The sequence below is a fragment of the Colletotrichum gloeosporioides genome (genome assembly GCF_011800055.1).
Source record: "Colletotrichum gloeosporioides strain Lc1 chromosome Unknown consensus_49, whole genome shotgun sequence".
In the NCBI taxonomy this organism is placed as follows: domain Eukaryota; kingdom Fungi; phylum Ascomycota; class Sordariomycetes; order Glomerellales; family Glomerellaceae; genus Colletotrichum; species Colletotrichum gloeosporioides.
The window spans coordinates 634,194-769,051 of record NW_025544694.1 but is presented as its reverse complement, the minus strand read 5'-3'; the positions used below and the strand labels follow the sequence as shown (position 1 = coordinate 769,051).

The 134,858-nt window shown below is 53.5% G+C and overlaps 36 protein-coding genes and 2 pseudogenes across 38 annotated transcripts; 19 read left to right on the top strand and 19 right to left on the bottom strand.

The window, feature by feature from the left end:
* Positions 1-1,398: 1,398 nt before the first annotated feature.
* Positions 1,399-2,946, top strand: GCG54_00012242 (Endoglucanase gh5-1; the record flags this gene model as incomplete). Its single annotated transcript, XM_045412124.1, has 2 exons — positions 1,399-2,094; positions 2,146-2,946. The coding sequence occupies 2 exons, from the start codon at positions 1,399-1,401 to the stop codon at positions 2,944-2,946; spliced, it is 1,497 nt and encodes a 498-aa protein (XP_045263908.1).
* A 1,232-nt stretch (positions 2,947-4,178) lies between these two features.
* Positions 4,179-4,835, top strand: GCG54_00012241 (uncharacterized protein; the record flags this gene model as incomplete). Its single annotated transcript, XM_045412123.1, has 1 exon — positions 4,179-4,835. One exon carries the CDS (start codon positions 4,179-4,181, stop codon positions 4,833-4,835), a length of 657 nt encoding a protein of 218 aa, XP_045263907.1.
* A 1,226-nt stretch (positions 4,836-6,061) lies between these two features.
* Positions 6,062-6,403, top strand: GCG54_00012240 (uncharacterized protein; the record flags this gene model as incomplete). The annotated part of the gene is made up of 3 exons (XM_045412122.1): positions 6,062-6,148; positions 6,205-6,327; positions 6,383-6,403. 3 exons carry the CDS (start codon positions 6,062-6,064, stop codon positions 6,401-6,403), a joined length of 231 nt encoding a protein of 76 aa, XP_045263906.1.
* A 2,040-nt stretch (positions 6,404-8,443) lies between these two features.
* Positions 8,444-10,595, top strand: GCG54_00012239 (Dehydrogenase xptC; the record flags this gene model as incomplete). The annotated part of the gene is made up of 5 exons (XM_045412121.1): positions 8,444-8,702; positions 8,756-9,042; positions 9,103-9,226; positions 9,285-9,743; positions 9,796-10,595. The coding sequence occupies 5 exons, from the start codon at positions 8,444-8,446 to the stop codon at positions 10,593-10,595; spliced, it is 1,929 nt and encodes a 642-aa protein (XP_045263905.1).
* A 1,006-nt stretch (positions 10,596-11,601) lies between these two features.
* GCG54_00012238 (uncharacterized protein) lies at positions 11,602-13,245 on the top strand (the record flags this gene model as incomplete). Its single annotated transcript, XM_045412120.1, has 7 exons — positions 11,602-11,688; positions 11,747-11,882; positions 11,936-12,208; positions 12,262-12,329; positions 12,408-12,799; positions 12,849-12,916; positions 12,971-13,245. 7 exons carry the CDS (start codon positions 11,602-11,604, stop codon positions 13,243-13,245), a joined length of 1,299 nt encoding a protein of 432 aa, XP_045263904.1.
* A 101-nt stretch (positions 13,246-13,346) lies between these two features.
* Positions 13,347-15,221, bottom strand: GCG54_00012237 (MFS transporter prlL; the record flags this gene model as incomplete). Its single annotated transcript, XM_045412119.1, has 6 exons — positions 13,347-14,155; positions 14,211-14,278; positions 14,339-14,432; positions 14,488-14,575; positions 14,632-14,796; positions 14,847-15,221. 6 exons carry the CDS (start codon positions 15,219-15,221, stop codon positions 13,347-13,349), a joined length of 1,599 nt encoding a protein of 532 aa, XP_045263903.1.
* Positions 15,222-15,921: 700 nt separating this feature from the next.
* Positions 15,922-17,207, top strand: GCG54_00012236 (putative 2-oxoglutarate-dependent dioxygenase JRG21; the record flags this gene model as incomplete). Its single annotated transcript, XM_045412118.1, has 4 exons — positions 15,922-16,009; positions 16,070-16,332; positions 16,387-16,787; positions 16,841-17,207. 4 exons carry the CDS (start codon positions 15,922-15,924, stop codon positions 17,205-17,207), a joined length of 1,119 nt encoding a protein of 372 aa, XP_045263902.1.
* Positions 17,208-17,262: 55 nt separating this feature from the next.
* GCG54_00012235 (putative 2-oxoglutarate-dependent dioxygenase DIN11) lies at positions 17,263-18,385 on the bottom strand (the record flags this gene model as incomplete). The annotated part of the gene is made up of 2 exons (XM_045412117.1): positions 17,263-17,955; positions 18,002-18,385. 2 exons carry the CDS (start codon positions 18,383-18,385, stop codon positions 17,263-17,265), a joined length of 1,077 nt encoding a protein of 358 aa, XP_045263901.1.
* A 2,050-nt stretch (positions 18,386-20,435) lies between these two features.
* On the top strand, positions 20,436-22,255 carry GCG54_00012234 (putative serine carboxypeptidase; the record flags this gene model as incomplete). Its single annotated transcript, XM_045412116.1, has 4 exons — positions 20,436-20,788; positions 20,842-20,958; positions 21,015-21,615; positions 21,674-22,255. 4 exons carry the CDS (start codon positions 20,436-20,438, stop codon positions 22,253-22,255), a joined length of 1,653 nt encoding a protein of 550 aa, XP_045263900.1.
* Positions 22,256-22,476: 221 nt separating this feature from the next.
* On the bottom strand, positions 22,477-24,872 carry GCG54_00012233 (annotated as a pseudogene). Its single transcript has one exon. A coding segment is annotated over exon 1 (2,396 nt).
* Positions 24,873-26,025: 1,153 nt separating this feature from the next.
* GCG54_00012232 (uncharacterized protein) lies at positions 26,026-27,204 on the bottom strand (the record flags this gene model as incomplete). The annotated part of the gene is made up of 1 exon (XM_045412115.1): positions 26,026-27,204. The coding sequence occupies one exon, from the start codon at positions 27,202-27,204 to the stop codon at positions 26,026-26,028; it is 1,179 nt and encodes a 392-aa protein (XP_045263899.1).
* A 1,766-nt stretch (positions 27,205-28,970) lies between these two features.
* On the bottom strand, positions 28,971-30,897 carry GCG54_00012231 (Beta-fructofuranosidase insoluble isoenzyme CWINV2; the record flags this gene model as incomplete). The annotated part of the gene is made up of 2 exons (XM_045412114.1): positions 28,971-29,350; positions 29,406-30,897. 2 exons carry the CDS (start codon positions 30,895-30,897, stop codon positions 28,971-28,973), a joined length of 1,872 nt encoding a protein of 623 aa, XP_045263898.1.
* An 882-nt stretch (positions 30,898-31,779) lies between these two features.
* GCG54_00012230 (putative sucrose utilization protein SUC1) lies at positions 31,780-34,030 on the top strand (the record flags this gene model as incomplete). The annotated part of the gene is made up of 3 exons (XM_045412113.1): positions 31,780-31,872; positions 31,968-33,064; positions 33,124-34,030. The coding sequence occupies 3 exons, from the start codon at positions 31,780-31,782 to the stop codon at positions 34,028-34,030; spliced, it is 2,097 nt and encodes a 698-aa protein (XP_045263897.1).
* Positions 34,031-35,175: 1,145 nt separating this feature from the next.
* GCG54_00012229 (Acyl-coenzyme A thioesterase 13) lies at positions 35,176-35,676 on the top strand (the record flags this gene model as incomplete). Its single annotated transcript, XM_045412112.1, has 1 exon — positions 35,176-35,676. One exon carries the CDS (start codon positions 35,176-35,178, stop codon positions 35,674-35,676), a length of 501 nt encoding a protein of 166 aa, XP_045263896.1.
* Positions 35,677-39,340: 3,664 nt separating this feature from the next.
* Positions 39,341-43,196, top strand: GCG54_00012228 (Minor extracellular protease vpr; the record flags this gene model as incomplete). The annotated part of the gene is made up of 11 exons (XM_045412111.1): positions 39,341-39,520; positions 39,573-40,323; positions 40,378-40,502; positions 40,562-40,704; positions 40,760-40,899; positions 40,957-41,154; positions 41,220-41,299; positions 41,353-41,492; positions 41,560-41,981; positions 42,041-42,222; positions 42,297-43,196. The coding sequence occupies 11 exons, from the start codon at positions 39,341-39,343 to the stop codon at positions 43,194-43,196; spliced, it is 3,261 nt and encodes a 1,086-aa protein (XP_045263895.1).
* A 1,735-nt stretch (positions 43,197-44,931) lies between these two features.
* Positions 44,932-46,453, top strand: GCG54_00012227 (7-dehydrocholesterol reductase; the record flags this gene model as incomplete). Its single annotated transcript, XM_045412110.1, has 3 exons — positions 44,932-45,550; positions 45,607-45,721; positions 45,778-46,453. The coding sequence occupies 3 exons, from the start codon at positions 44,932-44,934 to the stop codon at positions 46,451-46,453; spliced, it is 1,410 nt and encodes a 469-aa protein (XP_045263894.1).
* Positions 46,454-47,442: 989 nt separating this feature from the next.
* GCG54_00012225 (putative aminotransferase tcpI) lies at positions 47,443-48,729 on the top strand (the record flags this gene model as incomplete). The annotated part of the gene is made up of 1 exon (XM_045412109.1): positions 47,443-48,729. One exon carries the CDS (start codon positions 47,443-47,445, stop codon positions 48,727-48,729), a length of 1,287 nt encoding a protein of 428 aa, XP_045263893.1.
* A 1,364-nt stretch (positions 48,730-50,093) lies between these two features.
* Positions 50,094-51,108, top strand: GCG54_00012224 (uncharacterized protein; the record flags this gene model as incomplete). Its single annotated transcript, XM_045412108.1, has 2 exons — positions 50,094-50,530; positions 50,679-51,108. 2 exons carry the CDS (start codon positions 50,094-50,096, stop codon positions 51,106-51,108), a joined length of 867 nt encoding a protein of 288 aa, XP_045263892.1.
* Positions 51,109-52,524: 1,416 nt separating this feature from the next.
* Positions 52,525-53,029, bottom strand: GCG54_00012223 (uncharacterized protein; the record flags this gene model as incomplete). Its single annotated transcript, XM_045412107.1, has 2 exons — positions 52,525-52,691; positions 52,759-53,029. 2 exons carry the CDS (start codon positions 53,027-53,029, stop codon positions 52,525-52,527), a joined length of 438 nt encoding a protein of 145 aa, XP_045263891.1.
* A 2,231-nt stretch (positions 53,030-55,260) lies between these two features.
* Positions 55,261-57,437, bottom strand: GCG54_00012222 (Dehydrogenase xptC; the record flags this gene model as incomplete). The annotated part of the gene is made up of 5 exons (XM_045412106.1): positions 55,261-55,290; positions 55,360-56,039; positions 56,112-56,210; positions 56,263-56,848; positions 56,910-57,437. 5 exons carry the CDS (start codon positions 57,435-57,437, stop codon positions 55,261-55,263), a joined length of 1,923 nt encoding a protein of 640 aa, XP_045263890.1.
* A 2,975-nt stretch (positions 57,438-60,412) lies between these two features.
* On the bottom strand, positions 60,413-62,333 carry GCG54_00012221 (Cobalt/magnesium transport protein CorA; the record flags this gene model as incomplete). Its single annotated transcript, XM_045412105.1, has 2 exons — positions 60,413-60,581; positions 60,649-62,333. The coding sequence occupies 2 exons, from the start codon at positions 62,331-62,333 to the stop codon at positions 60,413-60,415; spliced, it is 1,854 nt and encodes a 617-aa protein (XP_045263889.1).
* A 1,003-nt stretch (positions 62,334-63,336) lies between these two features.
* GCG54_00012220 (uncharacterized protein) lies at positions 63,337-64,855 on the bottom strand (the record flags this gene model as incomplete). Its single annotated transcript, XM_045412104.1, has 2 exons — positions 63,337-64,470; positions 64,523-64,855. The coding sequence occupies 2 exons, from the start codon at positions 64,853-64,855 to the stop codon at positions 63,337-63,339; spliced, it is 1,467 nt and encodes a 488-aa protein (XP_045263888.1).
* A 1,458-nt stretch (positions 64,856-66,313) lies between these two features.
* Positions 66,314-67,507, bottom strand: GCG54_00012219 (Endochitinase 42; the record flags this gene model as incomplete). Its single annotated transcript, XM_045412103.1, has 1 exon — positions 66,314-67,507. The coding sequence occupies one exon, from the start codon at positions 67,505-67,507 to the stop codon at positions 66,314-66,316; it is 1,194 nt and encodes a 397-aa protein (XP_045263887.1).
* Positions 67,508-74,385: 6,878 nt separating this feature from the next.
* Positions 74,386-75,195, top strand: GCG54_00012218 (Chitin deacetylase; the record flags this gene model as incomplete). The annotated part of the gene is made up of 2 exons (XM_045412102.1): positions 74,386-74,453; positions 74,517-75,195. The coding sequence occupies 2 exons, from the start codon at positions 74,386-74,388 to the stop codon at positions 75,193-75,195; spliced, it is 747 nt and encodes a 248-aa protein (XP_045263886.1).
* Positions 75,196-78,359: 3,164 nt separating this feature from the next.
* GCG54_00012217 (uncharacterized protein) lies at positions 78,360-80,123 on the bottom strand (the record flags this gene model as incomplete). The annotated part of the gene is made up of 8 exons (XM_045412101.1): positions 78,360-78,772; positions 78,821-78,888; positions 78,939-79,321; positions 79,380-79,447; positions 79,501-79,537; positions 79,589-79,770; positions 79,828-79,969; positions 80,022-80,123. 8 exons carry the CDS (start codon positions 80,121-80,123, stop codon positions 78,360-78,362), a joined length of 1,395 nt encoding a protein of 464 aa, XP_045263885.1.
* A 3,338-nt stretch (positions 80,124-83,461) lies between these two features.
* Positions 83,462-85,126, bottom strand: GCG54_00012216 (uncharacterized protein; the record flags this gene model as incomplete). The annotated part of the gene is made up of 1 exon (XM_045412100.1): positions 83,462-85,126. The coding sequence occupies one exon, from the start codon at positions 85,124-85,126 to the stop codon at positions 83,462-83,464; it is 1,665 nt and encodes a 554-aa protein (XP_045263884.1).
* A 1,134-nt stretch (positions 85,127-86,260) lies between these two features.
* On the bottom strand, positions 86,261-89,393 carry GCG54_00012215 (mRNA-capping enzyme; the record flags this gene model as incomplete). Its single annotated transcript, XM_045412099.1, is given in 3 exon segments — positions 86,261-86,611; positions 86,626-86,781; positions 87,498-89,393. 3 exon segments carry the CDS (start codon positions 89,391-89,393, stop codon positions 86,261-86,263), a joined length of 2,403 nt encoding a protein of 800 aa, XP_045263883.1.
* A 1,355-nt stretch (positions 89,394-90,748) lies between these two features.
* Positions 90,749-91,468, bottom strand: GCG54_00012214 (uncharacterized protein; the record flags this gene model as incomplete). The annotated part of the gene is made up of 2 exons (XM_045412098.1): positions 90,749-90,957; positions 91,015-91,468. The coding sequence occupies 2 exons, from the start codon at positions 91,466-91,468 to the stop codon at positions 90,749-90,751; spliced, it is 663 nt and encodes a 220-aa protein (XP_045263882.1).
* A 665-nt stretch (positions 91,469-92,133) lies between these two features.
* On the bottom strand, positions 92,134-94,054 carry GCG54_00012213 (60S ribosomal protein L34-A; the record flags this gene model as incomplete). The annotated part of the gene is made up of 5 exons (XM_045412097.1): positions 92,134-92,322; positions 92,570-92,693; positions 93,569-93,767; positions 93,832-93,895; positions 93,950-94,054. 5 exons carry the CDS (start codon positions 94,052-94,054, stop codon positions 92,134-92,136), a joined length of 681 nt encoding a protein of 226 aa, XP_045263881.1.
* A 1,226-nt stretch (positions 94,055-95,280) lies between these two features.
* GCG54_00012212 (uncharacterized protein) lies at positions 95,281-95,904 on the top strand (the record flags this gene model as incomplete). Its single annotated transcript, XM_045412096.1, has 1 exon — positions 95,281-95,904. One exon carries the CDS (start codon positions 95,281-95,283, stop codon positions 95,902-95,904), a length of 624 nt encoding a protein of 207 aa, XP_045263880.1.
* A 3,426-nt stretch (positions 95,905-99,330) lies between these two features.
* GCG54_00012211 (Repressible alkaline phosphatase) lies at positions 99,331-101,985 on the bottom strand (the record flags this gene model as incomplete). Its single annotated transcript, XM_045412095.1, has 4 exons — positions 99,331-101,037; positions 101,092-101,173; positions 101,216-101,354; positions 101,823-101,985. 4 exons carry the CDS (start codon positions 101,983-101,985, stop codon positions 99,331-99,333), a joined length of 2,091 nt encoding a protein of 696 aa, XP_045263879.1.
* Positions 101,986-103,886: 1,901 nt separating this feature from the next.
* Positions 103,887-105,516, top strand: GCG54_00012210 (DNA repair protein rad9; the record flags this gene model as incomplete). Its single annotated transcript, XM_045412094.1, is given in 6 exon segments — positions 103,887-104,000; positions 104,056-104,193; positions 104,250-104,429; positions 104,443-104,665; positions 104,726-105,327; positions 105,376-105,516. 6 exon segments carry the CDS (start codon positions 103,887-103,889, stop codon positions 105,514-105,516), a joined length of 1,398 nt encoding a protein of 465 aa, XP_045263878.1.
* An 82-nt stretch (positions 105,517-105,598) lies between these two features.
* Positions 105,599-106,693, bottom strand: GCG54_00012209 (Protein ATS1; the record flags this gene model as incomplete). Its single annotated transcript, XM_045412093.1, has 1 exon — positions 105,599-106,693. The coding sequence occupies one exon, from the start codon at positions 106,691-106,693 to the stop codon at positions 105,599-105,601; it is 1,095 nt and encodes a 364-aa protein (XP_045263877.1).
* A 479-nt stretch (positions 106,694-107,172) lies between these two features.
* On the top strand, positions 107,173-109,078 carry GCG54_00012208 (annotated as a pseudogene). The gene is given in 5 exon segments: positions 107,173-107,270; positions 107,281-107,364; positions 107,621-107,785; positions 107,854-107,965; positions 108,033-109,078. Coding segments are annotated over 5 exon segments (1,505 nt in total).
* A 454-nt stretch (positions 109,079-109,532) lies between these two features.
* On the bottom strand, positions 109,533-110,826 carry GCG54_00012207 (uncharacterized protein; the record flags this gene model as incomplete). Its single annotated transcript, XM_045412092.1, has 4 exons — positions 109,533-109,979; positions 110,027-110,344; positions 110,396-110,569; positions 110,617-110,826. The coding sequence occupies 4 exons, from the start codon at positions 110,824-110,826 to the stop codon at positions 109,533-109,535; spliced, it is 1,149 nt and encodes a 382-aa protein (XP_045263876.1).
* Positions 110,827-113,195: 2,369 nt separating this feature from the next.
* GCG54_00012206 (uncharacterized protein) lies at positions 113,196-114,235 on the top strand (the record flags this gene model as incomplete). The annotated part of the gene is made up of 3 exons (XM_045412091.1): positions 113,196-113,378; positions 113,478-113,753; positions 113,810-114,235. 3 exons carry the CDS (start codon positions 113,196-113,198, stop codon positions 114,233-114,235), a joined length of 885 nt encoding a protein of 294 aa, XP_045263875.1.
* A 602-nt stretch (positions 114,236-114,837) lies between these two features.
* GCG54_00012205 (Vacuolar-sorting protein dot2) lies at positions 114,838-115,620 on the bottom strand (the record flags this gene model as incomplete). The annotated part of the gene is made up of 1 exon (XM_045412090.1): positions 114,838-115,620. One exon carries the CDS (start codon positions 115,618-115,620, stop codon positions 114,838-114,840), a length of 783 nt encoding a protein of 260 aa, XP_045263874.1.
* Positions 115,621-116,124: 504 nt separating this feature from the next.
* Positions 116,125-116,938, top strand: GCG54_00012204 (40S ribosomal protein S16; the record flags this gene model as incomplete). The annotated part of the gene is made up of 3 exons (XM_045412089.1): positions 116,125-116,193; positions 116,316-116,387; positions 116,648-116,938. 3 exons carry the CDS (start codon positions 116,125-116,127, stop codon positions 116,936-116,938), a joined length of 432 nt encoding a protein of 143 aa, XP_045263873.1.
* Between the last annotated feature and the right edge of the window lie 17,920 nt (positions 116,939-134,858).

The following is a 134,858-nucleotide window of genomic DNA, read 5'->3' as shown; positions in this document are numbered from 1 at the left end:
TGTTGTCTGTCTCTGAAATTTGCGAGGGAGAGGCTGAAACCAGACTAAACGTGGTGGCGTTTTCCAGGACAGCTGAGCATCGCGACGTGAGAAATCGACGGAGTCATGAAGTCATCGTCGTAAAACGTGTCGACCTCAAGGTCCAAATTGTATTACGTTCAATACCAATACCAGTGCTGAGAGCCCCGTCGCGTGCAATTGAAGATGCATTGAAAAAAGTCTCTCAGAAACCTCGGTTTTGACTTCACGGGGACCAAGCTGATAAAGAACCCTACCTTCTTCACAGAGACAGAAAATCCGTTCGGAACGATCCGCCAAAAGCGAGTTGCGGACCGGAGACGTTGGAATGTCGGTTGGTAACTCATTTTAAAGAAATGGGTTTCTGCAGGGAGCCATGGGAGAACCCTGCACCCGTAGGGCGGCTTCTCCCCAAAGTGGTGCGTGGGCCGTCGACGGTGAGAGAAGAAAAGTCAAAGTAATAAACCACTCAAACCCGAAACATCTCGGAAGACCGGCTCGTGGGGACCCACTGGCCCCCTTCGGATCCGGCACGGCCTGGCGGCACGCAGGCCTGGCCAGACTCTGCCCCAGAATGATCGTCCTCGGCAGCAGAAGCCAAGACTTTTGACCGATCGGCCAACAGAAAACAGAAGCGATGTGACAGGTGAAGACATTTTTGACGTTTCGGCGTCGGTGCGGGTGGTGAGACAGGCTTAGATCGTGCACGCCTTCACGTCAAATTGAGACACTTAACCTTAACTCAAAAAGACATGTGTGCCGGAAAGTCTGCTCGGGAACCTTCAGGGAGTTGCGCTGATTTGAAAGCAACGCGCTCATTTTGGCGCATGGTTGACCCAGTATTGCCCCATCCGCAACTTCGATCCCTCCACCCGCTCCGGATGTCAACCCGACGAGCCAACACATCGGACGAACCGCCAGAACACTCCAGAACGCCAGATGGAAATGAAGGAGCGCAAACCAAATGAAGGGCGAGCAGGCAATATCCCAGTCTCACCACAAGATCGCGCACCGCGTGCCCACAATCTGACTGTGGTGTCCCTCACGTCACCCATGGGGCGATTAGCCGGAGGGAGTGGCCCCACGAATCACATCCGCACGACAGGGATCTCGATATGCACTGTTCCGGCCAGACGGCACCGCGGTTACATTGCGAGATTGTGGAAGAGAAATCTTGAGTTCAGGAGTCAACCTGAATATAAAGTCCATAAGTCGTGATCTCTCAGCGGTGGTCTTGACTCTTTCGCCCCCATCGTCTCAACCTTCTTTTTCTCCCCGACACTCTTTCACGGCTTTACGCCACCACACTCATTTGAATCCAGTCACTCATTTTCAGCCCACCTGTACGCCCCCTCTCGTTTCGTGAATCAGGCATTCATCATGAAGGGACTCATTCTCAGCGCCGCCCTTGTGGGCGGAGCCATGGCCCAGGCCGGCCCCTACATGCCCTGCGGAGGCAAGGGATGGACCGGAGCCACGACCTGCGTCTCCGGATACACCTGCGTGAAGCAGAACGACTACTACAGCCAGTGCGTCCAAGGCAGCGCCGGCGCCGGTGCCGTCAGCGCCCAGCAGGTCACCACCTTGAAGACATCGACGAGACGCAGCTGTAAGTCGAAGACCGCCGGATCCGCAGCCGCCAGCGTCGTCGTGCCGCAGGCGCCCATCTCGAGCGCTGCCGGAATCTCGACGACCTCTGCCGGTGCCGCCGTCAAGCCGTCAGCCCAGCCCATTGACACTAAGACAGCTCCCTCGACTTCCTCCAAGGCCGCCAGCAGCCAGGCCCCCGCCAAGTCCGTTGCCGCCGAAGCCGTCTCATCTTCCGCCCCGGTGGTCAAGCCTACTACCGCTGCCGCCGCTCCCGTGACGACCTCCAAGGCTGCCGTCACCTCGGCCGCTCCTGCCACGTCCGCCAAGGCCTCTTCCGCGCCTGCCGCCTCTGCTTCCGCCACTCCTGGAAAGACTGGGAAGTTCAAGTGGTTCGGTTCCAACCAGTCTGGTGCCGAGTTTGGCCAGGGCACGCTTCCTGGTACGGCCGGAAAGGACTACACCTTCCCGGACACCACCAAGGTCGATGTAAGGTGGCACATAACTTGACATCTGGGATTCACACTGACACTAAGGCAGACTCTGATCAGCCAGGGATACAACACCTTCCGTCTCAACTTCCTCATGGAGCGTCTCGCCCCCAACGGTCTCACCGGCACCTTCGACGCTGACTACCTCGCGGGGCTGACCAAAGCCATCACCCACATCACCACTGCCGGCGCCAACGTCGTCCTCGACCCCCACAACTACGGCCGCTTCAACAACAACATCATTACCGATACCGCCGCCTTCAAGACCTTTTTCACCAACTGGGCCACGCTCTTCAAGTCCAACGACAAGGTCATCTTCGATACCAACAACGAGTACAACTCCATGGATCAGGACCTCGTCCTGAAGCTGAACCAGGCCGCCATCGACGGCATTCGCGCCTCCGGCGCTACGAACTACATCTGGGTCGAGGGAAATTCTTGGACTGGCGCGCACTCCTGGGTGAGCACAAACGACAACATGAAGGCCCTCACCGACCCTCTCAACAAGATTGCCTACGAGATGCACCAATACCTCGACAGCGACTCCAGCGGCACATCCGAGACGTGCGTCTCCGCCACCATCGGCGTCGAACGCGTCAAGGACGCCACTGAGTGGCTGCGCAGCAACGGCAAGGTCGGCGTCCTCGGCGAGTTCGCCGGCGGTGCCAACGACGTCTGCAAGGAGGCCGTCACCGGTCTCCTCAACTATCTTCAGCAGAACAGCGACGTGTGGATCGGCGCTACGACATGGGCCGCCGGCCCCATGTGGGGATCCTACATGTACTCCTTTGAGCCCGAGACGGGCGTTGCGTACAACTACTACAACGACTTGTTGAAGACGTACCAGTAGAGGCGCCGGGGCTAACATGGCAGCGTTGGAGCGGGCCACAGGGCTCAAAGGCTCGTCGGAACATGCCCAGTGATGTTCTACAGCTTTGGATAAGTGTAGAATATTTCTTTCTCTTGTATATAATAGCAGTAGGAGGGTTTTTGTAGTCGGCGTCTTATGTCGACTCATCGCGAACTCCACCTCTTGTATCTATTCTTCAGCAATTCTTCATCCAGAATGAGGCAAATTCTCTTGAATGAGTGCATTATGTCGATTGATTTGTTGTGATGCGTCTTGTTGTCGATTCAATCGACAGACATCCGGATGGTCCGGGATTGCTCCAATCGAGACCCACACCGCCGCGCCGCATGTCTCCGCCCAACGGCCGATTCAGATGTCAAGTCCAGAATGCACGGCTCTCAAAGGCCTTCTGCGCTATAATGTTCTCGAATTCTCATGGGGCCATGGCCCAATCACAAACTTTTGAAAGTGAAAATCCAGTTGACAACATTGATCCCGAACCCGTGACAGACTCCAAACAAGAGCCGACCTGATCTCAAAATTCTTCGCTTCCGGATTTCTCGGTGATTCACCACCAAGTTCTTCGACTCATGTGACACCGTGGCTGTGTGGGGTACGTTGTTCCTGCATCAGTCCCACCGAAGCCACAATCAAGCTTCGCCGCCTGTGCCGCCATGCACGGTACTAACGTAATCTAGGACTGTGGCACGACTCAATCTCGCTCCTGCCTGTTGGCACTCCTACAAACCGGCGTACTGGGAGTTCAGGACGAGTGAAGTTCGCTTTAATAATAGGACACCGTTGCAAGTGGGCCGATTCCTGTTGGTGCGCCGCAGGTGCCTGGTGTGGTGGCTGAGGATCCCTGTCGAAGCCTCTCGAAACTGTCTAGCTGGAAGCAGAAGGATCTGGTACAGGTACTCAGGCGATGAGTGTCACGGCAAGGCAGCAGCCAGCCTGGCAAATAGAGGCACAGCTGTAGCCAACAAACATAAATAATGCTTCAGCCCTCGAATTGCAGTGAGTCCTGTTTGAGAGGTTCGCAGCTCACGTTCCTGTGGTAGTGTAGAGGCCGAAGCTTCAACTTCACCATTTGCGCGAACCCAAATCATTTGAATCCTAGCAACGCCCAAAGTTCCTCTGCATCTCCGAACCCGAGACGAAAAATTGGGAAGAAAAGTGCGCCAACAAAGAAGAATCAAAAGGCCCTTCAATCGCCCTTCCCGTCCGACAAAATGTCCAAGTTCGACGGAGCCACGGCCTCCGTCCCGCGATCCCCGCGATCCCCGCCTTCCGCTCCGGGTCCGGACCCACAGCCGGCACCTTACAGCACCTGGTCCGGCCCACCCAGCACAGCAAACATCCTGACTCGCCAATTGGCCGCCGTCGCGCTCATCATCCTCCTCTACACCGCATCCATCCCCTTCACGCCCATTGTCTGGGTGTTGAACGTGGAGGGGAGCTCCTTCATCGACCGCCTCTTCGCCGGCATCGTCATGCTGTCGGCCTGCTACTTCCAATGGCAGATTGCGGGCCTGACTCGCCCTCTCGCTATCGTCTTTCCCGGAAGCAGTGGCAGCGTCATTCGGAATGGTCGCATTGAGAGAGGCTCGACCATGGGATTCGTATGGCATCCGTCAAATTACTGGCCGTACATCATCTGTGAGGCGATGCTTCTGGCTCTGGCTGAGTTCGGAACCAGCGAGATGCTGAGGAGAAGCATTGTATGTGGCGTCGTTGCTGGTCTGTGGGCTGTCGGGTACAGCGCGACGCCAGAGTCGACGAAGAGGTGGGCTTACGAGCACCTCAAAGCGTGGATGTTCTGGATGGTCTTGGACGAGATCATGCGAGTTGGTCGAAGCAGTGTCAGTGGGCGTCGTCGCCGGTATTAAAGTCACAGAGCCTATCTCCCAGCACATGTTGTGTTGCATGCGTGTGGATATCACGAAGACTCGTGTCCTGGGGCAGTTGCCAGGGCGTGGTGGAACTTCACGTACTGAGGGAGACGTGGAGTAATCCAGTCAACAAAAAAGTCTAATCCCATAACCGATTTCAGTTTTCAACAGTGTTAACGAATGGCATTAAACCTCTCAATGAGAATTACTGTCAACTCAACAACTTTGCCCAGTGTCAAGAAAGTCAGTCCACTATTAGAATGCCTTTCCATCTGTGCCATCGTCTTAACGTGTATTAGCCTAGCAACTGTCGGCTGCTGTGTCATGACGTCGTGTAAATACGGGGTCTTCTTCGGACTGCAAGGGAATCCGACGCCGGTGTTCTCAGCAGTTGCGACCTATAAGGCGGTCGCGCGCCATCAGCCCCATTGGAGCATCCAGCTTGTGCGCGCGACGAAAATTCGTTCTCATGTTCCAGATTCAGTGCATCAGACTGATTGCAAGTGCGTCGTCACTTTAGACAGGGAATACATGGATGAAAAGTTCCTTGTCAATCCAACGGCCAATGCGTCATCGCAGCGCGCAAAGTTGGCTTGACCACAAACTTCCGGCAGCAGCCGCTTTCTGCGAAAGTCAAAAGTATTGCTGAAACCGCGCGGTAAAGGGCATGTTTATTGCCAAGTCTCTCAATTCTGCATTTCGCGAGCGAAAAGGGAAAGTTGCTCAATCGGTTTGTTGTCTCAACCGACGATAACTGACTCAAGGAAGTGGTTCTGAGTGCAGCTCTTTTTCCTCTTTCGGCGCAACACAAGAATTATACTTTCTGCGCAAATACACGACTCTCCACAGCAAGGGATGAACATGTTGGGACTACGTACGCCTCATAGGCCGGAGATCAAGCCGGGCGGGTTCCGCATGCCAAATGGAAGCTTCCAAAGGGGCTGTGGTGTCGCAACTTCTAGGGTCCATGCTTCCATTTGCGAAGATCGCTGTTTCCAGATGTTGAATGATCCCTGCAATGCTATGCTCCCCGACAGTCTCGAGGTGGGTACCAAGGGGTAAGGCGCATGACGATGTGGGCGGTCCATACCGACAGTCTGGATATAAAGGAGTCCAACTGCGACTTGCTAGTCTTGCATCATCTTCTGTCGATATCGCAACTTCGTTCGAAACTAGTGCCCTATTGAAACCTTGTCAAGCAAAACAAAACCAACATCGTCAAAATGAAGTCCTCCGCCGTTGTCGCCTTCCTGTCTCTCTGCCTGGCGCAGACTGCCTTTGCTGCTTGCAGAACCCGCACCAACGCATGCGTAAGCACAAAAGCCCCGATGATCTGACATGTTTGCTGATGAGCCAAACTTTACAGTCTCCTCAATCCGTCTGCGATGCCATCGGCAAGCCTGGCGCTTTCCCTTGCGCCTCTACCGAGACCCAGAGCCCTGCCCAGTGCTCCCAGGCCGCCTCTCCCGGTGGTCCCACCTCCGTCAGCGTATGTCTCTCGTCCGATATCTACGATCCATATACGATTCTGATATTCTATCTAGTGCGAGTGCTGCGATCTGTAATTGGCCATAGAAGGACTCTTGCCGAGTTGGTGACGGTTTGATGTGACTTTGATAGATACCATTCTCGCTTCCTCATTACGCAGGACTTAAAATTTCGATAGTATAATCTGCAACTGCATGATAATGAACAAATTACCCGAGCCCGTGACAGTGTTTGTCTTCTTCGCAGCAGTGAATGGAGTGAGACAAAGCGCAAGACTTGTAAACGACGCAACCTGCATATCAGCCTATCGAATGGGCTTCAACGAAGAGGGCAGCCAGAAAGCCTATGCCCCCTTTCTCTATCAATCACGCAGAGTGTTTCGCCAATACTCAAGGCGCTGCCATTTTGAAATGTCGAATGCAATGTCTGGACTCTGACCATCAGCTTCGACGTCTCTCGATTTAGTCCTATTACAAGGCCTATGAAGTAGACTTCAAAAGAAGAGAGGATTACACGCATTAAGATCAGGTAGGCTTTGAGGGTAGGTAATGAATGTTACGGTAGTTTCTCAGATCCAACCGAGCTCACTTCACTTTTCAGTTGACTTCTGCCATCCCGGCGGACACCCCTAGGCTCCTCAGCTAACCGGGCAGACAGCTGCCTTACCTATGAACTACTTCAAAAGACGATTCCCTTTATGATTATCCCCATCGTTACTATCATAATCGTTATCGTCGTCGCTGTTATCTTCGTACTTATTACTGCTGTTATGCTGTTATCATCATTTGTTCGCACAGCAAAGGTCTTTCAGTGATGCCTCAAAAGTGGTGTATTTTCACAGTAATGATCCGAACCAACGGTCAGCTCATAGTTGCGAAAGCATGGACGGGACATCAAGGATCTCGCTATCCAGACCGTAACTAAAACGAGGGAACTTGTCCTGGCATTCGTGACGTGCAGGAGCGAGCGACCCCAGCGGCCGCGTTGGGATATTATCCGGAGAGCTCTGTGAAGCTTTCAATTACTCGTAACTGGGAATAGTGCTAAGTCTTTCAATGATGAGCTCTGCCGAATCTGTTGATCGATAGACAAAAGCATCATACTACTAGTTGATGTGCCATGCTTGCTGAAAGCACGACCGGTTACTACGAAGGAGTATTCTTGATTACCAATGCTCAATGATCGAGGTTCGCGAATATTTAATCTGACGCGTGCGGTGTGATGAGTCCATACCGCAGAAAGCTGCCAGCAGCACTGGTCTCCCATGAAACCCACATCTCGTGTAGTGGAGCCGCCTGTACGCCTTCGTTCGTCCTACTCTTCGACGCAATCTTCACTGAAATAGTCATCCACGATGAAAATCGGAGACCGGCTGGTCAACTAACCGGGTTCTTCATCAGACTCTGGGTAAACCTCAGACGACGCACCTCAACAGTCTCCTGCCGTCGATTTCTGAGTATGGGAAACTTGCCCTTAAGGGAAATTTCGTATTAATCGCGCAGAGCACTCGCCTCCGCTAGAGTAAACCTTTGCAAAATGGAGACCAATATACTTAGTGCTTACAGCATCGAACCGAACGGCAGACACAGAGTGACATCGCTCTGGCAATTGACAGAACGTCTGCCCAATCCGCGTAGTCGCTGACAAGGATATGACCCACTATCCGGCAGCTCCCTTGCGGCCGTCGACCGAAACCCATGTGTCCTACGGGGTTAATGACCGGGGTCCACTAGGTGCTTACAGGGTTCAACACCACTTTTCCGAGGTGCCCTATGAGAAGCCCCAGGGAGGCGGAAGAACAGCCATCTCTGCATCGGACGGGTAGCCATATCTGCCGTGCGCCCGTGACTTGGCGGTAAGGTTGACATATCCCTGGACGCACGCCACGATGAATCATGCGGTGCGATTGGACAATGGATTTCGTTCCCGATTTTTGCTTGCGCAGTCTGAAGAATTGGCTGTCGGTAACTTCCCACTAGACGATGTTCGTTCTATCGACCGTAGGCTGCATGCCGTGAGGGAGGGGGTCAAGTGATGCGCGGAAATGAAGTCTTGGTCTAGACTGGCGCGCCACTCAGTCAGGCCACGACTCTTAAAAGATCAAGTGCCGCCACTGTATGGCTCTTCTTTCTCCTCCGGCTCGTCTAGGCAGAGCTCTCGGTCCTACACTCCCGGCAATCATGGACGTCACGCGAAGCTTCAAAGCCGCGGCCTTGGCTGCGCTCATCTCAAGCCAACTGGCAATCGCTGAACCAGTCTCTGCCAAGTTCGCAAAGCGGAGCACTGCAGAGCTTGCAGGCGCTTACGACTATGTCATTGTCGGCGGAGGGTTAAGTGGCCTGGTTGTGGCCAACCGCCTGACCGAAGATCCGGATGGTAAGTTGCTTGAATGAAGGAAGCCGAAAGCGCCCGACAACTGACTGCGCTAGTCTCGGTTCTGGTCGTGGAGTACGGCGAGTTCGACGGAAGTTGGGACGTCATGATTCCCTATTATGCTTCCAATACCCACCCCAACGACATGAGACAGCTCCTATCCATCCCGCAGCCCGGTCTCAACAACAGAACATCGGGAGTCCAGACAGGTACCGTTGTCGGAGGTGGCTCGACGGTCAATGGCATGGCTTTTGATCGGGGGTCGAAGGCGGATTACGACGCTTGGGAAGAGCTTGGCAACCCTGGTTGGAACTGGGAAAGCCTCTTTGAATACTTCAAGAAGGTAAGCGCACCTCGAACCTGCCATCGCACGAGACTTGCAGCTAACGAGCTCCAACTTTAGTCCACGACGTTCCACCTTCCCGCCCAAGAATATGTCGACAAGTACAACTTCTCCTACGACCCGAGCACATACGGCGACGGCCCCATCCAGGTCGGTTTCCCGTCCTGGCAGTGGCCTGACGTAGGTTTGTTGCATGCTGAATGTGGGATATGCGAGGATCGAAAGTGCTGACGGGGTGACAGGAATCCAAAGAGACGCGTGGATCAAGGACCTCGGAATCCCTGTTCTCAATGACCACGGAGCTGGCGGCAACAATGTTGGAGTTGCTCAACTGCCCCAAAATTCCGAAGGAAAGAATGTCACGCGTTCCACTGCCCGAACCGGCTACTACGATCCCATCGCAGGAACTCGTGCGAATATTAACCTACTCATCAAGCACTACGCTTCCAAGGTGGAGTTCGAAAACAAGAAGGCGATTGGCGTCAACGTTGTTTCCCGCGATACCGGAGAAACATCCCTTATCAAGGCCAACAAAGAGGTCCTGCTTGCTGCTGGTGGAGTGCAAACCCCGCGAATCCTTCAGCAGAGTGGTGTAGGACCCGCTGCGTTGCTTGAGTCCCTAAACATCGAGGTGGTTGCCGATCTTCCTGGAGTTGGTGCCAATTACCAAGATCATCCCTGGATGCTGATGTTGTACAACTGTGAGCATTGAAGCATCTTGCTGGTGGAACGAAAAGGCTGACCCTTCTCTAGATGGCAATCCCCCTGAGCTTGGTAGCGATGCAATGAATGACCCCGCTTTCTTCAATGCCTCCGAGGCCGAATACTTTGCCAACCGCACTGGACCATTCACCCACGCACGTGGCAACAATATCGTCTTTTTGTCGCTCCAAGATCTCACTCCCGAGTACGAGAACCTCACCGCCAGTATCGAAGCTCAAAATGCCGGGGACTTCCTCCCCGAGATCTACAGCAAGCATCCTGAACTCGTCGAAGGCTTCCTTGCGCAACGAAAGGCTCTTGCTAAGCTCTACCGCAACCCGGAGGCAGGTGTTCTCGAAGTGCCCTTTGGAGGCTTTGCTGGAGCAGGCATCGCCTTCCAGAAGCCTGTTTCGCGTGGCACGGTCTCGATCAACACCACAGATCCAGACCCTGCGACGACACCCGTCATCGACTTCGGCGTCCTCCAGAACCCTGCCGATCTTGAGATGCTTGTGTTGAGCATCAAGGCTATGCGGAAGTTCATGGGCAGCAAGTCAATTGCCGTGCGCCAACCTCTGGAGATTCTTCCCGGCGCGAACATTACCAGTGATGCAGCTATCGCCGAGGCAGTGAGAAACTCTTTGTACGCCAGCTTTGCTCATCCAAGCGGTACCGCAAGCTTGCAACCCCTGGAGCATGGCGGAGTGGTAGATCCCACGCTTCGCGTCTACGGTCTTGAGGGGCTAAGAGTGGTGGACGCCAGTGTCATCCCGTTGATCCCTGCTTGCCATCTGCAATCCACCGTATATGCCGTGGCTGAAAAGGCTGCGGATCTCATCAAGACTACTTGAACAGGGCTGTAAGAAACGTATGTTCGACGCCGTCATGTATGTTGGCGCCGGGCGGATGAGGCGGGCAGGGCGAAACATGATTCAGGGGATGTGTCGGTGCATGGGCAAGTCTTTGTGTAAAAGTTGAAAATAATACAATCACCTGCTTTTCTCCCTGAACTTCGTTCCAAAGAACACAGAAAGGGTTCGCTGATGCGCTGCCCAGCGAAGGGCTTGAAGGCCCACTTGAATTTAGAGCAAGCCACATGAAGTCATGGCTAATGTTATAGCTCGGCAGATCGAAAATTTCGAGATGGTTCAAGTGATGAAGCTGAATAAGAGTCATCTTCATATAGGCAAGATTTGTACAAATTTACCTTAGGCGCCCCAGATGACCCCGTCCCATTTCTGTCTATTCGTGAATGGAATTTCAGATCCTTCGGGGCACTGGCTAAAGGATCATTTATGATCAAGGTAGGGATGTGCACGTCACCAGGAGCCTGGTTTTCCGCATGTATCGCGGGATCTTCAACAGTGCAGGTGAGACAAGGCAATGAGACATTGGACCAGCCGAGTACCGGTGCCCGAGTCTGCTCTCCGCATTGGTGACAGCCTTCCGTTTCCGGACGTCTGCTCCCAGATCTAGGCTTTCCTGGCCTAGTTCCTCCATATTTCTTTCATAGTCATTGGGGTGTCTCTGAGTCGTCCGGTGCCCATTTGTGATCTTTGAACGGATGCGGACATCATTCCCGCGGCGGCTTCCCCTTCCCAGAATCTTAACACCGATGAAAATCCCACGCAGAAAAAGCGCTTTGTTCATTCCGCGGATGATCTGGGGCTCGTGCCGGTGCACCAATGCTTGTACTGTCTCGTTTGCTCCGGCGCAAGCCAACGAGGCAGTGTCTCTCCGTCGCCACTTTTGCTAGAAACTTAATCCATGCATAGATATTGGAAGTGAGCCCCGCTACCCTGTCTTGAAATATCAACGTCATTTGGTTCGTACACGACTCTCGGAGCCGAAGGAATCATGAGGAAATCCCACCTCCTCGCGGCGTTGGCTGCCAGCGCGAGAATGGTGAACGGGTTTGGCTATTCGAGCTATCCAAACTGCGCAGTAGGTTTCGAAATTCTCTGATGACGTGCCAATACGAACATCACTCACATTTCGCCAGGTTCTCTGTGTGATGGACGCATTGCCAAGGTCGCCATGCCGCGCGCTCGACGCCGCTTGCCTCTGCGCCGACACCACTTTCACGCATATGGTCGCGCCTTGCATCAAGGCGAACTGCACAATGGCAGAAAGTCTGGGTGAGAGCCCTTTAGTCTAGCAGGTGTAGAGTTGTTGCTAACGTTGGACGCAGAATCCGTGAGAGTTTCGGCAAATGCCTGTGGGGTGACAGTTACGGACAACACAGCCCTTCCGCGATATCTCACTGGCATACTGTTTGCATTGCCAACTGTGTTCATTGGCACCAGAATACTCAACAAAGTCTTAAATCCTCTTCCTTGGGGGGCAGATGATTTCATGGCGATCACTGGATACGTCAGTTGGCCCACTACTATGAGCTCCGGGACTTTACTGATGCAGACAGCGCAGGTTTGCACTATTCCTTTGGTGCCCTTGATTTATCGATGTGAGTGATTCAAAATATCTCGCTGTTGTAAAGTTGAGCTGACCGTCTTGAAGCCTTGAATATCGGTCTCGGAAATCCTATTTGGACAGTTACGCCCACCAAGATGGTGGAATTCCTTCAGGTAAGCAGCCGCCGATGAGACAATCACTGTAAGGTTTATGTTGGAACAGCGCAATGGCTAATGTCTGAAAATCTCAAGATGTTGTTTGCGACACAAATTCTTTATGTTGTAGGGCTCATGACCCTCAAAGCATCAGTGCTGTTCTTCTTTCTTCGAATTTTCCCCACACGCGGCTTCCGAAAGATCATTTGGGCCACCCATGGCCTCAACTTTCTCGTCGGATTCATTTACATAATCCTGACCTTTGCGCAGTGCCGACCCCTTTCACTGTATTGGACAGGGTGGGATAAGAATGCGAGCTACAAAAACGAGAGATGCCTCGACTTCAACAAATTCATCTTATCACACGCCATCCTCAACATCATCCTGGACGTCTGGATGCTGATTCTGCCATTGACGCAGCTTTACAAGCTGAATTTGATTTTGCGGAAAAAGATTGGAGTCATGCTGATGTTCAGTGTGGGGTTGTTGTGAGTTAACATCCATCAAACAGGCCCCTTCATCACTAACAAACTCCAGCCTTACTGCTGTCAGTGCTATCCGGATCCACACAATGGTCCGCTTCATGACCGATAGCAACGTAACATGTAAGTTCGAGCCGCAACATTCTCACCATTTGAAAATGCTGACCAAACTCCCAGCTCAAGCACTTTGGGTCTATGTCTGGACGTTCACCGAGCTCTGCGTCGGCGTATTTGTAGCGTGCATGCCAAACGCCGGTCAACTGTGGAGAACACTGTTCATGAAGCCAAAGGCCAAGGCGATCGGAGAATCCAAATCCAGACGACACTCTGCGTATGGAGCAGAGATGGTCTCGTTACCGGAACAGAGTCAGAAGCAAAGAGAAAATTCGGTCGCGTCATGCAGTGAGGGATCAGAAAACGCTGTGCCGCAGTCTAATCACTCGCCCGTCTGACACATTCCTTCGGCGTATAGCATTGTACATATTCATCACCAACTGCCAATACATGCTCATCGACTGATGATCCCAGATAGTGATACCTATAGATAATCTAATTAGGCGCTTTCCTCGTCATCGCTACGCTTCTTGTTCAAGTCACGATCCACCACATCGTCAAGCACAGCTAGCCCTTCCCTCTCGGCGCGAACTCTTGCTCTCTTCAACCGACGAGTATCCGACTCCGTCTTCCTCGTAACCCACCACGTTATGCAGGTGATGATGGCACAACAGCCGACTAACGCCATTGCAGCAGCAAAGCTGGTTTGATAACGCGGCGCGTATTTCGATCTGAAAATCTGAGGGCCGATGGCGCCACCAATCTGGCCGTAACTGTTCACAAACCCGATACTGAACGCAGATCCTGTAGCTCGAGAAGTTGTTTGTACACGCCAGGGCCACATAAGCGGGAAGAAGGCCGCAGTGAAGGCATTCCCGATGAGGGTCGCAGCATATACGGCGCCGTTGGAGGGGTACGCAACGAGAACTCCATAACAGGCAAGAATGACGGCGAAAACTCCAAGAGGGTACAGGGGCCTTGGAATGAGACCCTTGTCTGCGAAGAAGCCGGTGACGCCAATAACAAAGATTGCTAGTATGGAGATCGGCAGGTTGAGTAGCTGAGCCCTGGCAATCGTGGTGAATCCGAGGTTTGCGATAACGGTTGGCTGGTAGAAGCGGACTCCGGAAGTCCCGACGGTGAAAGTAGCCCAAATGGCCGTGAATAGCCAGAGTCGACGATCCTTAAGCGAGTCAACGATTTCACTCCAATTGAAGTTCATCTCCTCGGCCCTCGGCGCGTTCGCTGGTAGTCGGGCTTGTATGAAGGCCTTTTCCTTGTCGCTCAACCATTTCGCGGTCGGTGGGACTAGCTTGTCAGTACATATCCTTTGATACCTATCGGGGCGGTCCACAGAACATACAATCAGGAAGTAAGAAGTAGACAGCTGTTCCCAGTACGATCGTGATAAGGCCTTCCACCAGAAATAGCCTAAAACGCTGTTAGTGCTCTGGTCACTTTCGCTTCATTCCTACATATTGCAAGACTTACCACTGCCACCCTGATAGCCCCCTGCTACCGGAAACCGTGTCGAAAGCAAAGGCTAGAATACCGCTGAAGATCCCAGACAGATTTCCTAGAACGTCTCAAGTAATAGTCAGTTTCAGGTTCGGCTACATATTCCAAGGCCTGATACTCACAGAAATACAATAGACGGATAGACATTTCATCCGGTCTGTACCAATATGTCATCTGAAGAATAACTCCTGGGAACATTCCAGCCTCAAACTGTAGGATCAAAACATTAGCATTGAATCAATCGGGCAATGTTATCGGTTACCTACTGCTCCGAGGATGAACCGTGTTGCATAAATGCCGCCCTTGTTGCTCACGGGCACATGGCAAAGCAGAGCAATACCCCACGAGATCATGATCCTTGATTGCCAAGCACTTGGTCTGAACTTCTTCAACAACAGGTTCGAAGGCGCTTCAAGAACGATGTATGGGACCTTTTTGCGTCAGCAATTCCGTACCGTTCACGTCCCGGGATGTATCTTACATAGTACAAAACGTTGAGCAGGTTGTACTCATCCGAGGTCATGCCCAACTGCGTCATAATGTTCCTAGAAGTCCCCTTATTCATGATTCGCGCGTTTGAGATGTTATCGGCGTCGATGTTCTTCATCAGAAACAACAGCGAGCAAATCGTCATGATGCGGAAGTCGACGCGCCTCATGAGGGCCTTCTCCTCCGCGGCAGTGAGAAGTGACCGTGCCCGCATGCGCTCAGCGTCGAAGCCGGAGACATCGCTGACTGCCGTGGTCTCGTCTACTTGCTCTCCGCGCCTGGCGAAAGTCAACCCGTCTGCTTTGCTGGGCTCGCCATGGTCTGGCAGTGACTGAGTCGGCGTCGATATGTCCTTCAAGTCGGCCATGTTGAGTCAATACGACGACTTTGGTAGCAAGAAAGCTTCAAAGCAGAATGTAAAGGTCTGTTCATAGAAGTGGGAAAAGCATTGCCGTTGAGTTTTGATGGCATCGATGCCCACCTCATCGATTTGGCGATAACCGACGTGCCAAGAAATGCATCATCTTCAAAAGCACAATGACCAACGGAAATAAGCCGAGCTCACATACAAATCCCGATCATGTCATCGAATGCTAGAATCGCGAGCAAGGTTCTATGCGAGGGGATGATTCGCTGCAGCTTCTTCAGCGTGGGATGCAGCAGGCGTTCGGGCTGGCACTCCGCGATAAATCCTCCATTTCCCTCCTGAATGATCCTTCCGTGGGGGCCATTCAACCAGGGCAATGGCCATCCAAACCGCATTTGTGGTCATTGAGTGAGGTTGGTTGCAGTGAGCGGGCGACGTCCGACGATAATCCTTGCATTCGCAATCGAACCCCGCGATGACGAGATACGGATGCCGTACCCCCATGCACACCCATTCCCACGACGGCGGGCCGAGTACGGAGAATGTGTATTTGTCGGACATTAAATAGTGAACGGCTCAACGGTAATATTGTGGGGTTATGAAGAGGCCGAACGGCGAATCGCATGAAGCCACCTTAAGGAACAATTCCCATACTCAAAGTTCTAGTATTCTATCGTCAATCGTGACCAGAAAACCAGACATGGCGGCTGCAGTCCAACGAGCACCAGCTAGCGAGCATAAGACCTCGCTGCCTGTGTATCACCAAGTTCCGGAGACAAAACATGAACGTGAGTATGCCTGGAGATAGCTTCACATTTGAAGCCCTTCGCTCATACCTTAGCTTGCAGTGGAATGGGCAGACCTTGTAACTCTGGATCTTTCCAAGTTCGACCGACCGGGCGGCAAGGAGGCGTTAGCCAAACAGCTATTTGATGCAATTCAAAATATTGGATTCTTCTACATCGTCAACTTTGGACTCAGTCAAGAAGAGGTGGACCGTCAATTTGCCATCGGCAAGTCCGTCTTTGAGCTGCCAACGGAAGAGAAGCTTAAGTACCGAGCTGACCTCGAGAATGGGGGCTACAACGGTTACAAACCGCTGGGTCTTAGGGTATGTTGGTTATACTCAGACAAGTTGACATGTCGCTCACAAGAGTGCCTCCAGGAAGTCCGTCCAGGTGTGTTTGACAATACCGAGATCTTCAACATCCCCAAGTTCATCCCAGCCTTTGAGCGTCCTCAGCCAAACGTGATCGACGAGAACAAGGAGGAGATCGAGCACTTCGCTCGCCACATTCACAACAACATTGTGCAGAAACTTCTCACTCTCTTCGCAATCATATTGGAACTTCCAGAAGATTACTTCGCGGGCCGACACAGATACGACGAGGCCCTGTCAGACTGCCACCTGCGATACATGAAGTATCACGCGCGCGATGCTGAGACGAATGCAAAGCTTGAGAACGTCTGGGTGAAGGGCCACACGGATTTCGGAAGTCTGACCCTCCTCTTCCGACAACCAGTCGCGGCACTGCAAGTTCGCGGGAGTGATGGCAGTTGGAAGTGGTAAGCACCCGGCCAATTCATTGCCTGAAGACGTACCTAATATTTAATTCCAGGGTCAAGCCGTATGATGGAAGCATCACGGTCAACGTGGCAGATGCTCTGGAGTTTCTCACCAATGGCTTCTTGAAGAGTAGCATCCACCGAGTCGTGGTGCCGCCTCCTGACCAAGCTGGCATTGATCGCTTGGGAGTCCTCTACTTCGTTCGCCCTGAAGACAGTCTTGAGCTGAGACCAGTGCAAAGTAAAGTCCTAGAGCGACTGGGCTACGATTCAAATGTCAACTCGGAGCTGGCAGGTATCACCGCAGGGGAGTGGGTCAAGGCTAGAGTTCGGGCGGGTGTCAACAAGAACAAGCAAGCACGCAGCGAGATTTCCGAGCAGGAGATTGTGAAAGGAGTTAAAGCCAAGTACTATGACTAGGCGGAAGATCCATAGCCTCAAAGATTTGAAATTTGAGCGTAACGAAGGAGGAATTTTATTGGTCGTCATTGACGTATTTATCAAATACGTCGGCGTAAAACTTTCGTCCTACATCCCGATGACTCCTAATCTTTGTTCGCAACTGATTCTCACCCCACGTGTCATACTTGCCCTTCAGAAAGGCCGAGTCGATCTCCCTCCCTTCTTCGGACTCTAGTGATAGACCTCTGATCTCGGGCTTTTCGAAATGTGCTCTCAACGTCCCAACTGCCTCCTCTTTTGTCAACTCTCGCCTGACACCCTGGAAGAAGGGCACGCTGAACCTCTCTAAAGAGCCAGAAAGCACGCGATGCGTCGTCGCCTTGCAGACCCCATTCGTAACAACCTCAAAGGCTTGGCCGATGTTCACGACGAACGACCCTGGTAAAACAGGGACATCGATCCAGTCGCCATTCTTGTTGAGGGCCTGTAGACCCTTGATATGTGGCGGAGAAGCTTGCAGTAAGAATGTCCACCATCCTGAAGAGTCTTTGTGAGGACCAACGCCTTGGCCTCCAGCCTCGCTCTCGGGTAACCCTGGATAGTGAACGAGCTTGAGCCGATGCTGATCTGACAGAAACGGTAGGAATGTATCTGGTGGCAGCGATAGCGCCTTTGCGACCAGGTGTAAGAATCTCTCGCCGAGCCCTGTCATCTCAGCAATGTACGCCTCGATGATTGAACGCAGTTCGGGGAAACCAGAAGGCCACTGCACTCATCAGCCAAGCTCGAGCCTCATCGCAGCGACAACGTACCTGGTTAGGTCCTCTCAATCGTTCTCGCAGAGGCACACCCTCCCTCCACACATTTTCAAGCTCAGTCGCGAACTCAACCTGTTCTCTACGATCACTCTTCCCAGCAGTAGTTTCTGACCCATCCCCGCTGTACCCCAGGAAGTGTGGGGAATTCCTCAGCGCAATCTCATCCTTCGCTTCGGCGGGCAGGGCGAATAATGTTGGCAAGGCTTCGACAACACTTGATATCGTTGTTTGAGGAACGCCATGGTTGATAACATACAAGAAGCCGACGTTGATGAGCGCATCCCGGAGTTGATCGAGAAGAACCGGCTCCGTCGCGGGGTCAGAGGCGAGGGAAAGGTCTATGCGGGGTATCTCGGTGAAGGTGTATGCTTGCGACATTGCGACGGGCACAGTAATTAGATGGCATAAAGTTAGATGAATTTTTCCGGGACTAAGAGATGCATGGTCAAGATATCCCCCGGCTACCCGCTCGTCCGAGCGGCGTGTCTGTCGAAGGGTCCGTTGCCGGCGCCGGACCCCGGCAGCGCGGGGTATGGCGCGACCTCGAAGGAAGCGCACGTCATCTACGAAGCCAAAAGCAACCCGGGAATCAGCACATTCTAGAGTTCGTCTGACACCACGCAAGTTCAATAGAAGCATCTGATGAACACCGTCAAATGTTAGGGTTACCGCACAAGGGCCGGTCGCGTCCGGCTCCGTGCGGTTCTAAAGGCCTGGGCTACAGTGAAGCTTGGCTCTACAGTCGAGGTCTTTGAAGAGTTCAATTCCCCCCTCCACGCAAAAATGCTCCGCGTTAAGACGCGCGATATGAGTGCCGAGTCATGCCACCGGAGCGTAATGACAACGGTGGGAGTATGTATGAATAGCCTGGAAATCTTCAACCGAGTTGAGGACAAAAGGAACAAACCCCAAAAAGGATTGCAATGCTCAGAGGCGGATTCGAACCGCCGTCAACACGGTATCGCTGAGTGATGGAGACCACAACGTATCATCCTAACCAACTAGACGATCTGAGCGACTGGATCTCTCTGTGAGGAACCTGGCAAGGTGGCGGGATTCCGAGTTTGTGAGCCCTAGCGGGATCCACAGCGGATTCAATCCCCTGGAGCCGAGCTCGACCCGCCGTCTTGCTCAGCGTGAGCTTGCCCAAGTCGAGATTCAGTAGTTGAGCAGTAAATGCAATGTAGAGATCCTTCTCCAAAGGCGCGGTATCTCATTTCACCTGCAACAGATGTATATCCACCTTCGGTGCTGGAGAGTATTGCATCGCAGGTTTCTAGCACGGTCTCCTAGCGGCGGAACAACCGAATCGCGTGTTCGCGGTGTCCATGAACCGCAAGCACCCCGCATGTTGCTTCGTGTGAGATAGCTGGCAGCAATACTAAATTGCATAAATTCTGTTGACCTGTTGGAGCTCGTTGAAGAATCAGAGAGGGGAAGCTCCCTCGCTGTGCATCGTGTGGCGTGATATAAAGCTGATACAAGCTTTGAATCGTTCGCTGGTTGTTGAGATGTGAAAGGACCAATTCCCACGTTGACAACATGTGTTCATCTTATCCAAGACGTCCTTCCAAGCGTAGTGAGCTGGCGGCAAGCTTACCGGCGCCACGCTCATCCTCCAAGGCGGCTCCTCGGAGGTTTCGAATCGGCCAAGCCGATCCGCGAGCTTGATTCAACCACCATGTGTCATGGAAAGTGTTCCGTCAAGACCGCGTCCAATCAGAACTCACATAATCATTAATACCTCACTCCCAAGTTTACGATTTAATATCCAGGGACATGAGCTTCATGATGTCACCACCCTGGGCTGTTCTACAAAAGAACCCTCACTCGATAAGATAACACCACGAGCTAGGTTATGCCTAGCTGACGTGCCAGAACCTAATTTCCTGAACAGGCAGGTCGGGGTAGCGCTACACTACTTACCATGAAATGGCGGTTCACAATTTCACGCGCAGAGCCCGTCCCTCGCGAAACCCTGGAATACGGGGGACTTTTGTTCCCGCACCGTGTCTTCGATCGGCACTTCGCATGAGCTCTTGCGCCCGACGCTATCCGTACGCAAATTCACCTGCCCCAACTGCCCTGGGCCAACCTCGCGCAATAAGCAAAGGGACCATGGCCCCCAATGCCGACATTGCCGATGCGGGGAAGTGCCCGGTAGACAAGCGAATAAACAGCGGTTCACCGTCGAGATCTCCACGTCCACAGCGTGTGCCGTGATCCGGTCACCTACTGTTGTGACATCAACGCGAAAGATGGCGCGAGTCTTATCAACAGAGTGGAGGATGATGATGATTGTGATGACAATGCTGCCTCTTGATTGTGACCATGGAGGAGCCCGCTATATAAAGACCTAGCGCCAAGCCTGTTGGTTCTTGGCGCATCCATCGCGACCAACAACGGGATCATTGAAGCTATCTTCGCCATGCATCTCAAGTTCGTCAGCGCACTGTTGGCGTTCGGGACCCTGTCCCAGGCGGCCTTCAACCAGGGCGCCCTCAATGCCTTCAACCGCGAGCACCCGCGACGACAGGGCCACACGCGCATACCCTCCCCCGCGCAGCAGTCCGTCGAGAAGCGCGACACGTCCAAGTTCTTGACTGAGAAGTCCAAGAAGTTCGTCGTGAACGGAACCGCGATTCCGGACGTCAACTTTGACGTTGGCGAGTCCTATGCCGGCCTGCTGCCCATCTCTCAGGACCCGAATGAGGAGAGGCAGCTGTACTTTTGGTTCTTCCCGAGCACAAACCCCGATGCCGGCAAGGAAGTTCTCATCTGGTGAGTCGTCTCGCGTGGGATGCGAAAAGAAGCTTCTGACATGAATCCTACAGGTTGAACGGCGGACCGGGATGCAGCTCCCTCAGCGGTCTGATTACCGAGAACGGCCCGTTCCTGTGGCAGGATGGCACCCTTGCACCGACACCCAACTCCTACAGCTGGACCAACTTGTAAGATAGAACCACGATACATCGTGCGCGCCCCTTGAGCTAACACGCAATCTCAGGACCAACGTGATCTGGGTCGAACAGCCCGTCGGCGTCGGCTACAGCCAGGGCACGCCCAACATCACCAACGAAGTCGAGCTCGGCCTCCAGTTCATCGGCTTCTGGCGCAACTTCATCGACACCTTCAGCCTCGAGGGCGCCACGACCTACATCACCGGCGAGTCCTACGCCGGCTACTACGTGCCCTACATCGCCGACGCCTTCATCACCGCCGAGGACGACAAGTACTACAAGCTCGGCGGCGTCGCCATCAACGACCCCATCATCGGCGACGGCACCCTGCAGCAGCAGGCCGTCATCTACCCCTTCATCGACTCCTGGCAGAACATCTTCAACCTCAACCAGACGTACATGAACGCCCTGCGCTGGACCCACGAGTACTGCAACTACTCGAGCTACCTCGACGAATACGCCACCTTCCCGCCCAAGGGCCCCTGGCCCGTCCTGCCGGATCCGTACAGCGACCCCTCGGGCAACTACACATGTGACATGTTCGACTGGGCCTACGAGGCTGCCCTCGACGCGAACCCGTGCTTCAACATCTACCACATCACCGACACGTGCCCCTTCACGTACTCCCAGCTGGGCATCGTGAACCAGGTACGTCATCTCCGCAACCGCCGGCTTGTCCAACAACGATACTGACCGTCTTTCACAGGGCGACTACAGCCCCAAGGGCGCGCAGGTCTACTTCAACCGCACCGACGTCCAAGACGCAATCAACGCGCCCCACATCGCCTGGTACCAGTGCACCCCCAAGAACGTCTTCGGCGGCGGCGACCCCAACTCGAACTCAAGCGACACCTCCCCGGCCGCCGCGCAGAACGAGGTCCTCCAGCGCGTCATCGAGCACACCAACAACACCATCATCGGCGTCGGCCGCCTCGACTACATCCTCCCGCCCAACGGCACGCTCTTCGCGCTCCAGAACACCACCTGGAACGGCCTCCAGGGCTTCCAGAAGTACCCGCAGGACCAGGAGTTCTATGTGCCCTTCCACCCCGAGTACAACGACGGCCGTCTGAGCGAGGCCGGTGTCGTGGGCGCGTTCGGCTATGAGAGGGGCCTGACGTACTACGAGGTCCAGCTGGCAGGTCACGAATTGCCTGGGTACACGGCTGGGTCTGGGTACCGTGTTGTTGAGCTGTTGCTGGGCAGAATCAAGTCTTTGGGCACTGTTGAGGACTTCACCACCCAGAAGGGCGATTACCAAGGGAACGCGACGATTCCCAGCCTCTGAGCTGTTCAAAAGTAATGGCCTGTGATATACAATTCTATGTAGATATTAGTACCGTATGTACGAAAGAGAAATACCTTTCAGAGCGTGCTTGCAGAGCATTTGTGCGCGACCAGTCACCGACGAACAGAAACAAGTCATGTACAAGGTTTAGTATTATCAATACTAGTTTTAGGTATTAGTAGACTGCAGTCATAATACTGCAAGAAAAAGCCATTGCCCTTTCAAGCTTTCGACACCTTGCACTGAGCCGTTGCAGCAACAGAAGGATCCGACTCCGAGGTGGCCTTCAGCGTCACCACAGCTGCGTCGGCAGCATCTGCACTTGCACCAACAGACACAAACGCCGTCTTAACTTCACCAAACTTGGCCGTGACCAAAACGTTAGGAACCTCGACCCGCCAGCCAGCTCCCTCGACCTCGGCGCTCAACCTGTAGACATCCGATGCGAGGAAGGCCGAGACATCCTCGGGGTGTTGTGCGTCATTCGGGTCTACCGCCACGTATGAACCGCTGTTGCTAAGCTGGAATGAACACGAGACGCCTTGGGCCGTGGCCGTGTTCTGTTCGAGGGCCGTCACCTGGCCCTCTTCCAGGGATATGTCGTGAACGCTGGCACCCCCCTCGCCGCCGATTGAACGGACCGCAACAGTGTAAGAAAGGACGCCGTCGTCGTTCCGGTGGCGGTCAATGATGTAAAAGTGGAGATCGTTGACCTCGTCGATGAACTCGAACTCGCTGCCGGAGTTGGTGCCCGCGTGGAACAGCGCATCCGCGAGCTGCCGGTAGTCGCCCATGGTGATCATCGCGATGGAGCCGTTGGGCCGGTGGAAGTCGACGAGCTCAATGTCTTCGGGGTGCGCGTCGATGACCCACTGGAAGGGCTGGTTATCGACGTTCTTGGACTTGCTGATCAGGACGCCGGAGTCGGTGGTGAAGCTGTCCGATCCCATGCGGTCGACAACCTCGATGTCGTAGTTATCCCAGCTTCCGCCATCGCACAGGGGCTCAGTCTGGATATTGCAAGCGGGAGAGCGGTCAGAATCCATGATGATACGGATTCCCATGAGGCCGTCACCAGGATCCACGGATCGTGCTGTCAAATCTGCGACAGCGATTCCCGAGGTAGCAAGTGCCTCGCGGGACAGCCAAAGAATATCGGATCGCTCGATGAGTCCTAGTTGAAACTTGTCTCGGAGGGTGTGGAGCGAACCCATCGAAGAGCCTTGCAGGGCGGGGATCTGCCATCTAGTGTGAGGTCCGCCAGGGCCATTGAAGGAGCCTCTAGACATCATGGACCAAATTCCAGTGTAGGCTCTCCGCAACGGGGTGCCGTAGGGGTTGTTGTAGTTATCGCCAATATCGAGCAGGTGACTGAGCTCATGAGCATAGACAGCCATGCCGGAGCTCTCGCCCTGAGTAGACGAGCCACCACCGGCATTGGGCCACAGTGTGGAAGCCGCGGCCCAGGATGTCCAAGGGACGTAGCGAGTACGCGCCCAGTTTGGAAGAGATGTGTTACCAGTCTTGGGAGGACCGAATTCATCAGGAACATCCTCGGGCCCGTCGAACTTCATCTCGCCGAACTCCTGCCATGTTGAAGACTCATCTTGGCCCGCAGAGAGAATGAAAACAAGCTCAAAAGCATCGGCGGTCTCATTTCCAACGTCGTTGCGCCAGGCTGACAGCGCATCCGTCCGGATGTTGAGGTTGCACATCTCTCCAGTCGGACAGGCGCCGGGGTTCATGTCATCAGAGACGCCATACTGATAGCCGTTCGCAGGCAGTCGATATGCGCCAAAGGCAGTGAGGTCGACACCGAAGCGCCCAGCTGAGTCCTCCATCCAGTATTCATGGAGCGTGTGTCCCTGGTTGAGGTCATTCGGCGTGTTGAGAAGGTCACGGTAGAAAGTCGGCACCTTCTCCCGGGCAACGTCGGCGGCAGCAGCTTGCGGGTTGTTGAAGATGGTCGAATGCGCCGGCTGACTGATCGTGAAGTTGCGATCGGGATAGTCCACGACGACAAGCGCGATGTTGAAGTTGCGGTTCGAGCCCTTGCGGGCCGGGTTTGACCAATCTGTGCCGGGCGGCTTCACCCAGTCGTCCCACGTCATGTTGTCGGGGTTCACCCAGTTCTGAGGGTCAATTGGCACGAACGGCGTGTATGGGCCGGATGAAGCCGAGGCCACAGGGCCGGCGAAGAAGGCCCCGACCGCGGCTGCGAGGACGGCCGAGAGGCCGTTGCGGCCGTCGCTGAGCTTCATCTCGTCGGCGATGAGGCGGAAATTGACGGGCGATGCGCGAGCGATCCACCACCAAACACTGGCGCAGGTCAACAGAGAGAGGATGACGACGCGAATGCGACGGAAACTGGACGACGAATAAGTATGTTTTCTGCGGATTGGCGCCAAGACAATGCTGCGGACCTTGTTCCTCTGACCTCATGATGGTTCGTTCCCCGCTCCAACGTTATCTCCTTCTCCTTCCATGACCCCGGTTCCTGCATCTTGGTCGCACATGGCTGTTCACCAGGCGGAGAGGTGCGCGTTGAGTGCCAAGAGATGCTATCCTGCTCGCCGTCCTTGTGCGATGGCACCTGCTGCTTCAGGAAAGCATCCATGTCCACTTGGACGCGTCGATCGGCGTGCCCATGGGCTGCTTGCCAAGAGTGATCGGATGGGCCGGTTGCGACACCGAAAAGAACTCAACAGGAGATTGTGAGAAGAAGAACGTTGCTTTTATGTTTCTAACTCTCGGTTGAGGAAGTCAGTGATATGAAGGGAGCAGCCAGGGATGCATCGGAAGGGAGGCCCGGAGTGGTGATAAGCCAATCGTTTCAGACTGCAGAATGGGTGGCTGGGGAAATGGGCCTACCAAAGTGGGGTACTGCGAGAGTGGGTCCCATCGGGTCCGAGTCCGACCCCGGTGCCGGTTCGGTCTCGCTTCGCCGCCTAGGTGTATTGTCTTCCGCCGGCCTGCTCCCTTCTCCCGGCCTGGAAAACACCTATCGCGACAATCTTTATTATTTTAATGAGTTTAACAACATTTGTATTTTGAATATATCAATTTGTCACCCCGGAATCAGGTGGAACCGTATTTCCTTATCCCGTTCGTGTTTGTATGGAATTATTCGAAGACAGTAATCAGTATATGCCAGCTTGTTAATGTAATTGATTCTGCCGGGGTATCAAGAAATCTCTTCCACTAGACTTTTGTGAAAACGATACTTGAAACCAGCAACAACGGGCAACTCATAACAATCGCAGAGAAGCATTGACGTACCAGATCGTGCGCTTTCACCCCTCCGGAAAAAATGCATGACTCCGTATGCACCTATGTCCGGGCTATGAGAGCAAAGCAATCCAAATATCAAATGAACTGTATAATCCAGAGGTGACTCAGTCTGAAAACAGCGCAATCAACTACTTGTCTGGTGAAGGCAGAGAATACAGAGAACCCGTTGACTGACCTCGAGCACATCTGGCACCAAAACACAATAATCGTATGAGGCATCACGACGGAGTAATAGCACATATGTATTAAATAGACATCCCATAGAAGCAGCAAATCAAGATCGAAAAAGGAAATCGAGGATGCCTGTGGAGTGGCTAGCAGACTTACACAAGCCACAATTTTATTCCATCCTCAGCATCGAGCTCCCGACCGACACTGGCACCACAAGCCAAACGAAAATGAATCCAGTCGTGCGAGCATATTTGCCGGAAAATGACAGTCCCATATCTCATCAACCGACTAACTCCGACTCTCTTCACTCAGATTCCCACTCCTGAAGATTGAATGTCGCCGCCATCGCCAGCGACGACGGCATCGCTCACTTCATCGTCATTCTCTAGTCCGTGTCCAGCTTCGTTTTCGGTTTCCGCGTCATCAGAACTTTTAAGATTTTCGGCGTCTTCAAGATACTCGGCGTCTTCAAGACATTCAGCGTCTACAGCTTCTTCAGCATCTTCAGCAACACCAACCTCACCAATACCGCATCCCAGCTCGTCAAACTTTACCCCAGATGCCGCCAGAACAAGAAACTCACACGAAATCTCGTGATGAGATGGTTGGATGTCCGAAAAAGCCTCAATCACCGCATTCCCCCGGATACCATCAACGGCAACCACCCAATCTTCTCTTCCGGATATAGAAATCAGAGTACCTCGACAAATATGTCCCTGGACGGAGATCCTGTCAGATTTCAGCTTCGACCTTTGATCTGGTCGCCACGTACTAGCCAACTGAGCTTTTCGATATTTGTCATCGTTATCCGGCTCTAGAGCCATGTTCTCAAACTTCTCGTTCAGAAGCATTGTCTCTCCCGGTAACCAATTCCGATATGGGTTCTCAAATTGAGAGCCGATGTTGCCTCCGTTTTGATCAGTCACCTTGTAGAACCGATGACGTTTGCAAAACATCGGTGCGACTTGGATCGGTACGTCCAAATAAGTCCAGGACCAGCTTGGAAAGGAGGTTTCCTCCTTCTGAGGTGTCTTCTGAATCATAGTTGCTGTTTCATTTTGCTTCTCGCCTGTCTCCTCAGTCGAAAATGTCACTACTTTGGGACCACCAGCCACTCGCCATGCAAGCTGCTCTTCCAGGGAGTTCGACCACAATCCGTGGGCGTACTCCTGACGCAGAATGTCCCTTGAGAGCTTGGCGATTCCCCACAAAGCGTTGGACGTGTCGGAGTGCTTGGTAAGTTTACAGGAGGTGTAGGTCCTAACCACGTTCTTCCATAGCTTCTCGAGAGAGCCTTCGGAGACTTTTACAGGCGAGCGTACGGAAATGTCGGCCTCTTGCAGGCGTTGACGCCAGTAGCGGTCTGTGGCAGCCTTTTCGTCGAGGGAAAGCGGGAACCCCGCAGGAAGAGCTTCGCACGCGGAGATGGTTGCACAGTCCCAGAACAGTTGGTCCCGACCGAATTGGAGAAGACGGGGAGAAAGCATTCGTTCTATTTGCATCAGAATCCATGAACAGCGAGTAGAAATAACTGGGAAGATAATACCTTGGAAGACCCAGCCACGGGTATAGAGAGGGCTCCCAAGAGGGACTCCGTCCCAGAGATCGGACAAAATGATTCTCCATCTGCGGCCACTGAATCTCAGCGAGCTTTCAGATTCAAATTTGGCGGGTAGCACAGAAGTAAATTCACTTCATGGGAGGAGTATGATGGGCCCAGACGACAGGCTGATGACGACTTTTCATTCGTGGTAGGTCATGCGCATTCTCTGCTAAGCTTTCTCCACTGACTATTGCGCCTCTCAGAAACGGTACGATCTGAAGAACCCGAGTTTTCATACTGCTGCATTTGATCGATGGCTCCTCAGTCGGTATCTGGGTGATAGTGAGGAGGATACCAGAGCGCTGTGGAAGCCAGAAGACGTAGTAATCGTAAGTACAGGCCAAGATTTGCAGGACACAACGGCACCGTCTAACACCGCGCGGTCTTCAGCTCACCGACGGGACTTGCTCCTCAGCCTGTGCTTTGTTTCTTGAGCTGGCAAAGAACCAAGCCGGCGTCCGCACTTTCGTCGTAGGAGGTGCTCCGAAGGCTGGTCCCATGCAAGCAGCTGGTGGAAGCCGCGGCGCACGCGTTTATACCGACAGCTTACTGGATGATGATATGAGCTGGATCGGCGAAAAGGATGAAGCTGTCCAGCCTCTGTTTCCTCCTAATCGGAACGACACAGGCATCTTCATTGATCACGTTTCATTCAATCTTCGTGATCAGCTGCGCAAAGACAACACCTCTATGCCACTTCAGTTTCGCTACGATCCAGCCGATTGGAGGCTGTATTTTACTCTCGACAATGTTTACAATATGACCGCTCTCTGGCATGACATTTTCCGCGCTGCATTTGAGGACTCGGGTATCTGTGTGGAGGGCTCGACGGAGTACGCTTCGCAAGGTGGCAGGGACAAGCCCCCACCAGACTCACCCGCAGTTGCGGCCCCCGCGCCCAGGCCTGGGGTAACCGTCACCGTCGATCACGATCCGTCCACTGACAACGGCCTCCCAGCTGGCGAGGTTCTGGCCAAGTACAGCCCTAGAAGCCCAGACGCATGGGGGCCATGCCCAGCGGGCACAAGCACATGCTCATCAGACGGCCGCCGATGTCGAACCATCAGATATAATTGTGATGAAGGAGTGTTCGACGAGACAGCTTGCGCCCCGTCCTGTCAAGTCCAGCCTAGCAAGCCTTGTATCGCCTTCAAGGCCGATAGCATCGAGAATTCATCGCAGTCACCATCAAAGCTGAAAAGAGCTGCGCTCGCTCAAAAGAATCACATGACTCCTCGTCCGTCAGATCATGTAAAGGGCTCTAAAGCGCCTGCCAAGAACCGCATCCCAAGGACTGGATACAAGAGGCCCAAGCATAACGAACCGAACTTGTGCTCTGGTAGGAACCAATTTGCAGGCGTCGGTCGAAAAAAGTTGGAGCGTGGCCTCCACGAACGGGGTCTTCTTGATCACTTGACCTTTGACGTGACTGAATGTGTAGACAACGGGTCGACTTGTATGTATGATTCTTTTGGGGCCCTTTCGCATCTTAAAGTGCCGGGGGTAGACACCGGTGGTCACATAATTCGCTCATACATAATGCACTCATAATCAATCTTGATCTCGCTCAATTCATAATTCGTGATCATTGGTCGACAGTGTTCTGACCAAATAAGTTCATAATGAAATACGTCGCTTAGTGCAAGCTGTCTATTGCCCAGACCCGAGTTCCCAGCATGTAAATTCATGCAATGCGCCAGAGGTGGTGCCAGGAGGGCTACCCGAGAAATCCCTCTGATGAGTGAATGGTTCAATCGCCGCAATCCTCGGCAAATCGGCATACAAGCGCGTTGTTAGCGCTGTTCGCTCGTTGGCGAAAAGTTCCAAAACGCTGACGTCGAATAGGAATCGCAGATTGAGCAGCTCCTGCTTCCGCCTTTTCCCGTCAGACTCGTCGACGTACGTGAAAAGTGTATGAGGCGCCGTATCTTCCACGACGACGACCCCTGTCTCCTTGGTTGATTTGTCTCGTCTTATTGTAAGTCTTTCGCATGAAGGATCGAACTCTATCGTTGCCTCTTGTGCGTGATCTGGTTACTGTAGTCAGCAATTGCTTCTTTCTGAGAGGGCCAGAGTAATGCTTACTGCCTCCAAAAGTGATCTTCAGTCCAGCCGACTGAACTTGAGGAGATATCTCGAACGACACAACAACTTCAAGGGTCGAGCATCCCTGGGGAAAGATGAATCCATCTCCTGACCTGACCGGTGATGTAGATCTTCTCAGACCCCTCAGTCTATCATCCGGGACGGCGCAGAGTGTCGTTACTTCGAAGGTGGGCTCGTCGCTTCCCTCCTGAACACCGTCTTGGCGGAGATCAATGGATGATATCTCTTCAAGGGACGAGACAAGAGACTTTGTCACTCTCCTGAGCCTCTGGATCTTCAGAACTCGTGGAACTGATAGGAATCCCGCCCAGCCTTGCCGCCTCTTCAACTCGATCGGTAGATCCTCCTCAACGACCCATCCCACAATTATCCGTTGATTTGTCTTTGGATCCCAGAAAGAGTTGCCGGCGTAGTAGGCTCCATGGTCAAGAGGTCCACCATACAAGTGCTTCATCCTAGGTTGCCCCTCTTGCGCTTCGATGGTGCCGCACATCCAGAGTTGACCGTGGTCCTTGTCGAAATCTGAGCGACCTCTGCTCTTCTCCGTAGCCAGCAAACCCTCCACTCCCATGATCAGGAAGTCATGCGTCCTGTCGTCGTCCGGATCCTGGAGGCTGAGAAAGTTTGTCACTTCCCAGTTGGCGCCGTGGTCGGCTGACCATCTCGGTGATTGAGAGAAGTTGCAAGGAAGTGATACTAGAGGCGAAAGAAAAGACCACTTCGTAATATCCTCGCTGTCAAGTCGGTAGATAAATGGAGTCGGTCCTTGGCCAAGAAGTCCACCGGAGACGATACCATATAGTGTCTCCTCTGAGTCTCCTAGAGCTTTAGCCATGGAAGGCCATGTGGAAACGAAGGGGTCTCTCCATCCCGTCACCTTGAGATCTGTCGGTGGACCAGGTAAGATCGGAGTTGCGTGGCGGTCCCAAGTCCTCCCACTATTCGTTGATGTTGCCAGACTTAATCCTTCTGATCCATAGTTGTAAGGTAGCGTGTGGTGAATAGGGAGTATCCTGGCAGAGGTGTAGAATGTCGTCATTTCCCCAGGACGAAGCTCAACAGGCGAGAGACATCCCGTGAAAACACCTCCTTGGTCATCCGTTTCGGTCGGGACTATCGAGGGTTCGACAGAGACGTCCCATGAGAGTAGGTCGCGAGAGTTTGCGGCCCCCCATTTGATGTTGCCCCATTCAGGAGTATCTGGGTTCCACTGAAAGCCGATATGGTAACAGTCGTTAGCTCGATCGTAGCCAGGTGCACACGGGTCGTTGAGCCATCCTTTCGGTGCAATCAGGTGGAATTTCGGCCTCCATTTGTTGAATACATCTTCTTTGTTGAGAAAGACGTCACCATCGTCGGGTTCCGAAACAGAGGTGGATCTCGAGTGTACACATGAACCCCCTTCTGATGCCGAGTTCCCTGAGGATTCGAGATGGGCAAAAGGAGGACTGCTGGGCTGCTCTGGTGACATGGCCAAAAATCCAATTATTGTTCCTAAAATATCAGAGTAGAAACATCAGCTCTGTAGGGCATTTTTGATGCGAACATCCGCTTGATATTTCCGGCAGGTTGACATGTTGCTTTGAGCGGCCCCATCGGCGCGGGAGCGGCTCGCCGCAATCGTCGCTAAATTAAACTTGCCATTTTCGGACAGTCGCCGATCACGTTCCACCTAGACAGCTGAGCCACTTCGCAACGATAATTCATAGAATAATTCAACCTGTGGCAACAAACAACGTCTGCCCAGAATCAAGGCGCAAGTGACCACTCCGGGATGGTGTGCACTGTGCATCCGCGGAACGTTACTGGTTGTTGCCGTTGAATTCCCATGTTGTGTAACCTGGGGCACGCTGCAGAATTATCGGGCCTACTGGACCAGGGGTTGGTTGGCTGCTAACGTTTCCGTCGGCTAACAACAATCACACTGGACTTGCCAATGGTTCGGACTCTGAGCGGGTTTGCATGCCCGGGGAAGGCCCCGCAAGCTTGGTTCTTTGTGCTGTACAACTTTATGTTGTTCGCCCGACTCTGGCTTTCTCTGCTCGACGATGACGCTACACCGCGAGGTTTTCTGTTCATGGTGCGTGATTGATGTTCGGCCTCGCCATTCAATACAAAGAAGGGGCCTCCCTGATTGCATAATCGAAGATAGTTAAGCGTTTCAGCACGGAGCGGGATGCCCGCACTGGCACCCCATGTTCTTAGTGCGGAGGCGGCGAAACTTTCCTCATCCCGTACTACTCTCCGACCTCATGCAGCCCGGCCGACGCGGTATGTCTGCCCAACGTCCCGACCAGTCAGCACCATAAGACGGCGCCCCGGGTGACGTCCGTCGCGTGTCTTGTTGCTCGCCATGGGCGATCAATATCAGATCGTCTTGGACCAGACCCTCTCGCGCGTCCTCCAGCCACGCGCGTGCGACCACTGCTTCGTGCGCAAAGTCAAGGTGAGAGATTCTAGGCCGCCCGTCAATAGCCACCTGGCCCGGCTATGTTTATCCCGCCGGCCTGGCACTAATACTGATATGCCGCTCCGGTACAGTGCGAAAGGACCATCCCGTGCAAGACATGCATCGACACGGGGCTCACCTGCTCGTACCAGCGCAGGCCGCAGTACAAGTTCAAGGCTTCAGCTGACGGCAGTACGAGTGGAAAAGGCGGCACGAAAGATTCTTCGCAACGCGCAAAGAAGAAGGCGGCTCGAAGATTGCAAGAATCTCAAGACAGTCAAACACCAATTGAATTGACTTTCGACAGTAAAAACCCATCTGTTGATTCAGGGCGCGAACATCGATTCGTGCCGTCGATTCATCAATGCTTTAATGATGGCGGTCTTACAGCAGCTAGTGGGGACTGGTTTGGTCCATCGGGTATCGTGGACTTGAACAACGATACTGAGACACGGCAACGCCCATCAACAAGCCTAGTACCCATGGAGAGAGTCCCTGAGTTCACACCAGAAGCATTTCCAGACTTCTCACTAGCTGGCATGCACAACCTACCAGAATCAATACGGTCTCACACATCGGATCCACTTTCCATGGTGCGGATGCACCCATCATCAAAACTAGCGAACGCTCAACTCAGATGGCGGCCACCTTCACCGAAGCATTCATCGCCAGCTCTGAGTGCCGCCTACTTGTCTCCGCTAGGGCCTGCCAGGATATCCCAACTTATCAATATCTTCCTGGCTCGACTCCATCTTTCCATGCCCTTCTTCAAGAGATCATTCTTACTAGTAAATCTCAGGAGTCGTCGGCATGAATACGACCGTCAGTTCAACGCCTTGGTGCACAGCATCTGCGCCTACACACTATTCCAGGCAATCCACGCCCAAGACAAACCTCTGCTACCAGATCGCCTCAAATTAGCCGAATCGGTACTGTCATATGTGGCAGAACAGCATGGAGGGGCGGACTTTGGGCAAGACCCGTCGGTGGAAGCCGTTATGACCAGTTTCTTCCTCTTCGGGTGTCAATTTTGCCGCGGCAATCATAATGCCGCAACGGTGCGGTTTCGTGAGGCTCTCACTCTGGCAGAGATTATGAGACTGCATGATCCATCAAGCTATGGCAACATCAGCCCCGATGAGATGGATCGGAGAGTGAGAACCGTAACGGCACTGGCTTTTGTGGAAAGGTGAGTTTGCATCTCGTGCTGCGACGGAACGGAATCAGGACACTGACCGCCATTTCCAGGATATATGCGCTGCAACATGGCTCTACGTTACAAATGCCTCGCCTGATGGGTCTGGATATCATGGCTTTCCACAGGCTCATCAAGCGTGTCTCGTCAGCCGAAGAAGCTGTGGAAGATTTAGCTGTTGAGGGCTTAGGTCGCATGATCGACCAGATTGACTTCGTCGACGAGACGGTCGTGCGATGCTGGAAGTCCGATTGCAACCTGGACCCAAATACCAATCACATATCCGCAGAGAAGCTGGTGCAGCTCCTAAGACGATATAGTAAGCCATTAGAAGCGAGTCCGTCCATGGAAAAAGGAGGTGCTCAGCACGCGGATATTCTGCTCACCCGACACTGGATCCGCAATATGCTCTGGAACCTCGCCTTCCGCCACGGCTTCACCAGCCTCTCTGACCCCAACGTGGAGCTAAGGCCTGACTACGCTATCGACATCGCCGCCGAAACCATCAATGCCTGCGACTTTTTCGATATACGTTGTTTAGAAACGCACGGAGTCGGGCTGGCAGAAAAGCTGTATGACATCGCGAGCAACTGCGTACGAATTGCGCAGACATTCCCGGCGAACGGCGGCGCGTTTGCCGGTGACTTTGGAATCCCCACCTCGGACCATGATTCCTGCGCAACGTCTATGAGTGGAACTCTAGAATCAAGCTCGTCGGCAAGCGACCCATCCGGATGGGTGGGCCAAATGCCTACCATCGAGATGGACTGGGCAGCCTCGAGAACAGCCCAAGTGATGGAAATCCTCAACAGGTTTCTCGCATTATTCGCACTGTTCCGCAAAGGAAAGCATCCGTTCCTCAAGCCATTCGTGCAGCTCATGGCAGGCCTGGACTTTCCCCAGATGGCGACGGGCGACCCGCCATGGGATGACGGCGTGCATATGCCGCTTGTTATGTAGATAGCACTTTCACCAATGATACGTCAGGGCGCAGACGGGACGGGGATTATGATTTGGCTTTTAAGGGTAAATTATTCGGCAGTGGGTAAAATGTTCGGTAAAAAAAAATGGAGGGCTGTACTTTGTTTTGTCCAAGTACCAGCGAGTGCTTACAATTCCCATCCTTGGGTGATGGCAAAGGCTGAAACCGCCAACTAGCCCCCGCACACTGCCCGCGCGCTTGTCATTCACCCGAATATTTTGAGCGAACACTTTGCCCGAAAGGCTATCCCCGGGCCGTCGATTTGAAACCTTTCCTAATCGGGACAGTTCCCGACAAAAACTGCCGCTGTCTTGAACGTGGCATGGCAGGGTGCTCCCGGGCGATACTTGGCATGCTATTTGTTGGTCTGTCCCTACGATGGCATCTTGCAGATCCGCGGCGGAAATGTTGCCTGGGCTTTTGTGCGGGCGATAAGCCGGGCTGATGGTGTAATCGTGTTTTCGACGCCTTTCCTAGTCATGGCGGCGTCGCTTGAGCATATTTCCGTCGTCGTTTTGACTCAGACACAGAAGGCTTCGGGTCATCCCCCGAACGCTATGAGGACCCCGCGGTCTGAGAACTACTCGCATCTGACGTCAACAAGACAAAACCGAAGCACAGTCAGCAGGGCTTTCCAATCTCTGAATTTCTTCATCGACATGCCCGCTTTCCCAACGACACAACTTGGGGGATTTTGTTATTGTCATAGGGGAACTTTGAGGAGGCAGCTGGCTCCCGTTGCTGTATACATGCTCCGAAGACCTAAGTACCTTCGAGAAATAATAGAAACCGAAACCAATGAAAACACCATCTTCGAGCCTCAAATGGGTTGCTCCGCGTGCTGGTCCCCGAGAGAATGGGCCACCGCGCTGCAAATCGCCGGCCAGTCTCGCAAGTCGGACCGCGACCTGGCGGTGATTGTGGGGCCACAAACGCCGATTTCGGACGGACTCCGCCCGCCGGAGAAAAACCTCAATCCGCACACGTGACCCATCTTGTCTCACTCAACAACCTGCACCTTTTGAACTTCACTCACAACCGTGTATTTTCCAAACGGCCAATCTCAAAAAGCAAGCCTGCAAAAGCATCAAAATAGCCCGGCGTTATCTTTTCAGCATTCACAATGTCGACAACACCATCGCAACCCCCAGCCACCTCCGCCGTCCCGGCGCAATCTGACCCCGCGGCCTTCGCCCACATCGAGAACTACATCGAGACCCGCTGCAACGCTTCCCCGATCTACAACTTCCTCTTCAACCCGGGCCTGAAGCTCACCCACGTTTCCAAGGGTCTCGTCGTCGCGCGCCTGCCCGTCACCGCCAACCACCTCAACTCCTCCGGCAGCATCCACGGCAGCGTCTCTGCTACCATCGTCGATTGGGCTGGCGGCCTAGCCATTGCAGCGTGGGACCTGCGCGAGGCAACCGGCGTGAGCGTCGACATCAACATCAGCTACCTGTCTGGTGCGAAGCTGGGGGATGAGATTGAGATTGAGGGCAAGGTTGAGAAGGTCGGCGGCAGCTTGGCATTTACCCATGTCAACATTTACAAGGTTGCTGCTGATGGATCGAGGGGTGCGACTGTGGCGAATGGAAGGCACACCAAGTTCGTGAGGAGCAGGTGATTCATGATGCCGGTTGACGTGGAGGAGGATGAACGGCTGGCGGGGGTATGGACCGGAGTTCATGACCATTAAGTTACCTACCTAGAGGTTCTGCTAAGAGTCACAAAGACCTACAAACACTATTACAATAAGAAGGTTCCACAATGAAACATCGAGCTTCGGTGGTGGGTTTGGAAGCCATAAATCTGGTGCAAATTCCATTGGAAAGGACAGGCCAAGTGCGCTCCAGAATAGTGTGTTGCCATATGAAGTATTCGTCCTGTAGTCTGCCACGTAGTAAGTATTTACGGTCCCAGATGTGAAAACACTAAGCAATCTACCCCCTCTGAAGCCCGTCGGCCACGAAAGTTTGCCTCACAAACTCGCTTAACCGGAACCCGACTTAAAGGTCCAGCGGCCAGGAGATGAGCCTCATGGCTTCGTCGTTTCAGGCTTGCAGGTAGTTCAGTCCTTGGAGCTTGGAAGCGATGAATTCGTATCTCTTCAGGCTGCCAATCTATTTGGAAAAAGCAATTGATTTTCTACTCGTTCTTGAGAATAAAACATGTCATTGTTGAATCCTTGTCCTCCGTCCAACTGTACGCTTGACTATGTACTTCGGAATCATACCGTCTCAATAGCTCAGCTTGCCATTCGCCTTGGAACACCCAACCTCTGAATGCGCTGGTACGTTGGCGCCTGGTTTCAATGCATCAGCTTCGCGATCTTCGTGCATTACCTATTTACTTTCTAGCACCCAGTAGACCGAAATATACTCAATGTGTTCACTTCCTTAAACAGAAGATATGCAAGTCTCCTGCTGGCTAAACATCCCATCGAGTGCTGAATGACGCCAGTACAAGAGTATACGGGGTACGGCGAATTATAGGCTGTTTCAGTTAATCGACACTTTTTTCGGCGAATCGCAAAATTTAACAAACCTGGAATTAGAGAAATTATGATTCCTCAATGTACGGTGTCATTCAGCGCTCGATGGGATGGAGTCCATAGATCTGCATAGCCTTTTGTTCTAACACCCTTCAATGATGGTAACTAGTGGTTTGGCTCCGAGTTCGGGATTCAATTGTGTACTAAAGGGTGTATAATGACGTTGAGGAAGTTATGTGCGTTGTATTTGCCTTGCATCTGAAAGTCCCAACTCCGGGCTGCAGCATTGATGATTTGTTCAAATTTTTCAGCAACACATTCCGCCGACAAAGGTGTTCTCCGGCCTTGCTTGACCGATGAACCTAACGGCCCAGGTAAGAGGATTGACCCGCTTACTTTGAGCGTCATAGTCTCATCTGAAGCATATGCGTACTGACCATGACTGGATCCTGACTCAACCTGTGTAAGTCTTCAGGCGAAAGAGCGCCAGTAATCTGTCACCCCATAGAGTTTTGACATGGACCTTTCTGCATAATCAACAACAAAGGGATAGCTATCAAGTCACGGCGATAGTCCAGCGGAGATCGCAGCTACAATCGTATAACACGATATACTGGTCAATTTTCGATTTGCACGAACCTGGTTGCATGGGAGCCAGACTACTGGAAGCTGTAGGGAATACCTCCAGTGGTCTTCTAATTCTACCAGCTCATTGAAGCACTGGACATGGGCTAAAATTCAAAGCGCGTTATTCTTTCTGAGTGGTTGCAGCCCCGCATGCTAAGGATTGTGGTCCACTCGCATCCGGTGGGATGGTGTTCATCCCCCCCTAGACATGCAGCACGATACACCCGGTAGGGAAAAGAACGAAGAAGAGCTCCGCGATCAATACTTCTCGATATGCAACACCATTACTTGACCACAATGCCAGACCGTCCAAGATACGGCAGAAGTAGAAGGTTCCTGCCGCGAACCTAAGTCGAGTGATGTGGACTCCAGGGATGACATTATTTTGCACGCCAGTGCAGTGTAGGTGTAGTTGCCATCGCAGGATCTACTGAGTACTGCTAACCGTCAGGAGACTGATTCCCGTTGAGACTGTTCTGCTTCATCACACAACGGAATGCGCGGGATGCGTACTTAAGACTCGGTTCTTAATGCCACCTACTCTAGCCAGGTACCGTACGAAATCCCTTTTATGAGGGGCGCAAGGTCCAAGATTAGGCTGAATAGGCGCGAGATGGCAGAACCAGGGAAACGTCGCAGGAGGTGGGTCATCATACAAATTAACGCTTCGGATGCAACATGCGTACCTATGATCCAACTCTTATGACAGGGAGCATTTGCAGCCGGGAGAATGGATTCTTGCGTTGCAGGGTTGAGAACTCAAATACCTCCGACTTATTGTCGTTTATTGAACGCAAGTCGCTCGAATGCAGGTTTGTGGACAACTTGGCCGGCCAGCAGAATGTGAGGGTAGCAATCAAGGGCTACGCACACCTGTTGGTCCAAAACGGGCAGCTCGTGGGTAAGAAATAGCTCAACCTTAATTCCAGGGGCTTGCTTTATCATCACATCTAATCAATCTAAGTGGAGAAGGTGAGGCTCCGGATCACGCTCGGATATGTACCGGAGGTCCTCAGAAGTCACATCGAACAAAGCATCCCCGCACAGCATTCAACAAGCGAGTTTAACATCACCACATCCATCGACCATACCGGAACAGGCATCCTGGCATTTAGTTCTCGGCTATGCTGAGACCACAGCGAATGGCGACCTAAAGGATGCTAGCCATTGCTTGCAGAAGCAATCCACCAAAGCCGAGGGGCTCCGAAATGCCCTCAATTCCAAGAAGGATGCTACCGCTTGACATGGTCCCCGGCTAAGCTTCATATTTTATGCCGATTTCTCTTTTCATTTTCTTCTACTTCTTTTCTCTGGAAACAGGCATTAAAAGCATTTGGCGCGACTCACGAGCCGCTCATCTAGCTCGCACACACTCTCGGACAGCTTCTTGTTAGTCACGACTGATTCCCGGCCACTCACTTATAAATGCATACCCTAATTGAGATAACAAATTTCTAAACCAGCCTGCATTGGATTGAGTCCTCGCCCCCAAATTATCACTGGTGCCTTTTACCACAACCTGAGCCGAATTTTGACTGCTACCGTTTTGGTTCAGTATCTGGAGCACCCCGCAACCCCACGTATCAAAATTAGGAAACTAGAAACCAGGAAATTGGCATACAAATAACCATAAAATGGCACCATTTTACCACTTTTCTGCCTAACCCAAGAGCATTAAACCATGGATGACAAACAAAGAATACTCATCAGATCTTTCTGTTCCGTAATAAGAGTATTCCGGACCTTCCAGAACAGGAGGCTTGGCGGCATAGTTACCTTGCATTCGGGCCAGGAAGTTGGTGTGCCTGACATCCACAGCTGGCTTCACGCACATGCAGCCGTGCGGCTGGTCAACACTACTGACCCTCGGTGCCCCTCTCCGTCTGCATGTCCAATTGTTAGGATCATGCAGGATCTAGGTAGGATAAAGTCGCTTTTTCGTAGCATGGCTGCGCCTAAGTCCGACATCGCCGAGAAGATCCATATGGCATGGACAGCTCCGAGAACGACTCTTCGTTCAGCATGGACGAGTTCAGGTGTTCAAATACGCTTTGGGAGACAGCAAGAGATTCGAGCCATAGCAGTTGTGCCTCATTGTCCTTGTAGTTTTCTGCGACGCTCTCTTGTCTGCTCTTTATCACCACAGTAATACGCATCAAGGCAGGGCTACATGGCGGCAAAACTTCTCTCGGCACTTGCAGCATCGCTGGCTTTGGCCGGCATAGGCCAGAGCACGACTGTGCCAGGCAATGATGCTACTCTCGCTGCGGCAGTGGCCGCTCCAAGCCGGTACATCGTCCTGTTTGAAGAAGGAGCGATCGCCAACTTTCAAAAGAGAGACGGCACAATCGTATGGTGCCCGTACAGACGAGTTGGTAGATGTAAACGCTGACGACTTTTAGGACGTCAGAGGCTTCGCAACGACTGTGTCGTCGCACATCGAGAAGAACACGAAGCCGGCTCTGACCTTCGATTCCAGCCTGTTTCGTGGCGTCTCAGTCGATGTGCATGATGCGAACTCGACTTCAGTTGACCAGATCAAGGCTATTGAGGGCGTTTCTCAGGTCTGGCCCGCGGGCCTGTTCACCATCCCGCCCACTTCAGAAGCTGTGATCTCCAATTCTGACCGGCCCACTTGGTCGCCGCACAACACTACCAGGGTGAACGAAGTCCATCAGAAGGGGCAGAAAGGTGACGGCGTCATCGTCGCCATGATTGACAGTGGTGTTGACTACAATCACCCTGCCCTCGGCGCAGGATTCGGCCCCGGTTTCAAGGTTGAAGGCGGTTATGATCTGGCAGGCGACAATTACAGTCCCGGGGGACCGACCAACCCGGACTCGGATCCGATGGACTGTGCGGGCCATGGCACTCATGTTGCTGGCATCATCGCAAGCCAGAACGAGTACAACCCGGGTGTGGCGCCGAACGCGCGCCTTCGCATGTACAAGGTCTTCGGTTGCGAAGATGGCACCACCGAGGATGTTGTCATTGCTGGCTTCTTGAGAGCCTTTGAAGAAGGAGCTGACGTGATAACTGCCTCTTTAGGGTCGGCGCTTGGTTTCCCCTACATTGCTGCATCGATTGTGGTATCAAAGATTCAGGCCGCGGGCGTGGTTGTCACTGCCGCCGCCGGCAACAGTGGCAGCGCTGGTATGTCTTTCAACTCCAACTCCTGACACCGCAGCCTTAACTGACCACGTTTAGGGCCCTTCTGGACCACCAACCTGGGAAACGGCTTCGGCACCACAACGGTCGGGAGTGTTGAGCAGAGCGACCGTGTTGTGTACACAGTGAAAGCGCGATCAGCCAACGGCACAACTCGCGATATTGTACAGTCCTCTGAATGACAGTACAAGATATTAGCTGCTGGCCAGCCTTTGCAATGTAGGTCTACATGGAACCTACCGGACGTCCATTCGATCTTGTCGGCGATCATAGTGCATTCTTCTACCCGGATGTCCGAACCCGTGATGTTTGCGACTTCTTGACTACGCAGCCAAGAGTTCCCAAAGGCGACGTTTTGGTGCAAAGGTGTGTCTGATCCCGAGGATTTTTCTCAGAGCTCTGCTAACGATTCATTTGACAGACAGGGCGACTGTGATTGGTCAAGAATGGATTTGATCACTTGGGGTCGGGTCGAATGGGTATTCTACTACGGCAAGCAGGGCGAGGGACTACCAGTTCCAAATCGCTTTATTCAAGATGCTGGAGCTCAAGCCAAAGGATGTAAGTGGATATCATGCCGAAACTTCCATGACTGCGAAAGCTGATCGCGACGCGCAGTAGCCGGAATTACCTACGAGGACGGGCAATGGCTGCTGCAACACTCCGACAACAACATCACTGTCACATTCGAGTTTGAAGAGAACCCTAGGCCAGTCTCTCACCGTTGGACCGATGCCAATGGAGTCAGAACGAGTGCTTTCAGCTCCTGGGGTCCAACATTGGATTGCAGGATGAAGCCAGAGATCGCCGCGCCCGGTAAGCAAAAGCCTTTGCAGACATGCTGCTCTTCTCATTCGGATGCTCCTAACACAGTCCCGCAGGCGCAACCATCCTCTCCACGTATCCGCTCAAGCTTGGGAAGTGGGCCACACTTTCGGGAACTAGCATGGCAACTCCCTATGTATGAATCTAAACTTCACAGCAAAATGATTGCATGTACTGACGAAGGTGAAGATTGCCGGCGTTGCGGCTCTTATACTAGGGTCCAAGGGAGGCCGCGCTGGTTGGGGCTCTGATGCCGCACGATTGGTGCACGAAAGGCTCATTGCCAGCGGTCAGCCCGTCTCCATGAGAAATGATAACTCTGCTTACACGTAAGTTCTCGGCCGAAATTGCCACATTTCACCTCTCATACAAGTCCGTATGCTTACACGGCTACAGTCCTGTGGCCAAAATTGGGGCTGGTATTGTTGATGCCGTCAGGGCGGTCGAGTACGACACGTTCGTGTCGCCTGCCAATCTCAACCTCAACGACACCGTGCACTTCAACGGCGTGCACACAATCAAGCTCACGAATAGAGGCCAAGAGGTGGTTACGTACAATGCTACTCACCAGAATCTGAATGGCTTTCAAGCGGTTTCGATCAGCACCAAGTACGTGGACACAAACCCCGACATCGCTGGGTACTTCGCGTCGGTCACCCTGTCAACCGAAAGTGTCACAATCGGACCAGGTGAGACGGTTGAGATAACGGCGTCATTCACGGAACCGGACAACGGCGTCTATGGGCTCATGCCCGTGTACGGTGGAAACATTCATTTCTGGGGCTCCAATGGAGAAGACGTCCGGGTTACATACATGGGTATGAGCTGCAGTCCTGTCAGTCGACGGTTGTTGCTAATCTCTCCTTCTTCTGTGCAGGCATCAAAGGTTCTCTTTACTCTCAGAACTCGTGGCTCTACACCCCGTCATTTTTTCAGAACAAGAACTCGGACAGTCTTAATGGTTTCCCTGACGGGGAAGAGTACTTCATTGGCGAGTGGGAGAAACAGCCGGCAGCTCTTTATACCAACAGCTGGGCCAGTGAGGAGCAGAGTTTCGATGTAAGTCACCAACCTCTCAACATGGACATGTCCGAAATTGGAAGTTCTTGGCTAATTGCGCTCTTGTTATCTAGTATGTGGCCAAGGACTGGACGCCTGAGGACTGGGTTTACCCTCCTTTTCCGGGCAAAAACAAGTGGTTCGGCTCCATGACCAGTTCCGAACGTGTGTTTCTCGCTCTGTTCCAGCCACGAATTCCCACTGGGAGGATGTTTGCTCATGGCTCCATGAACTTCAGCCAGGGAACTACTCTGGTACCCGGTGAATACCGCATCCTGGCCAGGAGTTTGCGGATATATGGTGATCGCTCCAACTTGGATGATTGGCAGACAGCTTTGTCCAATTGGTTCACCCTCAAGGCGCTGCCCCCATCAAACTCCACCACCACCACCACATCTCAGACGGCTACTTCTACTTCAACCACTGCACCTACATCCGCTGCGCCACTCCCGCCTATCGCTGTCTGTGGCGAGTCCGTCCCTATCAACCTCACGGCTCGCATTACTACAGAGACCAGCAGATATGGTCTCATGTTGAGCTCCGACTTTCTGGTCTACGACCGCCGCGGTGACGGTACGCATTTCGAGTGGGCCCTGACCAACGAAGGTTACCTCAAGACTCGCGACATTTCGCGCACTACACCAGTGGACATCTACGCAGCTGTGCATTCCAACAACAACAGCTTGATCTACATGTACACGCCTGGCCAGATATCGGGAGCGTTCTCGTATCTTACTTGCGCACGACAGGGAACCGAGCTACTGTGCACAGCCAACGCGAAGTCTTCTTTCTACGACTGCCAAGATCCCAAAGACAACGAGGCTTACGTTCACATCCGCAGCGGCCCGGAAGTTCGGAGTGGCTGTCGGCAGGTAACTTTCAACTTCGAGGATCTTCCGCAGACCTGTGATACGCTGGCTGCTAGTTCTCCTGCGACAGTTAGCGCAACTCCGACGATGAGCCTCATGATTTGAGAGTGGAATCTTCTTTTTGGGGAGAGGGATTCTGGGATCCATGGGATCGGTGCTTCATCACTTTTTCCCTTCGCGAACACTCATTCGTTATTTTCCACCTCGTGGACAGCCACCGTGGTCACTTTTCGGGAGCATTTCTGTTGCTTATTTGTGACCTGCTGTCATTTGCTTTAGTTTTCTTCCATGTACATATCTACAGACAGATTATACGAGACATGACATAGGTCACGAAGTCACTGCCACCCCCTCGTGTTGTGCTGTGATCCGGGCATAATTTTGTTCAGGCCATTTCAATCCTGAAGTGAAAGACATTTGTGCCTTTCAATACATGCTAGGAGTATGACGATCTGATAGAAGGCATTGAGGAGTGCTTTTGTTAGGTGCTATTGGTGTGTAATATCGGGGTAATCTGTCGCTTCGCACTTCTCAGAGGACCAGAAAATGCGGTAGTTGCCGTCACCAACCGGTCGATTTAGATCAAAGCCACTCAGATGAACTTGGATATTTGCTCGTGTCGCGATGGGACCCCCACTCCCAAGCTTGGTCGGCTTGACTGTTGTCGCTGAACTGCATGGTGACTTTCGGCTTCTTTCATGAGAGAGCCGCCCGACATGATTTTCTGTGATCGGCGCCCCACCAACAGTCTAACAGGAAACCTTATCTTCTGCCAGATCCAGAACTCGTGAGTATGTGCTGATCCCCGGGAGAACCGTTCCGAGACCAACTCAGTGGAGGAAACGGTGATGTGACTAGTTCTCCATGTGCTGTCTCTGAGACCACCCCATCCATGTGCTTGCAGGACTAGGGGAGGCGCTAAGCTATACACCTGATCCCGCTTATACACACTACCCTGGCCCCATGTTGCACGAACCTCCTGCTGAGCTTCTAAGCGTGCCAAGCTAGATCATTAGCATTGAAAATGCTCGAGTCTCGGAGCGAGCGGGACATTTTACGAGATTCTCCGGCCTAGGCGCCTCACACTTGGCGGCCCCAAATGCCGAGACGCCATAACGATGCGTGACCTGACTCCCGAGCGCAAGTAATGATGACATATATATCAACATCAACGATTGAGAGACTTTCGTGATCCATCCTGGCCCTCCAAAGTGTTCCCGGCAGAGGCATCTTGTGATCGACAGTGTGTGCCCGCAGGCGTTAACCTGCTATGCGAAAGCATCAATAAATGAAAAGTTAGAAGGAAAAAGGAGACCTCTCCAAGGCCCATGTCGGCGGCGGAGTTATGGATTTCTGTCTTATAAAATCGTTACATCAGCCTGCAGCATAATTCAAGCATGAAGTTTTTGTTCTGCGATTTGTATCTTGAAGAAGAAGAAGAACGACTCCAGCGCTAGTTACAACGGCTCCGTGCTGAAATGTAGACTTGGATTTCGGTGCGCAGTAGTCAAAAGCGCTTTTGCGCGAAACAGGGGCTGGGGCTTGAGAAGGTGTCCCTAAGGTTCCCCTACCTTATGCAGGCTTTATGTAGCCCGGAACTTTATGTACGCCTCATACTTATAAGACAGGGAATGCCGTGTTAAAACAAACACATATCTGTGGCTTTCTGCAATATTACAGAGTACAGTATTCAGTAATTGAATATTATCATCATACTGCCGATCTGACTTTAAGTCATTGGCATCGGCGTTATCACCAAGTTCACGGAGTCGCTCGTTCCCAGCTTGCATACGTTTATGTTCGACTTTATTCTATTCTCTCTCCGTCAATGACAATCAAGATGGAGCCTCTCGAAGTTCCCTTGGCGCCAGAGGCGACGTTCGTGAGGATGAGAAAGGACTACTCCCGATCTCTGCTTCAATTTGAGCCTTCGCAGCAGCCTACTTGGGGCAGAGCAAGCCGCGGATCCTGGATGCGCTCAATCGGATCACTATCTCTTGTGATGTTCGCGCCGACATTGGTCATCTCCACCACTGTCACTCTTTCTGCATTTCAAGGCTCTCTCTCCGAGTTCCTGAAGGCTGTTCTACAGGACGGATTGATCTCTGTTGTATGGTCAAATTGGCCGCAGTTCAGTCTCAAGGTCACGGGCGTGTTTGCGCTCTGGGTTATGTTCCAAGGCATCCTCTTCCGATATCTTCCAGGGCCAACACACCACGGTCAAAGAAGCCCCGCCGGACATCTGTTGACCTATCGAACTAATGGATTGAATGCTTGGTTCGTTACCCATGCATTTGCCGCTGCGCTTTGCTACTTCGACGTTTTGGATCCTGCCTTTATCCCAAAGAATTGGGGCGGTCTGGTCCTCTCAATGAACGCTGCCGGCCTAGTGCTCTCTGCCCTGGCTTTCATCAAGGCGCATCTGAGGCCAACGCATGCCGATGATCGGAAGTTTAGTGGTGAGGCAACTGCGAAAATATGTTTGAGTGCTCCTATAATGATTAACATTTGCCAGGATCGGTATTATACGACTTGTACATGGGAATAGAGCTCAACCCAAGAATTTGGGGTGATTTCGATCTAAAGTTATTCACCAACGGTAGACCCGGCATCATTGCATGGACGCTCATGTAGGTTTCTACGAAGATTGACCGAAATTCACACACGTATGCTGATTCACTCCTAGTGATTTGTCCAACATCGCGTATCAGTACGAGATCCATGGCTGGATCGACCCTAACATTGTTCTTGTTACCATCCTGCACGCAGTATATGTTCTTGACTTCTTCGTCAATGAGTCCTGGTACCTGCGCACCATCGACATTGCGCATGATCACTTCGGCTTCTACCTAGCTTGGGGATCTTTTGTCTGGCTCCCTAGCATGTACACCATCCAAACCCAGTATCTTGGACTCTACCCAACAGCCACATCAACCATTTACCAGGTCGCTATCTTCTCTATCGGAGTTGCTGGGTACATCATCTTCAGGTCCGTCAACAGCCAAAAGGACCGGGTTCGGCGTTCCAATGGCAGTTGCTCCATCTGGGGGAAGCCAGCAAAGGTCCTTGGTGCATCTTACAAGACCTCGGACGGACAGAGTCATCAGAGCCTTCTCATTTGCAGTGGCTGGTGGGGCTGGTCGCGTCATGCCAACTACTTGGGAGATTTGCTTTTGAGTAGCGCAATGTGTGCTTTGGTGGGATCTGACAAATGCTTGGTATGGTTCTATGCGATGTTCATGACGATCTTGCTGTTGCACCGGTGCACACGCGACGAGGCAAGGTGTTCGGAGAAGTATGGATCGATGTGGGAGGAGTACTGCAAGATTGTTCCGTGGCGAATCTTACCTGGTGTTTGGTGAGGCTTGCGTTCAACTTCAAGCTCGTGCTAATATTGAAACCTAAGGTACATAGAATATAGAAGTGATTGCCACCACATGTGCAAAGCCAATTTATTTCCAAGGATTTCTTCAATGATTATGATTCGGAAGCCAGTGTCTATTGGATGGAGTCGCCATGAACACCCGCCAATAAATCATCCCGGCCGCATGTCTTCGATATTTGACACTAAGATAGACTACCGATTCGCCCAAAAGACAATGAACTTTGTCACTTTGAGCCTCTTCATTTAAGAACAGTAGTCCTCCTCTCAATTGAGTTCAACTACCACAAGGGCTTGATTTTCACATACGTTCTTCAAACCACAGTGCTTCAACCATTAAGACATGGCCTGGAACTCCAGCCAATGCCCGGAGTTGAACTTCTTGTCGACAATTTTGACATGAGTCGGGAGGCAAAGGACTTCATTGAATCTACTCTCTTCATTGACAATCCCATTGGTATAGAACATGGACCGAAAGACCTTATCAGGAGACTCGGATAGGGAGAATAAGAGTTTACTGAAGCGCAGGGTGGAGCCAGGGCCATGGACAGTGTTCGGATGCTGAAGCCATTGATTGCGGAAGGCATGTGGTCACCAAGCAGCCGCAGGAACAGCAGATAAAATGCATGCTGCTCTGTAAACCTTTCCAATCCCTCGAACTAAAACATATCTAATGCCATCCAATCATTGAATGGTTCGGTTCACCTTTAGTCTATTTTGCCTGGCAAGATGAATCGTCGGTGTTTGTGTGTCAATGCTTCCGATTGCGATAGGGCGTACTTGTCACCTAAAATCGAACTGTCCCCGTGAGTTGGTGGAGTCTGCACCGCCGAATAATGAGTCACTGCCCTGAACGCGGTCCCGGAACTTATTTCCAATCGCCGAACTCCCGATTCGAATTAGACCTTACTTCAAACTCTTTTCCCGCTCAAATCTGTCTCGAGTCCAGCGTGTTATTGCTTTGTCGTTATGAGCCTCTCAGCGCGTGCGACGGTGGCCTCAGCGCCCGCCAACGGCTCACTGCTATGGGATGTCCAAGCCGATCTCTGGAACCCGGACAGCAACCCTAAGGGCTACGTGAGTCTGGGCATGGCAGAGAATGTCTTGATGCAAGAAGTCCTCCTCAAGCGCGTTGCGCAGGTTCCTCTCATCCCAACTACGGCCTTCACTTATGGCGACGGCACAACTGGGTCGAAGCGCCTCAAGAACGCCCTCGGGGCGTTCTTGAACAAGCATTTCAACGCCCATCGGAAGTTGGAAGCTTCACACATCACAATCACGAACGGCTGCAGCGCAGCCATCGAGCACCTCGCCTGGGCCTTCGGTAACCAAGATGATTTCTTCCTGGTGGGCAAGCCATTCTTCCGCGCTTTCGTGCCCACGACCGGACTGCGGGTAGCCACAAATCTCATTTCAGTTCCATGCGAGGGTCTTGATCCATTCGGCACTGACGTCGTTCAGAACTACGAGAGAGAAATAGTCCGGGCTCACGGTCGTGGCCAGAAAGTGGCGGGCATCATTCTCTGCAACCCTCACAATCCACTCGGTCGATGCTACACAAGGGATGCAATCATTGGTCTTATGAGACTATGCCAGAAGCATAAACTTCATCTCATAAGCGACGAAGTCTACGGTCTCTCGACGTTCATAAATGATATTGACGGTATTCCACCGCCGACACCATTCACGTCTTGCCTCTCCATCGATACCACGGATATCGTCGATCCGGCCCTCATTCACGTCGTCTGGGGGATTTCAAAAGATTTTGGTTCCAACGGAATCCGTCTCGCTGCCGTTGTTTCCCAGGAGAACCCGGCACTTCATAGGGCCTTGGTTCCCGGTGCACTCTACAGCATGAGCTCATCTTTAGCCGACCACACCTTCTCCAACGTTCTAGAAGATGAGAACTGGGTAGATGATTACTTGGCAGAAAACCGAAGGCTACTTGCTCGCCATCACGGGTTCATAGTGAACTGGGCTCGGTATCACAACATTCCATACGCTCCAGGTGCAAATGCAGCCTTTTTCCTATGGGCAGACCTAGGCAAGGCATACCGTGACCTGAACCCCGAAAAGGTCATTGAAGACCCAGAGAAGGAGATTATGGCAATCATGCTACAGCACAAAGTCTTTGTTGCACCCGGACAGGGTTTCGGAGCGGAAGAGAACGGCTGGTTCAGACTTGTGTTCTCGATCGACCTGAAGACTCTCGCCGAAGGTTTAAGTCGAATCATGACTGCCCTTGAACACAAATAAGAAGGGGTTGATTGTTGTATTCACAGAAGTTCATGCTGGTACGGCAAATGTATCAAATAAAACTGAAAATGTGTCAGCTGTCTGCCAGCAATTGCACGCCAGAGAGGCCCACGACTATCGTCTGACTTTCTTGCCTTCTTCAACCAGAAAACAGGCTCCTTCAGCCAAAGTCGTATCACTTGAGTTACAGGGCCCCGGGATTCTATATGCAAGCGCCCTACATAATTCCGATCTGCCATCAGGAACTTCTACGGAATGAGGCTCGAAAAGGCGTTAAACAGATTGCACTTCGATGGATAAAGACCTTGCTGCGCAACGAGTAAGCCATTGCGATAACGCCGCTCAACAGCACCTTGAGATTAGTTTGTCTGGCCTGGTCTTTCACCGCTGTACATGCGTTCTTAATTCGAATAGAAGAGGTGTCTACCAGGAGACCTGAGGAACTTCTCGACGTCAGGGCCAGTCAGACTGATAGCTTGGCGGGACAGATCTGCGACTCGTTGCACTAGGCAGATGAAGTTTCCGCTGATCCAAAAACTCCCAATGCTTGAAAGGTTCAAGGACGGCATTTCGGAGTACAATGCCCTTCAAACTCAATTGATTGCAATGCACTGTCAAGCCTCGGAATTTGCTACCTTGCCATTATCCTAAATGCGGAAGGTTTCTTGGCCCCGGCCCTCAGAAAGTATTGCGTACGTGATCTCCCCCACGCACTTGAAGTGCCTGTCCAACAGATGACCTTCTTTTCATAAACACCTGTGACCCTCACACCCTACTACAGGAAGGAATTTGGAGGTTGGTTTGTCATGGCTCACACCTTCCTTCAATTGTCTAAAAGCTTGCGTAGTTTACTTTGCAAGGCACTCGCAATCAGACACAATTATAGATCTGATGTCATCGACCGAAGCGCATGTCCAGGAGGATCAAGTCTATATTTAAACCTCAAGGGAAGCCAATCACGTAAGCACGATGTATATCTCAGGTTGTCCGAGATGTAAGTGGTCTCAAGTGAAAGCCAACTGCATGAGTGCGTGGGCGGAGTATTGGCCCGATTCAGCGACCGATGAAACCCAGGACGGCACCTGGTTGCCCTCTGTCTACCAACTGTGGCATCAGGAATGGTGCACGAAAAGACGCAACCAGCGTCTGCTCATATCGTATTGCCGAGCATAATAGGGCTTATTGATCAAAGTTCAAGGTAAGAATACGGGCCCCCCACACCTCTTTCGAACTTCGCACTCTTCAGTGCCATCTCATTGTGCCATTATCCTGACCGTATCGTTGCACAGTCGACCCCTCCGTTACCGCACTATTTTAGCGCTGAAGGTTAAAGCAGCAAATTGTAAGAACGCGTTCTGTTCGTCATGGCTGAGGCGTTCGGAATCGCAGCGAGCGTCATTGCTGTTGTCGACATCACTGCCAAGGTCGGAGGCATATCAATTAAGCTGAAGAAGTTATGGAATGAAGTGAAAAATGTACCTGCAACATTGCTGTTAAAAGCAGACCAGCTCCAAGAGTTCGAGATTTTCCTTAAGGATACTGAAGACCAAATCGCAGCCAGCCCACTACCGGATTCGGCCTGGAACAGCGGGATGCTACAGAAATATGTCGCCAGAGCAAGGTCTATCCTGGACGAGCTTCAAACAATGATTGATGAGTTTCAGAGGCAGCTCGCAGATCCGCGACGGCGAAAGATAACATCAGCGAAGATTATCCTTCGTAAAGATGATATCAGATCACTGGATGCAAAGCTGGATCAGGCTTTGAATTTGTTCCGAATGGCTCAGGGGCAATATATAATGTAAGTCAATAATGCTAATCATCCCGGTCTCCAGTAAACTGACAGTTCAATTTTCTTCAATGAACTAGAGCTATGCTGGCCGCATCACATTCATTCAAACTTGTGCATGAGCCAAAACCATCTCAGAGAGAAGAGGTCGACGCAGCAGCCGGACCTTTCTCGACTCTGGGTTCGGCGTCAGCCATGATTCAGAGGCCAGCCATAGGTTTAACCGTTCCAAGGGAACAAGTCCGGACCTCTTTGCCATGTGTCATGAGCGAACCAGCATTGGAAGAATCCGTTTTGGTCATGGTGCCCGTGCCCAATATCAATTCTCAATACGGACACCGGACTGGTTGGCGGCGTATGTGTATTCCATCCTGGCGTTTAGGAGTACTTTGGGGTGGCAGTTGAATTTAAGGGCTTATGAGGTTGTGGAGAGGTTTCGCGAAGATCTTGTAGATGCCTTCTACAAAGACGACGCCATTTCTGTCAAGAAGATTTTGGTCGGGCAGAAAATGACGCCTTTCGTACGAGATGAACAAGGCAGCACACTGCTGAGGGTAGGCTTCTCCCTTACCCTGGAACATCTTGTATAACTGAAGTCTAACCCTTATAGTTGGCAACCGTTTGCCAGTCGCCGAAAGTGGCAGGCTTCTTGCTAGAGAGTGGTTTAGGAACCTATGCTCTCAATCCCATCGACGAAGAGCTAAGGTCAGTAATCGTTCTCTGTACACGATACGTCTCTGACACTGAAAGTGACCCATGGCTCTATTGTGACCCTGCAAAAGTCGAGCTACAAGGATCTCAAAGTGGTTCGAAAAGTCTTGATATTGTCCGGCTATTTGTCAGCCATGGCCTGAAAGACGATCTTACAAGTGCCGAAGGCGTTGATGCCCTCATGGATCGCTACCATATGCTTGGTGATTTTGCGACTTTGAAGTACCTTATAGGCGATCGCTATCACTCGCTACCTCTCGTCAAAAGACTCTACCATGCTCGGCTTTTAGGCGCAAGTACTTCCTGGTCACTGCAGGAACTCCTTTTTCTGATACCGGAGGCGCAAAGCAACCGCGCTGAACTATTAAGGGCGTCTCGGGTGAACGAAGTTTGCTCTTTTGCCCAAACAATCGCATTTCACATGGCACGAAATATGACACGCCCGCAACTTTACAAGAGGGAGTCTACGATGCAAGGTAACTGGTATGAACTACTAAGTTCCTGCATTGCTCTGGATCCGGAATGTCTAGGCCACCGAGACGGTCTATGGGCTCAAGTACTTCACAATATTGGTGATCAAACACTATTTTCGGTCACGATCAATGGGTTAATCGATTATCATTCAAAGCACCTTGCGTTCGAAAAGGTGCAAAACATTGCCCAATCGCTACAGCCTGCAATCAGTACCTGGGTCGCTCTGCTGTTTTCGAAACACATTAATATTCTTCAATACGGGCGCGAGCAGAAACGTTTGCATGAGCAAGGTCAAATTATTCTGAAACAGAGACTTACTGGACTATCACGATTTCAGGTGAATAATCGTCGATTGTCTCTTGTCGGTGTTACATATGGTTCTCTGCCAAGGCACTGGAAGGTTTGGTGGGCTTGGGAATTCGAAGACTACGCAGGAGAGTTCTGGGACATGATTGAGGGAAGCAAGCTCCACATTCCAGGTAGTTGGGTAGAAGACTTTGAGCTCCCTGAGGATACGGAGCGCCGTGAACGACGGGTTTGGAGGGACGAGGTACCACCTCCATTAATTTGGTCCGAGTACCGCGCGAGTCGACCGCCAGTGTCGTTCGAATCATCGGATGCCAGTTCGCAGGAGAACGTGGTGTTTCAAAGGTAGGAGAAATATTTTTCTTCCGGAATTGGGAATAGACGCATAGTATGGCAAGTTACAATGTTTTGTATACGAGATTTGATGTAACGACGTCTACTTGGTTCACCAATTTCGTGAATCGTAACCACAAGACTTCGACGATCTTTCGATGTCCCATTCTAGCCTTTGAGCTTTACGCGGTACCAGTCTGGACATCTATCTCACCAGACGCAGTGCCTGTGAAGCCAGCGCCACCACTAAAATCGAAATCAAACTCCTTTGCCCCTTTGACGGTAACATTGCTTCCCCAAAGTTCAACAGTCTGCGTCAACGTGACTGTCGCAACAGTGTTGGCTTGACCTAGAGTAATATTCTTAGCCATGGCCATCTCCGCGATCTCTCGTTCTACGCAGGTGATATTACTTACGAACACCGCCAAAGTCGTACGTGAAGCTCTGGTCCGAGCATGACGCAGTCTCGGTCTTAGTCTGGGGGTTGTAGAGGTAGCTGCAGGTCACCTCGATCGGTGCCTCAAGCTCGCTGTTGTGGTACGTCGCATCGACCTTGTATGAGTTGTAGCCGCTAACTGGGTACGTAGCTGAGCCTGTAAAGTCCCAGTAGCCGTAGTCGGCGCGGGGGAGAACTGCAGCAGTAGAGGTGGCCGCGAGGGCGAGGACGGAGGTGATTGCGAAGCGCATATTCACTGTTGTAGAGAGATAGCAAGGTCTCAGACTGCTCTGTTTCATTCGATTCAAACCATGGAAAGATTGGAACTTAAATAATGATATCGACCGTTGTATTGTTGTGACGTTGAATGGAAGTCGTATTCCCCCCACTTTCACAAACAAAGACGCGGAGGCCATGCAATGATCATCATCACCGCAGCGCGCTAATTTCTCACTAACAGGCGCGCAAAGGGCCAACGCAGCGCTACATCGCCTTACTGCTGCACTTACAGGCATCGTCGCAGGGCGAGCGTTCCGGAATACGAAGGATGGACAACCATTTTTACCTCTGCGGGGGCTAGGATGCACCCGATGGCGTGATGGCCCGCCACCCGTCCCCCAGAAGGCCGCCGATGCTGCAAGGTACTGCAACCGTGCAGCGCAACTCTAGTACCAGGGCAAGGTCCGAGATCTGTTAAGCTCTTAGGTGACTGAAATTGATGATTGGAGGGAAAACAAGATGGTCAGTGACGAACAATGTAATGTTGCTTTACAGCGCTGCATAATCGCTAGTGTTACCGACCGACTGTATGCAGGGCGGCTTTGGTTGTTACTATTCAGGTGAAAGCGAAACCGAGGTGCCGCCTTCTCGGCCGACAGGTCGTACAGGCTTGGTTTATCAACCAGCTCATCGGCTGAAGCGGCCTGGTCAGCGTCGTTATGCTAGCAGTAACGTCGCGATTAATTTCCAACCTTAAAGCAGACACGGCAGAAGACTACATCAAAGCAGAGACGCCAGCATTCCACTGCTATTTGGATAGGAGAGACGCCTGCGCTAGGAGATTCGGGGAAACGTTTCTTTGCATCACTCCGTGTGATGAAGTGAGTATTCCATGTAAAAGCTCTCAAATGTGTGATGAGTCCCAGTCAGAATGAGACACAGCCTGAGTACGTCGGCTTTCTTCGAGTTGTTATCGCAATGAATGCCATTTGAAATTGAAACTTTTCATCTTGTGTTGAAACATATAGTGGATGAAATCAAGGCTTTATAGGCCTATTGACTTCAAGGTTCCTAAATGTCTTCTCCTGACTCTGTCTAGACACTATTGCCTTTCAATGAGTAAAGCTGGGAATACTTAATCACAAGGTACCTCCCATTCCAATCGTCCTTGCCCCTCGATGCAAGGCCAGCACACTGTTCTTCGACAATTTCAACATAAACACTTGAGGGGGTTCAGCCATCATCATCTGATCTGCAGAGGGTTTTGATTCATGTCCCTCGCAAAGTATAATGTCTTGCTATTCAACTCACGGAAACTCGTTACGAAAAAGGAATAACATGTCGAAATCCCTTCACTTCAAATCATCACACCGCTGATTTGGTCTTGTGAACTAGCTTCCATCATCCGTACTATCATCTTTTGACAAGCTGCTATGAACCTCAACCAGCTTCTAATTAAAAGCCACTTCGATCATCAACTGACTGACATATATTATTCTGACCGTTCCCGGTGCGTTGAAACATAAATACTCGAGTTCAAGTCTCGGTCATTGGCTGAAGAGTTTGGTGTTAAGAGACACAACCACATCCATAGATTGGATGGATTTGACTACCATGACTGTGAAAGAAAAGGTTCAAAACCACCAACTTCACTTAGCTAACACTTCTTTGCACGTTGTAAACCTCAACGCAAGTGAACCCATACGGAGTTTTCATGCCTATTGTCTTACAAACATCCAGTGCCTGGGATTGATGTTTCATCCAAGTCGCTTGCGTCTCTAATGCTCGCTGGATGAAAGATACAGAAAGTACAAAGACGTCAAAAAGAGGGGTCTCTTCGCAGAGCAGGTGTACAAGATGTTTTCCGCTTGGCTATAAGATATGAATTCATCAGATTTTCCGAGGGTTTATTTTGCTTTTCATGAGTACGATGTGCTTTCACGTGCGCGCGGGGAATTCATCATCAGCTCCGCCCATCGCCATCGTCGTGGCGTGTTCTCAGCATAGGAACGATACAAAACAACTGACAACGCGCTTCCATCATCGATTTCAACTGGTTCATTCTTGCATTTGTTCAACAGTGTCTTGAATTACCAAGATAATGCCAAACGTCTGAAGAAGGCCCATGTCTCATAAGGCAGAACACCTTGGAATCTGATCCATCTGATGTCTAGGTACTTCAAGCAGTCCAGAGAATGTATTCATCTGCGTAGCGAGACGACAGTGATCGACAGCTTCAGCCACGACCCAGATTCCCTTTGGCTTAGATACCTTGCTTAATGATTTCCGCGGCCTGTGATGGGGGAAATGATGTTAGCACGCGATACTCATCGATGAAAGGGCAATCCAGGCATCAACTCACCTTCTCGGCCAGGGCATAAGTGGGCTGGCAAGTGTTGGCACTGGGAACCATGGGCATGACACTGGCGTCAACGACTCTGAGGTTCTTGACTCCGTAAACGCGAAGGGTCTGGTCGACGACACCGCCCAACTCCAGCGGCAGCATAGACGAAGTGCCCACGGGGTGGTAGTCGGTAGGCGACAGAGCACCGGCGATGTAGGCCTTGAGGTCCTCGTCGGAAGTGACATCCGGGCCAGGGGCGTACTCGACAGGCTCGTACTCGGTGGCCAGCGAGGTCTCGAAGTTGTAGCGGCGGAGGAACTTGATCGCCTCGACGAAGAAGTCGGCCTCGACGGGGTTGCTGAGGGCGCGGTAGTCGATCACGGGCTCGGTGTTCCACGGGTCGGTCGTGTTGATGTTGATGGTGCCGCGGCTGAAAGACTGCATCGCGACGGGGCCCTGGGAGCCGTGGTCAGGGACGAGCTGCATGCGGGTGAAGGCGGTGTTCTTGGAGCGCATCTGGGCGGCCAGGATCTTCATCTGCGCCGCGAAACCCGCGACGACGGTGGAGTCGGCATCGGCAGGGAGCAGGCTAGCGAAGTCTTGTTGTTCCAACTTGGTGGCGAGCTCGTCGGCCTTTCCAGACACGACGGTGAAGGGGAGCCAGCCGGCCAGGTTGGTGAATGTGAGAGAGTAGGGGCCTGTGCAACGCAAAGCGTTGGATGTCAGTCTCGGAATAACACGCTTGGTATGTTGAATTGGACATTACTGACCGGTCTTGTTGGCTGCCCACACTTCTTCAGCCCAGTCCTTGAACTCGTTGCCATCCACCAGGTCACTCGGGTTCGGGTGGATCGATGCGAGCTTAGATACTACATCCACATTAGAATCATCAAGATGCTTCTTTTGGCTCTTGTCACTTACGCGTAATGTTCATAGCAGACAAACTGCTGTGGTCCTGGAAATTCTGGCCAACACCAGGAAGATCGACGCGGACATCGATGCCTCCAGCCTCGAGAACCTTCTTGGGGCCGATACCGCTCAGCTGCAAGAGGTGAGGAGTGTGAACGGTACCAGCAGAGAGAATGACCTCCTTCTTTGCGTTGACGGTGACGAGGGTGTTGTTTCCGGAAGGGAAGACGACGCCAGTGGCAGTGAGGTCATCATCAACTACCAGCTTGCGAGCCTGGGTGTCGAGCAGAAGGTGGTAGTTGGGGCGGGTAGCGTTGACGCTGAGGTAGTGACCGGTACCAGCGTAGGAGCGGGTGACAGTCCGGGGGTCCATCAGCGTGGGGAACCAGAAGACGCCGGGCTGTCCGGCACCACTGTCGGGAGGGAACTCAACGCCGTCGATCTCCTTGAACGCTTCCACCAGGGGCTTCACGCCGGGGTAGTAGAAGCGAGGCCAGCCAGCATAGATCTCCGAAGAATCACCCCAGTAGGAGGCATCATACTTGAAGCTGTCGAAGTTGTCGGTCAGCTCGGGAGTGGGCTCGGTAAAGTGGAGGCCCTTTCATGAAGCGGTCAGCTCAGTGTCTTTGCCAGTATCCAAGTCAGGGTGGATCTCTTACCTTCTTGAAGGACTTCAACATGCCATCCCAGCTCCAGTCAGCGACTCCCTGCTGAGCTTCGGCTCCGAATAGGGTTGCCCAGCGGTCGTAGTCCTCGGCGGAACCTCGCATGTTCATCATGGCGTTCACGGAAGAGCCGCCTCCGACTTGCTTGGCAATCCAGACGGTGCCAACTCTTCCGTTCAAGTTGGGCTGCGGCACAGACTCCACGCCGGGCCAGAGGGAGCTCATGAGGTTGGCATATCGCGACTCGGTGAAGTAAGCCGCAAGATTCTCCTCCATATTGCCCCAGTTGCCGGCCTCGAGGACCAAGACACTCGTTTCAGGGTCCTCAGTCAAACGGTCTGCCAGGGTCAGGCCGGCCGTTCCACCTCCGACAACGACATAGTCGTAGCTTTGCAGCAGCTGAGATGACTTGATCTGGCGAGGGACGGCCAAGGCGTTGGCGACGGAGCTCACTGCGAGAAGAGCTGTGAACGCAGTCCGGGGCCACAGGGGCTGGGACTTGGACTGGCGAAGGAACGGCATGGCGATGAACGAATCTTCGTCGCGTAAGGATCTCAGCGGAAGAGAGTGGAAGGACCGAGCTACTCGAAGACGCCCCTAGAAGCCAGCTTGGTTACGCGAGGGCGGGATAGCCATACTTATACGCGGGTGTCACTCGTTTTCGCATGTTTTCCGACAAGGCAGAGCATTTCCTTGGCGTTGACCCGCGATTGCCTTTTTCGAGCGTCTTCTATGTCACCTGCCATGACTCCTTAATATCGCGCGCTCATGCTTGATTGACCTTCTGGTTTAGGGAACCAATCCGTATCTCGTACCGAAGAGAGGTGAAAGTTGGCACTGCGCCCAGCCGGTTGAGTGGGCTACCAAGACAAAAATGGGGATTCACAACAGATCCAAGCGAAATTATGAGGGCGTATTCTGCATCCTGTCTGTCTAGTTGCTACCAACAACATGTCTACGGAACCAACGGCTGCCGATGGCAATTGGCTCGCCTGTCAGCCGGAACAAGGGCGGTAACGCCGCGCTCCATTCTTTTGCATGTCAGCTGCAGGAACCAACCATGCTCTCAGTTTTATCCACGGATACATAAGCTTAGATAACGAAGAGAAAAGACGGGGCCGCGGTAGCCGAAGTCGGCGAGTAAAAAGGTGTGATTGTTGGTTGGAGCTGATTGATAACCTAATAAATGCAGGGCAGGGATGGCGGAGCCTCTTTTCACCCCCACGGGACCCCCAATATCAACGAATAGCAAAACCGCGGGCCCGTTGATTCTCTTCCCCGGCCTATTTGCTTCCGTGAACTTGCATTTGTGCATGTTACCTTGAAGGAAATATGACAAATTGAGAGAATTGACAAATGAATGACAAACCTGACATCGTGGGCAGCATCACCAGGCCAGGGCAGGTCAAGTCTTGGCATTTGACATGGCCGTTGTCCCTCATCTAGCCTACCCACAAAATGGGAAGAACAGCATTCATGACTCTATTCATACGAGCACAGCGCCATTTTGATCTTTCAAGACTGATCTTTCATGACTTGAAGGCTCAGCCTCTCAGGCGGTGAAGACGAACTCGAACTCGTTGGGGCCCACCTGGGCGTTGGATGTCGATCAACATATTTTATGGGTTCGCGCGACTCGCGACCATCTTTATGTAAGCTCCCACCGGCTTGGCTTCTTCGACGCGCGGGAGGCGGGACCAACAGGAGCGGGCCTCCGTGATACCGATGCGGACTATCGTATCCATCTTTGCGGCTGTACAAGAATATTCGCTCCGGCAGATGCGAACTAGTTCGTACCATGATCCATGTAATCATGCGTACGGGGCACCACTAGTCCAGCTGTAGGTGTACACGACCGTAGTAATCGCCAAGAGATATGGGAAACTTTGTTCTCGTTGTAATATCTTTGACTGCATACTCGCAGCTTCTGTAAAAAGCGCATGCCGGGAAGGCCGTGTATGGCAGATATGACGACTGCGCGTTCATTTGGTGCATTTAGTTTTGGACGAGATGCGATTCATTTAGTTAAGCCTGTATGATGTATCTGATGGCAGGCACGTCTACTTCAGGGGCTATCTCGATTGACGTCATCAAACTGGTGACTTATCGTATTTCTTCTTAGTTACGTCTTCCCTTTCACACGATATATAAAAGATACAAACGCAGCTGTCGTTTGCTGGTTTTCGCAAGCCAATTCCTTATCCCGTGTTCGGTGCGATTGGAAAAAGATGAGATATGTGATGTTCGTCCTTAAGAGTCTATCACCAAATCTTCAACGTTCCCAGTAAATCTCTTTGTTCAGACGGACTCACAATACGTCATGCCCTTCTCTATCATTCGTTGATCTTGTTCGCGAGGATTCAAGACTTCATCCCCTTTTCATAACCATTTTGTGCCGATGTCTTCTCAATGTAACGAGTAACATAAGGAGATGATTTCATTCTCAGACACCACACTATAAAAGTGCACTCCACCTCTTTGATAGATCCTACTACAGAAACAACCGCAACGAATCAACTTCTCGTTTATCCTTTTTCCCTCTAATTAGACTTTTCTTTAATCCGTTGGTACTGGACAGCGAAAGCTTGCGTCGCTAGAAGTTGATTCGAACATACGCTTCACTCTTAGGAGGCATGACTCCTCAGGCTCCACTCCCGTCGCCCATGATTGATTCACAACCAAATTCATACAAGGCGAAACTCTTGGGACCTGATACGTGAAAACCAGGCTCTCATTTGACAGAAATCGACAAGTCCATCGTGTGGTGTAGAGCACTCCTTATCTGAGAGGCCTCACTCCAGCCAACATTCTGCTCAAAGATTATCTTCGAGTTGAGGCATTTGATCTTTATCTTTTTGAAATTTTCGGTCTAGCCATGACACATGAGACTTCTAGGTTCTCTCAAGTCTCATGCTTGTCGAATAAACCGCTGGATTCTGTTATATAAAGGCATAGCTCCCAAAAAGACGATACTTCGCAGCGCAATAATTTGGTCACGTCTTGACACTTTCTTCACTTCAAACAACATGGATTCTGCACTATCTGGCAAGCGAATACGTTCTGATGTCTCCGAATCTGGGGTCGAAGACCATTTTATATCCTCTCGGAGCCTTTGCAAATTGCACATATACACCCTCGAAGCAGTCGACTAAGGTCTTCCTTGTAGCATGCCTCGCGCCCCAAGTCCAGGGAACCACGTCAGGAGACCAGATTCCGAGCTTTCAAAACCGTAATGGGCAAGCTGCAGTTGTGTTTCAAATACATCACTGCCCCATTGACCGGCAAAAAGTAACAGACCATCTGACAGTCTGCGTCACTATTGTCTTAAGTTTGTTCAAGATATTTATGAGTTGGTTCAAACGCATGGACGAACACGCCCAAATCTAAAGTCTAACATGATCTACGATCAGATGGGTATCACGAAACGCTGCACAGAAAAGACGCGACTACAAAAATACTCGACGTCACAGTCCGTATCCCCAGGGACAGGGAGGCCTCTAATCCGACTTGCCCCGCGCCTTCCTCCGCTTCTCCCTTCTCCTCTTCCTCTTCTTCCTGTCGGCGCTGATCTTTCTGCGCTGCCAGAACATCTCGAACCAGGCAAAGATCCAGGTCCGCATCATGATGATGATGGTGCAAACGACGACGGGAACAGCGATTTGCCAGCTGTGAGGGGCTCAACGTTAGCACTTGTCACTTGGTCGTGGCAGAGATGATGGGTGAGGCGACTTACAAGAAGAGGATGCCCTGCGGCTTCTGGATGTCCTTGAAATTCTCAAAGTTCTGTCCAAAGTAGCCGGTCAAGAAGGTCAGGGGCAGGAAGATGATGGTGATGATGGTCAACTGCTTCATGCTCTCGTTCTGGTTGGCGGAGATGGTGTTGAAGATGAGGTCGATCAGGTTGTCCGCGGACCGCTTGATCTGCTGCATGGCCTCAGTCGTGATAACGCAGTGATCGAGCACGTCGCCGAGGTACGTGTGTGTCATCGGGGTGACGATGACACCGCTGGCGGGGTTCTGCAGCTCCCGTGCGGCAGCTTCCTGGCTCAGCGGTGTGCGGTGATCGCGGAGGACGTTAACGAGGTTATCGATCGGGTTCAGGAAAGTCAGCATCTTGTTGATTTCCGAGACGCAGATGTAGAGGCTACGCGTTTGCTTCATGTTCGGACTCGTCAGGACGTCGAGCTCGAGATCGCCAATGACATCGCTGTAGACCGCCGTCAAAGGAATGGCTAGATCGATGATGGCGTCAATAACGGCCTGCATGACCAGTGAAGCGTCGCAGGACTGGCGGAGGATGGTGGCGGGGTCGCCCAGACGGACGGTGATGGGACGCTCGATGTCCTCGGCTGACATTTCGAAAAAGGAGATGACGGTGTTGTCCGACGTCAGAAAGATGGCGACCTGCTCGGCGGAGACGGCGAGGCCGCGCGAAATCAGCGAGGAGTGTCGCTCCATGTACTCGGTGCGCGTCTCGTTTGCTGACGCGTGGTAGCGCTGGAGGGTCCGTACGAAAGATGTCTCTGCTAGCTGGGAGAGGTTGCTCGGGTGGTTGTTTAGAGTGTGCCCGTACGGGGTGTTGCCAGTAGACACGCCCGTCGCGTTGCCCTTCTCGGGGTCCTCGCGCTTGTTGCCAGCCCTGGTGAACGCGCGCTTCAGTTTCTTCTTCCTGGACTTGATCGTCCGGATACTCGCGTCGTCATCCGAGTCGTCATCGCTACTGCTGCTGCTACTGCTGTCATCATTGACCAACAGCACAAGCTTCTGCAGCGTAAGGACGATGAAGGCATGGTTCGAGTACCAATCCGCCTTTGTCCTGTTGCGCGTGTTCATGATATCCTCAATGGCGAGCTTGTGCAGGCCCTTGTACTGTCCGCATGCCGAGATGACGTCCCAACTGAGCCCGTTGATGTTAATCCAGCGGCACTTGACCCACGGCTCCTGCGGCTTCTTGACAAAGTCGATGAACCCCTCGTTGCCGAAGTTGTGCTTCACCATATTATCTTGGCTGAAGTCGATCACAGAGATGTCGCAGTCTGCGTGGAGCGTCGGCATCGAGGCGTGGCCTCCATCCAACTTGTTCGGGTCGAAACCGGGCTCGGAGCCGGGCTGCCATCCTGGACGCGACAGCTCAAAGTCGTCAAAGTCCTCGACGGGCTTGAACGTGCCGGCGCGACGCCGCAGGGGCGAGATTGCTTGGTCGGTCGATGCGCGCGTCAAGGGCACGCCGATGTTCTCGTTGGGCACCGAGATGCGCACGCCTCTGGAGGGCGGGGGTTGGGCGACGACGTCGGCATAGTCGTGGGCTTCGATATCGAGACTCGGGAACTTGACGTGGCGGGAGGAGGGATCGTCGGGGTCGGTCACTGTCTTGGACAGCGGCTCGCCGTAGGAATCGACGTTGGATGAGGACGACATGGCGACTGGCGAGGGAGGGAACGCCAAGAGGGACTTGGTAAGGGCGAATTAAACCATCTAAGTATTTACTGAAAATCGAGATACCGCGTGGCGCGGCCTGCGCTACCCGTGATGATATTCAGGGCCTCGCAACGGGCGCCGAGACAATGTCTTGGTTGTGAGTCGACCAGGGTTTCGGGTGCGCTTGGTGGCGTTTGGATCAGCACTAATCTCAGGGACAGCCTTTCAGCTGCGTCTAGAAGCTGAAAGGGTCCAAGGTGAGCGGTAGTTTGTGCATCGCAATGCAGCGATGCTCTCTCTCTCTCCAATGCGGGTGTTGCGATGAAGTGATGCAGGATGCTTGGATGAATGTGGGTTGAGTGGATGGAAACCGGACGAGAAGAAGGGATGTCGTGCGATCTTTCGGGAGGGAAGATCCTACTAAGGTTTTCGTTGCCGAGGGGGAACCTGTGGCAGAGGAATCTTCCAGGTCCAGGCGGGTTATTTTTGTCCGCGCTGGAATTCTGCCCCTAAATGACGTCGCTTGGTAGCGAAACCTCGCTAAAAACCCGCTGTCGCACCTCCACTGGCCATCACCGCGACGCCCATTGGACGCAGACTGGATAGCTGAGATTAAGCTCTCGGTTGGTGCCGCATACCCGGTCCAAGCTTCTCCTCGCATGTGGGTGATTCTTGATGTGTGGCCAATGATGATGAAAAAACTGTTAGTCTAGACTCTGGAGAAAACTTCAAGCTTTTGCCTAGACGTTTCTCCAGATCTCCGTCGGGTTTGGGTGCCGATGGAGGTTGGCAGTGTGGACCAAGGCGGCGTTCTCGGCAAGACTAAGTGTTGGAGGAAGTGGCTGTTCATCATTGCTTGTGGCCGTCTAATCCTGAATGCTACATATCTCCTTACAAATCCCATCCAATCCTTAGTAAACCGTCAACCGAAAAATGGCAATACCTCCAAACACCAAGTAACCGAATACCCAAGAATAAAAGTTGATTGTAGAGTTGGAATCCATTAGACGCCGTTGCCGGCGACGATGGTGTAAGTCTCGCTGTTGTCTCCCTTGCACGCCGCCGTGACCAACCGCCCGTTGTTTCCGGGAACGACGCAGGTGGCCTTGTCGTTGACGGGAGTCCAGACGAAGGTGTTGCCCGTGATCTTGACCAGCTGTCCGGTGTTCGTGAGCCCCTCGCCGGCGGCGCGTCCACCGCACGAGAACATGGTAACGGTGTCGCCGTCAGCCCGGCGCCCGTCGGTGCTGACGCAACCGTTGGTCAAGCTGCTCACAACCAGCGCCGCGCCGTCCTTGCCGTCGTTGTGCTTGCCCTTGGTCACGATGTCGAACTGCTCGTTGGCCGCCCCGCTGCACTCCACCAGCGACACCGGGATGAGGTTCTGGCGGAAGTCGCCGGCCGTGGGGTCGATGAAGAGGCACTGCCCGTTGGGCGCGCGGATGAAGGCTTTGGTGAAGGAGCGCGTCGCCGTGTTGTCGAATTCGTTGGCCTCGGCCGCGGCGGTCGGGTTGAGAGTGCCGCCGGCGCGGGAGACGGGGACGGGGGTCGTGGGGTTCGAGGCGGGGATGTTGCCGTTCTTGGCGCCGTTGTCACCGCCGGTTCCAGCTGCCGGGGCGGCGGATGAGGCTGGTGCCGCAGCAGCAGGGGCGGTCGTCTCGGGCTTCGCGGTCGCGGCAGGTGCCGCGGCGTTTCCTTGACCAGGCTTGACGGTCGCCGTGGCGGTCATGGTGATTGTGGCATCCTCGCCGTCGCATTCCCCCGCAGCAGGAGCCTCAGTTGCAGCCGGAGCAGCGTTTGAGGATGCCGGCTTCTGAGCGCCATTCTGCCCGTCATTGTTGGTGTTTCCGTTGCCTCCAGTGGCGCCCCCAGCACTGCCAGCCGCTCCTCCAAAGGTGAAGGCCTGGTTCTGGTCACTGGCGTTGCAATCCGCAATGTCCACGACTGCACCCTTGACGGTAAAGCACTTGCCCTTGTCGCTCTCGGGCTGCAATGCCAACGGGCCAGCACCCCCGCTGAAGGTGAAGAGCTGCGAGTTGGTCACTTGGCCTCCGCCATCCGCTCGTCCGCCGCAGGAGAAGAGCAGCACCTGGTTTCCTGCCGCACGGCGAGGGTCGAAGTTGGCGCAAGCTTGCGTCTGTTCGATGTTAGTGACCATCTCTGGAATTCGGCATCAGATTCCGGCTCACCAAAGTGCTGACAATGAGCGCCGAGCCCGCTTGGTCATTGTGCTTTCCAGCCGTAATGACATCCCAGCCCTCGCCGTCCTTAGTCCCGCACTGCGCAACCTGGATGGGCGTCAGGTTCGCGCGGAAGTCGCCCGACAGCTTGTCGACGAAGAGACACTTCCCGTCGGCGGTCTTGATCTGGACGTTGGAGAAGGCTCGGGTAGCAGTGGCATCGCGCTGCTGAGCCTCGTTGAAGGCGTCCTCGTTCAGCTCCGTGACAACTCGGCGCTGGACGGGAGTGGCGGACACAATCGCCGCGGCGTAAGCCAACAGAAGTGCCGATCTGGAAACCATGATGACAGAAGAAAGAATGAAGGTAGGTAAAGTTGAATGAATGAGTGTAAGCGAAAGTGAATAATAGCCTGCTCAGCAGGTTAGAGGCAAGAAGCGAATGGATTGGAAAGAGGGAAAAAGAAAGGAATGAAGACCACGAAGAAGAACCACAGTCGATGTAGCGATGCTTCCAAAAGGGAACTCATGGAATGGTTGGGTCGGCCGCATGGCAGACCTTATACTCAACCTCTCGTGGGCCGCAGCCATCCGTCATCTGTCAGCCGTCATCCAAGCGCCATCCCATGAAGCCCCTCGAGAAAGCCATCGCGCCTCCCTTCATCTTGCCATCCCATGTGCATCCTGCGCGTGTTCCCCCAAAGCGCCCAGTTTGAACAGGGTTTCACGATCTTCCTGCCTGCAGCGTGGTTTCGTTTGGTGGCCTGGGCCCGACAAGTCGCGACCTGTCAGTAGGCACTAAGGTAAGTAGGCAAGGTCAGTTGGCCTGCTGTCGCCCGCAGTTACTCCTGTCGCACATCACTGAGCGGCCGTCCGAACACTCGTTCAACGGGTAGCTCGGAGCTAGAGCTGGTGGTGTAGACAGAGACAGCCTCCGTCGTCGTCCAGCTTGGTCGCCCACTGTCGCGGTAGAGATCGAAGCCCAGGGGTTCAATTATGCGCAGGACAGGACGAGGGGAGCTGTTGGTTGGGATGGCCCGGCGCGTGAAACGGCTCGTGTTGCAGGGCGGCAGATCCTGAAGGGATGGCGCGGTGCTCGTGGCGGAGAGATGAGACGGAAAAGGGAAAAAAGGGAGAAATTCCATCGCGGCGAGAATTAAGATAAGGTCCGCGCTTGTTCAACCCCTGCCTCCTGAGGGAATGATTGGACGGGAGCGCTGCCGCACGCGTGGGGTCTCGGTCGGTGCCGGCGGGCGGGGGCTTGGTGGGCGCTTGCCGGACTGTCGGGCCATCATCCACGTACCTTAACTTGAGGTGGTGTAGAACCCAGCTTGCGGGTGCTACTTGAAAGTGGCCATGTGCCTGGAGATCATTTGAAGCTTAGTGTTGGACTTGAGCCTCGTCAGACAAGCGCTACGGGTGTACTAGGTAGTAGTGTCAGTCGGGAAATTGCATCCAGCATTTCTCAACCATGGATGCTATTGACGACATCGACGAGTAGCGCCAGACTGATGCAGCGGTGGTCTCCGAGCGCACGTAGGATATTTATAAGGATTATTATTATTATTTAGATTGTGACATTTCCGTTCGTCATCAATCATCATTGCATATGCATAGCTAAGCTCAATGCTCCCATGATTTTAGACTCCTGTCATCCCATATTGACTTGACGTAGTTCATTGCGTCCCCATTCTATCATACGTTGAATGCCGACCTTAATGCGGCTTTGGCGGTGGGACCCAGTACCTTTGAAGAGCGAGTTAGCGGACAGGTGTGAACATTAAGGCATTCAAGATCGGGTACTCACTTGCCGTATAACGCATTCCATCCAGCTTGCACCAGGCTGTCTTTTCCTGAACGGTCGCCGGAACCAGTCCAGTACATCAGGCCACCCAGCTTCTTCATCTTGGCGTAGTTCGCCTTGAGCGTCACAACTCTCGGTGTATCAAAAGTGACGAAGCCGTTCACCGGGTCAACGTACGAAGCAGCGATGGCCGTCTCGTCGACGGATGCCTTGTCGACCCACTCCTGCGGTAACTCGCTGTAGTCCATCTCGCCCGAGCCTGTCGGGCTCTGTCCAGGGCCCTTAGCCGACGGGAACGTACGCGCGTAGACGGGAATTCCCATGACGATCTTGCGGCTTGGGAATCCATTGGCCGTCAGGTACTCGACGCCATCGGAGCAAGCGAGCTTCAGCTCCGCATCCTTGGTGGCCAACGTTGACGAAGCAAACAGCTGGGCGTGGTTGCCCGAGACGGAAGCCCAGGGACCCGTCAGGTCGTAGCACATGAGGTTCATGTAGTCGAGCACAGCGGCCGCTCGCTTCGCATCGAAGTTCCTCAGCGTCCACTGCGCCGGCGGGAGCGCTGAGGTGAGCTGATACCTGCCCGCCGGCATCTCGGCACGGACGGCCTCGAGGAGGGCAATGTAGTTGCTTCCCATGGTCGGGTCGGTAGGATGCTCCCAGTCAATGTCGACACCGTTGAACTGGTACTTGTCAACGAACTCGTGGATTGCCTTTGCGAAGCGGGTGCGGGCTTCGGCGCTTGCTGCCATGACGGGGAACTCTCTGCTGTTGTTGGCACCGCCGACGGAGATGAGGGTCTTGAGACCAGGGTTTGCCGCCTTCACCTTGGCCAAAGCCATGAGAGCGCCCGGCGAGCCGTCAACCACTAAATCATTGTCGGCGTGGCTGTCGATGGCCTGCAGAGACCCATCCGTGTTGACTCCAATGAAGGAGTACAGGACGTGAGTGACCAGGTTCAGCTCCATCTTGGCAGGCGTTTGGCCCTTGTAGGCGTGCCAATTGGGGTAGTAGATCATGTTGACGAAGCCGTTGTCGCACATGACGGGCTGTATGAAGCTTGACACGGTGATGATGCTGAAGATGAAGAATGCCAGGCGGCTCAGCGATGTTGATGTTGATGTTGATGGGGCGGCGCGGGGGAGGGGGAGGGGGAGGGGTGGCCTGGCGGCCGTCGCGGGAGCTGCCGTCATTTTGTAGGGGTCGTCCTGGGGCGCTGTGGGGTACTGACGTCGTAGGCTTAGGGGCTGTGTCTGCCGTCCTTCCCGCTGTGTGGTGCCTGAACAGCTCGCTATTGGGGGAGAGCTACAGCTGTGTGTGGGGCGCCGAGCTGACCAGGTGAGGCGGCACGGGGAACTTCTGCCGGAAGGAGAACGTAAGTCCTTCCTTCCACCTTCAAGAACCTGTTTTCAGGAGACGTCCTTTCAGAATTTTCCTTCTGGAACGTGTCGACAACCGATTTTCCACTTGACAGAATTCCGTTTCCGTGCTTCGAAACAGAGATTCTTATACCGTTGTCGAGGTGAGATAGCCTCCGAACCCGACAGTCCAGCGCCGAGAGTTCTTGATTGACGATTTGATTGCCGGCAGATATCCGGGCGAGACAATGGTCGTGAATTCCGGAAGATGCAACCCCGAATTAGCCACTTCGGTCGTTCCTGAGCGATGGCACCTTGAGACGCGGCACAGTGATTGCAAACGCGGACACCAAACGGCCGTGGTCTTGATCGGGCGGGACGGTAGATCGGCTGCTAGACCGCGATAGTCTTGTCTTGTCAACTCGTGTCAACTAAACCACTAAGACCGTGCGGCGAGCACCAAACGAGAGAATCGAACAGAAAAGAGAGGCTGGTTATGGGCCAAAGATCCAAGAGATCTCCCATTTACTTATAAGGGACGAACAACTGCAAGGTGCACGATGTCGACCCCCCGACCTGGCGGGGTCCATGCCCTCAGGACAAGCCCACGATGCCCGCTTCACCTTCAGAGGCGCATGCAGGACGGACGATGCCATGGCCCTGACAGCATGAAGGGCTGAGAGGGAAGCTCTCGGTCGCTCCCCAACATCAGAATGTCTTTACGGATGCACACCAGGAATAACAACACGGCATGCGGTCAGCATCCGCTCAGGGACATCAGCCATATACGGTGCCTGGAAGGCATCGTGAAGTGGGCAGGCGCCATCAACCGTCCGCGGATTCGAAATTGCGGCCTTTCGACCGACGCATTTTGCCGGCAGAATTCGACTCTGCACATGGCGGGAGCACGCAATCCAGGGACCGCGTTTAGACGGATAGCATTGGTGGCATCGAGGCACTTGCAGGAACCGCATATTGGGGTGACATTGACATCTCGGCGTCAAGCACGACAACAATCAGAACGAAACTGCCAAGAAAGCCGTGCTGATGACTCCGGTTGGTCATCTTGAAGGCTGCTGGACGTCCGGAATTCGCGCTTTTGTGGCTGTGCCATTGGAGCGAACGAAATCGGGCCTTCAAGTTACCTGCGATCACGGCCAAGACGAAGGGCAATGAATCGTTTGATATGACTGTCTTCCGACTTTCAACGCAGAGGTCCAGCCCTATGGGAGGTACCTTACGACAAGCTCGCGTTATTGCTACAACAACAGCCACGGAAGGAACAAGGTGTTTGCTGACCGAGGCCTGAGCGAGCTGACGATGCCCAATTCATCGTGACTACGATCCGTCAACGGGCACGGCCCAAGATCTCCGCAAGCCACTGGTAAGACCTCAAAGTCAGAAGTTGTCAGCCTTCAAGCAAAGCAGCTCAAAAGAGAAGTAACAAGAAGCAGCTAGGTCTCAGAGTGTGCACAGCCGTCGAGGTGTGATCCTGTCGCGCGGGGCCTCCTTTCTTCTCTCAAGCATTTCCCAACGGGATTCCATGTCCACGAGAGATCCAATTAATCGACTTGATGGCGGATGGTATGTTCGCGAGCAGAGAATGGGGACAAACCGTTTCAAGGGAAACAGCAAGACGACGGAGTTCATCCTCACCAAACGTCGACGACCCGCGGTTCTTCGATTGGCAAAGTTTGATGGTCATCGGAGTCACGGCTGCGACGATGTTTTCTCGTCAAAATGGCTTGATTTATGGGCTAAATCTCTCCAAATCCCTCATGGCAAGACTTGTTACCTTCATCTCCGTAAATTGGCGCAGTGCTGATGCAGCATTTCGGGCATGGTAGACACGATTACCACTCCTCTCATGCCTAGCACAACTATCCCTCTGGCAGCCCCCTATTAGCAATTCAAAACATCAGACGCTGCGCAGGTTCCCTCCAACTGCAGCATATCGGAAAACCACATCGGGGCTTGGAATAGTTCGTGTGGAGGATGAGCTAGAACCATGCGGATTCTCAGAACACGACTGCGCCATTGGCGGAGGGAGAGGCGCGGGCTACGCTATGATTCTAGCTCGCCCGACGATGCGGACGAGCGTTGCCAAAAAGGATGCACACTCGAGTGCGGTTGAGCATATCTCCATTCCCGCTGAGAGCGGCGTCCCCAAGGATCGTGCCATTCTTGCAACCGGAGAACAACGGACCTTTCTGGACTGATGCGGACGTCCGCGCCGGCTCCGGTCAAACCTCGAGTGCGCAACCACGTTCTTCTGCACTGCTGGCCGTGGTTCTCGAGATGCATCTTCGGCGCTATGTTCAGTCTAAGCTGGTTTGACAGCGCTAGCGGAAGACACCAGCGGCCGGAGGCAGCCATCAAACTCCCAAGACTGCATCTGGCTTCATTTGGCTTCATGCGAGAAGAATCGCTTAGAAATTCTCGGAGTATTTGCAGTCAGTCACGATGCCACCTTACGAATCGTGTGTTCGCGGTAGCAAAGCTTCGAGAGCGGTGCGGTGGTCTAGCGATTGTGTCGTGTTAGCGATGTGCGCACGCGATCGCTGGGCACTATGGAAGTCTGGGCGATTCTATACTACTCCTGATATGGCATCGAAACTTTCATCAACTCGTTTTGAATTGTCGCATGAGGTCCAGAAAATAGCATTTGGCGCAGAGCCGATGGCAATGTCGTTCTGGCTTGACTCGTTAAGGGGTTCGTATTGGGCTGTCAATTTCTAAACGAAGACGTCTTGGCAAACTATGCGGTGCGGATCTTGAAACCTCATCGCCTTTGATTCAGATGCGCGTCTTGGCGACATCGGGGTATCCGGTGAGAACGAGGATGTGTTCTCGGCGGACGGTGGACTACTCCGCACTGAACCGGACTCTTGGGGCCGTTGTCTCTGATGATGGCGTTGGTGGTGGCAGCCGTCTACCATGCCGCCGCCCGTCATTCAACCCGGCCGTCGATCTCGGGCGACAGCAGGATCCCGTGAACCGAATGCTACTCCGTCTGCTCACCGTTTGTGTGCGATCGCCTCATCCGTCAGCAAGACTCCGTAATTCGGACTTGGATCTGGCAAAGGTGGTCAAGGCGGGCGATGCCCTTACGAGAACCAACACCACACCTGACGTGTTCTTGCATCGTGAGGAGAAGCCGCCTGCTCTTCTTTCGACACGGGGCTGACGTCAAACCAGGTCTTGTCCTATGTCTCAGAAACAATAGGTCTCCACCCGGCCCGCCGAAGGGAATGACGGTCACATTCGTTCTCGAGGTGTCGTTCCCACGGGGATACCTGGTGTACCATTGTGCTCTCACCATGGTCTCAGCCCGACGGTCGTCATTTCTTTTTAGTGGTCTCGCGAAGGAAAGCCTGGCCGCGGAACTGCAAGCTGACGAGTACGGTCTGGAAAAGTCGCCTGATCCTGTCTGCAGTATATTCAGTCTTACAGTCTGCAGATGCAAACAAGCATACATAACGGCTGCCGATCGTGAGCATGGGCAAGATGCGTCGGTAGTTGCTTCGTTGCGCGGGCAGCCTGAGTGATGACCTTCAGCGAGAAGATGAGATGCCGCGCCGGGTCAGCACGTCCTCCCTCTCTCCTCTCCGGGGCCCTTTGTTGTCTTGTCGATGCATCACAAACCGGGAAATCAGCGCACCCTCGGCAGTGGTGGCACCAAGACCAACGGGACCAACACACCAACACACAATCACACGCAGACGCGGTGCGATGCGGGGTTCCGACGGGCTGGGGTCGCCCCTGGCAAGGTTGTCTAGCTTTTATCAGCCAAGAGTCTTGGCCCCCAAAGATGGAAACCTCTGAAAATTAGGGGACCCAGGAACTTGAGTCTGATGTCGCAGTCGCAGACCCAGCATCATGGTTCTATTTTGCCGGCGCACGAAATGATCTCTCCAATCCCCGTCCCAAAGTCAAAGTTTAAGCGGTTCAACCAGTCGGCAGAGAGCGAAAATAACCATGTTCAGGTTCATCTTTTGTTCCGCCATGATGGTGGCGTAGAGCGCTACGCTAGTTTCAGCCTCTACCGACTCCCGACCTCCCTCTTTTCTTGCATTTTGAAGGCAGACGAACTGCACCGGCGAGTGGGCAGAGAACTGAAAACTTGCTCCGGCCTGCAGCAAACTGCAGCAATGCAGCAGCGCCGAATTGCTCGAGAACATGCGCTCACGGTCTGCATCCGGTGCGAAAATGCGAGCAGGGATTATTCTCACCCGACCGTCAGCAGCTGCGCAGCAAGCACACAGAAGAACAAGCAGAAGCAGAAGCAATTTGCACTGTAGCCTACCTCCGAGTCTTCGTCGTCCAAGACATTCCCATCAGCTCAACACGTTCCGCTCACTCAGTAATGATGGATGGAAATCCACAAGTCGCCTCTGCCAAGTCACTATGCAGACCGAGAGACCCGATCCTTGACTTGGGGCTGAAAAGCTTCATGGTCTGGGAGAGCTAAGAGGGTCTGACTCGCCGCAAGTCGCTGCCGTCGACTCTGGGCAGACTGATGACACGACAGGCCAAGCTTTCAGTCGCACCATGACAGGTCTGAAAGAGGGAGGCACTTTTGGCGCTCTATGCGCCCGGTGGAGGAGCCAAGACTCCCGTCCCAACGTTCGCCTTGCTCTGTACGGATGAGTTGCGACATCTTCAAGGCGAAATAGGGCACATCTCACATCCCACGACGAATGGACCCAACATTAGTTGCACAGCAGACTCGTATTGCACGCCCGGCCGAGTCCTCTTCTGGGCTCCGGGGTCCAGAAGGCTTTGGGACGATCACCATTCAAGACCTTCGAGTGACCAGTGATAGTGGTTGCTTAGGCCTTGGCATACGTTCCGATGCATTAGCACACTCACCGACCACAACACTTTGAGTGTGGTAGACGCCGGGCCTTTGGCCGTCCCGGGACGACTTATCGTTCAGCCTGCTGCCGTCTGACATAGCACACCGTCTTCTCTTGCCTTCTTTCCTTTCCTTTTCCCCTTTCGAACCCCCGCGCTGGAAAATACGTAGCGTTACCGCATCGTGGGCGCACGTTGTTGGCGCTAGCGCTAAGATGTTAACCTCGCCTTCCATTCCATCCCACCTCAAAGCGATGTCGACTAAGATAATCCCAGATAACCAGCGGGACGATCTATCATTATCCGCGGTGGGCTGTCAGGCATCCGCATCCCGCCGCCCACATTTCCTCCACGCCTCGATGTCCTTTTCAGCCCGACGGCGTATTCGCAATGGGGCGATGAGGGGGGGGGAGATGGATTAAGCGCGAGAGAGCCTCTGACTCTCATCCCGTTCTCTCAAGGACCTGGTTCGGCAATCGATTCGCGCTATTGCCGTATCACCTAAGCAGCATCAGCAGCAGCAGATGCAACCGCGCCACACTGCAGCGTCTGTGTTGTTGCGACTTCCTCTGGCGGCCTTGGTGCCATTGGGCATGCTCCCCTCAGCACAAGCATTTTCTGCGACGAGAACATGTTTCCGTGCTGCGACAGCGACTCCGTGAAAGGCCACCACCCCAAGTTTCCAACAAACCCCTTGAGCAAGGAACCATCACAATAGAAGGCTTCGAAAGGCATCGGTGTGATTTAGCAGTTGCATCGGTTGCTTGGTACTGGCACCATCGTCAGGAGATACGAACTGCGGTCTTTCTCCCGCAGCGGCGTTCCAATAGCCTCCACAAGTCGCCATGGTCCATCCCGAGACAGCAACGACGTGCGCTTGTGGCTGACTCCACCCTGCCAAAGTTTCGCGCTGATCCCTGTGTGGCCTTGCGGTGCGGCGTGGACGTCAACGTTCGACCAACACTCTTTCAGTCGAGCACACACACTCCTTTCAACTCCGTTTACCTAGTGCCGTTCGTGCCCATCCCAGCCATCTCTGACGGATGAACCTGGATGCCTAGTTTTCGACTGTGCCGCACTCTTTGGCCGAATTACAAGCTATCCCTGTCGACGTTGACGGAATGACAGACATTCGCACCCCAGGCTTGGGCGTGGTTCATCCCCACTCCTCCGCCATATTGACAATCTCTCCTTCTCCGATCCCGCGTCGTCCACCTACGGATACCAGCTGCATACAGCCCATGACCATGGAAATCCGTCAGCTTAGAAGTCTCTAAGCCCTCTTGACGTCAAAACGTACAGCACAATACGCACATCCTCCCACCGCTGGTCCTCTATTACCCCAGCTTGCCTTGCTCCGGCTCTCGTATCGGAGCCTCATCGGGTCTCTTCCTTCCTGCCCCGCCAAGATCATCAAGGCGCCCCAGGGCTGAACGGTCCAGGGCCTTGAAGCAAGTGCTCTGATGGGAGAGGGGAATCAGACCGTCATCGTCCCGTTCCCTCAAAGTTCTAGGTGCGATTGGGTAAGGCAATCTATCCGCCCCTCCGTGACCAGGCTGTGTATGGTTCTCTAACCGGAGACACCTTAGAGTCTATTCTGGGAGGGGCACAACCCGACCCACGAAGGTCTTGGCTCTGGGTCCCTTCATGAACTCAGACTGAACTGTTCATGGTTCCTCATGCAGGTTTTCTCCTTTGCGTCCCATCTTGTTATAAGTTGATCCATTCTCCCCTTCTTGTTTCCGAACTTTTTGCATCTTTATCCTGCAAGCCACTCACTTCTCTAGCACCCATCACGTCTGAGCTTTACCCCAGACTGTAATTCTCTGAATTCAACACAAACATCCATTTTCACAATGCAGATCACTTCCTCTCTCCTGAGCGCTGCGGCTGTCGCCGTCCTCGCCGGTACCGCAAACGCGACGTACGTCCCATAATTTCCCCTGCCCAACTGTCCAACTTACACATGAGACTGACATCCTCCCAGCCCGGTCACCCGCCGCGCCGCTGCGGGACAGGTCGTCTCCCAGTGCACTCAGCCCGGTCTCGTCGCGCTCACCTTCGACGACGGCCCGTTCCAGTTCACCCCCCAGCTTCTCGACATCCTGAAGCAGAACGACGTCAAGGCGACCTTCTTCGTCAACGCCAACAACTTTGGCAACATCGAGACGGCGCCCAACCCCGACACCATCCGCCGCATGCGCGCCGAGGGCCACCAGGTCGGCTCGCACACCGGCACCCACCCGGACCTCCAGACCATCTCGACCGCCGAGCGCCAGGCCCAGATGGTGCAGGTCGAGGAGGCCACCCGCCGCATCGACGGCTTCGCGCCGCGCTACATGCGCGCGCCCTACCTCTCCTGCCAGGCCGACTGCCAGGCCGACCTCGGCGCCCTCGGCTACGTGATCGTCGACACCAACCTCGACAGCAAGGACTACGAGAACAACACCCCCGAGACCACCCACCTCAGCGCCGAGAAGTTCAACAACGAGCTCAGTGCCGACGTTGGTGCCAACTCGTACATTGTTCTCTCCCACGACGTTCATGAGCAGACCGTCGTTTCGCTCGTGCAGAAGATGATCGACACCCTGAAGGGCAAGGGGTACCGCGCCGTCACGGTCGGCGAGTGCCTTGGCGATGCTCCCGAGAACTGGTACAAGGCCTAGATGAGAGGCGACCTTTTCTTGCTTATGATACCCTTGCGGCTCTCGGGAACACACGAGGTTTTCGGGAGGGGCATAGAAGGGAAAAGTTTGATTCCACGAGCGCATTTTGATTTCTCCTTTTCTTTCTGGCTTGTACATACCCATAGACGTATACCACAGTCACATCAGGTCATGGGTGGGCATGGAGCGGCGCCAGGAAACAACGTAAATATTACCTCTTCGTCAGAGATACCATATATATAGTACAGTAATTAGAGGAGAAGCCACGTACTTTCAGCTATTTCTCGGTCTCAACCCCTTCGTGATTTTCGTGCTCCTTTCTGAGTGAGATTGATAGGTGGCATGTGAACTGGCATCGCACCGCACAACATCGCGGTCAACTCTTGGTAAGTAAGACACAAGTTTTCATCTACGTGAAGTTGGCCAGTGAGGTGATGAAGTGCCCATCCTGGTCTGGACCACGCCGTGCCTGAACTCAAATGGTCCTCGACAGAACTCTAAATATTCTCTTTGTTTTTCTTCAGCACGTCTTCAACGGTGCTCACGGATTACATAAACAGAACCAGACAACACAAAGGCTTGTCCTTATATGTCTCGAACTTTGTTTCTTTTTATTTATTTCATTACTTCATTTTTCTTTTCGGGGTCTTGTGTGACTGCCCTACGAGGACGGGGACTAACGCGCCATGGCACTTGGCTTTTGGGGGAGTGCATATCAATACTTGGCGAAGCATTTCTATCCGCCTACTTGTCTCGCAACGCATGGGCGTTTGCTCCTCCCGCCGACGCAGATCTGCAGGAACCTGGGATCTAAGTTGTGCACGTGTTTGTGCGAGACCTGAGGGTGCCTGGAGCTAGAGCGGTGCTCGGCCTTGAGGACTCCGTGTCTCTTAAGTAATACGTATGGACAGTACCTCTGCAGTCACCTCTTGGGTTGTTACCATTCGGGTTGCTTGGTCCCTTTGGGCTTTCAAAGTTGTACCTTGCTGCATTAGTAACCCTCAGCTCAGCCTTGGGCGCTGGTTTGGGGAAGGGTGTCTAAAATAAGGTGCTGCGCCAAGATTCAGACTTGCTCATTCCTTCTGCAATCCTTTCGGACTTCCTTGCGCGCGCGGACGCGGACTTTATCGGATCGGGCGCGCGGGGCGGAGTAAATGGGCACTAAGGCGGATGTAAGCGCTTGGACGATCGGGGACGGGGCCGAGTGGGGCCGGGGTTTTGCCCGATTGCTGTGGTCTGCTTCGGCGGGCATGTTGGTTTGCTCGTTGGCCCATGAGGGGAGGAATCATCAATTTTCCTGTCGGATTACCTGGGGGTCTCGTCGGCATTGCGTCGATTTGGTGGCGAGGGGATTTTGAGGTCTGCAGGTTGTGTTTTGGCAGGTCTATCATCAGCAATGACTGCGCGAGCATCCTCAGGAATAAAAATACAGAGAATCATCGTGATCGGGATTGGCATGGAAAAATAGGCCTCTTTCAACTCACCGGAATCGGCTTTCAGTCCCTTTGGACGTCGTTTTGTAGCCCAGAAGCCAGGCCGTCAGCTTAGGTTGGTTCGCAGCCCAGGTGCCTGTAGAGACTTTGAAGTCTCGGCGAGACCGCTCCCGGTTTCGATCTACATGTTTACTCATATCATATCTGATGCTTCCTAGTCATTGATTTCTTAGCTCTGTTCGCCTCTCGTGTAGTGGCATCGAAGTATGACAATGCCTGCAACGTCTTACCAAGGTAAACGGACCCGCAGTAGAGGCCAATAGAGAGCTGCCTTGTTGCGACAGCGACGATGAAGGAGCGGCATTTCTTATCTCTATCATTGGAGGCATTGATGGCATTGCGTAACACGGATCGCTTTGGGCCGGACACCAGCGCGTGCGCGATAACATGCCAACCAAGGGCTCCTAAGGGCCCCTGGGCTCACATGGCTCACCCAAGACCGTTGAATGAAATCCGTAAGGTTAGATAACAATCAGGAGACCACAAGTGGCCGTCAAGCTTCAATTCTTCCTGTTATAATAAATGCTGACGACGGTATCCCTGAGGCCAGAACTGAGGAAGGTATCCTCTGCGACCAATTACCACGACGGTATTCCCGAGTGCTCATGCGATCCACCTCAACGTTGGATTTGAAGCAGATAGCATCAACTCAAATGAACATAGGTAGCATGGTTTGCTTTGCTGATGTCGTGGGCAGAGATCTTGTCTGTCGGGGCAGGTGAGGCTGTTACAAAACTTATCGTGTGACTCTTCGGATGTGCCATAGCCACACCTTCCATATGAGAGTCGGAGACATAACCGAACCCTACTCTGAGAAGCATGAGTACTTACTGGATTGTTAAGCCGCTCGGTCGGAAGGCATAGAGCACAATCCCGAGGCAAGAGGTAGAAAGCAAGGGCAAGAGTAAAGGGAAATAAGCCAGGAGAATGAGGAGTTTAATCCGCTTCGGCATCGGGGGCTAAACGGAGAACCTCTAAACAGGGTGACGTATAATTTTACGGGCTTGTAGCAGCCGGTGAAACTCTCTTTCGGCGGAGTGGTGTTTATCTGATGTATCAAGTAAGTTGTATACATGATGCTCAATACCCTGGTTTACCAACAACGTACCTACCTACGTTCCGGGCAGTTCCGACTCACAAGCCGCGACGACATCGATGGATCTGGATAATTTTCGCTAGATAGCACACACACCAGCCCATCAAGATGAGAGAGCCATATCATTTGCAAAATCTGTGTATTCGCTCGCTGTGCTACCGACGGTAACACTCGTTATCAACAACATCGCTCCACGCTTGGGTGAGCAAGGTTCTAGTGGTATCAGGTATTAAATAAACACGAACTGCCTCTTGCCATATAGTATCCCTCTGTCAATCAATCTCGACTGATATCTTCTGCTCCAATGGTCTAGGGCGTTGACCACTAGGCCTCTCGTGCTGTGCCGCGGCCTTCCAACTTCAAGAGGCGCTACTGTTTGATCCTCCGTGGGCTGTCTCTCCTCTTTGACGCGGTCAATGACAAGTCATGTGACGTCTCCATTTGCTGATGACCTTCCCTGACACCCTCCGACGTTCGTCTCTCGTGTCGGCAATGGCCTGTTTGCGGCCAATTCGATGCTGCATAGTACTTGCAGTCGTTGGATTCCTTTCCATATCACAATCGGAACCCAGCCATCATGCCTCTTCTTTCATCTTCAACATGCTTCTTGTGCTGTCGTTGCCCCTTGAGCTGCCAGAACAAGGCTCCTCCTTGAACTCGATTCGACTCTTCGGTGTTTTCGGTGTGCTTGGTGTATCTGGCTCTGACGGGAGGTCGTTGAGGTCGATGTTCCTGAAGTCTCCGACCAAATGGGCTATTGATGCTTCCTCGTAGGACACAACTCGTGCTCGCTCGGGGGGACTGGATATGGTTCTGGAGGCTTGGGACTCGCTGTTAGATCCCTTTGCTGAGCGTCCAGTCCTCGAGAGTTGTGTTACTATCTTGGGGAAGAGGATTCGCCAGACTTGGCGAGTACTCGGTAAACAGGCAACAAAGATGCCCACACATAGTTCAATGTGTGACCAAAGCGAGCTTTGGAAGGAGTCGGCTGTGTTGTGTTAGTGCAATTCTCACATTGTGGGTAACTATGGCTTACCTGTGACGTTGTAGGACGTCGAGAAGATCAATAATGCCTTGACCCTATACGCACTGACTGCTGTGAGGCTGCTTATGGTCAGCACCAAGATCGTTGTGTCCAGGTTAGGTCAACTCACAATACTCCAACGCTGAACATGAGCATCACTCCAAGTTTGCGCATGAGCGGCATCCTCAGATCATAGACCTGGGTTGCCGGAAGAACGAGCATCCAGACGTCCAAGGCAACGTTGAGAGCGCCGTGGCACATTGCAAAGGCGTTCAGGTTGATGCATTGGCCCTTCATCTCCCCAGTCCATCCATCCCAAAAGTAGTGAATAGGTTGGCACGACCCAACAGTGCCTCCAACGAACGCGATGAGGAGGAGCAGGTTGAACATTTGCGTGCACCAGAGGACTCGTCGGAACTTTTCGTCCGGGAAGATGCGTAAATAGAGAAAGAGAATCGATGCCTTGACGAAGGCAAGAGCAGTCAGGTAGAGCATCCCAAAGACATAGAAGAGCTGGGAGGTGTCAGTTCATCATCCTAGAAGTGTTTAGGTGCTTCATCTATGAACTCACCACCAAGAAGTACGTGATTTGCTCGGGAGTAAGGCTCCAAATGTCTCGTCCAGCGCCTGTCTCCTCAGCTAGGAAATGTAAGCAAAGGTGAACAATAGAACGAAGATTTTGGGTTCCTTACCAAGATAGGCTGCGGGTAAGAAGGCTGCTAGAACACCCTAGGTGAACGTCAGCACACGTCATTATCATGTCAGGGAGCATTGTCATACATATGCGACGAGACAGGTCGTGTCGTCCCAGCCCCACGGCGACAGCTTCATGTACTTATTCGTGATCCGTACGATGATGAAGAACGTTGGAAGGCCGAAGAGAAGAGCTCTGAACCACTGCATAACAGTGTCTTGTTGGGCCGGAGGCACGCCACAAGCCGCGAGCGACTGGTTCTGGGCGACTGCAAAACGATTAATATGCTACCTTCATGATACCGTTACGAGGTTGGAGTTCTCACCCAGCATCTCTTTAACTGTGCAGTTTGCCATCACGCAAGTCTGCACATACCCAGCGAGAACCTTGTCGTTACACATGCATGTCTGATTCGTGAGGGCACATGTCGAGTGCCCTGCCCCGATCTCTTGAAGAATGCAGGATATCTAGATCCCGTCAGCAACCGCAAACCCAAATATGCCTATCGTTCATCCTTACCGCGCATGGAGGGATTCCGTTGTATGACAGGTCGGCGGCAGCGACGTAGCTGCTCAGGCCGAGAAAACAGGCCAGCAGGACGAGAAACCGAAAGGCGGCCATGTTGTGTTCGTATCCCCTTCCTCAACCCCCACAATACCAGTCGTCGTCGTTGTCGTCGAGAGCGTTTGTCGATGGAAAACTGTGTCCGCAAGGGTTCGACAAGCAGGAGCCAACGTCAAGGTAAACCTCGGGAAGCAGTCTTGGCCATGGTGCCAACAAGACCTACAGATATTCGAGGAAAGGGAAGAAGGCAAGGACCAGCATTTAGCGGGACAATCTTTCCCCAGAAAGCACGTACTGACGGCTGTCAATTTGCCCAGCTAACTTAGCGGACTAGCCTAGGCCCTGGATTCAAAAGCTGTGCACTGGTTTGTGGCTTTCTTACTTCGGTCCCCCCTCTCTCTTTCTCAAGGACACACAACACTGCATTTCACCGGCCGCTGTAGCCGGGCGGACCGGACACGCGAGCGCTCAATGATCGCCTCCGCGGTATTTGGCCCGGCTTGCCTGAGTTCCTTTGCGTTTGCGGAGGGGGTGTTGGCTAATTTCACACTTTACCCTTTCATGTCGGACCAGTTCCTTCCTCACTGGTCGCTCCCCCTGCCCTCGCGTAGCCGAAGCACGCCGCGGCTGAGACCATGAAGAAGTCTACTAGGTACAGGTGCTTTTGGCAGACGAGATGGGAAGATGGCGTCTGATGTGTGGCCCCATAACAAGCTAGTACTCGAGCTAAAGCAGAAGCTTTGGCACTCGGAGTCCCACATTGGCGTGGCGAACATGGACCTAAAGTGAGACTAGCTGCGGGCTGTGCGCGCCCAACGCAGGGGCATCGTGACGTTTGCGGAATGTTGAGAGTATCTCCTCAAGAGGAATGCCGTTCGCGTGCATCCAGGCGCCTTGGCATGTGAACGGAAGCATTAGACCTGTAGATATCCAGGGTCGGCAATTTCTCAATGGAGCCTTTCTCGAGGTTTGTAGCGATCAGTCATTGGAGTTTGAGAACAATGGAAAGGCCGGCATGGCAAGCTCTTTTGCTGACAAGCACTTCAGATGCCTCCCCATGATCTTCAGAGCTTGATCCAAACAGTGGAAGTTCGCCAGCACGCCTCGTGGTTGCGGGGCGTCACCACGGAATGGCGAGCTAGGAAAAGAATGCAAGAGGGGTCCTGTCTCATTGTTGTTACCAGCTTTCTGGTCCTTGGCCTCCAGCCTCATTGAGACGGGCAAATTGGACCGCGAAGACCCCGAGAAGAAAACGAAGAACCGTTTGCCGGTGAACACTGGAATTCGGACGATGCAAGCCCAATAAGTGCCGTAGACACATGGCTTAGCTTGATGAAGACACCAAAGTAGTATGCTGTTTCGCCGTTTAAGGCTGGTCTTCCGAAAACTCGTTTAAGCGAGCTGTCGATGCGGTTCCAGATTCCTGGGTTCGTGCCATCTCAAGATGATCAGGCGCTGACAAACTTTGAACAAGGTAGGGCAAGCTTTTGAGAAGGCGGCAGCCGTGACTCTCTAATTCTGCGCAGCCACTGATTCATCAAAGAATGCCAATGGCACCGCCTTGCGCTTCTCCACGCATCATAAGTACGCCACTTTGTCTTCGGTTCCTTTATCGCTGGTTGATCTGAGCGTCAACGTCTTCTGCCTCCCGAGAGACACATCGACAATGAGGCGGAGGATCCTGCCCCGATGCTGAATGTTGGCATTTCGCAAAAAAATCATTGACAAAGAAAGTCGATGGTAATCGAGAAGAATATGCCAGTCACAAGTCGATGCTGCGCAATCATTCTCATGCCGGGTCTTGCAAGGTGCATCGAAGGCAGTTTCGATTGTGGCTTGAGGCTGGGGGATACTTCCCTCTCCACTTCGATGCACAGTCTCTTTCAACAGGCGCTGTAGAAACTAAAAGACCACGATACCGCGAGAAAACTACCACGGAGCTGCTTGCCGGGGACGCGCTCCGGTAAGAGTGGGTCACATTCTCGGTGCTGGCGGGGGCTCACGGTGTCGGAGTTCCGAGTCTCTGCTTGCGGCCGGAGCAGTTGTCCTAAAACAGGCAATGAGAAAGTTGGTCTTCAGGCATACGTGATATGTCGTCAGTATGACATTACCGGTCCCAGCAGAAATCAAGACAGTTAGTTATGAGATACTACATTCGAAAAAAAAAAAAGGTCAAGTCAGGCGTTTCAAATAAGCAAAGGGGACGTAAACTAGAACATCAAAAAGCAAAAGAAAATGTTCCCAGGTGGGATTTAACCACTGAATCTCCCCGAGGTGGGCTCGAACCACCAACCTCCAGATTAACAGTCTGACGCGCTAGCCAATTGTGCCATCGGGGATGAGCTCGAATGAGCTGATTGGGATGTTGTTGACGACCCAGCTCGAGTTGGGGCTTAAGAAGGCCACGTGTGATGAAGACCGGCGAGTTTCAAACCCTAGCTGACGCAGTGGCAGGTTTTTGTGAAGCAGTAACAATCGTGATTGGTGGTGCAAAGAAGAATTGACCCACGCTGATGTGTCATTGTGTGGCCCGACCTCAGTCATTGTCTGTGCTGCATGGTGTTAGTTCGTGGGGACCTGGAGGCTTTCACGACTCGGTCAAGCTTCGAACCAAAGCACACCTCTTCTTAGTTGATAAATATTACCAAGCCATCCGTCAGGGAGCAAACATCAACCTGGCAAAGTCGCGGGAAACTCACAATTTCAGGAGAGAAAGGAATTGTTGAGCTGCTCATTCTCATTAGTCGTGTCTCACTTCCCCTGAGCTCGTGCTTATAAGCAGTAAATCTGCCCAAGTGGCGCCTGCTGAGACTGCTCCAGCTGACAGCCAGACTGCGAAAGTGGTGTTGACAGTCCACGAGCACATTTCATGGCTGAAAAGTGGCAGATAACAATGGCCTGTTTCCTCGGATGCAAATCTTTCCTCGCCGTGCGTGACAAAGGCTGGTCGGCACTCAACGCTCAGCCGGTTCAGGCACTAGGAACGGGCGGAAGTGATGGCCCACGGCAAACCGTGGTCCTTGGGCTCCTTCGCGCGGCTTCATCACCTCATCCATTGGACTCATCCGCCGATAGTCTGGAGCTAAGTGTAACACATCACGACGGCAAAGTATGATCCGCGGCTTGGCAGCCAACAACGAGCGCTCCCCGCGCACGGAGATCTGCAACAAGCCTGGCTTTAAGTCAACCATGCACAGCAGCCCTAGGACGTGGATGAAAAGCCCCAAACATGGCTACAGTGTGTGGCGAGGAAAACCATGGTAGTTCAGCTTTTTTATCTTGAAACCGTTTGTTGACATTCAGCCTGGCGATGGGCTGTCGACGGGCAATTATTCCGAAGATTATCGACTCACTGCATTTGATTCCCATTCAGTGTATGGAGATGCTATATACACTTAAGCAATATGAAGACTCGTTTCACGGTCCGCTTGAACATGTCCTCTCCATATCGACACTGCAGTTGGCTTTCTCGCATCTCCCCAAAGGTTCTGGAACATGGACTCCTCGTACTCAAGGTAATCGTTTCCGTGCCATGATTCCCCGGTTTCTGCCGGGCCTCTAACCTTCACCGCACAAAACCTCAACAGCTCCTTGATGCGCCTGGTAAAGGAGTCTCTCCCAATCGTCCTCATCGGTGGAAGCTCGGCGGGTGGCACAGCGCGGTACCAGCTGTCCTTCTCCTGAGACGGCAGACTCAGCAAGAACCCTCCGTTGCGACGATGGCATCCAGTCTTCTCAATCCACTCTAGAATTTCTGGTGCGGAGAACCGCGTCATTCCCAGAATAGTCAGGTTTTTGAGGTTCTCGAAAAGCTCCAGGGCTCTCAAGATCCAAGCAGGCTGTTCTACTCCGCTTTGAACGAAGGAAAGGAATTCAAGATTAGGCTGGCAGCATGCCAGTATTTGAAGCTGTGTATAATACAACGAGAAGGATGTGTGGAGCCTTAAGTCGCGCAGGTCCTTCATGGAGCATACTGCGTCCATGACCAGCTTGCGACATCGGAGATCTCTAGGAGGAGGTCGAGTCGATTCTTCCGCTATAAAGATATGTGTAAGATGATACTGCGTTTTGAGCGCGCGGTAGAAATCGGGATGGTTGCCGGTATGGTACACGTGTAGCCTTTCGAGTTGGAGATGAGGGAGGGCGTCCGCGATGGCAGGGATCAAGTCCGGCAGTCGGAAGAGGTGAAGGCGCTTCAGACTTCTGCAAGACGTGATCCAATTCGCAATATGCCTACGTTTTTCTCTGGCCCACAGCTCATACTTCTCTCGGAGCCGCGAGCTAGGAATAAAGGAGTTGAACTTCAGGGTCAGCGACGTCAGGTTCGTGAGCGGACTTAGCAGAAGCAGATCGGTGGGCGGGATCTCGACTAAGCGGAACTCCAGACACCGTAGTTCTGTCTGCTTAGCGATGGCTCTAAATACGGGGGCATGCACTTCCCCGACTCCGCACTCGAAATAGTGCAGCTGATCTGCATTCAAGTGAGAGAGGAACTCGCCCAGCTGTTGTGAGCCCGCCGTGGAGTCCGCCGTAAAAGGGAATTCCAGATGCTTTAGCCTTGGGAGACTCTTGCTGATTTGTTTCCCGGTTTCAGCGGTCAAGTCCTCGGTCCAAGTCATCGACAAACGCTCCAGCGCGTGACAGGAGAGAATGAAGGAGCCTCTGTCTTTCCAGCGATATATCGAGACTTCTCTCAGCATCGGTTGCCGACCGTTCTCGTTGCTGATTGTGACCAGGTCCTCGAGAAATCGTATTTCGAACTGCTTTATACCATGAGCGTGATAGGGCGGTGTTCTTTTCTCAGTCCATTGTGGGTTCTGATCCGCAAAATGTTCCAAAGACTTCAAATCCATTTCCCAAGCGTAAACTTGCCGAGCGTAATACAAATTGGAGCCGTCGAAACGTCGGACGTATGTGAGATACGGGCGTGAAGTGAGAGGCGGCGTGTTCAGCGGGCTGTCGGTAAACGTCGATGAACGGTAGATAGTTTCCAACATCCCGGTTGAGTAACTGGTTTTGTCTGTCGGGGGAAGAAATGTCAAGCTAGACAACGTGCCCATGGTTCCACGATAAGCCGCGTGTTATGTGATTCAGGTCCGATGCGGACAGACCTACTCATAGAGTCGCCTCAGTGCCAACCAGGCGTTTCCTTTACTTGTGAGGGCACAGTTTGCCAAGGTCCTGTGATACCCAAGGAAAGCAAGTTGGTCAAATAGAGCCTCCCAGATATCGATGTGCACCACCGTCTTTACCGGCGCATTTAAAGTAGGGAAATCGGTCGTTGAAGACATTGCGGCTAGAAGTCTCCCGGGTTTGCTGCAAAACAGCTGGTATATTGGAGTATCCAAATGATGCGATTTTACAGGCGAGATTTGCGACATTTTGGCCATTGCAGACTTGGAATATAAATGAAATTTTGTCTCGTCGTCAGTGATGTGGTGCTGCATCTGTAAGCCTCAGTAGCAGGTGAATTCACGACTTGCTGCAAGTGAATCGAGAACGAATGGGATAAAGAGTGATGTTAGGATCGTGGAGGGTCAAGCAGTACAAGTTTGTGGAGCTGAGATACTCTCCTCTTTGATCTCAGCCGCAAACGACGTCGAAATCAACAGTCGAGTAAAGCAGGTAACGAAAGCACGATTGAACCTACATTTTTTCTGGTCCACACTCGATTCCGAGTTGACGTATAGCTAACAGAATTTGTTTCGTTGTTCCTGCTCCAAGTTTGCTGACCACATAGATCACATTCAGAGAAGGTAGGTAGTTGTCTAAGCCACATTGGTCTACCCTTCTGGAGACCCTAATGTCTCTTTCTGCGAAGATTCTTTTCGCAGAGTCGGAAGGGTGAAAAAGAAAAGTTTTGACAGCGACCCTGATCACCAGAAACCTCTAATCATCCGTGGCCTGTCCACATCTCTCCATAGGAGTTTAAGGCACGCCCCTCTATGGCTTACTGACGGTGCGAAATCTCATCGCTAAGCCTGCGCACGACGGGGAAAGCGTCGTAAGTTGGTACAGTTTCACATTGAAATGTAAATTGACTAATCATGCTTGAATTGATATGCCTCCGAACCACGAACCGGTAGAAGCCAAAATCATCGGTTGGGTATCTTCAAAGCTAAGAACGTCTCCCGCCGAAGTTGCTGGAATGTGCAGAGATATCCAGAAGATCACACGGAAGAAAGACTAGACGACTACAAGCAATCCAGATCAAGAAACCTCCCACCCCTCCAGTTCCCTCTTCCCCCCACCGGCACCCTCGACTCTCTCTCCACCGCCTCCAGCCGCCCAAGCACCTCCCCCATCTCCCCCTGCACCTCTCTCAACCTCTGCAACACCTTTACGCCCTCGCCCGCGCCCTCACTCTTACCCAAAGACGATGAGGCCAACTTCAACTTCCGGCGAATAACCTCCGCCTTGTCCACCTTCTGAAAGGCGTTCACATCGAACCCGATCGCCCTGTACAACGGGCCCGCGAGCTTGCGGCCGTCGTCAACGATACATCCCCGCACGCCGACGTGCCCTCGATCCGCTCGGTCGCGGCCCTGGCGCTCTTGACCAGCGCCGCCAACTTCTGGACGTCGGACTCGATGTCCGCGGCTGCGATGGTAATTGTTTGTTGTTGTGCCGGCTTAGGGGCCGGCGCGGAGCCGAAGTCGTGGCTGAGCTTGCACGCGTGGAACTTACGCGGCGCGGCGACGGTGCCCGAGAGGGCCTTGGTTGCGTAAACTCTGAAGCCGTTCATGTTGGTTTTTTTATTGTAGTTTTTATTGTGATTGTGATTAAAGTTGTTGTAGTAGCCGTTGTAGTAGTTGATATAGTTGTTGTCGCAGTTGTAGTTAGGATAGACTTGCTTGGCAACTCGTGTTGATTAGAAGAAATGGCACTAAGTTTTGCAGGCTTTGCTCACTGATGAAAGGTGTTGTGAAACTTAGAAGAGAAGATATGAAGGTTGGAAATCTCTGCAGCAGCCGTTGCTGAAACCCCCCTTTTATCGTTTTCTGCGAGGATTTGGCAATCAAGGTTCATGGAGCACCTCTCTTGAGCAACGATATTAAGTTTGACCAGGCCGAAGAAAGAATTCTGTACTCGGTGTCTCAGACTGCAAAGAGCAACGGAGGTATTGACTGCGAGACCTGTACGAGGTACTGAAGGACCAACATGAAGAGGTATTCCGAGCCTCTGCTCTGTTAGGCGGTCAAGTCATAGCTAAAATGTGACTGAAGCTGAGACGTGAGCCCAGCGCTGATGAGAGAGTTTTGCCAGAAGTGTAAGAAATGTTTGTGAATATTCAGAATCGCTGTCTCTTAAACCTTCCGGTCCCAAAACCTAACAAAACCTTTCCTCCTCGCTGGGCAGTTATGCCGCTCTCACAGAAAAGCAAGACATGAGTTGTCTGCTCCAAAACCGCCTTTCCTATGATGCTTCCACCCCGTCGTTCGTCTTCTTCGCCTCTGAATATCGTACATGTAGTTTGTCCAAGAAATGCGAGTGTCGGATCCCATTAGGTCTCGCTTGCGCAAACGTGTCGATCGCCTCCTGCACACCTAGTCCGCACCGCTCGACCAGGTAGCATACAATAAAGTAACCCGTGCGGTTAAACCCGTAATGGCAGTGAACACCAATGACCTGATTTTCCCCGTTGACCGCTTCCCATCCTTCCTCCTCGGCTCTCTTCTTCTGCTCTTCCCTCAGCTTGTCCACAAGCGCCACAAAATGCGCAACTTCTCCATCACTGGGCGGAACCTTGGATACCGTGGCGAACTTGTGGTAGCGCACGCCGCCCTTCTCCATGCTTCTAGGGTCGTAGACAGGCTGGTCGTGACTGATGTCAACAACGTCCTTGATAATCTTGCCCCAGTTCTTGACGAACTCGGCAGGGCAGTGTACATCGTCGGCTTCTCGCAACGTCTTCATTGCCCGAAAGACGGCAGGTTTGCCCTTGGGCCCTATCGGGAGCGATACCGGTACGACATTCTTCCACTTGGCTAGGTTCTTCACGTCCCACTTGCCCTCACGCGAGAGGTACTGCAGCTGCCATTTCAGTTCGAAGCGACCGGTGACGTGACAGGCTAGGAAGTCGGAAATGTGATGGGCGAGAACCCGAGCGGTCGAGGGCATGAACAGTAAAGCGTGATTGGCAGGCGCCGGGATGATGATCGACTTGACCACCTTGGTGGGATGTCGAGGCTGAGGCGGAAGGTTTGCAGGAGATGATTCGTCTGGCGTAGAGGGGTCCTCAGTCGTGTCTGCACCTTCATCCAGTCGTCTGTCTCGCTGGAAGTCTTCATCTCGAATGTCGTCGATGCTCTCAAGCACATGATCGGTGACGTTTTGGGAGGTGTTGACTGGCGCAGCAGAGTCGACGACGGTCTCATGGCCATCTTCCGAACCCGTCTCTGGTGACAGCGGTGCCTTGGTTTGAAGATACTCCTCGATCTTGCCGACTTCACCAGGAGGGGTTAGTTTGTCTGCCTCCCCGCCAACAAGGTATACGGGTACGTCAACGCCGGTCCATACGTCCTTTCCGGGCACGCCACCCCTGGCAACGCCATTCTTGAACGTCGGTAAAGACCCCCAAGCCATACGGCGCCATACCGGTGTGCGACTCTGGTTGTTAAACCGGTCTTGCAGCTTGCGCAGCTCGAGGTCTGCTCCCGGTCCGACAAACCGGCTCACGCTGGCACTCTGCGGTCCTCCCCATCGGTCATAGGCCCTCCACAGATCGAAAAGCCAGCCGGGAACCCACAAAAGTTTGCGGAACAGCGCCGTCTTGTCAGCTGGTGGAGGTCCAGAGACGGGGCAAATCGCTACGAGTCCCACGATGTGTGTTCTCAAATCTGTTCGGTGCGTCGTGTTGCGGCTAGCCAGTTGTGCACACATCGTCGTGCCCATGCTATGGCCGATGAGAACCACGTTGCGGTCAGGCTCCTTCTGGCGGTACTCATCGATGATGACTTCCAGCAGCTCGGCCAGTGCTTCCGGACTGTAGGCATCCCATGACGTCTGTGCAAACTTGGAACGCCCACATCCGGGCAGGTCGATGGCCAGACATGATGAGATGTGGACAAGGCTCGTCAGCAGCGGGTGAAATTGCGCCACTGAGCCTCCCAGCCCGTGAATGAAGACGAGCAAGGGGATGGGTGGCTTGGGCAGCTGGTCTGCTTGTTGATGCCGTTTGTAGAATATGCGGATATCAGCATAAGTGTAGCGATCTGTTGTGAATATGCGTATCTCTGAATTCTGTTTTAACAACTCCGGATCCGTGGACTCGGGGTCGTGGGGGTTGGACCACCACCCGCCGCGGGCCTGTTGTTGGTCTCCCATGTTGACCGAGGGTATGTGGGTTGTCGTTCAGACGCGTCTTGACCACCGGCACCGAAAGGGTTGCGAATACAACGGTAAGAAGAGGAAGAATAAGCCTGGTCTGACAAGACAGAAGCCTGAATAAAGCGCGGGTATCTCCAAAATGTAGTGCGCTGCAAGGAAAAAATGGCGATCTTTGTGTGTGTCGTTCCAGGAGGGTATGACAGCCCGACGATCTCTCAACAGTTCGCTACTTTGGGGGAGGGAGGTAAACAAAATGGAGTGAGTGTGGGCGAGATAGACCGAGATAACGATGAGATCTGGTCACACGGAATGTGACTCAAAATCGGGTAGCCGCTGTGAAGTAAGGACCCAGTTCCAGTTTCCTCTTCCGCGGGTATTCCACCGTCGCACCTGCTGTGTGCAACTGGGCGCGAGGCCCAGAGCACTGCAGGGAGGAAAGAGCAAAGGCGGCTTCCTTTTAATCAGACCGCAGGTGAGGTGGGCAAGGTAGCGTCGAGATCTGAGGGGATCGACTGAGACGGAGGCAGGCCAGAACGTGGTCGGGGCAGGCCGTTTCTAAGGTAAGAGATGCGCCACCAGCTGCTCCGTACAAATACCGCTGCGATGGGAAGAAACTGGGGAAAGTAAGAGATAAGATGCTTCTAGGTAGGCAAGAAAAGCGAGCCTCACAGAAGGCACCACTCAGGCGGGCACCGGGCAGCGGGCAGCGAGAGTACTTTCAGTGGGGAGCAAGGCACCAAACTTTTGTCTTTGGGCAATTTATGTCATTGCCCATTCTCAGCCAACAGTTCGTCATGTCTCCTCCACCTGGGCCCGGGGAAACGCTGCCATTGGTTTCCTTGTCTCTGGAATTTTTGGCCAATTGGAGCTTCGCTGCGAATCAGCGCCCGCGCTGGGACCTGGCAAGGCTGATTACGTACGCGATCGAGCGGAAGCTGGGAACTTTGTACATGAGAATTATGTAAATTGTGGTTTTAATATTACACTTTGGTCTATGATATGAGCCATTGCAGAGTCTTTGCGTCTTGTGATCTCTTACCAGTGGTGGCCGGCTTTGTGCAGGAAGGCAGGTGGTGTTACAGCGTTCAGCGAGAACCTTGAGAGCAATCTCGCCTGGAATTTGCATGGCGGGGTAGCAAGGAGCTGTGAGGTTTGTGGACGTGGCCGGCCCCGGGTATCCCACATCATTCAGAAAGCCAGATCTCGATGCTCTATGCAGCCCCCATCTGATGGAGGATCATCGTGAGTATGCCGTCTTGAATGCTTCTTCCCGTCCACGTGCGCACTCTGGCGAGGAGCCTATCCTCAACCCGAGTCAGGGCGGTCCATATGGTCTTCCCATCGTGAGCACGTCACGCAGCGCCCTTGCCCTCGACCCATCCGATGGGAATCAAGGCACCCGCAACTTCATCGACGCCCCTCTCCGTAGCAAGCAGATTGAACTGTGATGCCGCATTTCCCGTGTCAAGCACATCCACGCGGATTCCGAGCGAGCTGAGGTGCTTCTTCGTGGACGGAGCAAGCGGAACGATCTTGGGGCCGACGCCGAGGATGAGAAGATCTGCAAAGAGCCAAGTCAGAATAGTTTATCATAGACATCGTCAGTAGGGGGACGAACCAGGTCGCGGCCAAACCAGCTCCAGCACGCCAAACGCCTCTGGGGGAATCTCGAATTGGCCCTTGGCATTGATCAAGTTCATCGTGCCTTTGGCCTCCCACGGCCGCCACTCGAATGCCTCGCCGCCGATAAGGAGGGCAGCGTTTCCATCCAGAATCTTGAGGCCACTGTTCAGGGAGAAGCCGTCCGACATGCAGACATCGATTGATGTTGACGGAGTCGGCGTGTTGCCCAAGACGTCGAGCTCGCTGAAGTCGGTGCCACCTTCATATTCGTTCGTGCTGTTCTTCTTTGACCTTGGCGGTGCCGTGTGGAATTGACTGCGTAGGCATGCAATTTGCGAAGGAGCTGCTGAGGGTCGTAAAGGCGTCGAGACTCGGGGGAGCGATCGGGGAATCGTGCGCTGGGCGCGCGCGAATGCGCGAAGCACGCGAGTGCTTGCGGAAGAATTCATGAATACGGGCCGGATACTTGTGTCGAATGAGTGAACGAGTGCAGCGGGTAGAGATGAGAAGCTTGCGTCGGGGTGGTTGGAGTTGTTTGACGGAAAAGTTGGGTACAAGCTGGAATTTTTCCCGCAGAGCTACTTCAGTATCTTGAACGTCATGATTACAAGGTTGAGCGACCTACCAAAAAAACCACCAGTCGTGATGGCGGGGAGCCACGTAAAAAAATTATCAGGCCAAAGCACAAGTGTCACACATCATCATATACCGTGGAGTTCAGAGCGCGACGGCGCCAAAAGTTCAATTCGCTGTCATAATTCCGATACTGGGGGGGGGGGGATAAACCACTTTTGTTTTGGGCGCCTCGACTCGATTGAAAACCGCGGGGTCGTCACTCAGAAAGCAACGAAAAATATGAGATCCCACGTTTGAAAACCAAACAAAAAATTTGAAAGGGCTCGATTTCCGTTTTCATTCAGGTATCGAGGCCTAAGAGTGCCCTAACGCACAGCAGCAGACGAACCGTCATCAATCCGCCTGTGGCCGACGATTCTTGTGTATCATGCAGTTCCTTTTGCCCTTATTGAACACCTAAGCAATGAACCAACCCCCTAAAATTTCCCATTCCGGCCAGCTTTGGTTTTTTGACGTGACGCAAGAAAGAATGAGACGTTCATTTCTTCTTCTCGGACTGGCTCTGCTCCTTGAGCACCTTCTTGACGATCTTCTGCTCCTCGATGAGGAAAGCGCGGACGATGCGGTCACGAACGCAGTTGCCGCATCTGGAGCCGCCGTAGGCACGCTGGACGGTCTTCTTGGGCTTGGAGATCTGGGCGTACTCGCGGGGACGGAGGGCGGGGACCTGTAGCGGGACAGTTAGTATTATCCGCGCGTTTGTGTGAAGCCGTGCTGAAGTTCGACATCATGGGAATCCCATCTGAGAGCGCCGCCGACTTCGTTCCTCATGCTCATCCTTGATCCGAGGATGATCGCAAGCCTTTGCTGATGACGGCCACCCCTCGTCCATGTCCTCCCACAAAAGTCCAATGCGCTCCCAGATGATGTTCCCTCGAGTCTCGCTTCGGTCGTGGTGTATGGATCGAACTTACGCCAGGCAGCTTGACGCCGCAGTCACCGCACTTGGGGGCAGTGCCGCGCTTCTTGATGTGAAGGATGCGGAGCTCACCACCGGGGGTCTTGACGATACGAGTCCGGTTGGAGGTGGTGTTGTAGCTGCAAAATTTCCCAAGTCAGTCTCGTCGGTCTTTTCTCGACATGTACAGCGTGCACGCCGATGCGAAAACAGACGCCGTCTCTCGATAAATTCGATCGCGACGTTTCGATTCGGAATGGGAAGAGACTCACCCGTTACGGCGGCGGTAGGTGACACGGGCTCCGGCCATTTTGACTGATTGATGGTGCTGCGGACGTTAGTTGAGCAGAAGTCGTGAATCGCAAGCTGGAGGAAGTTATGATAAAATTGAAAGTTTGTGTGCTCCTGCCAGTTCCACATCAAAAACCCAACCTCATTCTCATTGGTTGCTTAAGCGGAATATGTGGAGCCAACCCCCCATCACGTGCTGGCTGCACTAACAACCTATCCCCAGGTCCACTGCTTCTGATGCCGTCCCGATTGTGAGCGTTAACGGTGGCTCAAGTGCTCTCAGCGACTTTTGACAGTGACTTTTGACTTATACGGGTTTAATCAAGAGACCGTCTTATTTTTTCTGTGTTAGAGTGACTACTTTGCCTGCGGTCGCATATTCTACCTCACCGTCGTCGTCCTTGTCGTCCTCGTCGTCCTCGTCGTCTTTGTCTTTGCTACAGTCGTTATCGTTATCGTCTTCGCTTTCAATGAGAGTAATTAAGTACCAAGGAAAAGCGGTAGCACAGGAAACATACGCGGTCTCTTAATCAACTATCATCCTTTTATGGATTCTAGCACTCATCCGGAAGGAAAACTGAAGGAAAGCAAACGCTGTTTTACGTTGTCAGAGTCTTTATCCAGGACGTCTGATGCCGAGCGCTTCGAAGCAACGCCGCATAAACATAACCCTTTCCCTAGAAATCCCCAACGCCATGTGCAATAATTCAAATCAGGTCATGACGACTCTGGCTCTAATGTTGTCCAGTCCGGGTGTTCAGTTGCGCGCCAGGGCTTGACGCCGTTGGGCTCTTCCCTTCGTCTCTGAGAGGCATGGTTCATGATCTTGGTCATCTCCTCACTCTTTCGAAGATCTTGGAAATCCTGCACCTCCTTTCTGGCCGCCTCCACTGACTTGATGAAACTGGCGAACTTGTCCTTGGCTGGCGGTAAACGTTAGCTGACGAAAGTGGAAAATGCTCATGGCCGTGGATGTGCAGCACATACGAGTTGGTTGATGCGCGGACAAAGGGTCCATCATCCGTGGGATCGTGGTCCGCAAACCTCGCAGCTATGAGAGGGGTCAGTTCGACTGAAGTCGGGCAAGACTGCAGGGAACACCGACCTGGGTGTGCAACAGCTTCAGCTGGTTCAATGACTGCTCTAGGCGTTCTTCATCCCACGCCTCATTGCCAGGCTCGGACTTGATCGCTGGGTTGTTGTTTGCCATGATGATGCGGGTTAAACTGTCGCCCTTGTAGATGGAAACCCTGAAAGGCCGGTTCGGTAATTGTTTCCTCAAGGGGCAGATTGACGTTGACACCGGGACGAATAGATATGTCGAGCGCCGCGGACCGAGGTTGCTTTGAGAGCCTGGTCCAGAGGGTGGATGCAGCGATGAATGTAGGTAAAGATGCAGAGTCGGGCACACTGGCAGTCCGAAAGAGATCCAGGTGTAATGTATGGCGCAAAATTGTTTGCGCGCCGCCTCAAATCCAAAGTGCAAGTGCAAACGTACCACCTTTCATGCAACTGGCCACTTGGGGTCCAAAGCAGGCACTGCGCCGGCAGGCAAGTCAGAGATTTGTTGGTGGTTTAGGTGAGCCAGCTTGGAAGCGTTGGTGTTTCCGATGCGCGGCGCAGTGCGGTGACAGTGAGAGCTCACGACGGGAATTAGCGTAGGGGCCAGAAGCCGCTCCAAGCCAGGGACCGCGGAAAGACGCTGAATGTGGTCACCGGCGACACGTCAATCTGGAAGGTGGTTGGCGCGGGCCACAGATGGCCCCACTTCATGCCCTCTGGTGCAGCGTCAAGGTCGCTGTGCCTAGCATTGAAGGGCGGTACATATTGGGTCACGTGAGCTGCGAGTCCAGCAAGGAGGTAAACAGTCAAAGGAAAAGAGAGAAGCGGTAACAACGGGAGGAAACAAAACAAAAGAGGCCTCAGCTGCAACATCAGTATCGCTCTCGCCCCCATCAACTTCATCAGACCACTGCAGGACACGAAGTGCATCCGAACGAATTGCGCATCTGTCCGGTCGAGGAAAGTGCAGCATCGTCGTACAGAAGCAGCAGGGAACATTGGTACCTAAAAGGTACGCTGCCGCGCCAAGGGGTCCAGGCCTGCAGCTGGGATCCTGGAAGCTGCCACTCGCTAAAAGCTAGCCGGAAGGCGGATTAACTGCGAACCTAGTTCAGACCGTGCGGATTGGAATTCTCTGACTCCAACCTCTCCGTGTTCCTACCTTTCCGTCACGAACCCAGCTACTTGCCAACTGTGGAAAGCTGCATCTGAGCTAAACCAACAAAACCTTGACGCCCGCACTTCGTTTTCACTTCACTTCAGCAGAGCTTCATCATTCCTTTTTCGACGCGTCCTTTTCTCTCCGGACTCGTCGCCAGATACACTTTTCCCCACCTCCCCTTCACATCCGCCAAGCTGGACTCTTCCGCCATCATGTCGAATGCGCCCCCGCCGGCGCTTTTACCTCCGCCCGAGGGTATATTCCGCTCCTTCGAAGATCTTCTGAGCTCTGTCCAGCGCGTCGCCAAAGACCAGGGCTACGGTGTCGTTAAGCTCCGCGCCTCCAACTACCGCGATGGCAAGCCCACCCGCTACGACTTGGTATGCGACCGCGGCGGCGTCAAGTACAGCAGCACTGCAAAGAAGCGCAACCCCTCCACGCGCAAGGTCGACTGTCCCTGGCGCGCCAAGGCCGTCTGCGAAGTTCAACTCGGCAACCAGTGGCGTTTCGCCGTTCAGGAGGGTAGCCACAACCATGAGCCTCGCGTCGCGACCGCTCCTCCCGGCCAGGAAAACACGCCGCTGGCCCAGTCCATGCGGTCCTTTACCAACAAGATCGACCGCATGAGCCACGACATGGCCCAGGGCTTCATGCGGATAGAGCAAGCCCTCGACCAGATGAACAAGCGTTTGGAGAACCTCGAGAACCGCGCCGGAGGATACGAGCCCCGCTTCCAGAACATGGAGTCGCGACTACAAGGTGTGGAGGCCCGTGGCAGCATGGAGCTCCCTATGGATGATGTCGATGCCCGACTTCTGTCAACCTCGGTTATGTAGGAAAACGGCCAAGTCGACATGTCGGGCATGGGAGCTCTGTCGGGCGCGAATGCGCACGGCGGATACGCGACGGACAACCACGCTGGTTTGTCATAGAGCACTCCCATGTTAGTCGACCCGAGGCCATTTACATCGATATCCACGCGTCACACGGAACCAAGACAAGGAAGAAAATGAGTAGACGATTCAGGGTCACATTTCTCTCGAGGATGAGACTTCAGGCAGGGAGCCAGACCCGGGGCTGGATGGGCAGGCATGTCATGTTATCAGGGCGTTGAAGGGAGGCTTGGGCGTTTGGGACTCATTATCATCTGTGTTTTTTCACCTCTTTCCAGCCACAGGACGATATCAGTCCCGGTTTGCTCTGGATTGATGCGTTTCGAGGTCATGTTATTATACGAAAATTTCTTGCGCAAGGCGGGGGCCGGCTTTTTGCGATTTGGCAAAACGAGAGCAGCAGCAGACAATGGGGTTCATTGTAGCAAGAGAGCAGAGGCGTATCATCGGTAGAGCGCGACTGCAATACCAGCCAGTACATGTCCACAGTTCTTTCCCATTGCTTGGTGAATGCGTTGACTCGCGGAAGGTGAGGTGACATTCGAGGCAGCTGAGCCGGGTGCCGAAGCATGACGTAACAGGAGACAGCTTAAACATTGCGATTGCCCTTTCTTTGCGGACCTGGCCGTTGCAACTCTCACCTCAACCGGTCGAACGTCGCTATTCCGCCCAGGATCCAGAGGCATTATCTCGTCATCTGCTCCCAACAACGACCGTGAGACATACGTCCGTCCTGGCTTACACGGATTGCATATCGGAGACCAGTCCGCGGCACAGTATCAACTGACACCCCGGATTCCAACTTCGCACGTCCGCAAGGCGCACACTGTGAAGGAGTTGGCCAGCTTCCCACACACCCGAACAAACCCCTCCATAACAAGCTCCGGTTGGTTTCCTTCTTGGTAAGGTAGCAAACAATGTTCCCAATAGAGACAATGCACGCCGGGTAGAGGAACGCCACGCGCGAGATTAGCAGGCAGGTAGCCTGACCTGATCGCTCGGAAGCCCCTCCGCCCCCGCGCCCTCTCCGGTTTTCTTTTCGGTGCCCTTTCAACGGGTTTATTTCACGACTGGCCACCCCAACTTGCGAAACCCATCCCAGCATCCCAACGGACCCCGGTCCTGCATACTATGGTATCCAAAGCTCCAGACCACGCCCTGTCTGCACCACCACCACCACTTACGCAACCGCGCGCAACCTCTCTGTGTAGGACTCATTTCGGTCTTCAAGCCCGGGCGCGTTGGACAACCCAGGATGTCATGCAGGTTTGTGCGTTCATCCGAAGAATTCGTCGCCTTACCTGCACTTTCCGGTCAACATTTAGAGCCCGAGAACCAGCCAACGTCCCTCGATCGCAGGCGCAGCAGTCACATTGCACGGCGTGATGCGTGACAGCCTATCAACAGCTGGGAACCCGCCCTTCGAATTTGAGGGTTTTCGGCGACAATGCATCGCTCGTAAGGGCGCCTGCATCAACTCTACCCGCCGAGCCCAGTCCCAGCCGGCTCAGACTGATGGACAGCGGAAAACTCCTACCAACCAGCTCCGACGGGCATGTCTCGAATATCCAAACGAGACCTCGTCATGTTTGCCTGCCCGCCTTTGCTGTCCTTATTCAGATCACTCGCTTTTCCCGGTTATTACGAATCCATCGGGTCGGTAACCAGTGAGGACAAAGCCGTTGGCTGCTTCGTCCTGTTTTCCCCATGCACATGATCAAAGCGCACATTCGGGGACCATCAGGGATGGTCGGGGCTCGCTAACTGGCTTACATCACGGCAATGAGACGTGTGTATCTCGGCCACTGTCGGACCCGGCGACTCGGGGTCGTGGTGGAGCACCATGTCACGAGCAGGCAGCTGGATTCACCAACACGTTTGCCCCCTCCTGGTCCCGAGACATGCATTGTCGTCGTCGATGCCGTCGTCTGCAAGGATGTGGGTGGGTTGCGAGCGGCCCTCGAACTTCATCGAACAGAGAACGCATCCCGCCGAGGCGGCGGCGGTGCCCGGGGCCGGTTTGTCACAGGTGATTGACAGCGGAAAACCCGAGCCTTATTTCCCCCCAACGTAACCGGCCGTAAGAATCTAACCAACCGCTCAGAGGGATTGTCTCTATAAATCCCAAAAAGGGCATTGCTCTCCCCATCCCCCTCACCTCCTGCAATGACCTTCTGGTTCAGTCACACACCAGCAGGAATACTCAGCTCGAAAGCAACCCATTCTGCAAGCGACGTTTACCGCCGACAAATGTCCGTCTAGGCCTTCCAATAAGGACACTTGAAAGGTTCGCAGTCGGAAGGCAGCAGCCTCTGCTCACCTCTAGAATCGTTATTTCGATGCACATCCATGGAACGATTCCTTGTTCACAATTTGCTACTTATCGTGGAAGCCGCCTAGAAGCATGCGGCCCCAAAGGATCCAAGCTTCTAGCATGTTTGCCTGCTCGACCAGGGGTTCCTCCCGCGTCGGGCAGCAAACACTGTTTCCTCTTTTCCCATCCCTCCCTCTTCGTCGATCCCTTCAGCCATCAGGTAGCTGCACACCCAAGGTGGTATCTATCTCGCGTCTAGCCCTCGCCTGTCGAGCTGGGCGTGCGCAAACCGCGAGGCACAAGTCAGGCAAGCAAGCCCCTGTACAACGACCGTCGCCTGCGCATCCAACGAAATCGGGAGAATCCTAGCCCGTCACATCACATCGCTTTGTGAAGGTCGATACGCGAGGCCCCCCGCGGTACCCAACTATACAAGCAGGGGCTGCACAAGGGCCGAAGGATGAAGCGCATGAAGAGCCAACGCCAAGGTTTGTTCCCGTTTCTATGAGGCTGAATGCGGGAAAAGTGCGGGAAAGGCATGGGCCTCAGGTGAGGCAAGTCAAAACGGCAATTGCACATGGGCCAACTCGCAAATCTGGGGGCGGACGAGTCGAAATATGCGTCTTTTGTCTCTGGCATATCTCCCCTCCGACACGGGATGTGTTCGAAGAATGACCTTTAGAACTTGGTAAACGGCAGCTTGCACTCTTTTTACTTCTTACCGCCCCGGTAAAACATGACCTGCCAACTATGCACCTCGGGCTTTGCACCCAACGCGAACGGTCAACGACGAATTCACCAAAAACATGTTGGCCCCAACGAAGAACGATCACCGCCAGGCATACGAAAACATGGTGCGGAAACGTGGTTCCATTCAATGATGTTCACACAATGCTTCTAGCTGTCGTTTGCTGCTATGATTAGAAATGGTCCAGCGTACGTACTGGTCCCTCCAGCCTACCCCCCTATGCAATGAAAGAATTCACAGACGCTCGTAAACTCCAGAATATGCCGAATATGCCCAAGACAACCAATGACTCATATCACATGTAGGCTTACAAGAGGTGGGCGTACTCCTGCTCCTGGCTCCAGCTGCCGGGGTCCTCGGCAGGCAGCTGCTGCATGCTCATGGCACCCAACTGCTTGATGTTCATCTTCTCCCGCAGCTCGTCCGTGATCTTGTCGACGTCGACGTTGAGGTAGCCGCGCAGGAACTTGCCGACGTCGGTGTTCTCGATGTTGCCGCGGATCTGCATCGCCTCCTCGCCGCCCGTGCTGTACACGTTGACGTCGAGCGCCGTGTGGCCGTGCGTGCTCCAGCCGATGTGCGCGCGCAGGCTGATCATGGCAGCGAAGGTCTGCACCGACACGCCCGGGTCGTTGACCAGCGCGTCAAGCTCCTCCGCGTGGGCGTTCTCGATGCCGAGGCCGGGAATGACGAGCTCCTGGTTAACCCACTTCTTCAGGTCGTCCTTGCTCTTGGCCTTGTTGTTCGCGACGTGCTGGATGAACTTCTTGGAGAGCAGCTCGGCGGAGGCGGTGGCCTTGGCGAGCTGGCGGGGGTACCAGTTGTACACGGGCAGGTGTCCGGGCTCCTGGAGAGCCGTGGCCAGGCCGCCGGTTTCGTGGTCGCTCGTGGCTACCAGCAGAGACTCGGTCTTGCTGTTCTTGACAAAGTCCGAGACATGCTTGAAGGCCTTGTCGTACTCGAGAACCTCGTGGACCTGAGCGGCGGGGTCGTTGATGTGGCCGGCGTGGTCGATCCTGCTGCCCTCAATCATGAGGAAGAAACCGTGATCGCTGTTCTCCGTCGCCTTCTCGAGTGCGCGCAGCGCGGTGGTGGCCATCTCGCTCAGACTGGGGTAGACATCGCTCATGTTGCGGCGGTCGAGCTCGAAGGGGATGTCGCCGGGCGCGAAGAGACCGAGCTGGGGGAAGCTGACCTTCTCGCCGAGCTGGAGCGCGTCAAAGGCCTTGCGGTCGCCGGCGTAGCTCCAGCCAAACTCGTCTTGCGCCTTGGCGACAACGTCCTCGCTGTCCAGTCTGCAGCTGCCCTCGGTGCCGTTGGGAAGGAAGTGGCAGCGTCCGCCGCCGAGCATGATGTCCACAACCCGGCCCAGGGGGCCGGCGCCGACCTCCTGCAGGGCGATGTCATCGTTCATGGCGCGGGTGAGGACGTGGCTGGCGAAGCAGGCGGGGGTAGCATCGGTGATGTCGGTGGTGACGACGAGGCCGGTCATGAAGCCGGCGCGCTTGGCGGCCTCCAGGACCGTTCCGCAGGGCTCATAGTCGGGCAGGACCGAGATGGCGCCGTTGTAGCTCTTCTTGCCGCAGGAGAAGGCAGTGGCGCCGGCAGCGCTGTCGGTGACGAGGGAGTTTGAGGAGCGGGTGCGGCTAGAGCCCCAAAAGTGCTTGTCGAGGGTGAGGACGTCGTCTTCGGGCAGGCCGTGGATGTGCTGGCGGAAGCTGCGCGTGAGGGAGAGCGAGGCGGGGCCCATGCCGTCCGAGACCATGAAGATGAGGTTGCGCTTGGTGGGGTGGCGGAACTGGCCGCCGCCGGTTTGGTTGCGGTGCTGCGCCCAGACGGCGAGGACGATGACGGCAGCGGTGGCGACGAGGGCCCAGATGAAGAGGATTATCTCGCGAAGGCGGGAGGGGCCTGGGGGGAGGGGGTCGGCGTCGTCTGAGGCATCGTCGGGGTTGGGTTGACGGCGAGAGTCATCGGACGGGTTTGAGATGAGCGGCGTCCTCTCAGAGGTCGACTGTTTGCTCGGAGACGTTTTGTTAGCCATTTTCTTCTGTATCGTGATTCATACACTGCGCGCGTGCGTGGCTGCGGCCGTGTTTCTCGGAGAGAGATTGCGAAAGTTTCTGGGTGACGGAAGCTTGTTTTGTTTGCTCGGGGAACATTAGAAGGGAAGAAAGGAGGGCAGTTCTTACCATGTTTGCAAAACGTGTTCGGCAAGTCTTGCCCGTGTCGTGGCAAGCTGCTTCAGATGTTGTCGCAGGATTTTGCCTTGCACGCGCAGTCGCAGCTGGGGAGGAGCGCCGGTTTTGAAGGTTGTCGCTGACTCCCACACTACGTAAGTACCCCCGTCAGATTGATAAAGGAGCTGTGTTGATTGCACCACCGCCCACACCGCAGAGGTGAGGAGGCTGGGTAGGCGACGGGGTAGCAGCGTTTGGGAAAGCTGCCTTGCCGCCTAAAGTCTAGCGCGGCGGACAAGGTGCCTGGCGACCCGACCCTGGGGAGAAGCGAAGCTCCAGGCATGTTTTGGGTAATGGGTCACGGGCTGCCTGCAGCAAGACGCTGGAAGACGGGGTTCACATTTTTGGGGTTGAATTGCGCGGGTGGGGATTGGTGTAGGTCTGCAGCCCATGTGCCAGTGACATCACGTCCCATGGTCAGCAAGATTGCGTTTATTGTCGCTGCTGCTACGACTTCGGATTACTTTCGACCAGCATATGCGGGACGAGCCTTTTCCCTCTCTCCATCTCTTTCACACATCTCTGTCTAATGGACTGACTGACTACAGCGCGCACCAACCACATCCGCCCTCCAAGGTTTGAGGGGTCTTGGTCTGTGTGCAGCAGGGAGCTGTCACCTGCTCGTCACCGTTGGATGGGATGGCATCAGGTGGTTTGGGTGGCATCTGCGGGGAACGGGCTAAGCGGGTGATCTGCCATGCCAGCGAAACCCGACTCGGCATGGCCTGGGTTCATGGAGGGTTGGACGAGGTGTGGTTGGGTAAGAAAGGGTAACATCGGTGTATCGCTGTGTGGCCGTTGATGTTCTTAAATGATATCCGGCATGTGGGATGGTCGGTTGGTTTTCACTGAACGGGCCGTTGTAGTGTATTTGCTCGGAGGTGGGATCTGGAGAGGTGCTTAGATCTGGTGGCCGTGGCAGATGTCTCGCTTCATCGTGATGCACAAGCTTGGTCTGAGATTCCCGTTGGGTGTTTGCAGCTACCTTCCAGGTTATTTGAAGCAGTGGGACTTGGCCGCAAAAGCTTGTGCCGCCGGTTTGTCACAACAGCCTCATTCTGGCAGCCAGACATCAACGTCGCGTTTATCTGCATTCCTTTGGTTTCTTGACAGTTTGATGTGTCAGTATTCTTTCGTCTGCAAGACACTGACGGTTCATCTATGTACACTTCGTTCGTTGCTGAAGATGTAGTCGTGGTACATATGAGGAGAGGGCAACAAATGGCTAAGCATCTTACCAAACATAGCTGAAGAAACACGACCCAAGTTTATGGACTTTATAACATGACCTGGTTCTCTGTTGAATGGCATGTTCTTCATTTTCCCTCCCGGCATCTGTACACCATCATCAGTCAAGCTCCTGGGGAGCTCACCGGTTCAGCCCTGGACGGCTTCGCTTCAACCATGTGTATCTACGTTCTTCTCATTCCGACATGTCACCATAACCCGCTCCTTCTCTTTGACACTAGTTGCCATCTTATTATGGAGGAGTTACAGCGTATTAATCAGCTGACCACCTGGGAGGGAGACGCTCGCGGCGAGATACCCTTCGACATGCCCACAGCATGCACCCCTATGCCGCACAATATTCAACCAATCTTCACGAGCGACTCCTGTCATTGGAGCTGTTTCCATGCTCCCCAGCGACATGTTGCCGTTGAGGGATCTGGGCAATTCTTCGGGCCGTTGGAAATGGTTTTTGGTTCAGATTCGAGTTGGGAGTGATTACGACAGACAGTCACAAAAGTCTGCTTGCATTCAATTACATTCCGGTACGAGATCTTAGCTTAGCAACTTTCTCACAGCCTATAAAGCTATTTACGCGATGGATTATCGTACTTTGCTTGTGAATTAGGTGCATCACTTGGAATTCACTCTGGACATGTGCGACCGCCAATTTCCCTGTGATTATAGATATAACTCTGCTTTACTATTATCGTCATTATTGACTATTATCACTTTCGTCCTTGTCGTCTTCCTTATTATCCTCGTTATCATAATCGTTGTTATCATCACTATCTCCCAAGTTTTACATCAAATATGCTTCACCTTGAGAGACCTCGTCTACCCATTGAGGGCTTTTTTTTGGGTGGCACTTAATTACTCGATTGTTATTGCTCAACTTCAAGGTGCTGTTGTCTATGACAATATCTCGTTGAAAACGTCTAGCAACATTGATACTAGAAGAAGAGCGGACCTGATATAGTGCGAGTTTAGTAGAAGTCTCAATGGAGTGATAAGAGTGAATAAGTTTGCGAGCCTCAGTTACTCGTTCCCACTGGCTGTTTATGTGTCCTTGCCTGCATTCGCTCTACCTGGCTCTTCCAATTCTTTAGGTAACGTCCGTGGTCTCTCAGGGCCTTTGGACGGGCACCTAAACTGCCCGTTAGGGGCATAAGTCGCTGTAAAATCCGATTGGGTGACCTCCATTAGCCAGGCACCTGGGCTGCAACCGACATCGCCCCGCACCAGCTCAAATGCCTGGACCCCACCACTTTACGCGACCAAACGCGTCCTTCCTTACGACGACATCGTCTACGGTGTCCCAACATCGAACTTCGTACCAGTGGTCCCAGCCTCAATGACATCATAACAGCAATCGAGCAACTCATTGGACGCCAACATGGCCATCCTCAACTTCACACTCAGCGAGGATGCCGTCACCGCCCTCCGTGAGGTCCTCACTTGCCTAAACAAGTTCAGCGACGAGGTCTCCCTCGAAGCCAAAAAAGACCAGGTTAGTCGCCAGCGCCGAGACAATGCGAATGTGAAAAGCTGACGAGACTCAACAGCTTGTTCTCTCGACACTCAACTCATCAAAATCAGCCTACGCCTGCTTTACTTTCACAGCAAGCCGCTTCTGTTCCCGGTACCAATTTGAGGGCAGCGCACAGTATCGCGAGAAGTTTTACTGCACGCTTTACACCCGTGTATGTCGTCGCTACATCCGAATCTGCGAGGAAGAACTGCCATTGACCCTTCACAGGCACTCATCAACATCTTCCGAAGCCGCGGCGGCGGTGATCCCACGCGAGACCGCGAGAGGGAGACCTCCATCGACCGCTGCGACGTGGCAATCCAAGACGGCCCGGGTGTCAAAAGCCGCTTCATCGTGAAGCTATTCTTCAGAAACGGTAGAGTCACCCGGTCTTCAATCAAATTGGAGGTACGACTGACAGCTTGTAGGCATCACATCCGAACACAGACTCTCCTTTGAAGTCGCAGTACCAGTCCGCGCAACTTTCGACCGCAATGAGGCCGTCCACCACTGGAAGATCCCCTCGCGGACCCTGAGGCAGCTCATGGAGCATTTTGGATCCGGCATCGACTTCCTCGAGGTCGTTTCGGACGGAGAGCATGTCAACTTTATTGGTACAGCAGAGAGAACGACAAATGGAGACGGTATGTTATGTTGTCATAGTGGAGTGGATCTAGCTAGTGTCCATGCTAAACTGGTCCCAGAGGTCCTCAAGAAACCCTTACACACGTCTATCGCCATAGAAGTAGACGAGTTCGAAGATATTGAAGTCGAAGAGAACCTCCGCATCGTCATTAGCGTCAAGGATTTCCGCGCCATTATCCAACACGCTGGCATCGCTGGTACTCATCTTTCCGCCAAATACTCCGCGCCAGCCCGTCCTATTCAGTTCGCATACCAGGGCGACGGTATCAATTGCGAATTTCTCCTGATGACGGTCGGTGAGAGGGGCAACCCGGGACAGAAGACGAAAAAGGGCAGGGCCGGCAGCAAAGCCCCGCCCCGGCCGCAACAGCAACTTGAGGCTGCCGCCGGATCTAGGAGACAGAGCGCTGCGCCTTCCGAACCACCCGAACAGCCTGCCGCCCAGATCATGCCGCCACCGCCTCCAGCTGCGTCTGCTGCTCGAATCGGTGCTGCTAGGACGTCATTGTTCGATCTCCGGCCATCTCAACGACCGCCTCCCGCTAGTATACGGTCCGAGGGGTTGTTTGTGGACGACGACCAGTGGGAGCCCGTCAGAGACGAGGAGGATGAAGAGGCTGAGGAGGATGCAAGGTTGGAGTGGGATCATAGCAACCAACCCGTACGTCTCCGAACGCGCCCCACGACTATGTTTGCTGACACGCTGCAGAACCAATCCATCATGCATCTAGACCGTGGTGCTACCCATCAGAACGGCGAGATCGATCCGGCACCTGAAAGCAGCGCAGGCCTGGCGCCTACACAACCCCTAGATGATGTCAGGCGTCTGGGGTTGTTCTACCGAGAATAGAGGAGGAAGTCGAACGAGTAGCGTGGCATGTTGCAGTTCAGGAGTTGTATCTGTCCGGTGATGGGGGCAGTGGCCGATTTGCTCAACCGGTGGTGATAGTCACCCAGCTAGTAGCGCAGCCTGCGCCGATACCCGTGATCTTCGATCCAGGGGGAATGAATCTTGATGATGCAATGACATTCCATCGTCCCTTGACGTCGTTGTTCTCGACCTGCGGGCCGCAGTTCCCATGCTCTCCCCATCCCCACGCAAGCACATCGCCCTTGTCTGTGAAAGCAATGACATGCTCGCTTCCGATAGCAATCTTACTCAGCTTGGGAAGACTCGGTGGCGGTAGCTGTCCATGGTCGTCTCGTCCCCAAGCAAGGAGCTCCCCGTCTTTCTTCAACACGTAGACGCTGCCCCAGCTTGCTCCGACGTCCTGCCACTCCGGCATGGTTTCAGGGGCTGATGACTTGATGCTCCATTTGTCGGATCCGAGGATTAGCAGCTTGCCCGAATCAGGTGCGCCGAACAAGCAGCTAAAGTCCTTTCCGCAGACAGCCCGAGTAACTTTAAAGTCGACGCCCTCGATCTTCCTGGGCGAGTGTATGACAGCCTCAGGGCTTCCAGCCTGGCCTTTGCGCACGTTACCCCACCCATACGCCTCCCCGTTGCTCAAGACCGCGATGACATGTCCCATGCAGCCTGCCAAATCCACGACTTCAGTGCCTGTCGGTGGGAATTCCTTGAACAGCGTAGCGGAAGGCGAACGGACGAGCAACTCCCCCAGGCCGAGTTCACCCTTCAATCCCGCACCAAAGCTGTACACTTTTGTCGCCTTGCCTTCACCATCGTTTTGGACAATAACCGAGGCTTCCCAGGTGGCAGCAACAAGGGCAGTCGTAGCATTGTTCTCCCCGCCGTCCTTGCTCAGCTGAATCTTCTGGAAGACAGGTTCCTGAGTCTCGGCCGTCGAAGTCAAACCGCACGCCCCGCTCGTGGCATCCCCACTCCACCAAAGCTGTCCGCCCTCAGTCAGAAGCAAGGTGTGATTTCCTCCAGCAGCGACCTTAACCACGGGAGACTCTGGCTCGTCAGGGTAGAAAATAGCCTGCTTGGGGACCGACACGTCTTCTTTGTGGCCGATTCCGAGTTGGCCAGATCCATTGGATCCGATTGCAAAAAGTACCGACATTTCGGGAAATTCTGTGTTTGCGTTGGTTCAAGCTCTTAATGAGATGAGCTCCTGCAGGTGTAGCTTCAATGTGGATATGACGACAACCAGAAACATCGCAATAACAGAATTCGTCCCCCACCAGTTTCTTCACATGCAACTAAGCAGCTCAATGGAGGGGACCCTTTTCCTCGGCCAATCATTCCCGCGTCCCCGGCGGCCCTCTGCCGTCTCCACACCCACCGGCGCGAGATCAAAAAGCGGAACTCGAACCGCGTGCAACTTTTTTCTTCTCCTCTGCATCCCACCAAACAGCTTCAGCTTTCGTTTCTCGGTCGTGACTCAGCGCCCCCGAAACCAAGCTTTCAAGCGAAAAAAGTTTTCCTGGTCTTGCTCAGGATGTGAGAGCTTGCTTCGCGCAGACTTTTGCAGTCTTGACAGAAAACTTCCAGCACCAGAGAGCATTCGTTTACTTACCCAAACAGAAACAAACACTCATCATGGCATCTTCCTCGACTCCCAACACGCCGCAGGCCATACCCGCCGAGATGGAAAATTTCGTGGTCGGCTTGATAGGCATGGGAGACATGGGGAAGATGTACGCGCAGAGGCTTTCTGCCGCTGGATGGAAGTGAGTAATTGGTTCACCTCTCCTGTCCCAGCTGGGCCTCTGCGCAACGCGATTTCTTCTGGTAAGATTCACATTCTCTTTTCTCTCACGCAAGGCAACTTGCTCCCCTCCCCCTTGGTAATGATGACAAGAGCGCATTTGGCTAGAGTATCGCCCAAGGCCTTGCTGGCAAGCCATTCTGGCCCCGGCTATGGCTGAAGGCTTTCCATGATGATACACCTAGCTACCTTAACTTTACTTTGTCTGAACCTTCACCTCAAATCTGCTTCATTACAAGCTCTCATGATCGAAGCAAACGAGCTAACAATTGCTCCCAGGAAACTCGCAAGCATGCCCTTACTTTTGCTACACACCTGTTGGCGCTAGGAAATGAGGAAAATGTCGGGAGGAAACAAGAGGCTAACGTCGCGGGTTCCGGCAGGATTATGGCGTGTGACCAGGAGGAAAAGTACGAGAGCCTGAAAGAAGAGTTCTCCGGAAACGTATGGGAGCTCCTGCCTGCCCTTCCGGTCAACGCACCCGCTGAGCCATGTCCTCTCTTGAACTATAGAACAATATACAAATTTGCCGAAATGGACACTACGTCTCCCGAGCCAGCGACTACATCATCTACAGCGTTGAAGCCGCCGCCATTGACCGCGTGATCTCCCAGTACGGACCATGTATGCCTTGCCTTCACCACCAGCTCCTGTCCCTCGTTCCCCCCAGTCTAACCAATCTCCGCGACAGCAACGAAACTAGGCGCCATCGTGGGCGGCCAGACATCATGCAAAGACCCCGAGATCAAGGCCTTTGAGCGCCATCTCCCCTCGGACGTCGACATTGTCTCCTGCCACTCCCTCCACGGCCCCAACGTCGACCCGCGCAACCAGCCCCTCGTCATCATCGCCCACCGCGCCTCTCCGCTCTCCGTCCAGAAGGTCGAGACCGTCCTCTCCGTCCTAGGCTCCAAGCACGTCTACCTCTCCGCCCACGAGCACGACCGCATCACCGCCGACACCCAGGCCGTCACCCACGCCGCCTTCCTCTCCATGGGCAAGGCCTGGCACGCAAACACCCAGTTCCCCTGGGAAATGTCCCGCTACGTCGGCGGCGTCGAGAACGTAAAGATCAACATCATGCTGCGCATCTACTCCCAAAAGTGGCACGTCTACGCCGGCCTCGCCATCCTCAACCCCGAGGCCCGCAAGCAGATCTCCCAGTTCGCCCGCTCCGTCACCGACCTCTACAAGCTCATGCTCGAGGGCAACGCGCCCGCCCTCCGCGCCCGCGTCCTCGCCGCAAAGGAGAAGGTCTTCGGCCACGACGGCAGCCCCAAGTGGGCCGACCGGCCCCTCCTCAACCCGGACCTGCTTGAGCGCTTCTCCCTCGGCCGCAAGGAGGACCAGACCGAGCCCCCGCGCGCCAACAACCACCTCTCGCTGCTCGCCATGGTTGACTGCTGGGCCGAGCTGGGCATCGTGCCGTACGACCACATGATTTGCTCGACGCCCCTGTTCCGGTTGTGGCTCGGCGTCGCGGAGTACCTATTCCGCAGCCCTGAGATGCTTGACGATGCGTTGAGGACGGCGATTGAGGATCACACGTACCGCAGCGACGACTTGGAGTTTACGTTTGGTGCGAGGGGTTGGGCGGAGTGTGTCTCCCAGGGGCACTTTGAGACGTGGAAGAACCGGTTTGAGACGACACAGCAGTTCTTCCAGCCGAGATTTAAGGATGCTGTTGCCGTTGGCAACGCCATGATGAAGGCCGTGTTGGAAAGTACGAAGGACTGAGGGCTTAGTTTGGGAAATTGAGACGTAGGAGTATGAGACAAGAGACTGAGCTTGCGGGGTTTTCAATGCCGGTTTTATTAGGAGAATTTCATCTGGGAGCTCCCACTCGGGAAACCAAGATGTTGTCGTGAAAAGATGCATACCCATTACAAAATGATGATACGGATCTATGACTCGTTCTATGGAACCTGCAGAGGCGGCGTAGGTTACAATCTGCATTCTGCTGAGTATTTCTGCCCACTATCCGTGATTGAAAGAATACAGGCGACATTCCGCTAGCAAAAAGGGTATCTCTCTCCATCCAACGCCGAAACAACCAAAACCACGGTTACATCCACTTCGTCAACCAACAACTAGCGACGGACACGAACGGGTCGTCTCGCGGCCGCCTATCGTGTCGTCGCTTTCAAGGATCAGTTTGACCATCCGCAATGAGAGCGTTCCTCTTCTGCGCTCAAACTTGGGTCATCACATCCGGCACGTGTAACTCAACGCTCTCTTCCAACATGGCGACTCCGTTCTGAACCTTCAGCGGCTGGGCTGAGAACTTGCCCTCCTCTTTCTCGTGCTCTTCCATCGCAGTGGTGATGTCAGCGGTCGTGTTGCCCGCGCCAGAAGGCAAGCTGACAGACGCATTCGCGCTATCATGCATGGACGAGTCGCCATCCAACGACTCTCGGCGTCCAGCTTGGGCAGCGAGGTTTGGAGAACCGGGAGATCGGGGCAAGGGAGGCTGTGGGCTTGGGTATGGCGAGGATGTTTCGGGGTTGCGAAGTCTGGTAGGTAGATCGATCTGCATGTTCAGACTTGCAAGACGTGACTCGAGGTTATCTTCAGTGCTCGAAGTGTCTCGGCTGGCTGTCGATGCCGGAGACGTGGACGTAAGAGAAGGAGCCGTCGACTGCAGATGTGTCAGAAATTGCGCATACTTTCATTTATGATACTCACGGCAGTCTGCGAGCGAAGACCCAGGTTGGCGACTACTTCAGGATGGCAGATCGGCCTGCGACCGAAGTGATGAAATCCCCAACCAGTCGCAGCCGTCGCGGGAACGTCGCCGTTAGCGATACTGTCGAGGCTGAGATACGCTCTGTCTGCGCCACCAGGGCGACAGCAAGGACAAATTCTGTACTTGCACCCCTCTCTCGGATTCGGAACCCAAGGTTTGGCGCTCTGGGTCAAGAACTCGGCCAAGTCGGACGTATTGGATTCTTTGACAGTGGCTGCCGTCTTGCGATCCGACTCTTGCTGAAGAACTTTGGCAAGCTGGATCATGTCAGTCCCCGAATCATACCCAAGTAAGTGAGGGTCACTGACATGCTTGCGTTGGTTGAAGATGGTCATAAGCTGTTCGCTAGTGTACGTTTTGGCAATAAATTCAGGGGACATTTCCTCGAGAAAGTTCGCTGGGTTTGTGGCCCGCTGCTCTGGTCCGCGAAGCCTGGGTTTGACGGTATTGACCATGTCACGGCCCAGCTCGTCAAAATTGCACTTTCCTCGTCAGTCAAATGGCTTTTTACCAAGTCCTGGGCACCTACCTCTTCTCCGCGGCAAATGGCCTCGCGAAGCAACTCCTCGTGATCTTGAGTACAACAGTACAGCCAGCCCAAGGGGCCAAGGTTGCCACAAGAATCGCAGCGGAGATGGTAGCTATAGACGCGGATCAACGTGACGTGAGTGCAGGCCGCGTAGGTTCGCGTCTGACGGGAGGAACCTTTCGAGCCCGTCTTGATCTTGGTGCCAGCCATCACGATCTCGAGGAAATGGGCGTCGGATGGTAGTGGCGGGTATTTGTAGGAGGTCCGTAGGTCAGGTTGTCATTTGGTGATACTCCAAACCCAAAAAGTCCCGGGAGGAGCGAAGAGTCAACAGCCTCAAGGAGTTGAGAAGGAGCATACTCGGGCCTTGGTAGGAGGTGAGGTGGAAAAACTGAACTTCTGGGTAGGAGCACCCGCTCCAACTTCACATTCACTAGAAGGCGAAATGCGATGACATCGTGCTTTCATCTTAAAGTGCAGGAGCTCCCAAGTCCTGTCACCATCCGCCTTCTTTGTTTGAACTGCACATTTTCCTGCCCGTGATGCACTGCCCAAACCCTCAGATATTTACGCTACCTTATTATATATTGATAGAGCAGACGTAATGGCGCTTGAACTCCATTAAGCAATCTCGACCGGTGGTTTGACGTCTCCATGTAAGCTTCTGGTGCCATTCAGCATCGCTTTCCAATCTGCTGTGACATTGGCATATTTTTCATAACTATCGGCAGGCTGACATGTATGAATGACATTCCGATGCAAGAAACAATACTCTCACGCATTACTTGTGGGCTTCTGTAAAGCTCTCGAGGATGTGACTCATGTTAGTCGTTGCGAAACCTTTGGGTGTTATCGCCGTTGGGCTCGACTCTCCCACCGCTACTTGCTCAGGTTCTCTTACATCGATGTTATCCAGCTCTCTGATATCATTTTGCTGCACCCGGACGCGTACGGTGACACCTTGGTTGCCAATGATATCCGCTATTCGTTTCCACCGGCCGGCAGATGGACGAATTTGTCGACCAACATGCCACTCTTGCTGAAGAACCAAGGGCATCCACAATCTTTTGCATATGTTTGACAAGGTTATTCGTCTAGGTAGAGTGCGGATTTCGCCATAGGCGAGAATATGTCACCAATCGCATAGCTCGCCGAGGTAAGGAAGTCTGCTTCTTCCAATCGCCTTGGCATGTCGAACAATGCTAACGCAAGCCCAGGACCACTTTAAGTATTCTCCGTGGAAAGCAGGTTCGAGCTTTAAAACCTGAGGCTCGTTGATGTTGACTTGATATCAGATGTCACACCCCAGGCTCGCTTATCATTCTGACCCAGCCCATCATCAGCACACACAAACTTCGTTTCGATGAAGAAAAAAGTTTGGTGTAATTTTGCGAGGGTGCCAAGCTGGTGGGATGCAAAGCGGGAAGAGAATGAGTGGTTCAGACGACCTTCGGACGATTCGGCATCTCCAAAGCATGAAGCTTGATCATTAAACCATCATTTTTGGGGAAGGGTTCACTAGGGGTCAACCCAGCACAGACAATCACTGCCGGCAAGTGCAGGATTCCAGCGTCTGTCAGGATGAGCTGGCGTGCGTCTGTCCGCTGCCCCCCCCCAATTTTTTTTTTTTCTGGCTGGCCGCTGTCCCCTCCTCGGGAAGTGAAAACAGANTTTTTTTTTTTTCTGGCTGGCCGCTGTCCCCTCCTCGGGAAGTGAAAACAGACCTCGGGCCATTGGCTAAGTGCAGCCAATCATAGCTCTCAGTTGACACACCCCTGCAGCTCCGTCCAGCTCTGCCCCATCATGCAACATCCCGGTCGACTAGCGCTCGAAGACGAATGAGCTTCTCGCAGCAGCGAGCTCCAGGTCCAGCAGGTCCAGGAAGAGAAGAGTCCAGGTCGAGGCACCACCCCCATCTCAGGCAAGCAATCAATCTCCTCCCAGTCCCGTCCCTCTCTTCCCATGTTGCCCAGTCCAGTGTCCAGCGTCCCTCGCCCCCCTCCCCCCAGCCGGTTCACATTCAACCAGTCACCCAGTTCCTAGCCCACACAGCTTGCCTGGTTCTAGTTTCCCGTGTCGTACCTAGGATCCGATCCGCACGCACCAAAGGGGAGCCCAGAGGGCCCCAATTGTGTCAACCTCCTCGACCACTCTACCACACATCAACAACCCACCCGCCTCTTACTGCTGCTGCTGCCGCCCAACCTCCCCTCCGAGACGGCCAGACTCCCACCTTCTTGTCATCTTGCAAGAAACACTCAGTACGTTGCCCTAATTTTTCGTCGCGCACTTTTCCGACCATCGTCAAGTTGCAATTGCGGTTTTCCGAGTCCTCCAAGCTGTCGCCGCGCAATTTACTGCCCACTCCTTGTCGGTCGGCTGAGCGACGCGGTAAACAAACCATTGGCCCCCGGGGTCTGGAAGCTGGAGCCGCAAATCAATTGACGAACACCCCCCCGGAAAATCCATCGCGAACACAATCGAGAAGACCCTCTCAGCTAATGCTCATCCCTCACCGCAGTTTTGTCTTCCCCGCGTTTCCCATTTCGATAGCGATACCCCCCGACGCATAGCCCAAAATGTCCGTCAAGTTCGAGAAGGAGACGAAAGAGACGCTGCAAAAGGCCGTCGACAAGGTCCAAGACACCTTCCACCCCGAGAAGCCTCTGCCCGGCACCAGCGGAAAGCATCCCATCTCTGAGGCCATCGGCACTGCCATCACCGGAGGCAAGAAGAATGCAGGCTCCAAAGGCTACCTCGCGGTTCGTCTTACACTCCCTCGATTCCGTCATGCCCGCGAAATCGCCGCCAAGACGCGGCCAAATCCCACGAGAATACACCACTGACGCGGTTACAACCAGGCCTACATCAAGCAGCTCGAGGAGAACCCGCTGCGAACCAAGATGCTCACGGCTGGAACCCTAGCTGGCGCCCAGGAGCTGCTCGCGTCCTTCCTCGCCAAGGACCGCAACAAGCATGGCAACTACTTCACTTCGCGCGTGCCCAAGATGGCCGCCTACGGCGCTATCGTCAGCGCGCCTCTCGGCCACTTCCTCATCTGGGCCCTGCAGAAGACCTTTGCCGGCCGCACCAGCTTGCGCGCCAAGGTCCTGCAGATCATTGTCAGCAACTTGATTGTACGTGGTGTGATTGCTGATATATCGCGATAGAGGAGATGGCTGACTTTCCGTAGATTGCGCCCATTCAGAACTCCGTCTACCTGGTTGCCATGGCTCTGATTGCTGGCGCCAAGACGTACCACCAGGTCCGCGCCACTGTGAAGGTCGGCTTCTGGAAGGTCATGAAGGTCAGCTGGATTACTTCTCCTCTGTGCCTGGCCTTTGCCCAGAAGTTCCTCCCGGATCAACTCTGGGTTCCCTTCTTCAACCTGGTTGCCTTCATCATCGGCACCTACATCAACACCACCACCAAGAAGAAGCGCCTCGCGGCTCTCCGCAAGAAGCACTTCGGTGACGGCCGCTCCGACGGTCGCTCCCCGTCGATGGGAGGTCGCCCGGAGGACTACCCCCCTCCTCACGGCGGACCTCACGGACCCCACGGAGGGCCTCACGGAGGCCCTCACCCCGGCCCCATGGGTGGCCCCAACCCTCCTTACTAAAGGAGACTTTGATGACGGCAAGATTACGCCCCCTTGATGAGATCTAGTAACATCTAATACGAAAACGAGTTCAGTCCTTGGGGCGGAATTCTGGAGTTGAGGGGCGGGGGGCAGTGTGAATGATACGCGAGCAAGAGGCTGGCGGCTTGGAAACGCTGCAAGCGGCCGCTGAGTATCTTTGTACAATTTGCTTGCTTCGTACGTTGCGTCATGTTATATGTCCTGTGTGTCGGTAGATAGGTTCAATGCGCTTGGTTTTATGGTTCGACTTGCTGCATCGGCGTCTATTGTGACTAACTATCGAGTGAACTGCGTTCTAGGCTGGCCTGGCTTGATATCTTTTATATCTTCGTCATGGCCGTATGCTAACGTTCTACCTGGCACTATTAGGTGCTCTTGTGTAGCATGCACTCTCATGATTTCGGCAACAACTGGAGGACTTTTATGTCTCTGAACAACCAGCCCGGTGTAGACCTAGTCATGGACGCGATGTGCCCCCTTGTCCGAATTTTGGACTGGTCAATCGTCGGTGTGACGTGATTCCGCCGGTCTGTCGAACGGAGAAGTGGATATGTGGCTCGTGATGTCTCCGCACGCGGCTCTCAATCCCCGGCCGTGGCCTCTCCGGTGTCCACCATGAACCCGGGACTCCAGTACTCCCATTCCGGACATTGCTTGTCAACCCACAACATGCCCTCGCCCAACAGGTCCTCCAACGCCGTCTGCGCCCGCGCCTTCGGCCACTTCAAGTTGACCATCAGCATGGAGATGCTCACGTACCCCAGCACCTGAACAGCCTCCAGCACGGCACTCTGGTCCGTGTTGAGCTCCTTGGGTATGCTCCGAATGTAGTCCTTGCTTCCGACCTTGATGACGCTGAACGAGCTGCCCAGCGGCTTCAGCGTGCCGACGGCCCTCAGCACATCGTCCTCCGTAACCTCGCTCGCGCCCTCCATCCGGCCCGTCATGATGCGCTCCCGCACCTCACGAACCCCAATCAGACCGCCGTTCTCGTCCCGTGTTGCGCCGCACACCTCGACGACCCGCACCGCGAGCTCAAAGTAGAAGTCGTTAACCGACCGGCCCAGCAGCTGCGCCCATATCGACGACGAGCCGCCCCCGCTGCCCGAGGAAGACGACGACGCGAGGGGGTCGACGCCGATGGCGGAACACATGCGCGCGAACTGCGCGCGGAAGGAGGGGTCGGAGCGGATGTCTTTGGCGTGGGTCTGCGCGAACTGCTGGAGGAGGGAGCGGAAGACGGAGAGCTGCGTCTCGAGGGCCTGGGCGTTGCTGCTGCGCAGGTTCGAGCCATGAGAGGCGTACTGCGCCGAGGTCAGGCGGGACCGGTCAAAGGCCGCGATGCCGATGCCTTTTCGTGACATGCTTTCGGTCGGTCGGTGGTTTAGTGAGGAGGACGGCGGGAGGAGTTTGGATGTGGAGGATGGGAGCGGGAAAAGGGGGGTCTTGGTTGGTGAGCTAGCTTTCTGTTGCCTGTCTTTTTGGGGGGAAGAGGGGCAGAGAGGGAGGTTAATAGAGGGGCGGATATCTTGGTGGACGCTCCGCCATGTCGGTCTTCGTTGGCGCCGACGTCAACAGCAGTTCCGACTCGGCGGGTCTCCCGCTTCGATGTCGCGGGTGATGACATAAGGCAAGCCCGGATGGCTCTCCGGGTCCACGCAGCCCAGACGGCATAGATCACGTGAAGAGGTCCGCCGGCTCAACTCCGGAGGCGCTAAACCCTCTTTCGTCTAGCGCCCCATGGAGGGCACACGCACAACAGCCCTCGCGAAAAATCCCAAATCTTGTCCGTTTCGATATCACCAAAGTACGCGCTCACGATTACCGCTGCGAATTTCCTCACAGTCCCCCTCCATCCCGCAGCAACCATGTCGTCCACCCAGAGCGTCCAGTGCTTCGGCAAGAAGAAGACCGCCACTGCGGTTGCCCAGTGCAAGGTGCGATCCCGAAATTTTTCTGCCTCCCCCTGCCGAACGAAAGAGGCCGTCCCAGAGCGACTGGGGTGGTGAACGAAAATTCGATATCGAACTTTGGAAGACTGACTTTGATGTTGCTTTAGGCTGGCAAGGGCCTCGTCAAGGTCAACGGCAAGCCTCTCTCGCTTGTCCAGCCTGAGATCCTCCGCTTCAAGGTACGAACAAATCCGCGCGAAACAGTCCCAATGCAGAACCGGTCGACAAGAGGAGGAAACCACCACGTGTAGCGGAACTCGGAGGCGAAGAGCAAGGCGCTAGGATGACGGAATACTTCAATGGGAGAGGAAGAGAAGCATCGCGGCGCCTTGCTCTTCACAACCAGCAAGAGGATTGGGAAATGCAAAGACCGAGGGACCGCAAAAGGACATGCATCGAAATTTCGCAACGACAAACATACTAACGTACTCACCCACAGGTCTACGAGCCCCTCCTCGTCCTCGGCCTCGACAAGTTCGCCAACATCGACATCCGCGTCCGCGTCACCGGTGGTGGTCACACTTCCCAGATCTACGCCATCCGTCAGGCCATTGCCAAGTCTGTCGTCGCCTACTACCAGAAGTTCGTCGACGAGCACTCCAAGAACATGCTGAAGCAGGCTCTTGTCCAGTTCGACCGTACCCTCCTCGTCGCCGACAACCGCCGGTGCGAGCCCAAGAAGTTCGGTGGTGTTGGTGCCCGCTCCAGATTCCAGAAGTCTTACCGTTAAACGGTATCTCTCTCTGGCTGGCGTCGCTCTTTCTCCATTTCGTCTGTCGGACCATGGGACATCTACCTCTCCTGGTATCGCGCAGGCAGCTGGGGAAGGTGTGAGTGTGTGGGGAAAAATGGAAATTTGGGCAGAGTGGGGGTTTTCCGGTCCGGTCAGCTTTTGGTGTTATCCCGCGCAGCAAAAAAGACACATCGTTCTTCTTTTTAAACCGGGAGGAGTCAAACGTGGATCAAAAAATGATCTGGTAGCGTCCTTTTCACACGAGATTCGATGGGGGACGTGTTTCCGGAAATGCTCGGTGCGGGTTCGTCCACCGCCCTCATCGATGCAAAATGCAAATGGCATGCCTCGCGGTATCGCTGCTTGGCTTGGGTTTGTAAAGGGTCAGGCAGGCAAATGAAACATTGAAACTTCATGACACGGCGTTTGGGCTCGAGCTATGCGTGTGCCGTGTTTCTTTTCCTTCAAGGTCGACGATCCGCATAAAAGTTATGGTGTAGAGGGCAAGGGAAAAACGAATGACTTTCAACCTTCAAGGTCCATGGACTCGCTTTCCCTGTGATTGCCGACTTGTTTGAGAAGGTCCCCCCGCCCTGATAGCTGTTCCGTTGCCTCGCTCCTTGCCTTCGTTCCTCACGCACCTCCAGCGCCAGCCATTGAATCCAGACCAAGGCATACGCCCAGACAGCATCTAATCAGCTTCCTCTCATTCATGCATGTAATTTCAATCAACATCATCGTGTTATGCCCGGCAAATTCCGAGGAGACCGCCTGGTTTTCCTATGGTGGAGCGGCTGGTTTTCCTTTGGATATACTCTAGCCTACCACCGTGGTCGTCGCTCCTCTCGTCATCATCGTCGTCGAATACGAGTAAAATGTAGCCACGCAGACACAGGGAAATTAGGTCATCCCGAGGCTCCATATCACTTGGTCTTGCCGCTTGCCCGCGCTGTCATTGAATGACAGAACCAACCCAGTCTAGCGATCCCATCGATCTCATGCCAGCCATTCACACTTTACTTCACCACCTCACCACTCTCGCCAACCTCACACAAGACCTTAGACAAAATCCTTGACACGACGATGCTTGCATGAATAGGGACTTAGCAGACACGGAGCATAACAACGTCGTCTGGCAGTAAGATGCGTTCATGTTAATGAATTATCAGAAAAAAAGAAAAACTAAAAAAAAAAAAAAGGACGCAAGAATCTACCCCGCCACCACCGTAGAGGTAAGTAGAGGTAGGTGACGACAGAGGCCAAAAGAGTGTGATCAGTGGGAGGCTTGAACTCCCGGCCTTGGCATTACTGAACATCTCAGATGAGATATTAGTACCACGCTCTAACCAACTGAGCTAACCGACCGAACTGAGTTGTTCAGATGTTCTTGTGGGACGCAGTGAGATTGAGCCCTATCATGCGCCCACAGATCCAAAGGTGGGGCCGAAATGACTCTCTCCCACACAGCTTCCCAGAGCTGCACGACATGGATGGGCATGGGTGGCAAAGCGCAGCAATAGTACACCTATCCCACGGTGTTAAAGGTTAGCGTAGTACTTGCGGGGCTTCGTGATATGGAAAGCCCCGCAAGAACCGCACTAACCTTTAAGACCGTGGGATAGGTGTATGAATGGTCCGAAGATGGACACGTCAGGGCCGAAAATATATATCACAGAATTAACTATATGGTATTTAAGGTACTGAATGATATTTAGAAGAGAAGGCAAAGCCAATCGTGGGTTGCCAAGATGTTACAAAAAACAAGCACACACTATATTCTGAAGACCACAGTAAGAACTAATATCAATAGCATTTTGTTTTGATGCGTATGTTCTGCAGACAGCTGAAGAACTATTCCACATGAAAGCTAGAATCACCAACAAACAAAGAACAGCAATGGGACCGAAAAATGTTCATGGACACTGCGTATCACACTACCCTTCGGCTGGAACACCACGTATTGTTTCTCGTGGAATGCGATGCGTCAGCCCAAGAGACTCGGAGTGGTTGAGAACTGAAAGACTTGCTTTTGAGAATGCTTCACAGCACTACTGGGAATATTTATAAGATTCTAGCCTCAATGTTGAGTTGGTCTGTCTGCCGGCAGATGCGTTCTCGAATCTATTCGGCAGGTGAATTACTTCTTTCTCGTGAGGGCGAACGTTGCACCATGTCTATGAGATGAATGAAACATCAGTCCTGAACTGAGGTCACTTAGTAAGAACATTGGATGGTGCCCAGTCTTAGATGCCTTGGTCTCACGAAGTTGTCCTGGGGATAAGTTCATGATTGATTCGGGACTGTGGTGACATCTTTCACAGATTTATTCCATTGTCTGAGGTGCTCTCGGACATATACCGTTTCCAGGAAAGCTGAAGTTACTCCCACAATAACAGCAGGTATTCCTAGTGTATTTCTAGCTGTTACTATTGTTTCAGTGTATTTCATAGAAACCGCCGGGTTCAGCAAGCAAGATCATGTACGTAAGTAGTCGTCCAAAGAACGCAACCCTCTGCTGTCTCAGCTATCGATTTTTAGCACTCCTCTCGACCTCTTTTTGGAGTTCTGGGTATCCGTTGGCTTCTTCGTCTGAGTTTTTAGTGGTCGGAATACACCGCAAGTCATATCAAAGCAACAAGCAAGGTCGACGCAATGCCTGGCCGAGATCCTGGAAGATCAGCCTTGACATCATGATTGGCAACGGCAAGACACGTGTGGACGACGATGATTGCCTGCATCCACGAGTTTTTGATTCACATGCTTAATTTATGGGAGATTTTCTTCCCCGGACTTGATGGCAAGGTTTGGGCCTTGGTAACTCCTTTCATCATGGTGAAAGTGAGCAGCACGCTCGCACGACGCTGGCCAACAAAATCGATGAGTCCTCTTTGGAATTTCCCAAGATGACTCTCGTACCACATCACAGACGTCGACGCCATTGCATTTTGCAGCAACCCCACGTCCATTTGATGGACACCAGCATTAGCCTGCTTAAACTACGCAACATGTTGATGTTATGTTCATTCATGCACTAGGACAGTCCTCGATAGTGTTTCCGAGGTGAAGTCGCAGGCAAAATGTACGCAACGCTGCGTTCCCTTACCCAGAGATCTGAATATTTGAGATACGTTGGAGTCAATCTAATGATCTCGTAGCACGAGTTCTCTCCAAAGACTTCCAACCTCCGACGCATGTTCTTCCGTATTCGGTAGTACAATCTTGCAACAGCTGAGCCAAACAAGATCCCCAGAACTAAACTATGACTGTCATCCGGTTAACTGACAGCCCACAAACAGCACCATCTTGCTGAGAAACTCAGCGTGAAGAGACGAACGACGAATCAACAGCAGACCTTGCGATGGTGCCTCGATGTCGAATATCAGAGGCGAGTACTGATCGTCATCAACCCGTTTCTCTGGATGCATCATAAGTCCTTCATGCAGGCTATGCTTGGACCGCAACATCCCTCAAATACTCACGAGTTGTTCTTTTGCCTTTACCCAGTATCAAGAACCCTCGCAAACGGATAAATATTCGTCAAGTCTACGGTGAAGCAGCAAAACTCTGTTGACAACAGCATATTGAGTAGATCATCGCCCAAGCAGTCTTCTTTAAAACCCAGGTTGTATCGAAGAAATGCTTTCCAACAGCTGCTGACTTCTTTGGGTCGACATCGAATGCCTTCCTCAACTGTCGGATTCTTATCCATTGGTTTCACTTGCTGATTTTGAATGCTAAACTGAGCGCGTCCTCTTTGCATTGTTTTCGACATCATCACAAGATTTACCAAATGTCAGCGTAGAAATGAAGCATTCATCCCCTTCGTTTCCGAAAGATTTTGGCCAGTAGTCTTGATGCTGCTAACATCTTCGCACACTGCCAGACTTGGTCATGAACCCTACATCTTCCACTCCAGCTACATCGCTCTGATGCCTCTCCTCTCCCATGCGTCCTGGAAAGACGTGAAACCAGAGCAAGTTGTATCGACGAACTAACAATAGAGCCCAAAGCAGCCGAGACCGACGCATGTTACTATCTCTTGGAACATCAACTCATCATCGCCGAGACTTGTCTTGATCCTACGAAGGCTCTGTTCTTCGGGAAGGCATCGTGGGAAGTGAACCTGACACAACACACAACAATCATTCGACAGGAGAGAACAGAGTGATGGTCTGAGGTCATTGTGTTTGCGAAGACAATCAGTCACGGGCATCGTCGTCCGCGCGCCCCTGACCAAACGGTTTGTCGCTCTCTCTTCTTCTCCCTGTCAGGAAAACAGCCAGATGAGGTCGAAATAACACTCAAAAGGGGCAGCATCTATATCTTGAAAACGCGCGAAGACTGGGTTCGCTGTCATGGCCTATCATCGTCATCCTCTTCCCAGCCCCTGACCGCATCACGATTATCACGTTTGCAAAAGGAAACATACGAATGATTGGGCGTTCTGCTTTTTGTTGTTGCGAACCCAAATCCCAGTCTCCCCGTGAACCAGAGCGTAGCGATACACGCCAAGCAGGCCTCACATCACCAAAAAGCCTCACGAACGCGACCTGCGTCCTTCAGATCCAGCCTGTCCCTCACCCCTGAGCCCCTTCTTGAACACACAATCATCCAAATCATCCATTGCTTCAACTCAGTTGAATCTTTTCTTCATATTCGTGATTCACTTTCTAGGATTGAACGATCTTTACGCGCCCATTTCACCTCCATCGACGCGTTCGGTAGAATATCTGCCACGATACCCACAAGCCTCAAGATGCCCGTCAAACCTGTCAAATCTGCCCCCAAACTACGCCGCCCGTAGCTCAGCGACGGCACCAAAGACCGGACACTGAACGAAGAACCTGTCCAACACCAGGTTCGAGCGGGCTTCATAGACCACCAAGACGGTCGAACGCCACTCCCTCGCCTGGATCGTTGACGGCGTCAATCAGGGTCCTCCTCCACCACAAGATCTTGACGTGAGATCTCTGTCTGTCTCTTTGCATTTGTGTTTCTCTGGCTTCAAAGTTCAATATCACAAGTACGGAGGCTGGAAGGGGGTTCTGCCTCGCTGTTACTCGACTGCACTTCACGGGGGCTGGCTGCGCCAACCAATTCATCGCCAATTGCGTTCAAAAATCCATATGCAACGGCAAGCACGCTGCGCTCAAGCTACCCGACAATCCCCAGCCTGCAATCCAGCAGCAGCAGCAGCACCTTTGGCCCGAGAAAGCACCTCCTCTCTGCGCTGGTCGCGGCAACAACTTGCACTGGACGATCCTGCCTCACACAACTGGACGAAAGGGGCCGGGTCACCCGTCACATTCTTCTCGAGGCCGCCGTATGCACAGCACGAGCACCCAGCCCAGCCCCAGCCGTCCGACATGGTGCCCGCCCCGCGGGCATCTGCACCTAAACTTCTGCTTCTGGAGCAGTGTGATCACCCTACTCAAGACGACAGCCCCCGGATCACTAGTCCGGGCACAACTCAGTGGCTAAGGCACGGCAGGAAGGCAGCAAGCTACGTGTACCGCCGCCGCCAGAAAAATGCCCGTGACACCTCCTCCATTTGTTATTTTCTCACCCGCGCCCCTCGGACTCTCGCGTCCGTGATGCGCAAATGCGGTAATGTTGGAAGAAAGTGTGATCAGGTCTAGAGGCCGCCGCTCTTCCCGCCTCTCCCGACCTCCTTCGAGGGAAAGAACACCAGATGACACGAACCTGAACGCCAGAGCGCGAAGATTGAACAGACGGAGGCGGCATGAATCCTACGCGCGTCGTGCGTGTATCGTGTGTTATTGTGTATCGTGTCGTTTCGTGTCGTGTACCATCCGCACACTTCATCCAGCCTCTCTCTCTCTTCTTTCTCTCTGCCTTGGATAATACACGCCCCCTTGGCGCCCCGGAGAGAAGCCCATGGCGCGCCTAGCCGTATCCTGTGCCAATTCACGATAGCCATGCCGTGGGTGTGTTTTTGTCTCTCCGCCAGTCTTACCGCATGACGCCGTCGTGTTTTCCTCTACGAGCATCCTCTTGGCCCAGCACGAGACGTGCTGTACGTGATTTCCTCACCCCATAGACTAAAAAAGATGGCAAAAACAGAGTTTCCGACTTTCTTACACTTCCACACACACGCCTCTACCCTCTAGTGTCCGTCGTAGGCGGCGGGGAAGGGGGAAAAAGGGGGTGAAGGAGTGAAAGAGCGAAGTAAACGCGGCGCCGTCTCCAAATAGGGGCGCTCACTAAACCATCCGCCGTCTCGTTTCTCTTGCTTCCCTCATCGCTGAGGAAGCATGGCTTGCTCTCTTCAAGAGGAAACTCACGAAAAGGAGACGCTACAATCCCCCGCTAGACACGTCTGCTCTGGCCGCCACCAAGCAGGCGCTAGGAAGTCGCGTTTTTGAAAGGAGGACAAGCAAAGGGTCAAAAGGATTAGCCACAAGCCCCGGGCATCGGCACGCAGAGACGCCAACCAGCGCCAGTTTGACAATCATCAGCGCCGGCAACAACACCGTCGACGGGTGTGCGAGCGTTGGCAGCGTGTCCGAAAAGAACGGACAAGGAAGGAGAATAATTGAGACGACGATGCCGCCGGCGGACAAGAACACCTCGAAGCAAGCCAAACCCGCTTGACGGAGGGGTTCATGATAGCGTTGGGGTCCTTTCTGCTACGATCCATTGACTACGGAGTCGACTCCGGATAAGTCCAGCGAACGAGGGCGAGAAAAGCCTCCCCTTTGTGGCCGGATATCCGTAGAGACTCGGAAGAGAGGCAGTACTAAGATGAGGTTGGAGGTTATTTGTCATTGATCTCCGTTGCAAAAGATCCTCTCCTCCTGTATACCCTTTATTCTTTAAAAATGGTCAAGTAGATGAAGATTGAGGCTTGCTTCAACGCCCGTCCGCGCGCGAACGCCTCTTCGCATGTGCGTTGCCGCCACACCTGGCCTTCTTCCTTCCCTCCCGCAACGGCAATGATTCCAAAGGTCCCTTTGACACACGCCCATGTCACGGGGGAGGCAAAGTTATGGCGGGTGGTAGGTAGTCTATTCCAGCCAATTGTCGTATCGTATGCGACAGCGCATGCAGAGCGTATCAGATGAGGAGGGGATGCCATAGGTGAGAGCAGAGGGAATTGCGCGGAGGAGGGCAGTTCCCCTCCAGGGTGATCAGCGTTCGTTCGCACTGCCACCGGGTGCCCTCGGATAGCCTCCGGCCAAGTGAGCAAAGATCTTCGGCCTAAGGTAGCGGGGCGGGGAAGAGTAGGTAGCGGGCCATCCATCCATGGGAGAGCGCGATGGCAACAGGAGTAGGGGACTGAGAAAGGACCCTGCCCACGGACACCATCTCTTCGCTGTTGCTTCCGTGGCCCCCTTCCCCTGTCCACCTCTCTCCCGCCGCCGGACTCAATCTATCCAACAACAAGACGCGGCAGCTCTTCATAATTGGACTGACCCACACCGTACACGGAGAGGCGGATGCAGCAGGTCACGAATCATTGATATGCGCCACCTGCGACGCTGGGGGAAATTGACAAGTTTTCGGGTTAATTATCCTTGGTTGTGTGAATTAGGCCGAGTGGATAGAGGGCCTAGACGCGGCTCGACATGCGTGGTGTGGCTCCTCTCCGCGTGTACAGTACGCTGGGGGCCATATCTCCTCGGTGCTATTGCATTGACATAGTGACTTTGTTCTCCTCTCCGCTGTTGCCGCGTTTGGATGAACGGCTGTGCCGTCTCAGAAACGGCATGGATCGGTTCCCAAGGAGAACAGACACGATATCATCTCTGGGATCCTGTACCGAGTAGAACGGGGGCGAAAGACGACGGCATGCCGTTTCCCCCCACGAGTCAGTTAAACTCGATGGCTTGCACAATTGCTTGAGCTGTTGAAGAAGCGCCTTGTGGCGCGCTCTCTCTGTTGTGGAAGTCGTTTGAGAATTGAAGCCGGGGAAGGTCGAGAACAAAGAGACACCCTTTCCCGAGCACCAAACGCGAGAAGCGAGGGCGCCATCTTGGAGCCACACTCGGACTCTTGAGCTCGGACTTTCCGCTGGCAGGTTCGTTGGCGGACAAGCGGGAGGAAGGCAGAGGGTAACTTCGGATAGCAAGCAACGATGGGTGTGGTGTGGGATTTGAGATTTTCCTCTTGACTGCCATCCTGTGAGAATCGTCCCCAGTTTCGTCCAAATTGGGAGCGTTACGGACGTTGGGTGCGGTGGAAGTGCAAAAGGCCCATGGGTGGGAAACTCTATTCGAGTCTTTGTCTTGGAATATCTGCAATGATTGGACGCATTTGCTTGAAGGGAGATGAGGTGGGCGCGGCCTCAGACCTCGCTGACAGATTGCGCATACCCGTGACTGTCCCAATTACGGTAGGGATGAATTCGCGAGTAGTGAACACGTCTTGACGCCTCTCTCAAAGCATTCTGCATCGCTGTGTCTCCAGTTCAATTGCTTGCGCTGGCCTTCCCGTCCCGGCCTGGAAGAGCCGCTGGATGAACATTGACGAGATTTTGGAAGAGACCCGCCAGTAGTCCCGATACAGTATGGTCAGGCTCATCATCACCTTGAGTGTGTAATTAACGTGACATCGGGACCTCAGCAGGCGGGCTTGTAAGCAAGCGGCTTAGTGCGCTGGTTAGTGCTGCCGTGGGCCGCCAGCGCGAGTGAGGACAAGTCTTTGACCTATGTTGAAGAATCTCTAACTTGATGAAGGCATGTTTACGTCTGTGGCGGCGTGAGCGAAACTATGTCGGGGAGCTGGGAGATAATGCTTTGGAAATCGGCTAGATTTCGTAACTTGGCGCGTAAGCAGGGTGCAGAGTGGCAGGGTGCAGGGTAGGAATCGCGACTCGAGTTGACGTACAACCGCAGTATGCCCGATTATCAGGCGAAAGAGAGTGCTAAGATGTGATATCAGGAGAGCTGATAGCCTCTAGGGCACGGTTTGTATCGAGTGATATCGGGTGGCATCGACCAATATGTGCCTGTATCGTCCGGTTTATCTTTTATTATAACCTTTTTGGAGACATGGCATGGAACTTCCCCGATTTCTCCAGAGCAGCACCGCGGCCAACCGCCTGGGACGTGATGCGTCCTCGTTGGCTTGCTAGTGCAGGCACTTTTTGCCGTAATCCGATGTTTACAGTTTGAGCCCCTCTCGTAGCAGGGCATGCCGAAGTCAAAGGAACAGAAGCATTCTGATTCCCCTCCTCTCGAGGCTTAGCCCCCGCCCCTCCTCCTCTCATCGAACCCCCACCAAACTGCCGTCCCAAGTGGCAGGACGAGCTATTGAGACGCCATGTTACACTCTTTGGCGTTGTCTTTGTGCAACTTGGGTACGGGCGAAGGCCAAGAGGAGGAAAAGAAAGGACTGCATCAGGTGTGTAACCCAGACCCAGGTTCCTGGAGCAGCGAAGGGAGCGGCGTCGAGGGCGAGACAGAACCGACAACGTGGTGTCCCGGTCGACGGATGATGTTCACAAGGATCTGCACGATCCCGGTTGGTCGAGACGGCTACGGCCCACAGTAGCCCACCCGGGGATATGCAGCCAAATCTCCTTTTTTTGACGACATCATACGTGTTTTGCGAATTGATTGATTCTTGCGTCGAACCGGGCGCACCTTGCGACAGACTCAATCTCTTCCAACGCTCGGTTTTTCTTTCTTGTTGAAACGCCTCTCGTGTTCTGGCCCGGCGTAATATAATTGAAATGACTGCACGTACCGGGCAGTCCCCTGTTGTTCAGGCACGCAAAGCTGGAGGGAGGCCATGGTTCTAGCACCAGTAGGTTGGTTGACGTGCCGTTTGGTAATGTTCTGTTCGCGACCACCGCGTGCTGGCATATCAGAGGCCAATTAACGCGATAGCCATGCCGATAGCAAGCTCAATTGCTGAAGTCGACTCCCCAATTCCTATTCGCAACCTCCTAAGGATACGACTGGTTCAGGAGGTCTCGGCCTTCCCTCGAGGAAACGTGGGCTAGTCGCAGTCCCCCCAGGTTTCATGAGCCACAGGACAAACAGCTGTCCAACGGCGGAGAAATATCATGGCTCCATGTTTTAGCCATACGGCGACTAAGGCCATCTCCAACGCAAACATGTTTCCGCTTCATTGCATTTGCTGACCGATACGCAGACGCCCGCGATTGAAAGCTAGGCCACGATAGCGCCCTGACCATTTGTCGACAGGAACTGAAAGACGCCGGCTGATCGGAGAAATTCGTAGTTGGCGTTGCCTTAACCCTGTCGAACCAGGCGGGCCAGAACTTGCTTGGCCTTTGCGCGCGTGATTTTCCAACGGCGTCAACACCGTCATCGGGAGCGAAAAAAAAGGGGGTCAATTAGAAGGCCACGAAGTGGTGATGCCGTGGGTCCAGGAGCCGCTATTGCCTTGACGGGGTTAGGGTTCTCTCATGCGCTGGCGTCTCCATGGCATCGTCAGTTCGGCTCACGACCTGACCGATGCATCTTTCGCGTAGGCTGTTGATTAGTTGCACTAGAGGTGCTTCTCTTGTGCAGAGACTAACGGAGGCACTTGGTTGCAACTGCAACCCTGCCCTAAGAATGATCCACCGCTATTCCTCGTTGGAGACGCTACAGACAAAGGAGCCGGCCATGTCGAGAGGCTTCGCATCGAGCTTGACCATGTGGGACGGCCTACCCATGGTTGACGGGAGCTTTCGATGGATACACATCCAGGTACGGGAGCGACAGCTAGAACGGCCGGATGTCACCTCAGAGGCTTTTCTGATTTCGCCGCATCGTCGGATGGATGTAGTTGGTCAGCCCCAGGGAGCAGCGACTAGCTCCCAAGACCGCGCGCAGGCCATGAGACTGCTCCGTACCAATCTCTTCTGATATTTGGTAGGCGCTTTCCTGTTAGAGGCAAAGTCTATTCTGCAAAGCTCTTAGTCGTGCGGACTTTGGTCCCAACGGCGGTGAAGACAAAGACTGTGTGCGACGCAAGGCAGTTGGAAACAGGGATGAAGCTGAGGCTTTCATCAGCACGGACAATGTTCGCTGGTTAGTTTGAGTCCCTGTTGGGACGAATGACTCTCCTGGGTAGCTTCGAAAACATCCAAGCAGTTTCGATGGATGCAAACATGATGCTAGTATGTGATTGTGACTGCATCTCCCTCGTGCTTGGATGCCAACCACTCAGGGGTAGGTCCAAGATGGATGGTGCTTGCGTCGCCCTGAGGGGGATGATCATTGTGCAGACGCACACATCCATGACATGAGACTTGACCGCAGCATAGAGGAGAGAAGAAAATGCGACTGAAAAGGGGGAGTGCTGTGGGGGATGGAACCTTCGTCCGATATGAATCCTGCCGACAGTGTCGCAGTTCTTTGCACCACGACGCCGTACGCGCGGTTTGGCATAGAACAGACTTGTTCGAGCTTTACGCACAGGCATGATCGATGCCATAATAAGCAGATACTCCGGGGTTGGCGGCCTCGGGCAAGAACTATGATTTGCGTTGCATTGTATGGTGATCGTTGACCGCGATAAGCACGCGCGACAGCAGCCACGGGAAGACGGGGAGATGAAGAGACGGGCAGAACCTTGCCAGGAGTCTGCAATTGCCAACCACTGCACTCGAGATGAAGATATTCCCGCATGCTTAATGAGCAAGTTTCAATGTGCAAGCCCCTCACCATAAAATCTTCTTCTCTCAAAGTGTCTCGGGCTATGATGGTTGGACCAGGATGCAAACTCGCGAGCGTCGCTGCCAATCGATAACAACCGTTGAAGACATCTCTCCGGTAGCCGCAAGCCAAGTGCCTCACTTCCAGAGAGACAAAAGGCTGAACCTGTAACTAGACCCATTGTCCTTAAGGTAGCCTTGTAAGTTCAGATGTGATTGACCAGCCCGTCAGCTTAGCTAAGTGGCTCTGCAGGCGTTGGATTTCTAGAGTAGTACGAATAATAAGGCTAAGGCTGACATTCTCTGGGATGATAAGTCGCCCGCAGGAGGAGTTTGTCATGTGCACCAACTCGAGTCGCTCGATGATTGATGACGCTGATTGGATGAAGTCAGTTTGCCGCTACCCGATCGCGTTCGGTCTGCCAACCATCCTCTGGACGATGGGAGAGACTGGCCGTCATGAACCAAAATATTGCGGGTAATCGTCCACCTATCGCTGGTCTTGACAGCACCAGAAATCGATGCTCGATCATACATACAATCATTGTGCTTTTTGGGGCTTTCAACCGAGCTGCAAGTTTCTTCAGAGATCAACATTGCCCACCGCTCGGCCTCTCGCGCTCAAGGATGGATGTGTGGAGCGCCGAGGTCGATCAATGACAAGCAAGCAAGGCGATCGACAGGGCAAAATATCCCTGAAAATACGGAAGCGCATGCGCTCCTCCAAATCATCGATGAACAGACACGAGTCATTCTCTCTTGATTTTCAACCTACAACACCTCACCGGAGGCGTTGTGAGGATTGCGCGGTTGCAGGTATTTGCGTTGCAACAGTGGCGAGGCGAATTGTCCATTCGGTCTACTGAATGAGCTTAACTGTCGTTGACTCAAGCCTTTCGAAGAAGTATTTGAGACTGTTTCTGTAAAGCCCTAGAATTCTTCTGCTCAAGTCTCCTGCAGACCAAATGATCGCCAGATAGGGTCTACCATCGCGGCGGATCATCAAGCTAGCCGGCTTTCGTCAGCTTCCCAGCTGTCGGGAGTCATTGGTGGTGTTCATTCTTTGCCGCACGCATCATTTGGCAGTCAGAGCGCCTACTCCTGTGCTCTGTAGTTTGTGATCGTTCTTGCGTAGACTTTGCACACCGCGCTAGCAGCGAAGCGAAAGGGCTATGCAGGGGATAGTGAGTTTGTGGGGGTGCGGTTGTTAGTGGCCCGCTTGACTAGAGTCGACCGGATAGCGGAAAGTAGTTGGCTCCTCTCTTGGAGTTTGCGCGATGATACCTGGGAATGCAGTGTGAATGTGAAGGTTGTGTCCGTACGTACTGCGTAGGACGAGGCGGATGATCCAAAAGCGGGTAGCCGAGGGTTAGAAAACCGCCTTACCTGAACCACTATCGATGACCTTCTGGGGGTTTGAGGGGTCAGACCGTCAGAGGAGAGGGGCTGTATGGTATCGCGATAGCCCTGTCTGTATCCCATCATGCGGGAGATCAGGCTGTATGCGACATAGCAGGTTGATGGAGGGCACCGCTGAGTGGTGGGCCCCAGGCAGAGGACGATCTTCATGAGCCGGCGTCAGCAGCAGAATTGGCCCACGCCGCTGTATTCCTAGCTGGGGACATGGGAAATCGACTTTCCCACTCCCGCCGCTCAACTTTGCTCTTTGCCTCCTCGTACCTCCACTTGGGTACTCCGCTGCCGTGGCTCTCGGAGTGTGGCATCTCCGATATTGGCCGTCCGTCGTTGCCGACCGGATCAATCAGCGAAGCAATCGTGATAGGTGCACCGGCTTTGCAGCGCGCGCTGCAGCCTGGAGCATGCAGCTAGCCAGGCCTCATGGCGGTCCAGTTGTAAGTCATCTCTTGCAGGTACGAGCGCCATTGTCATTCTTCTGTGTCGTCTTGCTCACCGCCAACTGTTGTCATCCATAGAAGGAAGATCCGAGAACGATGTTGAACAATCCATCGCCCGCCCGCTGCAATACCGTACGGATACCGCGTACGCGTTTCTGCTTGGCTTAGGTGCAGGTGCCGCTTTTCGCGGTCGTCTGTTGCCGCAGTGGATGTGCGCAACATCTAGCCAACTGGCGATGAGTGAAAATAAGCCGCTTTCCGTGGCTCCTCGCCTATGTCCGTTACCTAAGGGCATGCACCTCTGTCCCATTTCAATTACAGTGCGAAGCCCGGCAGTGTGAACACTGTCTGCCGCTCCGACTGCATCAGCTCACGCTAGCGGGAACAGGGGTATCGTTGCTCTTGTCCGTTGGGGGCTTAAAATTGGCCGTACTTTGCTTGACACTGGCTGGGCTCGCCAGACCCCCCTGAAGGATGCTTGTTCGTCGAGGACCACAGCAGCAGGACTGACCGCCTGATGGCCTCATGACTTCATCCACCAGGGGTACCATATGCCATAGTTGCATAATGTCCCTGATGGGCCGGGCTTGCCTTGTCTTGCAAAATTCCCAGAAACATGTGAGACGCGTCGGCTAGAGCATCTTACCAGTGGGAATCACTTGGAGACGGTCGAATACCTCGATAAAGATGTCTTTCCGGTTTGGTTCCTGGAGCTTGGCAAATGATTCCATGGGCATTAGCGGCGCCTGAAGCATCCCCTTCGTCTTAGCCGCACATACGCCTCGAGGTATTGGGAATAGTCAGGAACATATGTCTCAGACAAGCCTTGAAACTTGCTTTCTAGCCTTCCCGAAAGTGGTTGTCGGCAACAGCTCATTACGGCGGTGATCCTCAAGTTGATTCAGTTGCCCAGCCTAAAGGAAGGTCTTTTTCAAAGGAGCAGCAAGATACATGGCAGACGACCTTGGCTATCGCATGGCTGTCAATGTGCATGAAGCTTGCGCTGCCGTGCCGTTGGACGAGTCAGTGCAAATGCTCTGTCCTGCTTTGCCGTGAGGAAGCGATTGAACGAACGACACGCAACTTGATGCTGAAAGCCAAACACGGCGACGGCCGTGGCTAGAAAACGAAAGTCTGTAATCAAGGTCGTAATCGGTCGAATAGCGTTGTCGTGCCTTCCTTAGAAGGCCTGGCCTGGAACCAGCGAGAAACCTGGTGTAAGAGGAAAACGTGACCTGTGCGGATGACGGTGCGTCCTGCAAGATTGGTTCCAGCCTCACGAAAAACTCAAAATCCCACCCTTTCCCTTGGGCATCAAATGACAAGAGGCGAGAGACCTCCCGAAATGCAGAGAGCAGCCGAAAGTGACCCCGGTTTTCATCTTATGGTGGGCCCAGGAGATGTGCAAAAATCCTTGCTACCGAAGAAGTCTGGCGATATTGGCTGGGAAGTCCTGCGACGAAGAATTAGAAGAGGGACAGCCATGTCGCGGAAGTGAGGGGCACGACGACGCGGCAGGGTGCGGCAGAAGTGAGAGCAGCTGAGGAAAGGTGAAGCATTGATGATATATTAAAGGTTAAAGGGTGTACTTGTAGACAGACAGACGTCAGATGGTTGACATTGACAGTCCTGTGTGCGATGGCAAGTGATTGACAGAGCAGGGAAGCATAAAATCTTACCCTGCTGCGAAACCAAGAGCGAGCATGACCCTGTCTGATAGACACCAAGCAACTCCAACTTCCGCTGCAACGAACTCGACATGGCAGGCAGTGGTAGCGTCTGCCCTGAGCCGGCTCTTTTTGATGAGTGTTGCGGCCGATTTGCGAGATGCGTCGGTCCTCGTGCAACGTTTTGGACGATTCCAACAGACCGCCTCATTGACGATCCAAGTTCGGATTCGGTCTGTATCTTCCTCGGCCACTTCGCCCAGCTGCCACGGCTGGCTCGACGGCTAGACGGTTCGCCGTGCTCATACGATTGTTGCACAGGGTCAAGCCACTGTCCTTGGTGCGTGGATTGGACCGTGGTCCGTCGCGCTGAACGGCATGGTCTGCACATCAGTGGATACTCCACGTGAGGCAGTATGGCCGGACTGCAGACATCGGGCGCACAAAGTTTTAGCCTGCACGTGGAATGTTGTGGTGAGGTAGCATTTCGAGCTCGAAAAGGGACGTGCGAACAAAATCCTAGGTGATGTGAGGAGGGGTAGACAGGCCCCAGAGGACTTCGATAAAATGGTGTCTCGCGACCTGGTCTAGTCTGGTCAGGTCAGGTCAAGCCTGAGCCTGTCAGTGACAGCGCTCGGTCATCCACTGGGCCGGAGAAGAGGGCCACGACTGCATTTTCAGCGCTGGTCTGGCCGGTACTTTGTGCTGGGCGGTGCGTAGAGTACGAGCCAGCATGTCATGGCCAAGACACGCAGCAGGGGTGTCGAGTGGCAGGCCGCCGGCGACGGAGGCGACGACATGGCGAGTGACAAAAGGGCGGCAATGAAGGCGGCCAACCAGCACTCAATGGCATGGATAGTACCCGTAGGCAAAGGGCAGAAAGGCTGCCGTCGTCGCTGCTCAACTGCTGCAGGCTTCAGGCAATGGAATCATCGCATGGGTAATGCGGTCAGAAACTTTGGGTCTGATGACCGTGTCTTGCTTGTCGTTCCGAGGTATCCGCGCAATCTCAATCCTTTCTCGTGTTCCTCGTTCCCTGGGATTCGTGGCCTAATGCGGTCCTATCCTGTCAAAATTTCGTGTGTTGCCGCCGCCATTCGTATCGGTGTGCAATGTACACGGGCAACAAGAGGGAGTCACAATATTTGCCAATGCTGGGCCGCTCGGCCAATGACGGCAATGCAGTGCCGCATTCGGAGCGACAACTCGATTTTTCGAATTCATGGATGGGTGACCGATGCAAGAAGATGAAATCGGCGGAATTTGGAGGGATATGAGGTTCATGGCCGGCTGCAGCAGGTCGTTGGGAGTGTGCATTGGCCGAAAGTTGCTTCGCCCTAGTCGATGGCGGCACCACCAACTGAGGGAGGATCAATGGGAATGACATGAACATGGGACGACGTGAGGGTGATGTGATACCAGTGACCGTTGAAATGGTGACGGCTGGAAGCGGGAAGCAAGATTGGCGGGGGCCTGCTGCTCATGGACAATCACTTGTCGTTTGTGGTGTGCTCGCACGGGTGCCCGTAGAGGTGCGTGTGTACTAGTACAAGACATTTCGTCTGGCCAGTCGTTGGTGTTGCAGTGTTGCAGGTGGCTGAAGCCGACCAGGCGAGTCGTCACCGACATCAGCGCGGGTTTGCAGGTCGGTGTGGCACGTCTTCGTCAAGGACGGAGCAGCCTGTAGCATGACGGTTTTGAGCTTGATGTTCGTGTGTTGTCGGGATGCTAGCCGCCGGCCATGCCAAGGCATGCTCCTCGTGGCTTCTCTGCCCCCAAATCCTTCAGGATGAGTGACCGAACGAACTAGCGTCCTTGTCATTCAGGGTTTGATGTGTGGTGGTGCGACTGTCCAAGGTGTTGGGCCTGGAGGGCTGTCGTTGGAACAAACAATTGGCGATGGCGGCGCTACTCGTCTCAAGGATGGACCGGCGGTAGATGAACAGCCAGCCAGCCAGGCCTGTAGGTGCGAGGTCAAGTCGGGATAAGGTGTTTGCCCGTTTGCACGGCACTGCTCTTCTGTGTGTGCGTGTGTTGGTTTGGGTTCCTCGGCGGCGGCCAACTGAAAGACAAGACCAGACACTGTGCCCCTCCGGGGCATTAACGCTTGCTTAGTCGATTCCCAGCGGTTTGGGTCGCTTGAGATCTGTCGACGCCCTAACTTTCGCGACAGATCACTCTAGCAGCGGGCTGCGTTTCTTGGTGAACCCCCAAACCAGGGTGTCGGGACTTAGTTAGTTTGTTCGAGAATAGCCGTAGATTGGTCCTGAACTATTCGGATAGCCCTAAGGCACGTTGGAGGCGGTTCCTGGCATTGGCTTTGGCTCATGTGCAGCACCTCATGCTGAGGCCTGAACCAGGCTAGAAAGCCGTCGTTGTCGGTACTTGGACGACCGACCACACTGCTTCGACGAGGCTGTCGTCTGTGGACTGTAAAGGGTGTCGGAAGGTGGGAGCAGTGGGAGAGGAGCAGTGGCGGCGGCGGCCGCCATCTGGTCATCAACGTGCCCGTTCGCCGTGGACCGCGGGCCGTGGAGCGTAGATGTGATGCATGCAAATGCTTGCAGGGCTCCGGGAATTGCATCGTAAGCTGTCGGACACCGACCGACTCGGCCGTGAACTTGAGCGGTGAGAACAGGGTACAGTCCCATCAAGCAGGGAGGAGTCCAACACGGCCGACACATTCGCAATATCAGTCAGACTCGGCTCGACACGGCTCGACAGGCCACATTGACACGCATGCGGGCTGCGCGATGGCA